This window comes from Malania oleifera, chromosome 7 (genome assembly GCF_029873635.1).
Source record: "Malania oleifera isolate guangnan ecotype guangnan chromosome 7, ASM2987363v1, whole genome shotgun sequence".
In the NCBI taxonomy this organism is placed as follows: Eukaryota; Viridiplantae; Streptophyta; class Magnoliopsida; order Santalales; family Ximeniaceae; genus Malania; species Malania oleifera.
In genome coordinates this window covers 98,512,801-98,656,979 of record NC_080423.1, presented here as the reverse complement: position 1 = coordinate 98,656,979, position 144,179 = coordinate 98,512,801, and the positions used below count along the sequence as shown (strand labels likewise).

Below are 144,179 nucleotides of genomic sequence, written 5' to 3'. Positions count from 1 at the left end.
CCCTGAACCTAATCAAACACATGCAAATGTTTAATCCACAAGATTGCCCTAGGATAGGGGTGATTATCCACCCATACAAGTAGCACCCCTCTACTCTGATATTTAAGCAACCCAAAGGCCACAGTTAAAGCATACTAAGGCACTCACCTTACTCAATAAGCCTTTAAGTGATAAATTGATCTCGTATCACACAGTTTATACAAAAGTTTATCGGCAAAAGCCCTAAGGATAGGAAAATCTACCCGCCCATACAAGTAACTTCCCTCTACCCTAGTACGTTATGCGGCTACTGCCACATCTGTAGCTACTAGTGCACTCGCCTTACTCAGCAAGCCCTCAGGCGAAAGGTACGCCTCGCCCAATCGTAACATGTTCTACGTACATACATATTTCTAATATCATAATACATCATTCTTTTTATCATTATTCAATCATACACATCTGCTCATATTCATGGCTTAACATTGCATTGCATTTCACTTTAAGTGACTCTTTCCCATTTTACATTGTTCACATTTCACATTTCATTTTCATTTCATTCATTTCCTTTTTCATTTCATACCCAGCATCTTTCAGCTGTTTTACCCAGCATCTTTCAGTTGTTTTATCCAGCATTTTTCAGCGTTTATACATTTACCCAACATCTTTCAGTTGTTTTACCCAACATATTTCAGCTGTCGTACATTTACCCAGCATCTTTTAACTGTTTTACCCAACATATTTCAGCTATTTACCCAGCATATTTCAGTTGTTTACATGGTTGCTTTAACACACACAAGTAGCACAGTTCATATCATATTTCATTCACAATGCATTACTTACTTAACCTGCATCTCTTACATTTAACATATATTTGTATAGAATCTCATGCCACACAGTTTAGTAATAAAATTCATATACATTGTCTGTAAAATAAGCCAACTAACATTTAACTTTTATATACTGAAAATACCTTTCATTCCTTACATAATTACGTTGAAAATATTTTTCCACTTTCATCAGTTCATTTTCGCATATAAATATCTAATAAATAGCCCTAAACTCAAAAAAATATAATTTAAATGGTTGGCATTTTAGACCCATACTGAGACATATACATGTAAATATAACACAATTCATTTTTCATTAAATTCATAAAAATTTTCATTTAATATATATTTTTTCCCTTACCTAATTTCTTAAACTACGCCAACAGGGATCTCGAAAAATACTTACGGCGCTCACCCGGGCCCTAATTTAAAAATCCTAATTTCATTAAATTAACTCTAAATAAAATATTATTTTAATATTTTCTAGGGCCATAAATTCTAAATAAATAAATATACCATTAAATTTAGCCAAATTACCAAAATTTTCAAATCTCACTCTCGCTTTGGAGTGGGTCCTATAAAACCCCAATTGGAAATTTACTCATGTCTAAATGACAACGATCACGACTAGGACCCCATGGTTGTGCTTGATCATCGATTCAACAGTAGATTTAACCAGAAATTGAGAAATTATGGAAAATATACATTTCCCTAGGAATGGTGCCTATGTCGCTCCCACAATAAATCCGCTCCAATAGAAATATCGGTGGCGGAGTTAGGAATCCAACGACACCTTTCGTTTTCCGATCGATCGAATATTTATCAAGAAATGAGGGAAGAGAGAGAGACGAAGACGGAGAGTGGACGAGTGAGACAGAGAAAGAAGGAGAAAGTTCAAAGAGAGGGAGAGACGCAGGTCACAGGCCTCTGCTTCCTTATCCTTTTCTTCTCTTTTTTTTTTTTTTTAACTTACTTAACTTAACTTTTATATATATATATATATATATATATATAGACACATTAAACTTATACTTTAACTTATATATATATATATATATATATATATTAAGCTTACATATATGTATATATCTTTATTCCATTTTTTTTTACTATTTATTTATTTATTTAATTAAATAACATTTAATTAATTCATTAATTAATTAATAATTACTTTTTTTCATACTATTTATTTTTATTTGTTTATTTAATACATTAATTTAATAGTGTGTAACTAATTAATTATTTTAATTCATTATTTTTTTAATAATTTTTTTTTAGGTTATTATATTCTTCCCTCCTTTAGAAAAATTCGTCCTCGAAATTTTTACTAATCTACCATCCATACCCAAATTAAATCATTATTATCTTAATCATAAACCTATACCTGCGCCCCTGACATTATCTGGCTCAGTTGGGATCAATGAGCACACTCATCCTAATCCAACTTTACCTAGAGGTACTTGCTGGTTTCCCCCGATACCATAATCTTTGAAATTAACTAACCAACCTCATACCACACATTTCCATATTTTCCAATTTAAATACCAAACACTTAACTAACCACAAATCATTTAAACCACAACACTTAAATTATTTTCCTTCAAAGATTTTCCTCTACAAATCAATAAACCTAACATTCGAGTTCAAATTCCAAGTTCTTATTTCTCTGCTCGGAAACATCACCATCGATGAATTTACCATGATTTTTTGAAGTTAGCTACTTCTTCAGAAAAACGTAGAAGACCATCAAGGGATTTCTGCCCCCAAGCTTACGAAACACGACTCAAAATTCCTATCGGTATCTTAATCTACCAATTCTTATCCTTATCGCAACTCAATCCTATACTCTGGTATAAATCATCCCTAACCTAATACTCTAACATTTTCATATCCAAGCGATGTGAATCTAATCACACTTCCGGTTGGACATTGCTCTGATACCATAATGTAACGCCCCGAACCCTTAATCCCGAATCCGGTGCGTTATACCTGATAAAATCCCTGATAATCCATAAACCAATATATACGCAGCGGAAAACATAAACATAATCTCCATATAACATAATACCAAAGTTTACTAATTTTAACTACCAACCATAATAAATTAATCATTCACCTGTATTCAAATATATACATGTCTCCAAAACATTATCCACAAATACTAGTATGTTTCACAACCATCCATATATTATAAAACTTAAAACATAAATCATAAAACATAAAATATACATATCATAATTAACATAAAAATATATCATTTTCTCTTTCTATTTACCAAAAATGCTATAAAATCTCGAGCTCTATAAGGTCGATCTCGAGGAAATCCTAAAAAAGATAATTTCATATTCAAGTGAGACACATCTCAGTGAGGTAAGAAACAATATATTAAAATAGTGTGTGGCCAACATGAGTTTATATATGACATATTATTTAACATTTGAAAATCGTTAACATAATTTCTGAAATCATTCACTGAACCTAATCAAACACATGCAAATGTTTAACCCACAAGATTACTTGAGAATAGGGGTGATTACCCGCCCATACAAGTAGCACTCCTCTGTTCTAATATTTAGGCAACCCAAAGGTTGCAACTAAAGCATATCAGGGCACTCACCTTACTCAGTAAGCCTTTAAGTGATAAATTGATCTCGTACTCACACAGTTCAAACAAAAGTTTATCGGCAAAAGCCCTAAGGATAGGGAAATCTACCAGCCTATACAAGTAGGTTCCCTCTACCCTAATATGTTATGCGGCTACTGCCACATCTGTAGCTACTAGTGCACTCGCCTTACTCAGCAAGCCCTCAGGCAAAAGGTACGCCTCGCCTAATCGTAACATGTTTTACGTACATACATACTTCTAATATCATAATACATTATTCTTTCTATCATTATTCAATCATACACATCTGTTCATATTCATAACTTAACATTTCATTGCATTTCACTTTAAGTGACTCTTTCCCATTTTACATTGTTTACATTTCACATTTCATTTCCATTTCATTCATTTCCTTTTTCATTTCATACCCAGCATCTTTCAGTTGTTTTACCCAGCATTTTGCAGCTTTTATACATTTACCCAGCATCTTTCAGTTGTTTTACCTAGCATATTTCAGTTGTCACACATTTACCCAACATCTTTCAGCTGTTTTACCCAACATATTTCAATTGTTTTACCCAGCATATTTTAGCTGTTTACCCAACATATTTCAGCTGTTTATATGGTTGCATTAACACATACAAGCAGCACAGTTCATATCATATTTCATTCACAATGCATTACTTACTTAACCTGCATCTCATACATTTAACATATATTTGCATAGAATCTCATGCCACATAGTTTAACAATAAAATTCATACATTGCTTGTAAAATAAGTCAACCAACATTTAACTTTTATATACTGAAAATACCTTTCATTCCTTACATAATTACCCTGAAAATATTTTTCCACTTTCATTAGTTCATTTTCATATATACATATCTAATAAACAGCCCTAAACTCGAAAAAATATAATTTAAATGGTTGGCATTTTATACTCATACTGAGACATATACACGTAAATATAACGCAATTCATTTTTCATTAAATTCATAAAAATTCTAATTTAATATATATTTTTCCCCTTACCTAGTTTCTTGAACTACGCCAATAGCGATCTTGAAAAATACCTGCGGCGCTCACCCGGACCCTGAATCAAAAATCCTAATTCCATTAAATTAATCCTAAATAAAATATTATTTTAATATTTTCTAGGGCCATAATTCTAAATAAACAAATATACCCTTAAATTTAACCAAATTACCAAATTTTCTAAATCTCACTCTCGCTTTGGAGTGAGGCTTAGAAAACTCCAATTGGAAATTTACTCATGTCAAAATGACGACGATCACGACTAGGACCCCATGGTTGTGTCTGATCGTCGATTCAACAGTAGATTTAACCATAAATTGAGAAATTAGGGAAAATATACCTTTCCCTAAGAATGGTGCCTATGTCGCTCCCACGATAAATTCGCTCTAGTAGAAATATCAGTGGCAGAGTTAGGAATCCAACGACACCTTCCGTTTCCCGATTGGTCAAATATTTGTCGAGAAATGAGGGGAGAGAGAGAGACGAAGACGGAGGGTGGACAAGTGAGACAGAGAAAGAAGGAGAAAGTTCAGAGAGAGGGAGAGACGCAGGTCGCAGGCTTCTGCTTCCTTATCCTTTTCTTCTTTTTTTTTTTTTTTAACTTACTTAACTTAACTTATATATATACATTAAACTTATACTTTAACTTATATATATATTAAGCTTACATATATGTATATATCTTTATTCCATTTTTTTTTACTATTTATTTATTTATTTATTTTATTTAATAACATTTAATTATTTATTTAATTAATTAATAATTACTTTTTTTTCATACTATTTATTTTTATTTTTTTATTTAATACATTAATTTAATAGTGTTTAACCAATTAATTAATTAATTATTTTTTTAAATAATTTTTTTTTGGGGTTATTACAACATGTCTATATTCACCTTTCGAAATTTCACATTTCATTTCTCACAATTTAGTATTCATATTGCAAAATTAACGGTACAATATTCACATTTCATATATTTGCATTTCCCATAATTATATTTCACATTTTCATATTACAGAATTAACATTACAATATTTTCATTTCACATTTCCCATAACCATATTTCACATATTCACATTTCTCATATTTATATTTCAATATCAGTATTGCAAAATTTTCCATTGCAATACTTACATTTCACATACTCACTTTTCTTATGACCATATTTCTCATATTCACATTTTCTCATTTTCATATTGCAAAATTAACATTGCAACATTATCATCATTTCAATGATATATTTTCTCAATTCATAATTCATTTCATCTCATACTATCATATACATATCTCATTTCACAATTACACAATATTTCTCAAAACAAATTTTCATATTTCACCTTTCCTCATTTTCTCAAAAAGTACATTCCCTGCATATTTCACTTTCATCATTTTCCCACAGTTCAATTCTCATATCATAGCACATTTTGATACCACATATTTCACAGGGTAGTTCATTTAACCCAGTTTAAACATTTCTCAATCTAATTCATATGCCACACAAATTTCATCTAATATTTATATCATAAATAAATTCTAGGTAAATATCATACACCATTTTCACATATTTCTCAACCCATAATTTCCATAAAAAGACTCCTATAATTTATTCATCTTGCTTGACTTACTGAGATGCTCACTAATACCCTAACTTTATCGCTCCTCGACGTTCCCAACTCAAAAGCCTAAAAATCACATTTTTTATCAAATCATTCAACTAATTTCCCAAAATATTCAATAAAACCCCAAAATAATTTTCATAAAACACTTCCTAGGTCCCAAATAATCCAAATAAATCATTAAACTCCAAATACTCAACTTACCCTGGTTTTGGGATGTTGTCCCAAAACTCCAAACTGAAATTTTGCTCCAGCAAAGTCGTAGAGAATTCTCCCACGAGCACTGTGGCGGTTCCTAATCGTCAAACCGGCCAAAAATGGGGCCAGAATCCTAGAGAGAAGGTAGAACTACCATTTGTCTAGAGAGAGAAAGAAAGAAAAATGTATTTTCTCTCGCAAAATCCCAATTTTTGGCTATTTATAAGCGACTGTCCACGAGGCCTCGTCGACGAGACACGTCACCTTGTCGACGAGCCCAAAAAGGGAGTTCGTCGATGAATTCATACCCTTCGTTGAAAAACTTCAGACCCTAAAATCACCCTCTCGGTATCTTTTTGTCGACGAGCCACTTGTCGTTGTCAACGAGTTTAAGAAGGCAGTTCGTCGACGAGCACAGGGCTCTCGTCGACGAAGCCCTGAAAATTTCCTTTTAGAATTACTTTCCTTCTTGTTTTCCTTTATCATTATACGTATTAAATTTTTTGAGTCTCTACAGAAAATCTTAACACCAGTAGCTAACGTGGTTTGACAACAAGCCTACGCCCATGCCTTAGCACCAAGCTAAAGATTTCACAATCCACTATCAATACTCCTTCATCAACATAGCAAACCTTATAACTCGGGAACAAATCCCTACACTCAGGAACAAATCCCTACCCGCTCACAAAGAGCCTTCGGTTCACAAAGAACCTTCACCAACAACAGTTCACAAAGAACCTTTACACCCAGAAGATGATTTACAAAGAGAATGATCCTTATTGAGCTGATATCAAATACAATTCAAATCTCACACTACTCTCTCAAAGAATGATTCAAACAAGATGAATGAGCAAGAGAGATTGAGCACTTGTGAATGAAAGACAAAGATGCAAAGTGCTAAACACTTAGGTTTTGGATAAAATGATAGTTTTCACCTATATGATCAATAATGCTCAAAACAAGCCTAATAGCGTGTATTTATAGCCAAAGAGCCAATATGAACGTTAACTAGATATTGGGAGTGAATCCCATGTGATTTGCTTGAGAACTATCAATTTTCTAGTCGTTAGCGTCATTCTGCCCATTAGACTCATTGACTAGTGCCCTACACTCGTCAACTAGTGTCCCTCACTTGCCGATGAGTGCCCTGAATTAGAAAAAGTCATCGACATAAAAGTTGTGGGATTTTTTCTTAGCTTTCCAGGGACACCAAGATTGTCCTTTTTGGACTTTTCTAGCAAAAGTTATGCCTCAAATACTGAAGGGTGTTTAGGACATTTGATAGGTGCATAAGGACAATGTTCCTTACCTTTTTCCTCGAAACTTTTTAGTTTAACTTTTAAAAATTCATGCTCTTTTTGAGAATTTTCACAAAGCTCCTCATTTTCCTTTTTAAGAAAATCATTTTCTTCTGTTATTGAGGATTCCCTTTGTTTTAACAAAGTAAGTTCTTTTTCAAAAATTTTGCTCTTCCTTTTAACTAAGACTAGTTCATCAAACAATTTAAGACAATTATTCACTACTTCATCATAAGTAGGAATATAATCATCATCATCATCCAAACTACTTTCCTATAGTTCATTGTCTATGAAGCAAGAGTGTGCTTCTCCTAATGTGTCTTGGTGAGTAGTACAAGATGAATGTAAGGTGAGGTCTATTTCTTTCTTAGGCTTTTCATGGGTGCTTTGAAGCAAATCCCATATTTCTTTTGCAGTTTCGCATCCGCTAACATGATTACATTCACTATCATTTAAAGAACAAAAAATATAGTGTTTTGTTTTAAAATTAAACTCTACTAACCTTTTTTCTCTTAGTGATAGCTGCTCTATTTCTTTTGGTTCCCCTTATTCATTTTTGAAGATATAGTCTCCCTTCAAAACAACCTGCCACATATTCTAATTGCATGCTTGAATGAATATGGCCATAAGATTTTTCCAATTCGGGCAGTTGGAGTCATTTAAAAATGGTGGCTGATATACAGATCGTCCCTGTGAAGAGGTGCTCACTGAATACTCCACTGATTTTTTATGCTTTGGATTTTACTCCAATAAATGCAAGCACTTAGTTCTGATACCACTTGTTAGACGTCCCACCCAGGAGTACATAGTCCAAGAGGGGGGTTAATGGACTCTTTTCGCGTATTTAAAATTTTCTCTACAAAATGAAACTCTTGACAAGATTCAAGCAATTAAATCACAATATACAAAATATAAATCATACACAAGACAAATAAAATTAAGAGTAGGGAGAGAAAAGCTTAATACCGATAGTTAACGTGATTCAGCACCAAGCCTACGTCCACGCCTTAGTACCAAGATAAGGATTCCACAATCCACTATCAATACTCTTTCACCAGTGGAGCAAGCCTTACAACTTGAGAACAAATCCCTAAACTCGAGAACAAATGCCTACTTGCTCACAAAGAGCCTTTGGCTCACAATGAACCATCACCAACAACGATTCACAAAGAACCTTTACATCAAGAAGATGATTTACAAAGAGAATGCTCCTTATTGAGCTAATATCAAATACAATTCAAACCTCACACTACTCTCTCAAGGAATGATTCAAACAAGATGAATGAGCATGAGAGATTGAGCACTTGTGAATTAAAGACAAAGATGCAAAGTGTTAAGTGCTTAGGTTTTGGATAAAATGATATTTTTCACCAATATGATCAACAATGCTCAAAACCATGTCTAAACAAGCATAATAGCTTGTATTTATAGCCAAAGAGCCAATATGAACGTTAACTAATTGTTGGGAGTGAATCCCATGTGATTTGCTTGAGAACTATCCGTTTTCTAGTCGTTAGCGTCATTCCGCCCGTTAAACTCGTCGACTAGTGTCCTACACTCATCCACTAGTGTCAACTAGTGACTCATCAACTAGTGTCCCTCATTCGTTGACGAGTACCCTAAATCAGAAAAAGTAATCAACATGAAAGTTGTGAAATTTTTTCTTAACTTTCCAGGGACATAAGATCGTCCTTTTTGGACTTTTCTAACAAAAGTTATGCCCCAAATACTGAAGGGTGTTCAGGACAATTGTTTTCGTGTTGTAAGGCTTCCTCGCCGGTGAAAGAGTTTGTTAGTGGATTGTGGAACCCTTGAGTTGGTCTCAAGGCATGGATATGGGTTTGGTGCCGAACCATGTTAAAATACTAGTGTTAAGTTTCTTTACTCTTTACTCTTCATTTCATATCTTGTGCATGATTTACACTTTATATATTGTGATAAAATTGCTTGCATCTTGCCAAGATTATTATTTTATAGAGAAAAGCGAAAATGCGCGAAAGAGTCCATTCACCCCCTACCCCTCTTAACTCTACACCCAAGCCAACAATGGAAAGATCAAATAGTGTATATGGTGAACACAACCTCTTCCCTAGGATGATCCATATCAACCACCAATGTTCAAAGGCACGAACTACCTCTCGTGGAAAAATCAAATGGCCGTCTTCATTCAAGCACAAGACTTGGATTTGTGGATCATCATCTCCAAAGGAGAATTTTCTTTCACAAAGAATAATGACAAGAGTGAGGATATTCCAAAGGCTTTAATGGAGCTTTCAAAAGCAAAAAGAGGTTAGTTGAACTAAATTTTAAAGCAAGACATTTCATTTTTTTGTGCTTTAAATGATGTTGAATACAATCGTGTTTGCAGATGTGAAACTGCCAAAGAAATGTGGGATATGCTTCAAAACACCTATGAAGAGCCTAAGAAAGAAAAATGCGTTACCTTAGATTCATTTAGTGCTACTCAATACACATTAGAAGAAGCACATTCTTGCTTCATAACCAATAAACAAGAAGAGGAAAGTTCCGATGATGATGATTATGCTCCTTCCTATGATGAAGTAGTAAATAATTCTCCTAAATTATTTGAAGAATTAGTTTTTGTAAAGAAGAAGAGCAAAAATTTTGAGAAAGAGCTTACTTTGTTTAAACATAGGAAATCCTCGTTGATAAAAGAAAATGATTCTTTTAAAAGAAAAAATGAGGAGGTTTTTATAAATACTCAAAAAGAGCATGAAACTTTTTAAAGTAAAAATAAAAAGTTTGGAAGATAAATTATCAATATACAAAGGAAAGGAACCTTGTCTTTGTTCCACCTTAATAGAGGAAAATACCTCCGTTAAAAGGGAAAATGAGAAGCTTATTGAAAATGCCCAAAATGACCATGAATCTTTTCAAGTAGAAGTAGGAAATTTGAAGAATCAAATTGAAAATATTTCAAAAGAAAATACTCTCTTGAAAAGAAAGGTGAAGATCATGGTAAAACCATTGGAGAAAAATTAAACTCAAATAAAGTTTTGGGAGTTAAAAGAAATAGAATTCCAAAAAAAATTTCAAATCACATGGTTATGCCTCATCAAGTAAAAATAGTGCAAATAAGTCAAAACCCTTTCATACAAACAAAATTTGTTTATATTATGAAAGAAAATGTCACATACGATATTTTTGCCCTTATAGAGGAGTTAGGGGTAAAAAAAGGAAGCTTGAATGGGTAGTGAAGAAAGACCCCTTGGCACCCAAGGAGGAATGGGTACTAAAAGGAAACATATGAATTCTTGAATATTGCTTCCTTAGAACGTAGGATTAGGAAATAGGATTTAGGTAGACTTAATTACACCTAAGTAAAAGTAAATAGGGAATATGATGTGCTCAAAATATAAAAATCCCAAATTTTACATTTTAAATTGTTTGATTACTTTGCTAGGAATTTTAGAGAATCAAGTCAATATTGATAAGTTCAAATGTTAAAACCAATATGATGTTTTAATTGTATATATCTTTTTGATTGGTTAATTTCTTTTTGAAGTATTGGTTATTGTTTATGGGATGAAAAAGCATGCACTCAAAGCTTGCTCCTTAGGAATAAATTTTTGAGTGGCAAATGGAAAAACCTTGCAATGAATTACTTAGGTACTATATAAAGGTTCAAAAGCATGCTGTGATAGGTAAGTCCGATCTTATGGAAAAGAGATATATTCCTTAGTCACATAATTTGATGATATATGTTTTAATTTGAATACATAGTAAGAATATATAAAGCATAGCACAACTTACCATACATGAAGTTGAGTTTTAGTGGAGATAATAATAACAACAAATGGTATTAAAAAATGAAGCATCTATTTGTAATATCATTGTGAGTATTTGTTTTTTTAGAAGAATATCTTCCTTTCAGTGACAAATTAGGAGAACACGTCTCCTATTAACCAAGAACATTGTTAAATAAAGCTTAGTATACCCCTAAATGCTCATTGCCAAATAGTAAGGACATACCTACCATGCTTAAATCACAAGCATAAATTCTTTATGGAAAATGTCCATATTTGAATTATCATTGAATGATTGATCCAAATGACAAGTGGTATCATTTTAATAAACTTCAAGATCATCATTCATAAGTAAGAAAGCCAATCTAGGCTTTTCAGATGTTATGGTTTAGTACCGAAAATAGGTATATGAATTTTACACATACTCACCTCACCAACTTGGAAACTAGTCTTAATAGGCTTTTAGAGCAATTTTAAGATAAATGAATAGTACCTCTCTTTTTTATGATGATCAAAAGGGGAGAAGTTTTGTGGTGTTATGTGGGGGAAAAATGCATGCAGTGTTATGAAAGTTTAGCTTGCTTGTTGTTTTATCCTACATGAATTTTCTATTTTATGTATTTCATGATAAAGCTCCAATGGATATGAAATATCAAGTTGACTGTTATTATGCCTTATATGCATATAGTAAGGGGGAGCAAAATTTATACCTTATTTAATAATATGCATAAATTAAGGGGGAGCTTGAAATTATACCCTATAAGAACACCAATGGTTTGCCATCATAAAAAAGGGGGAGATTGTTAGCCTTGGTGGCTACATGAGCTTAATTGTTATGTTTTGATGATAACAACCCATTAGTGGTTCTTGGTAAACTAACCTTTGCATATTAAGTTATAGTAAGTACAAACACAAATGCAAAGATTAAGTAAAATCTTAATAGGCTAGACATCATCAAAAGTGGGGAGATTATTAGCCTTGGAGGCTAAATAATCATGTTTAATGTGTTTTGATGATATTAACCTATTTGTTGTTCCAAGTGTATTCCATCTTTGCATATCATGTTTAGTTCAGGTACAAGTGACGAATACATGAAGGTACCGGATCAGAGCAAAGATCAGACTTATATGTTTGAGTAGGAAAGATCAAAGTGGACACTCGTTCGAAAGTACTCAAGCACATCCAATGAAGCTAGTATAGAATTATATGTAATGAAGAGTATTTGAGGTAGGAATTATTGTAACTCTTGCGGTTTTGTTTCACGCATGATTTCTGAGTAAGAGTTTAGCAAAATTGCATGTGCATGCTAGGACACAAGATTATATAGGATTTCACTAAGTCACAAACTCAATACTCATGGTTTTCAAAGATAAAACAAAGAGTTTGACAAAATATCCTATACTCAAATATGTTTTCAAATGGGACAAGTGTTAAGTGATATTTGTGTTATAATCTTTTATATACTTGGTCCAAAACAAGTTTTATGTCCTAAAGCCTCAATAAAATTAAGTACACATTCATAAGGATAAGTTTTAAATCATATTAGTGTTATAATCTTTTACAAACTTGGTCATGGTTGGGTTTAAAACCTCAGTTATGCATCTATCAAATTTCATAAACACCATTTGAGGCATAATTTTTTCTAGAAAAGTCTAAAAAGGACAATCTTGGTATATGGAAAGTTAAGAAAAAATTCCACAACTTTCTTATTGGTGACTTTTCCTGATTTAGGGTAGTCGTCGACGATTTGGGGTAATTTGTCAATGATTTCAGGAAAAATGTTAATAGTCAACGAATTGGGGCAATTAGTGGACGAATGGGGTCCAATAGTCGACTATTGGGATCAAATAGTCAACGATTAACATCGGGATTCAGTCCACAACGGCTATAAAAGGCTAGTTTTCAATTTAAACATATGATATATCACCCCCAACGGCCATAAAACAGCTAGTAGCCCATTTTGCCTATAAATACAAGTCCATAGACTTGTTTAGCAATGGTTTTGATGATCTTAGTGAAAAATATCTTTTGAATACCAACCCTAAACACTTTGCATATAGTTTATCATCTTAAGTGCTCATTTTCTCTCTTCCTCTCTGTTAACCATCCCAACCGGGAGTATGTAGTCTAGAGGGGGGGGGGTGAACATACTCTTTTCGTGGAATGCGTATTTTCTACGAAATAGAATGTTTGGCAAGATACAAGTAATTATATCACAATATATGAAGTATAAATCATGCACAAAACATAATTAAAAGAGTGAAGGGAGAGAAAGCTTAACACCGAAGAGATTTAACGTGGTTCGGCACCAAGCCTATGTCCACGCCTTAGCACTAAGCTTAGGATTCCACAATCCACTATGAGTACTCCTTCATCGGCGGAGCAAGCCTTACAACTCGGGTACCAAACCCTACACTCGAGAATAAATCCCTGTCGTGCTCACTAAGAGCCTTCAATTTGGTTCGCAATGAACCTTTACCAAACGGTTCACAAAGAACCTTACAAGCAACCTTACAAGAAGATGGAAATACAACATAATGCTCCTCAAATGAGCAAATATAAATTACAACCCAAACCTCACACTATTCTCTCAAGAATTTAATCAAACACAATAAATGATCAAGAGAGAATGAGCACATGTAATGAAGAACTAATATGCAATGTGTTAGGTTTTGCATAAAATGATGTTTTTCACTAAGAATGATCAAAGACCTTCAAAACCATGTTAATACAAGTCTAATAGCTTGTATTTATAGTCCAAGAGCCAAAGGAGTCGTTAACTAGATATTGGGGGGAAAAAGATATTTTATTTGGTAAACTAGCTATTTTCCATCCGTTGGAGCAGTTTTACCCGTTGGACTCATCGACTAGTCCTCTACATTCGTTGACTAGTGTCAACTAGTCACTCATCAACGAATCCCATGTTCTCGTTGATGAGTACCCTAAATTAGAAAAAATCATCAACATAAAAGTTGTGGTATTTTTTCTTAACTTTCTAGGGACAGCAAGATCGTCCTTTTTGGACTTTTCTAGCAAAAGTTATGCCCCAAATACCGAAAAGTATTCACGACTCAAGGCTGCACTATGTCAGTCGACAATTGCTCTATTTTTCCTTATCAAAAAGCCTTTTAATGACTTAAAACATTTATTGGACAAAATATAAGAAAGATATTAATTCTAATGAAGTTCAAAACTTATCCAAGTGAGCTTTTCCTCTAATATAAGATATCTTAATTTATGAAAACACAATTGAAAGATGATCATTTGATATCTTATATACTTAGAATGTCCTTTTACAAAAATATACTTAACTTTCTTAAAGCTTTAGGACATTAACCATGCTTTGAAAAAACCGGGACCAAGTATAAAAATGTTCTTAAAACTAGGATGTTAAAAACTTGTCCCTTTGAAAACATATTTTGAGTTTAGGATTGTTTTTGACAAACTCTTTGAATTTAACTTTGAAAACCATGAATGTGAGTTTGTGACTATTAGTGCAATCATATAAACTCAAGTGTCCTAATATGCATGCATTGGCTTAACTCTTGCTCATAAATTATGCAAAAACAAAACTCAAGAGTTACAACAAGTTCCTACCATACACAACCCTTATTACAAATAATTCAATGATAAAGCTTCCATCGGTCGTGCTTTGGTTCATTCGAGTACGTGTCCATTTGATCTTCCTATCCAAACGTCAACTCGGTCTGATCTTTGCCTTTGATCCAGTACTTTATATATGAGTAGCTATACTAAACATGATCTGCAAAGATAGGAAAACACTAGGAACATCATATAGGTTAATATCATCAAAACATATAAACCATGATTATGTAACCCCCAAGGCTAACAATCTCCCCCTTTTTGATGATGTCTAACCTATTACTATTTTACTTAATCTTTACATTCGTATTTATAATTACCATAACTAAATATGCAAAGATAAGCTAACCAAGAACCACTAATGGGTTGTTATCATCAAAACAAGACAACTAAGCTCTCGTAGCCTCTAAGCCTAACACTCTTTAATCTTGTTTAAATAATTACTTGAGATATTAGTGTGAGGTTTGTTTTGTATTTGATATCAGCTTATTTGAGGAGCATTGGTTTGTATCTCATCTTCTTATTGTGAAGGGATTAGTTCCTGTATTGAAGGTTCTTGGTGAACCATTGTTGAAGGTTCTTAGTGGACCGATTTGCAAGGCTTCTTGGAGAGCCTTGCGGCTCTTGGTGAGCGTTGAGGGATTTGTTTCCGTGTTGTCAGGTTTCTCCGCTAGTAAAGGAGTTTGTTAGTGGATTATGGAATCCTTGAGTTGGTCTCAACGCATGGACGTGGGCTTGGTGCTGAACCACATTAAAATACCGGTGTTAAGCTTCTCTACTCTTTACTCTTCATTTTATATCTTGTGCATGATTTACACTTCATATTTTGTGATATAATTGTTTGCATCTTGTCAAGATTATTATTTTGTGTAGAAAAGCGAAAATACGAGAAAAAGTCCATTCACCCCCCCCCCTCTTGACTCTACACCTGGGCCGACAAATAGTATAGTAAACAAAATTTTATTTGATGCAAAAGGGAATACTTAAGGTAATCAACCATAAAGTTTCTATTTTGAACTTTTTGTAATGTTTCCCTCTTACCTAGTGTGATACCCCATGGAAGACTTAAAAAGGATTGATGTTACTACCCATATCAACAAGGTGCACCTTTCTTTTCAGGAGCCTTCCCATAAGAATTCCATGGTTAAGCATACTTGGCTTGGAGTAATCTTGGGATGGGTGACCTTCTGGGAAGTTTTCTTAGGAAATATGTGAGTGAGGACAAAACATACTAAAAAGGGCACGTGTTGGTATGTGGGGCCAGTCATTAGTCCGATGAGGCCGCCCTTTTATTGTCTGGTCCGGTGGAGGAGGAGAGACGCAATGCTCCCTAGTTGACCTAGGTTGGGGCATTACACCTAGTATATATTCTCACCTTTTTACAAAAATATAAGGGTCTTAGAGAATCAATTTGGTTGTATACTTGGAAGATTGACTATTAAAGTTATTTATCTACTAAGAAGATCAATGGAAAAGTTTATAAAAAGAATAGGGACTTGCATATGATTTTTATTGACTTAAAGAAAACCTATGATAGGATACCTAAGGTAGTTTTTGAGTTGTTGTTCAATCCGAGAGGTATTCATAGTTTTTGATTTCATTGGGGTTAAAGTTGTGGGTATGATTTTATTTGAATTCAGTTGGGATTAGAATTTGGTTCTAGCTGGATTTGTTTTAAATGGTTTGGATGTGTGTAAACCAAGTTTCGACCATTTGTGGCAAGGGATTTTGTAGGTGTTTAGTTTCTCTTTTCCAGTTGGAATTTTTCAATTCTGATTGGTTCTCAGATTTCAATTTCGATCGGAGGCTATTAACCGACCGAAATTTCCCTGATTCTGGTTGGTGATTCTATTGCTTCCAAAATAGTTCGGAGATTTGGCACTAGTCAGATCTACAGTATGCTGTTCAATTTCAAATGCAGTGTCATTTTCTGTGACAATGTTTTGGAGTGTAATGGTGGTCTGTTTGGCAGTGTTTATTCGTGTCAACAATCCCTCCAACGAATTTGATTTTCAAATTTGAATTTCAAATTTTTCTTGAAGCTTCCCATGGTTGGATTTAAAGCATAAGTAATGGTGTGGGTCCCAGGTTACCCCACATCATCACATAGGCAAATTTTGTTTCTGTAGTTGTTGGAGTGTATGAGTCACAATATTTTCTAATTGAAGTTGTCAGCCATGAAGGGTCTTAAGAACTAGAATCAGATTGGGATTGTGCAGATGGGCACTTCCTTGAAGAGTAATTGCAGTTGCTGGGTTTGATGCAACCTTGATTAGGAGTAGTTGTTTTCTTATCTTGCTACTGTTTTGGAGTTTTCACTGGGTACACTCAGTTTTGATGATCACCCCCATGCGCATGGCACCGTGGAAAGAGCCAGGCATTCATAGGGTTCATTTCCTAGTTGATGCTCCTAGTTGTATCCTTTTCTAGGTGAAGAGTCCTAGGTAAAGTGTCTTAGGCTTCGAGTATGAGCTTCGGGGTTCGCTTCCTGGTTGATGCTCCTAGTTGTATCCTCTTAGTCTCTGGATGAAGGGTCCTGAGTGAAGTGTCCTAGGCTTCGAGTGTGAGCTTGGGGTTCGATTACTAGTTGATACTCCCAATTGTATCCTCTCAGTCTCTAGGTGAAGTTGTTGAAAATTAAACTTGACTCGTCGGCAGCTATTTCTATTGACATTGGAGATTAGCAAGCAACCTACTCCACCTACCAGCCCACCTCCGTTGAAGTTTAATTCCCACCATTGTTGATTATATTTTTGTATGATTTACTATAAATAGATGTGTGTGTGTGCAATGAAGGATGTGGTGTGTTGAGAGTGTAAAGCCATTGAGCGTGAGAGAGAGTTTTATTTTGAAGTTCTCTGTATCCATTTTTAGATTGAAATATATTGTTGTTTGGTATTGATTCTCACTGAATTTCAGTTACAACTAGTGACTGAGTGATCCTCTCCACCCATCAGTGGTATCAGAGCGTCCAGGTACGCCGACATTCACCAAACAGAGGCGAACAAAGGAGAAATTTAATTTTCTTCCCAGTTTTAAAGTTGCTTAAAATCCGAAATTGAGCCTACTATTGTGCAATTAGACTCGAGACGATTCCAATGGTGAAAACACATCTTAAACGGACACTAGGAGACTCTACACACGCTCACACGCACCTCCCACGAAGACAGCGCCCTTCCCACGTGCCGCACGTGCCGACGAAGACTCCGACCGACAGCGACACACGCCCGCATGCGTCTTCTTCGCCCAATTGGCGAGATTTGACCCGGACAGCAACCCGTATCCCGCAAACCGAATCCGTACCCGAGACTCGACCTACATCCAATCCGCGCTCCCAACAACCGACACGCGACATGCGCAGAGCATGCCAAGTGGTGTAACGGGAACATTAACGCCGTTAAACGGCCGTTAAGTTAAACTAGTTAGTTTAAAAATTCACCATAATTTCCTGTAGCCGGTTCAGTGATTTTTGGACCTGTTCTTTGCAACCCAAAATCGGTTCCTAAGGTTTCCCGACCTTCTGAACACATTGGTGGCATCAGATTTTCCAAAATCAACCCCCATCTCTCTGTTTTTATATATTAAATTTGATGGCTAACGGTACTACCCAATCGGTCATTCCAAAATTGACCGGGGAGAATTATGACAACTGGTCAATTCAAATGAGAACCCTTCTAGGTGCTCAGGATGTCATGGACATTGTTGAAGATGGGCACAGATAAATCACATCAAAAGAAGTCGAAGCAGCTATGTCGGATGCTCAAAGAACGACCTTGCGAGCCGATCAAAAGAAAGATTGCAAGGTGAAGTCCATAATATACCAAAGCCTTGATGAGGCCACGTTTGAAATCATCGCCTCTGCCAAGACATCCAAAAAATTTTGGGACTCTCTCCATCGAACACACAAAGGTGTAGATAAAGTGAAAAAGATTCATCTTCAGATATTGCGAGGTGAGTTCGAATCTCTAAAAATGAAGTCTACTGAATCTATTGCTGACTACTACACACGAGTAATGGTAGTATCAAATCAATTGAGAAGAAACGGAGAGACTCTCAATGACGAGAGAATTTGTGAGAAAATTTTACGATCTTTAGATTCAAAATATGATTATATAGCTATGATTCTAGAAAAAACAAAAGATTTGGAAACAATGTCCGTAGAAGAACTTGTGGGCTCACTCCAAGCCCATGAGCAGAAAGTCAACAGAAGAAGTGATGATAAAGCACTGGAGCAAGCTCTCCAAACGAAGTTGTCCCTCACTGCAGATAAATACAACAAAGGGGGGACGTCACAGCAAGGAAGAGGACGAGGCCGAGGATCTCGTGGAAGAAATTCTGGAAACTTTGACTCTAGAGGAGGTAGCAGAGGCGGAAGAGGTTCCATTAGAGGAGGAAGAAATCAACACAACTATGTCCCACGAGGCAGAGGACAAGGAAGAAGAGGAGGATACAATAACCGCTTGAATGTAGACAAAAGAAACATTCAATGCTACAACTGTCATAAGTACGGACACTATAGCAATGAATGTTGGGGGCGACAACAAGAAAAGGTTAGCGAGGAGGTTAACATTGCTGAAACTGAACATGCAAATGGAGAGTCGTTGATGCTGATGGCACACAATTCAACTCCCCATGACCAAAGTGTTTGGTACCTTGATTCTAGAGCCAGCAACCATATGCCTGGCAGAAAGAACTTATTCTTTGAACTTGATGAGAAAGTTCAGGGGGAGATCTCTTCTGGCGATAATTCTAAAATCCCAGTCCGAGGGAGAGGAGATGTTTTGATCAAATAGAAGTCTGGAGATCATGCTTATATCTCCAACGTCTACTATGTGCCAGCCATGAAGACTAATATACTTAGTCTCGGACAACTCATGGAGAGAGGCTATTGAATTAGCCTCAGTGATAAGCAGATGGTGATAATAGATGCTCGAGGAAAGCTTGTTACTTGAGTTCAAATGGCAAAGAATCGAATGTTTCCGCTCGCCATCCAACATGGTACGCCAAGGTGTTTGAGCGCTATCATTAGAGACAAAGACTGGCTATGGTATCTAAGGTATGGGCATCTAAATTTTGAAAGTTTAAAACAACTGGGAAGCAAGAAGATGGTAAAAGGCTTACCCAATATCCACCATCCAAATATGATATGTGAAAGCTGTATTCTGAGCAAGCAACACAAAAATAGCTTTGGAAAGCAAGTCGACTGGAGATCAACCATGCCACTCCAGCTAATACACACAGACGTGTGTGGTCCACTAAAACCATTTTCGAATAGATAGAATCGATACTTCCTAACCTTCATCGATGATTACAACAGGAAGACTTGGGTCTACTTCCTAAAAAGGAAGTCAGAGGTGTTTGACAAGTTCAAAGAGTTCAAAACTCTTGTGGAGAAACAGAGTGGCTACTGCATCAAGTCACTCTGGTTAGACCAAGGAGGAGAGTACAAAGACGAGGCTTTCCTGGAATTCCTTAGACAACAAGGGGTTCAAAAACAGTTCACACCATCATATACTCCCCAGTTGAATGATGTAGCTGAAAGGAAGAACCGCACAATCCTTAACATGGCTAGAAGCATGTTAAAGGATAAGAATGTGCCCAAGAGTTTTTAGGCAAAAGCAGTGTTATGTGCAGTCTATCTGCTAAATCGGTGTCCTATAAAGAGTCTTGATACAAAGACACCATATGAAACCTAGAGTACTCACAAGCCCAGTGTGAGTCATCTTAGGGTGTTTGGCTCCATAGCCTACGCCAAGATCCCAGAAGCAAGAAGGACAAAGTTGGATGATAAAGGAGAGAAGTGTATCCTTGTTGGATATGGTGATAGCACCATGGGTATCGACTCTACAATCCCATCAATAAGAAAGTCTTTCACAGTCAGGATGTCATTTTTGAAGAAAATGAATCCTAGAAATGGGACCAGGCTGAATGTTCCAAAGATGCGAAATTGACACTTGAAGGAGAAGAACCTACACAGACAAGAGAAGTGGCTATCGAGCCACAAGTTCCCGAGCTGCAGACACCTCCACATGGTTCACCACAGAGGAATGAAACTCCATCACTAATAGAGCATGAAATCTCAAACATGAGACCTAGAGGAGCCCAAAATTTGGCTGACCTGTATGAAACTACAGAACTAATAGACGAGTATGTTACTCTATATTGTCTATTGTTGACCAGCGACTCGGTTAGCTTTGAGGAAACTAACGAAGAAGACAAATGGAGAAAAGCGTTTGATGAGGAGATTCAATCCATCGAGAAGAACAAGACTTGGGAGTTGAAAAATCTTCCGAAGGGCTACAAAACCATTGGTGTGAAATGAGTCTACAAGACCAAGAAGAATGCTCAAGGTGAAGATCAGAGATACAAAGCAAGACTTGTCGCCAAAGGTTTCAAGCAAAAAGAAGGGATTGATTATGGAGAAATCTTTGCCCCGATTGTCAGACTTGAAACCATCAGATTACTAATTTTACTTTCAGCACAAAATGGACGGAAGATTTACTAGCTAGACGTAAAATCAGCATTTCTAAACAGTTTTCTAGAAGAAGAGATTTATATCAATCAACCACCTAGATATGTGAAGAAGGGTAAAGAAGATATAGTGTACAAGTTGAAAAAAGCACTCTATGGCTTGAAGCAGACACCTCGTGCGTGGAACATGAGGATTGATGACTACTTACAGAAGAATGGATTTGAGAAGTGTCCCTACGAGCATGCGCTATGCATAAAGATGGAGACAGATGGAAGCATGCTGATAGCCTACCTATATGTTGATGATTTGATCTTCACCGGCAACAATCTAGAGATGCTTTTCGCTTTCAAGAGGAGCATGGTCAAAGAATTCGAAATGATGGATATTGGCCAGATGGCTCACTTCCTTAGCATAGAAGTTGTGCAAAGCGAAAAGGGAATCTTCATATCCCAGAGCCACTATGCAAAAGAAGTACTGAAGAAGTTTGGGATGGAAAAATGCAACCCTATGACAACTACGGTTGAAACGGGATTGGAATTAAGAAAGAATGAGGAAGGAGATGTTGACCCCACATATTTCAAGAGTCTGGTTGGAAGCTTGAGGTATTTGACGTGCACCAGACTAGATATACTCTATGGAGTTGGACTTGTCAGCAGGTATATGGAGACTCCTGACCAGTCTCACCTAAATGCAGCAAAAAGGATACTCCGATTTGTCAAAGGTACCATCACCGATGGTATGTTCTATTCATCAAGAGGTGATTGCAAACTTATCGGCTATTCAGATAGCGATTGGGGAAGAGATCTTGATGAAAGAAAAAGCACGATGAGATTCACATTTTTCATGGGAGATACAGCGTTTACATGGTCTTCGAAGAAACAACCCATCGTAACGTTGTCATCATGTGAAGCTGATTATGTTGCTGCCAACTCAGCTGTTTGTCATGGTATATAGATTAGGAATGTATTGAAGTATCTGGGATTTCTTCAAGATAACCCCACAGAAGTCTACATCGACAACCGATCAACGATTGCACTTGTGAAAAATCCAGTTCACCATGAAAGAAGCAAACATATTGATACTCGGTATCATTTTATCAGGGAGCATGTCAAGAATAAAGAAGTGGAGTTGATATCTTGTAGAACGTATGATCAGATTGCTGACATTTTCACAAAGTCACTCCGGCATGATATTTTTGCAAGATTGAAGACAATGCTCGGAATGACAAAGTTAGGAGAGTCAAGTTTAAGGAGGGATGTTGAAAATTAAACTTGACTCGTCGGCAGCCGTTTCTATTGACATTGGAGATTGGCAGGCAACCTGCTCCACCTACCAGCCCACCTCCGTTGAAGTTTAATTCCCACCATTGTTGATTATATTTTTGTATGATTTACTATAAATAGATGTGTGTGTGTGCAATGAAGGATGTGGTGTGTTGAGAGTGTAAAGCCAATGAGCATGAGAGAGAGTTTTATTTTAAAGTTCTTTGTATCCATTTTGAGATTGAAATATATTGTTGTTTGGTATTGATTCTCACTGAGTTTCAGTTACAACTAGTGACTGAGCGATCCTCTCCACCCATCAGAAGTGTCCTAGGCTTCGAGTGTGAGCTTGGGGTTCATTTCCTTGTGGCTGGATTTTGCAATTTCAGTGTGTTTTGATAACAATTGCTGGGTTTGCTGCATCCATGATTGGGCATGGTTGTTTCTAGTTGATCTTGCTGCTATTTTAGAGTTGACTCTACATATGCCCAGTTTTATGTGTAACTTTTGTTACTTTTGTTGTTTCGAATTGGAGCTTAGGTCTCCTTTGTTTTTAATGTAGGTGGCCTTTTTGGCTAAGCTTTTGATTGTTTCATTTTTTAATTATATTGGGGGACTTGTTTCCCCCCCCCCCCCCTTTCCTGGGTATGCCCAGTGTAAACTGTACATATCCATTTGATCAGTACAATTTACCCTTTACTGACAAAAATAAGGGTAAGTTTTAGAAAAGGAGTGAGCTTATTGTAGGTATACTAATGTAAATTAGTATAAGTATATATATATATATATATATATATATATATATATATATATATATATATAAAAAATAGTATAATGGAAAACTTTATAAACTCTCCAACTGCAATCCTAGCGCTAGTCATTATACTATTATATATATAAGAGTACATCAAGGATCAGTTTTGAACCCTTATCTTTTCATTTTAGTGATTGATGAACTCATTAGGAGTATCTAAAATGATATCTTATGGTGTATATGATTATTTCTATTATTGATGAAAAAGAGTGCAGTAAGAGTTATAGAGTATGCTTTAAAGTCTAGAGGTTTTATGATAATAAGTGGAAATAAGATAAAATATACCAACGAAAGGAGAAATTAAAAGGATGTAGCACATAGAGTTAAAAGAGACTGTAAAATGGAGAGGAGGAGTGTTGGGCGCATAGTGTGATCGCAAAATACCTTTAAAATTAGATGAAAAAGTTATATAGGGTGATTATAAGACTAGTCATGCTATATGAATCAGAATGTCGGAAATATAAGAAACAACATATCCAAAAAGTAAAAGTGTTGAAATGCAAATGCTTAGATAGAGGAGTGGTATAACATTTTTGTCGAAAATGGGTGCCCAAATACCTTTTTAGATAATGTGCATTGTCAATGTCAAGTTCTGCTTAAGGTACTGACAAAAAGGGAATGATGGTCCCCAAATAAGAAACTAAGATGTTTTAATGAAAAAGGGTAAAATAGTTAAAAACGAGGTCGCCACTTAAAAAAAAAAAACAAGGAAGATAAAGAAAAACCCTGCAAAAGGTTTGTAAAAATAAAAAAAAAATGAGTTTGGGAGTACATTTGTGCAAAGGGAAGATATTAGCACCCCCTACGACACCCGTTTGTAGAATGGTTCCTACAATTACATAAGTGTTGCCTAAAAAAAAAGGGAGGGGGGGAGAAAAGACCCCCTTTTAGTCATTCAGTGATGAAATCATTGATCAAACACTCCAATACGGATTCATGAAGCCCAGAGTATTGCTCTAAAAGGAGTTTGCCTCACAACCCTAAGTTTTGGTGAAAATGAGATGATGATGATGGTGGTGATGACTAATAAATGCATAAAAACAGTTGGTTTTGAAAATGTCAGACTTATGCCGACTTGGAAAACCAAAGTTTTAAAAAAGGAAAACTAAGCTTGTATTACCGATAAATGAAAGAGTGAATGAAATAAGTGAGTTTTGAAAGTGTTAAAAATGTGGTGAGATGCATGATTTTTGAAAATCTAGGGTTTTATTATCAGTCTTATTTAAAATCAAGAAAAATGCTACAAAAACATATTTTTGGGGGTTTTCAACAATTTTCTATTTTTATGAATCTTCAATAAAGGTAGGATAAAATATGCAGTAATATACACATACTAAAACACAACACATACATACACTAATATTACTACATACACACGCATACCTGCACACATACACATTACTATATATATACCAACATGCCAAATATGCCGCAAGCACACACACTTACACACATACACACACACACACACTTACACACACAACTTAACACACATGCAACATACAAAGTACACACACATAAAAAGAGCAAACACGTATTCATACAAATCATGAAGGGTCTTAAGAGTTTTTTTGTAAATTTTCTTTCTTTTTTCTTTTTAATTTATTTTTATTTTTTTTGCATTTTTAAAGAAATTTTCTCAATTTTATTTCTTTTTGTGGTTTTTGTTTTTCCCTTTTTAAAGTTTTCACTTTTTTTTTCCTTCTAATTTCTCTTCTAATTCTTCTAATTTATGCTTTAAACCTTGAATTGATTTCAAACCCCAAACAAATTTTGACCCAAAAATGATTTTCCTTTGTTGATCAGTTTTCAACCCACAATCAATTTTCAATTGCAAACTAGATGTTAGATCCAAAATTATATTTTAATCTGATCCCCAATCTCATATCAATGCATATGTTGTGCTCCAAAGGATATTTTGAACCTACACTTTTCAACACAAATAATTTTCCAACCCAATCCAATTTCAAATGATTTAAATATGGACTAATTTTTAGCTTGGCTTGATTTTTAAGTCACTATAACATTTTCAGTATTAAACCCAAGTTGTATTCTCAAAATGTGATCACGAATGTGATCCAACTAAATTGATTTCATGGATTAATCTTATAAATCTAAACACCCAAGATTCAACCAAAATTCTTTTCACAGACCAACTCCAAATCTGCCCTTAATCAATTAATTAATTTTGCAACTGATTTTCTTAATATCGTACTCAAAATTTTAGTCTTACAAAGCATTTTCAAACACAGGAGAGTGCTTTAAGCTATATTGGAAACATTCAATCAAGAGTACAACAAGCTAAACATGATTGTAGAGGTCACACCTACCTTCTAGATGAGGGAACCCGGGCTATTACATTTTTTTTACTACTGTAACTAAATCTCTCTTCTGAAATTTAGCAACCTCCTTACTCGGCCTCTATTTGATCCCCCTTTAATCTTTAACTCCCTCTCTCACTCTTTGTTTCTACTTCCTTTTTCTTCTTGCTCCTTTCACCTCTTCTACTTCATTTTTTGTCTCTTAGCATCTCCTTACCTTTTCTTCTTTCTTCTTTTAGAAGCTTTTGCTTCTTGCTTCTTCTTTTCTTGGCAGAATTTTGCCTACTTCTTTCAATCTCTCTACCACACTCTTCTATCTCTCTTTCTCAGTATAAGAAATCAATTTTTCTTCCCTCCTCTTCTTTTTGTGAAGCTCCTATTTATAAGCCAAGGAGGAAGCAAGGAAGGGCCTTGATTGGCCCTCCATTTATTAAATGATTGATTGATTTTTAACTAATTGGGAGTAATTGCTTCTTCTTTTTTTTTTTTGACAATTGGGAGTGATTTATTCATTTATTTAATTCATTGCCAATTGGGAATGAAATGAGAGATCAAACTTAGGACAAGCCCTTAAATGGCACCATATTAAGCCAAAAGTAACTAATTAAAAAAAATAAAAAGGAACCTGAAGTTTTGTTGTATAAAGTTCTGGACAAAATGGGGTGTCTAAATGCATTGAAGCGGGTGATTAGTTGTAAATGTGATGGCGTAAAGAGATTGTTATGTTAGCCCCAATCAAACGTATTTGGATAATACTCTATTTTATAAAAGAAAACCTATAGAATAGGGATGATAGACAATGAATTATAGAATTATAGAAGATTGTAGAAAGGAGGGAGAAAAAAAGGTAAGTGAAAATAGTTAGATTACACAAAGGAAAAAGGAGATACAGAATAAGAAAATAGAGATACATGAAAGTAAGAGGGGAGAGAGAGAGAGAGAGAGAGAGAGAGAGAGAGAGAGAGAGAGAGAGAGAGAGAGAGAGAGAGAGAGAGAGAGAGATTGTGGCCTATTATTAAATAGTAGGCTAGTTTGAATAGTTGATTGAAGGTCCCTTTATAATAAAAATTACTCATATTTATATCCTTTTCATATTGAATCTACATCAATCCTACAATTATACATCATAAAATCAAGACAACCTAATTATAAATTCAAAAGATTAATCCTAACCATAAATTTGGAAAATGACCAAATTTGAATCCTCCTCTCTAGTCTTGCTTAGGTGGCCACTTATAGTTCCTTACGCTTCGTGATGACAGTTTATCCTTGCCTAGCTAGGGCGACTTCCAATTTTATTCCTCAAGCAATTGTTTTGGTCGAACTATTATCACCATATTCTAAGAGGATGCACAAAGACGCAGAAATAATGCCCTCACATGTGCCCATTTTGATGCATATAGTGTGTATAATAAACATCCATAACACTTATTATAATTATTATTATTATTATTATTATTATTATTATTATTATTATTATTATTATTATTACCATAAAACTTATTATTATTATTATTATTTCAACCTTTTACACATGAAGAATATATTACATTCATTGCCTTCATAGAGTAAATAATTTCTTGATCATTCAAATTATTTGTGACGATGCCCCCCCTAAACATATTGGACTCGAAGCACATTTTAACCGACCAAGAGTGAAGGATAATACTAGATTTTGGTCAAGCCAAAGGATGATTCTTGCCTAGTTTAATATTTCGCTGTTGAATGTGCCCTCATCAGTATCAAGTTTTTTTTTTTTTTTTTCAATTATCCAAGCTTTAGTATTAAAAGTTAAGCCTATGTCATTTGTTTGTTTAAGATCCTTATGATATTAAAGATAATATTCCGTCTCAAGATCATAAAAACTTCCCTCATTGGTAATTTTTGATTTCTCGAACAATAAGGAATTCTTGAATTCTTCATACTCAACCCTGTCAAAATCCTCCTCCTTAGTATAGTCAACCATTAGGAGTCCTTGTAAATTTTGTTAGTGTTGAGCTATCTTCTTCTTTGTAATCGAGCAACAAAGGATTTTAATGATCCTAATCAACGATGATGTTTGTACAAAGATTTCGCTATGCTCCTATTATTGAGTTTGGCCAAAATCATCATATGTCATGGTTCATCTATAACGACCCCAAATCATTTTGCTATATTTTTTTTCACATAATAATAATAATAATAGAACTTTGATACCATAAAACATAATCAATGTCAACCTGAACCCAAAGGGGTACCGGGGATCAACCTGTTTATACATACATGTCAACTATGCAGCGAAAACCATAATATACTTAACCTTTTATACACTACCTGAGTTTTTTCTAAAAATTGTCTTCAAATCATGCTTGTTTAGTGAAATCATAAAATATTCTGGCATACCATTATTTACAGTAAAATTTATACTAATGCTTCACACAAGTGAGTACTACTCTGTAATATATTATCTGGCCTAGGAAAACATATTTTGCTAACAAAATAATATTAAATATGTTTTCAAGGTTTCCTCAGTTCAACATCAGTATTCCCAAAAACTATACTAATTCATATATACCTTTCTGAATCAAATAATGTATATTCAATGATTAATTTACTGAAAATACCTGACTTAATCTATCCCCTTACCTATTTCCTGAGAAGCCTGCTAAAACCCTAAACCATGCTCGTGACGCTCAGAATTCCAAACCTTGAAATCGCATTATCCCCTGTTCAATCAACTCAACCCCAATATATTTATTATCTAACACATTTCCTGGGTCCTCATATCCCAAATAATTATTTAAGCCCTAAAATAACTTACTTACCCTGATTTTAGAGTGGTGCCCAAGGACCCTAAATCAACAATCCGCTCCAATCAACTTGCAGAAAATCACCCATAGATCATCGTGGTGATTTATAATCGTTGAAACAGTGTAAAATCGGGCCGAAAATGAAGAGAGAAGGAGGAGAGGCTGAAAGTTTGAGAGAGAGAGAGAGAGAGAGAGAGAGAGAGGAAATCTATTTTTCTTGCTGAAAATCTGATTTGAGCCTTTATATAGATAGTTGTCTACGTGTCCTCGTCCATGAGACACGTGTACTCGTCGATGAATCATAGAAGGGCGCTCGTCGACGATCCATAGAAGGCCGCTTATCAACGAAGATAATGGGTTCTTAGATGAACCCTTAATAGCTCAAAATTCTCCACTCTTGGTATCTTCTCGTCGATGAGACACATGTACTCATCGAAGAGACTAAGAAGGACTTTCGTTGATGAAGACAATGGGTTCGTCGACGAATCCCTGCTGATGCCCCTTTTTAAATTTCTTTTCCCCTTCTTTTTCTTTCTCTTTCCTTTCCTTTTTCCCTTTTCCTATATTATTTTCATTGTTATTATTTTTCTGGGTCTCTACATTATCTATGAGAAAACTGTGGGGCGATCGATGCTTGCTCCCTAGTGCCTACTTGGCAAAGAGCAAGTTGGCCAAACCTCCACGAATCACTAGAATCATGAGCGAAGGTTCAACCATGAGGGAAATATGGAGTGAATGACGTTTGCCTCCTAGTGCCTACTTGTTAAAAATCAAGTTGGCCAAACCTCCATAAATCACTATAATTATGAGTTATAATTCAACTATACTCATAAAAGGATTACGGAAGCTTTCATAGATGTTTCTGTTGTGAATCTTAAATCGCCAAACACATCTTTCACATATTCTCCACCCAAGATTTCATGTTGCTTTTTAAATCATATACGATTGCCTTCATCGTAGTTGCTACATCGTGAAAGGTATAAGAAACTACACTAATGTTTTCTTCAACAATTTGTTGCTTAATTGCTGCCAAATCATTACTAATGAGTCTAGTTGGCATAGACGACATAATACCTCTATTAATGTCAATAACCTTTAGCAACCGATAAGATAAAGTGTCTCGCTTGATGTGCTAAAAGGATGTTTGGTCAAAATTTGAACAAGCATCCTTGTAAGATAGTTTGGAGGTTGGTGATTGGTTGTAGATATGATGACATAAAGGGCTCGTTATAACAATCCTATTAACTTCCTACATAATTCCTCAAGTGTGATTGCCTTGGTTGGTTATTATCACCATAGAATTATGCTATGTGTCACCATATTTCAAGATGTATATAAAGATTGTATAGATAAATATTAAGAAATAAATTAAGAAATGAATATATTCGTAATAAATTAGGCATATTACTAGTAGAAGATGACAAGGGAGAGGTGGCTTAAATGATTTAGACACTTGAAATATAAGTCAAAAACACACAATTAAGGAGTGAACTAATTAATATTATTTGAAATAAAAAAAAAAAAATAATTTGGAATGAGATAATAATAAAAAATGATTTAATAGATTTTTAAGCTTTTTGAAAAAATACCTTGTTTGTGTGAATTCACGAGGCCAACTCGGTGGGGCTACTTGGGGGCCATTTGGTATCACTGTAAAAAATTAGAGAAACAAAAAACTAGAAAAAGAAAATCTAAAACCAAAAACAGAAACTAAAAATTAGAAACCAACAACTTGTTTGGTTAACATTTATAAAACTAATACAAATTAAAAAATTAATTAAAAATGCTAATTTTCAACTTTAAATAAAAAAATATTATAAAAATTGTTAAGCTGAAATGGAAATGGAGAAAATGGAAACGCCTTAAAGAGAGTTGCAGCTGCGTGCCAAATTCATTCCATCAAAAACACAATTATCACGTGCTAAAATAATCCATTAAATATCACGTGCTCATTATCCCATTAGAATGCAATAACTCATTCCCTTCTATATCTATCCTATGTATCTATAAATAAGAACTTTTGTGTTATATATGTGAAGTATACAAGTAAAGTGAGTGAGCGAGGAGTGAAAGAGTGCTAAAGGTGTGAGAGAGAGAGAGAGAGAGAGAGAGAGAGAAGTGTGAGAAGAGTTGAGTTAAGTGTGTGTCTCCTCCTCTTATTTTTCTCCCTGGTTAGAGTATATTCGGTATGCTCCGTGGACATAGGTCAGATTAGACCGAATCACATAAATCTGGTGTTCTTATTTTGTGTGCTTATTTTGATTGTGTGTGTAATTATTGTTCCTAGATCCATAACAAGTGGTATTAGAGTCGATGGTTTGTAACTTTGGGTGAGCGACATCGTAAAAGTTGAGACGTGAGGCTAATTCTCTTGACGTGCTAACAATTGGAGGACCAAGTGTGTGACTGAAGCCAATAAGGATCATCTAGGCCTAGGATGGATCTGAATAGGGTCAAGACGTGGGAGGTAGGATTGGTTCAAAGACATATGGAATGCAATCCGAGGCATGTAAGACGCTAGTGGTAAGGCCCACTTGAGCAAATGTTGGGGAATTTGGCAATTGGAACTCACAAGTGAGGGGGAGATTGTTGAGAATTCCACTTATGAATTTGTCCCACATTGAAAAAATTGAGTGGACAATGTTTGCTTATATACATGGTTTGGCCCAAGACCTAATGTGTTTAAACTTTTGGGTCAAGTTGATGCTCACTCATTTGTATTAAGCAAACCTATGGACTCCTCCGGTGCTAACAGGTGGTATCAGAGCCAGATCCGAGTAAAATTGTCAGATTGGAATAAAGTCGCTAGATCGGAGGTCCCAAGAGCTATATTGTGCTAATTACGTGTCTAAGGAAAATTTAATCTAGGAAAGTGAGACTTAAGCAGTTCATTATGACCCCCCCCCCCCACTTCCCTGGTAATTTACCTAGTGTAATTTAGCACAATCATCATTGGGCCCCACTGCCACATCATCAGTCAACCCACTCCAGCATGACATCATTGTGCCAAGTCAGCACCATTTCCACGTTAGCACCACGTCAACAACTAGTTAATGGCCACAGTAACGACATTAATTAACGTCGTCAGTAATGGCATCATAATATTCCATTAAGCGGGAGTATATTCCATTAAGTTTAATGAAAAGTTGATCGATTTTGACTAGAAAGTTTGACCAAATTTTCGGAGTCATTTCAGGTATGTTTTTCGAACAACTTGAACCATTTCTAAGGTTTTCGACCGTTCCAAATCCAACCATGCTGTCTGTTTGAGCTGATTCCATCTCTAGATTGAAGAATCAAAATGTAGAATGAAAAGAGCTCAAAGATTGAGATGTTTAACGACACCAACTTCGGTTTCTAGAAGATGTAGATTGAAGACTACTTGTTTGGTAAGGAGTTTCACTTACCATTGAAGGGAAAGCCTGATTCTATGGAGGAGGAAGAGTGGGAGTTGCTTGATCAAAAAGCTCTCAGAGCTATCAAGATGACGCTAGCAAAGTCTGTTGTCTTCAATATCAAGCATATGATAACCACTAAGTCTCTTATGGATGCGCTCTCCAACATGTATAAGCAGCCATCAGCAACCAATAAGGTACACTTAATGAAGAAGTTATTTACCATGAACATGTCCGTAGGTGAAAGTTTTAGTAGACATCTGAATAATTTAAACAAGCTGTCAGATCAACTCGCCTCAGTTGAAATCAAGTTTGACAGTGAGATTCGTGTCTTACTGATTCGTAGTCAGTTTCTTAAGAGTTGGAAAGTTGTTGTTACTGCGATCAGTAGTTTCGCAGGAAAATCAAAACTGAACTTTGATGAAATCGTCGATATGATTTTGACAGAAGAGATCAGGATGCAGTCAAATAGTGCTTCTACCTCAAGTTCATCCTTGAACGTGGAAAGTCGAGGGAGAGATTTTTGGAAAGGAAGCGGGCATGAACGATCAAACAATCACGAAAGACCAAGCGATCCAAATCTAGAAATCCCAAAGGTTCCTAGGGCACAAAGAACATTGAGTGCAGGAATTGTGAAAAGTTCAATCATTTCAAAAACCTGTGCAAAGGTCCAAGAAAGGAATATGAGGCAAAGATAGAAGAAAATGTTGCTTCAGAAGAAGGTGATATGTTGATATGCTCTTTGGAGAGCAAGAAGAAGTCTTGGGTCTTAGACTCTGGAGCCTCACTTCATGCCACTTGCAGTAAAGATTGCCTAGAGGAGTATATATTAGGTGACTTTAGTAAGGTATACCTTGGCAATGATTAACCTTGCAACATAACCGATAAGGGAATTGTGAAGATTAATATGAACGAGTCAGTATAGAAGCTGAAGGATGTCAGATATATTCCAGACCTGAGAAAGAACTTGATCTCAGTTGGTGAACTGGCAGATGAGGGATGCATCATAACATTCATTGGTGATGAATGAAAGATTTCAAAGGGTGCACTGTCGATTGCATGAGGTAAGAAAAGTGGAACACTTTATGTGACTTCTAATGCATGTATGTCTATTTCAGTTGCTACAGGAAATGTCGATAGCAACATTTGACATCAACGACTTGATCACATTGGTGAGAAGAGACTCAAGGTGATGCACTCAAAGGGAAAGTTGAGTAATTTACGGTCAGTAGAGATTGATATGTGCGGGGATTGTATACTTAGGAAACAGAAGAGGGTTAGTTTCCAGACATTCACCAGTACCCCAAAGAAGGAGATATTTGCACTAGTCCACTCAAATGTATGGGGACCGACGACCGTCTCATCCATAGATGGAAGGAATACTTCATGATGTTCATTGAAAATCATTCTCGAAAGGTATGAGTTTACTTTCTAAAATACAAATTTGATGTATTTGATGCTTTCAATATTTGGAAAGTAATGGTTGAAAATGAAACTGGTTTAAAAATCAAGAATCTAAGAACTGATAACGATGGTGAGTATGATGACACCGGGTTTAAGAAATTCTGCTATGGGCATGGTATAGGATGGAAATAACTATGCCAAGTATGCCTCAGCACAACGGCGTAGTCGAGCGGATGAACCAATCATTGACTGAAAGAACCAGAAGCATGCGTATGTAGTCAAACTTACCAAAGCAGTTTTGGGCAGAAGCAGTCAATACGACAGCATACTTGATTAACAAGAGTCCATTAGTACCATTGGACAACAATCTATCAGAAGAGGTATGGAGTAGAAAAGAGGTGAGACTTTCACATTTGAAAGTTTTTGGTTGTGTAACATATGTGCATGTTAATGATCATGTCAGAAACAAGCTTGATCCAAAGTCCCAAAAATGCACCTTTGTCAGTTACAGTGAAAATGAGTATGGGTATAGCATTAGGGATGATGAAAACAAGAAAGTGATCAGAAGCAGAGATGTGATCTTTAATGAAAAGGTAATGTACAAAGATAGACACACAACAGAACCAACAGAACCCATAGAACCAATTCAAAATGAAACAACCTATGTAGACTTGGATGATGTCCTAGAAGGTGTCAGGACACAACAGCAAAAAATCAAGAATCCTCAAGTAAAGGAGACACAACATCAAAATGTTGAGATTCCTTAGGCAGAGGAACCTGTGGAGCAGATTGTCGCACCACCGCCTCCTACTCCAGCTCCAGAGCTTAGGAGATTTTCTTGACAACATGTACCAAATAAGAGGTATATGAATTATTTACGTCTTACAGATGGAGGAGAACCCGAATGCTATGATGAAGTATGTCAGGCAGGAGATTCGAGCAAGTGGGAGCTTGCAATGAAGGATAAGATGAAGTCCCTTAACTCCAAAAAAATGTGGGAACTAGCTAAATTGCCTAAAGGTAAGAAGACTCTTCACAACAAGTGGGTGTATAGGACGGATTCAGGAGGTACAAAACCCGATTGGTAGTCAAAGGCTTCGAGCAAAAGGAAGGAATTAACTACATGGACATTTTTGCACTAGTTGTAAAGTTAACAACCATCATATCAGTCTTGAGCATTGTTGCCTCAGAGGGCCTACATCTTGAGCAATTGGATGTGAAGACAACATTTCTTCACGGTGATCTTGATGAAGAGATTTACATGCACCAACCAGAAGGATTCTCAGTAAAAGGTAAAAAGGATCTTGTGTGCTGATTGAGGAAGAACTTGTATGGTCTCAAACATGCTCCCAGACAATGGTACAGAAAATTTGACAGTTTTATGCGTGGAAAAGATTTTCAGAAGTGCAATGTTGATCACTGTTACTACTTCAAGATGTATCATTCTATCTATATCATACTATTACTGTATGTCGATGACATGTTAGTTGTAGGACCATATATTGGAGAGATCAAGAAATTGAAGTAGAAAATGTCAGAGGAGTTTGACATGAAAGACTTGGGTTCAGCCAAGCAGATACTTGGGATGTGGATCTCCAAAGATAAGCAACAAGGAACGCAGTCATCTCAGTCGAAGTATATTAGTCGTGTTTTACAGAGATTCAACATAAGTAGCACCAAGGTAGTAAATACGCCATTGGCCAGTCACTTCCGTCTCTCTAAGGATCAGGTTCCTCAGATGGATGAAAAGAATGACTTCATGGCTAAGGTACCTTACGCCTTAGCCATTGGAATTCTTATGTACGTTATGGTTGGTACCAGACCAGATATTAATCAAATAGTGGGAGCTGTTAGCAGGTTTATGTCAAATCCAGGGAAGAATCACTGGGAAGTAATGAAGTGGATTTTGAGATATTTACGTGGCGCTGTTGATAAGTGCCTATGTTTTGACAAAGGAGATTTGAAAATTTGAGGATATGTTGATTCCGATTTCGTAAGTGAAATTGATCATCGTAGAAGCACCATCGGATATGTGTTCACTATTGGCACAACAACTATTAGTTGGATGTCACAGATACAGAAGATTGTTATTCCATCCACTACAGAAGCTAAGTATGTAGCAGTGACAAAAGCCAGTAAATAGATTATTTGACTTCAAGGTTTGTTAACAGAGCTCGAAATAAAGTAGGAGAAAAATGTTTTACACTACAACAGTTAGAGTACGATACATCTGGCAAAGAACTCTGCATTTCATTACAAAACCAAACACATTAGATTACGTTATCATTTTTTCAGATCTCTATTAAAGGATGGAGTGTTGACACTGGAAAAAATCCAAGGTAGCAGGAATCCGACAGATATATTGGCAAAGGTGGTGACTATAGAGAAGCTGAAATTGTGCTCAATTTCAGTTTGTCTTCATGCTTGAAGACAGATTTGAACACATCATTTTTATATACTAGTTGAGATAGTATCTCCATCTCTAAGTGAGAGATTGTTAAGTTGAAATGGAAACAGAGAAAATATGGAAATAGAGAAAATGGAAACGCCTTAAAGAGGATGAACTGCAGTTGCATGCCAAATTCATTCCATCAAAAACACAATTATCACATGCTAAAATAATCCATTAAATACCACGTGCTCATTATCCCATAAGAATGCAATAACTCTTTTTCCTTCTATATCTATCATATGTATCTATAAATAAGAACATTTGTGTTGTATGAAATGTGCAAATGAAGTGAGTGAGCGAGGAGTGTGAGAGTGCTGAAGGAGAGAGAGAGAGAGAGAGAGAGAGAGAGAGAGAGAGAGAGAGAGAAGTGTGAGAAGAGTTGAGTTGAGTGTGTGTCTCTTCCTCTTATTTTTCTCCGAGGTTATAGTGTATTCGGCGTGCTTCGTGGACGTAGGTCAGATTAAATCGAATCACGTAAATCTGGTGTTCTTATTTTGCTTTTGTGTGTGTGATTATTATTCCTAGATCCCTAACAAAAATATGATTAAAATAATAAAATTACAAATAATACACATTAAAAATTACTTAATAAAAATAAAATTTATTATAATTATTTTACTTAATTTTTCTACTTTCAAATTTTAATTTATAATAAAAATTTTATTAGATACGACAATTGAAAATAGTAAAATTATTTTGTAATTAACTTTATTATTATTTTTAAAATTTATGTATATATATTTTTAATTATATTTCATATGATCACTTAGTTTTGATTTTTATTTCAAAGTGTATAAAATGAATAATTTAATCTAAAAAAGTTATATCTGGATATTAAAATTTTTAACAATAGATTGCCAAAATAACTGAAAATTATAAAATTTAATTTTTAATTATTTAAAAATAGTTAAAAATTGATGATAGAAAAAAAAATTGATAATATAAATAAATGTGCTTTTATAATCTATTTTTTTTTATTGTTAAGAAAAAGAAATAGAAGACAAAGATTTCAAACCGACCCAGGTTGATGTTGTTATTATATATTGGGCCGGGCCTTGACGCTCCTATCAAACCAAGCCCAGCCCGATTCCAATGGACTCCCTCTGCCACTCTCTCCGCCTCGTTGCCCAGCAGAACTGGATTCAAAATGATGAAGCCGGAAGCAGGAAGAAGCTGCCAGAAATGACGAAGAAGAAGTAGATGATTGTTGAGCTATCCCTCGCTTTCTTTCTCATGGCCGTCTGTTTCAGCGCGGCCATCTCCATCAGAGCCTCAAAAACTTTACCCGTTGCCTTCAATCTCGCATCTCTCACTCTAAAGGTACGCCTACGCCTTCTCTTTCGCTTCTCCTCCTCAACAAGTAATCAGTATCCATATAACAACATCAACCCAACATCCTCTGAAACCCGCTTTCACCACCTCATCTTCAAAGCCATAGACGATAAAAAAATTAATTGCCGGGTTGCCCATCAACTCCGGGCGGTACTTCTGGACCCGGACTTGTTCATTCGTCTCTTGAATTCGGTACGGGACACTCCACGAATCGCTTTTAGGTTCTTTCAGTGGGCGGAGAGACAGCCGGATTACAATCGGTCGGAGTACGTGTTCTGTGTGGTTTTGGAATTACTTGCCGAGAATAATTTAATGCAGTCGGCGTTGTCGGTGATGGAAAGAGTAGTTAGTGCGAATTTGCATGCAATTGTGGATGTTTTGGTTGATGGGTATCTGAATTCGAAGGTCTCGACTAAACTTCTTGATGTTTTATTATGGGTGTATACGAAAGGTTCCATGGTTGAACAATGTTTGTTGACTTTTGATAAGATGGTACGAAATGGGTTATTGCCTGATGTGAAAAATTGTAATAGAATCCTTAGGATACTTAGAGATAGAGACCTTGTCAGTAGAGCTAGAGAAGTTTACAGAAAAATGGATGAGTGTGGGATTGAGCCAACCATTGTTACCTATAATACTTTGTTAGATTCATTTTGTAAAGAAGGGGAAGTGCAGAGGGCATTAGACCTTCTACTGGAGATGCAAAGGAGAGGATATGCCCCCAACGATGTTACTTATAATGTGTTGGTTAATGGGTTGTCCAAGAAAGGAGAATTAGAGCAGGCCAAAGGACTAATTGGGGAAATGTTGAACTCGGGATTGAAGGTTTCAACATACACATATAATCCTTTGATTCGTGGATATTTTGAGAAGGGAATGGTTGAAGAGGCTTTAGGACTTGCAGAAGAAATGGTAAATAGAGGAGCTTATCCCACTGTGGCAACTTACAATACCTTTATGTATGGTTTTTGCATGTCAGGGAAAATGGATGATGCTAGACAACAGTTTTATGAGATGTTGAAGAAGAATTTAGCACCAAATATTTTTTCGTACAACATTCTAATCCATGGGTATTGTAGGTCGGGGAACTTAAGGGAGGCTTTCCAGTTGTTTGATGAGCTAAGTTGTCAGAATCTTGTTCCCACTGTTGTTACCTATAATACCCTCATTGATGGTATTTGTAGACTGGGGGACTTGGGTGATGCTAGGCTGCTCAAAGGTGAAATGATCAACCGAGGAATTCTCCCTGATGTTTTTACTTATACTATTCTAGTAAATGGGTCTTGCAAGATGGGAAACTTAACAATGGCTAAGGAATTCTTTGATGAAATGTTGCGTGAAGGGTTGGAGCCTGATCGCGTCGCTTACACAAGTAGAATAGTGGGTGAACTGAAGCTTGGTGACCCATCAATGGCATTTAGCCTTCAAGAAGAAATGTTAGCTATGGGTTTCCCACCTGATGTGATAACCTATAATGTTTTTGTAGATGGGCTTAGTAAATTGGGAAATTTGGGAGATGCGTGTGAGTTGTTACGGAAGATGGTTCATGATGGTCTCATTCCGGATCATGTAACATATACTAGCATCATTCATGCTCACTTGGAATGTGGGCATTTCAGGAAAGCTGTGGAGGTCTTCTACGAGATGACGAGTAAAGGCTTATCCCCTTCTGTAGTGACTTACACAGTATTGATTCATGCATATGCAAGTAAAGAGAGGCTAGCATCGGCATTTATCCATTTCTCAGAGATGCAGGAGAAGGGTGTGCTGCCAAATGTGATTACTTACAATGCTATGATAAATGGTCTTTGCAAAGTGAGGAAAATTGATCAGGCTTACAAATTTTTTGCTGAGATGGAAGATAAAGGAATAGTTCCTAATAAGTTCAGCTACACTATTTTAATCAATGCGAATTGCAACATGGGTAATTGGCATGAAGCTTTAAGGTTGTATAAACTAATGTTAGATAGAAATATTCAACCTGATTGTTGTACACACAGTGCGCTTTTGAAGCAACTAGGTAGGGACTACAAACTGCGTGCTGTCCAGTGCCTTGAGGATCTAATTTTGGGTAATAAAGAAACTGCCGGAGCAGAGACTTGATAAACCCTCTAATGATATTTTTATCTTCTAAAATTTGACGGGGGCATGCTTATTGTTAAAGAAACAATGTCATCCAACTTCAAAGTCACTCCAGTGGTCACTTATTCAAATTCTCGGATAAGTGAGCAAGTAAGTATATTTTCCTAGTGTTTTTTAACAGTTAATTTGCTCCAGAATTCATTATATGTTTTGTTGGCCTTGATATATTGCCTTATTGCCCACTGCAGGTGAATTTTCAGGCTGAGCTTCTAATTTGTGACTTTGATAGTTTGGAAGGTCAACAATCTGATATGGCAGCAGAGCCTTGGCACTGCATGATAAGTTTTTTACTGGTAAAGAAGTACATGGATTGGAGCAGTTATTTGTTGTTTTCGAAGCCACATTTTGCTGCAAGACAGGTAAATAAGGGAAATCTGTTACTCCTTCAAATATGCTTTTTGGGAAAAACTAATTTGCACATTCTTTCCCTTGTGAAATGTTCTAATATTCTTCAATTGATCCATGTTTTCTTTTAATTTAATCTCCATTGTTTATTCAGATTTAGGTTCTCTTTTTGCCATTAATCTCTATCTCATTGGATCACAATTATCCTGAACCCTACTCTATCGCCTTGTATGCAATCTCTCTCTCTTTAAATCTGCAATAACGGAGAGGGAAACTGTCCTTTAAATGATGGTATCAGTGACTTTGATGATTAACTATTGTGCAATGCCATTGTGGCAGCAATTTAAGGCTTCAAAGGCCTTTATGGCTCTTGCTCTCAAGCCAGAAAACAAGCTGTTCTTCTTGGCAAGCCACATCTGGTAGTGCTTCAGGATCTCTCGTGTCAAGTGTCTCCATTCTTGGAAGGTAAGGGTGCTGCAAATCAAATTAGTCCCTGTATGGTTGCTGAGAAGGTTTGGGAAAAGAATAGGAAGAGAAAATTGAAGTTCTTCTGAAACACAGTGAAATACTCATCTAGGTCATTGGATAACTGCAAGTTCTTCTTTCAGCTTATTTCTAGTGAACCCCCAAAATAGTGTGAAAATAGAAGTTTTTGACATATCTTAATTATTATCATCATTATTATTATTGAACCTAAAAATTTCTCTGAACTTAGTTGAATTCTATTGTTCTAGTTGCTGTGCTTCTTGTTCTTGTTATTGCTCTCACTGCTGCTGTTATTATTTTTTATTTGTTTTGTCTACTGGAACAATGGAAACTGTTGCTTGTATATGTTCTCAGTTGGTACTCTCAGCATCATTATTGTTAACTTCTTTTCCCATTGCCTCCTTGTAAGCTGCCACTTTCTGCCACATCAGCAGACCTGATACACCAGCACATTGATGTCATGGTATAAAAATCAGAGCTTGATAGCTGTTATATGTAATGGTATGGGACGAGAATGATGCTGTATGGACTGACATTAACGGGAGTATAGAAAATCACAACATAACAGACCGTAATGTTTGTTATAGTGCCCTTACGACTCTGCCCCCAGTTAGCAGAAAAGGGTTCTTTCACCCATTTTTATTTCATTTTTCCTGCTCTTTTCTTGTCTTCGAGGCTCTCAAATTGACTTCTAAGCTATCTGAGATGATATAGTGCATCAAATACTGAATTTAGAGCTTAAAATCAATTGGAAGAATTGGGGTCTTAGAACATGGCTTTTCCTTGCTTTTTTGATTTTATTTCTTCCTGATTTAGGTTAGCTCTTGTTAGATTGCCAGTTTACCTAAAAGCTTAAGCTATTATGTTTTGGACCAACAATGTATATCAAGCTTTAACAGATCTAATCATTTTAACCTAGATATGTTATCTCTAAAGATTCAAAAGCAGCAAGGGGGTTAGATTTTGAGATCAAAATATGCTACAAAATCCGAAAGTGAGGTAAGGAAAAGAAAAAAAAAAAAATTATTGAAGCTTGTATACATGGATCCACTAAAAAGTGTAGAATTTTTTTTTTCATACTAATTATACTTCTATTAAAAAAAAAAAATTAAGGGTTTATGACTTTATTTTGTGTGTTTAAGTTTATATGAGCTTGTATGACATGGATATTGTAATGTATTGTGTTTGAGTTGTTTTAAAATTTATTTTGTTATACTATTTTTTAGGGCAAAAGACATTCACCTCCCTTGAGGTTCGGAAAAAAGACAAGAACCTCACATGAGGTTTTGAAAATCCTAGAGACGTCCCTTGAGGTTTCAAAAATGCCACAAACCTTCCCTCAAAAGACTTGTCTTTTAGTAAAATACAAGGGGAGGTTTGTGTTTTTTTGGCAAACTTCAGGGGAATTTTTGAAACCTCAGGGAAGGTCTCTAGGATTTTTGAAAACTCAGGGGAGGTCCCTGTCTTTTTGCCAAACCTCAGGGGAGGCCAGTGTCTTTTGCTGTACTTTTTATATTCAATTTTCAATTTTTCCATTTTTAAATTAATTGAGTGTTTATTTTATAAAATATAAATGTTTCGTAGCTACAAATGTACAATTTAGAGTCAGACTCTAGAGTTTAGATTACAATAAATTTAGTTTTTTACATTTGATTCATAGTTATTCAGCATGTTCTCCTAAATTTAAATTTACATTGGAATTTTTTAAAACCATTTTAATTGTTTTTAATTGTGTTTCTGTTTTCTTTAATTAACTTATATGGAAAAGAAATTTTTAATTCATTTATAAACTTACTACTTTCTACTATTACTTTGTACAATTTGCTAAACCTACATGCCTACATGTTGCATGGATAATGTAAGTCATGAAACTTGAAAGCTATGATTTACGAAAGTTATTAAACTTTATTATATAATCATAATGAATTAAATTATTAATGTTCTATATTTTGTTTTTCATTCTCGTTTTCCCCCCCTTTTGTAGCTGCAAATTATACTAAGGCTTGAAGTTGAAGATGCCTTGTAGAAGAGGGGAGGGTCAAGGTCAAGAGAGTGTTGGTGCTGGGCTTGGGGATCCACCTAGTGCGGATATTGGTTGGCACTTCGCTGAAACTCATGAGGGAAATAGGCATTATGTGAAGTGCTAATTTTGTGGTAACCAAATAAAAGAGGGTATCGCAATTTTGAAGCAACACAGCCCATGAGCAAGGGGAAGTATCTAACTGTCCAGATGTTTCATCTAAAATTGGGAAAAGTAAGATGCAACATTTAAAAAATATGAGGGCAGGAAAGAGAGAGAATCAGAAGAAAAGGGGAGGAGTTGGAAGATAGATTGCATATGAAATCCAAAGAAGAAGAAGAGATGTTTATTGGATCAGGAGATGATGGAGATCGTGAGATTATGATTGCAAGAAGGGGGACTTGGGGAATTTAGGAAACAGAAAAAGAGCTAGAAGTGGCATAGTTATGATGAAAGAGGTGGTAATGGCAATGGCGTTGGGACTAAGAAGAAAGAGGTGCTAAGGGCCTAAGCAATAACTTGGATGCTATTTGTACGTTAGGGTAGTCCATGTTCAATGACTTTTTCATTTTATATTAATAATTAGTAGCTGATGTGTGAATGATTGGGACAATGCGGTTGAATGGTGGATATGTTATGGTAGTTGTAGTTGTGCACAAACTAGGGCATTGCTATTAAAGTATTAAGCTAAACAACTTCAGCTTCGAACTGCGAGCACAAATAGAGTACTTTTAGCCTTGTTCGCACAGGGACAAGGAACAGATTGAAGTATGCAAGATTGCAGAAGTTAGTTGAAGATGAGGCATGATGATGATCCATTAGCTCCATGGCAGGAAGAAGGGTGGCACCTTTGTTAGATGGATAAGATAAATTGGTTGGAGATTAATGATGATGATATTACTCTTCATGCTACTCAAACTCAACAACAACCTCATCCTTAAGCTACACAAATTGAAGAAAGTTTTAGTTCATCTGCAACTCACAGTGATGATGACAGTGGTGCTTTGACTTCTCCTAGTAGTAATGATGATAGTCCTGAAGTTGTGCTAGTGGTGGTTTCGGTGAGGGTGAGCAAGTTGAGTCAAGTCATGCTTTTGGAGGAGATTATGGATTAGTATCTCTATTGAGTGACTTTGATATTGGTGATTTGCCTTTGCCTCTAGGCTTTCCTCATTCTTCCTAATCTAGGCATGGCCGCAGGGTAATGGTGGGGCAAGTGGTAATGGTCAACAAAAAAGACTTGAACATGGAGCATGTAAGGACTCCCACAGCGTTAGGCAAAGTTTTGCAGATTTTGCATTTGGGTTTGTCTGGAGTTGGTGGAGGAATTGTCAGGTATTTCTTTTGAGGGGTTTGGAAGAAGGAAGGAGAGAGCTGCACTTTGGGATTGCAGCTTTGTGCGGATTATGGCTGGAGTGTAATGCATGGATTTTCTCAGGGAGAAAATTGAATTAGCAACTGGTTTAGGGGAAGGTTCATTGCCTGGCCTCTTTATGGTATGTTGGCTTGGGTTGCTTCAAGGGAGTCAGTTTTTCAGGGGTTTGGCAAGAATGGAGGAGTTTTTTGCTCTGATTTTTCAGTTTTTTGTTTTATTAGTTTACTTTTTCTGGATTATTCCAGAATTTTGAAGGGAGAAGTCTTTTCCTCCTTTGTGTAAATTCTTCTCTTATCTCTGAAATCCTCTTTTTTTTTTTTTTTCTGTTATAAAAAAGAAAAAGAAGAATCACATAAGCCATAGCCCATATTGGTCATATCAACATCCTCCACATCCATAATATTATACTTTACAAGCACCACCCCCACACTATTATCCACCCAATTATCGATGCTATTCTATTCCTATGCCAATTTATGCTTACCCTACTACCTTGCCTATTATCCACCACCACCAGCTACAATGCCATGGAGGATAAGCCAAGCCAATAATTAATTCTTCCCGGAGCTCAATTTCAGTATTCTTCCTCTTATTCTTTGCTGCCACCATAATATTGGGAGCAAGCTAAAGATGATCCTAATATGGGTTCCTTTTATTACATATTTGTAGGAGTTGGAGGTGGCCCTGGTAGTAGATTTCATATTCGAAGTGATGAGAGAAATGCAAGTTATGAGGATCCTCCTCCACACCATTTTGTACGGTGATGACTTGGGCGTTGGACTTGGGTACAGTGAAACATGCTTTATTTTTATATATTTTTTAAAATATATTTTTTTGTGATTGTACCACAATTTATCTGCTACTTGTGGTTTATGTTGACATGCTTGTGTATTTATGGGACTATTTATGAAATATGAAGCATGCTCCAAAATATGAAGTTATTAATTATGAACAAACTTGTTATGATGTTTATTTTTCATTATATTTATGATTGCTTGCCTTTATGATCAAATATATTTGTGAAAGCTAATCAATAGCTTTTATCACCAATAGCAACTTTAAAACTAAATCAACATTCAATGGTTGCAATATGTGTTGCATGTTTTGTTGATTAAATTTACTAAAATTCATTTAAAACATTAGTATTTAAGGTGTTGGAGTCAAAACTTGTGAATATGCATGTTCTCTACAAGTTTGATAATGCAAAAAAAAAATACAATTGCAATTACCGTCAACATTATGTAACAGTCGTGATGGCGATGACTGTTACACCAACACGGTTGTCATATGCTGGCCATTACTATTATTTTAAATTTGATCCAAACAAGAACAGCCGCTAAGCTTGCCTGACTTAGATCTAGATTCCAATTTCACTTCCATTCATCTTTCCACTTTCAGATTTTTTAAAAATAAATTCTGAAATTTGAAACCCTCAAACAACAATTGCGTCTTAAGTCCTGCTAGGTAGTGTTGGATAGATGAATATTCTTCCGCCATGCCGCATGATCTAGGGCAATGCCCTCCTCTTCTAATGTCACTAACACAAACGAGCTCATTCCTTATTAGTGCATTATTTGGTGTACGTTGCAAGTGTCCAAACCATCTTGACTGCCCTTTCCTTGTCTTCAAAGATACCATGCCTAACTTATGACAAATATGTTCATGCCTTAATTAATTTTTTTAGAGTTATACCACTCATCTAATTTAGCAATCTCATTTCAACAACTTCTATCAACATTCTAATCCATATAGCATAGTTGGTCTCAAGAGTATTCTATAATCACTCAACACACCCAAAAAGCACTTCTCTATATTATCCAACCTTCTTTAACTCTACAGGTATTACATCTTCATTTTTTCCTTCAGCTTGCATAATAGATTCAAAGTATCAAAATTTGGTGCTAATAATATCTTGACCATCAAATTTATTCTTTTCACCAATATTCCTCTTAAATGGCTAAAATTACATTTTGCCCATTCTATCTTAGTTCTATATATCTTAAAAACGTCTATATTCTGAAGCTGCTCTTTGAGTTCTAACTAATATTCTACTCCACCTCTAGTTTTGTCAATCAAGACCCTTGATATACACCTATTGGTGATTTGAAATTCTATAGACTCTCCACCTATCGTCCCAACACTTGTCATTGTTGAGTACTCCATCACACATATCCTTAATGACATCTATATAACTACTATGTAATCCCTTTTTCCTATAACTCACCATAGCACTTCTCTAGGTACCTTATGCTTTCTCTAGTTCAATAAAAGTGGTTTGCAAGTCCCTTTTTTTTTCCCTTTTTAATAGATATATAATTTCTATAGGTGATGGCCTATGACAAGGATATGCTCATCAGTCGAGATCTTCTAGAATATTCCCTTTACTAGAAATGTTGCTGATTGGGAACTACATGCTCTCTCTGGCTTTTACAGCCGTCTCTACAATTTCTGGTACCAAAACAATCCCCATGAACCAAAATGGGCTTTGGATAGAAATGGTGTCTTCAATGTCAGATCTTTCTAAAGCACTCTCCAATGGGAACAAATTGCACAACACCCTTGGATTCACTTCTGGAAGACAGCAGCTGCTACAGAGGTTGCCTTTGTTGCCTAGGGGGCAATACATGGAAGAAATTTTAACCTTGGACTACTTGTTGAAAAAAGGCTGACTGCTAGGTGTTTTCTTTGTATGGCTGACACAGAATCAATCAACCACATCCTTCTCCATTGCCCTTGGACTAAAAACCTGTAGAACATGACTCTGTCTTTGACTGAAATCACTGGGTTACTACTACCAATTCTATGGGTGGGGAGCTTTGGGCATGGAAAGGCATTAGAGCCACCAAGGCTTTGAATCTCATTCCTCTTCTCATCTTTTGGTGTGCTTGGAAAGAAAGGAAGAGGAGAGCCTTCAAAGATTTAATTACTCCACTGCAGATTTGCGAAGAGCAGGGGTTGTTGACGTTTCCAGTTGGCACATGCCCACTGTGGTTGATTTTTTGTACCCTGGGTTGGCATCCCCTTGATGCGCATTTAATAGTTCTTTTTTATTGATCTTAAAAAGAAAAAAAAAAGCCTAATCTAGCCAAACCACCAAAGCAAATGCACCCTTAATGTTTTTGGGTTTACTTAGATAACTATTGAGATTAGGCAATACAATAAGAGATAACTATATCCTCTTTCTAAAATCTCTCAACTCCTATTTCAAATTTTGAATCTAATGTCTTTAATGATTAATATATGTGGTGCTCCCCAGGCCCTTAGGAACAAACTGTCTTCTACTAAGTTTTAAAAAATAAGAATATAACCAAAATATCCTACACAAGACGTTTACAATATTCTTTTACCCGTTTCTGTTAATTAAATAATAAAATCCAAGCCCTTCACATGACCTCAAAACTATGTTTTTCTTATACTTCTCATTTTGGCAATCTTTTATACTTCTAAATTTTTTTCTTAAACACGCTAAAGTATTTTCTTTTTATTTCTATTAATTACAGACATTGAATCAACAATTTCACGGTTACAGAGCATTTCTGAGATATTGGGAAATAAATCCAAATAAGAATAAAAATAAGTTTTATAGATCTAACTAAGGTTATTTATTATATATAATCAAATTTGTATTTTAATAAACAAATGTAAGACTATAGTTTTTAATTTAAATATTTATGGTTTTTCCTAAAATAAATAAGTCATCAAGTTACAATAAAATGTGAGAAACATATAAAACATTGGAAGCTGTAAAATTTTTTTAGTAAATATATGTCCCCTCTCATTGTGTAGCCCAAGCCCAGGATGCCTCGTATAGACTAAATTGCTAAAAAGAAGCCTTCCGCCCCCTTTCACAAAAACCTTGTTCTGCCGCTGCAAGTGAAGCCATGCATGTGCTTGAAGACATTTAAAGTACTTAGAAAATTCCTATTGTTGCGTTTCTCATTCTCGAAATATCAATGTGTTTATCGATGTCAATTCTCAATTGTGTTTTGTTCTTTCTTTAGTCCTACCAAAGGAACATGATTTCTAGCATCAATCAAGTATAGACTTTTAAAGAGAATTAAGTTCATTGCTTGTTTTTTATCATTCAATACTTTTCAAGACTCGAGGTCAAATTTTTCCAAATGGAGGAGATCTTATGTAGTACAAGAAGTCGGACAATAGATAGACCCTTGTCAGAGGCTGATTGGAAAGAATTGGATTAAGGAATTACTGGGTCATTAGCCCAATGATTTTGACAGTAGTTAATTAGGATTATGTCTATGTGGGTGGTTGTTTTAAATTTATTTGTTCTAAGGTTTTTTATTTAATCACTGAGGATTTTCTTGTAATTTTATTTATTTTAGTGTTTTTAACATTTGTTAGTTGGCTGTTTTTCTGTAGGTGAGTTTGAGAATTTGAAATTTAGGAATTGATGTGTTTTCCCCCTTATATCTTTTTCTTCTGTTTCTCTTTCTTTGTGCCAATATATCTTCTTCTTCCCCCTTTTCGTTGTTTTTTTTCTCCCTTTTTAATGTGATGTTTAGCTCAATGAGCCTTCCATTTCAATTGGTGTTTTTTGATTTTTTTTTTTTTTGGAATGATGATGCAACAGAATGAGTTTGAGACCTTTAAGCGAAGAAGTGTGCTGAAACTGTGGAAAGACATTTATTAGTGTTGACTTCTATGATAGCATCTGAGGATGGATGGACCCTGCTTAGTGCTGGAAGAGGTAAGGCATAATTCATGTTGTCCCGCTTTATCAATTATCTTCCTTGGAAATGTGATTCTTTCATTGTCATTTTTATCACATGCATTATTACCAAAAAAAAATGTTTCATCTAGTGCAGAAGGGTCCCTTGCCATTGGGCGTCTGGGGAGTGCATCATGTATGCACTCTTTTTCTGTGATTTGAACTTTGACTTTTATGAGTTTAGACATAACACCCTTACTATTGAGTCGAGGCTCACCCTTAATGATGAAGAGTGATTGATATAAGGTATAAATTATAAATATATTTGTTTCCAAGAACTATTTCAAGTTTGCTAATATAACATAGGTAAGAAAGTGATTATTTGTTGTAAAGTTTACTAAATACCAAATAAATTGCAATTTCTACTTTTATAATGCTTTTGCTAGTTGATACTGAACTGGAAGGGCGACGAATTTTAACAGGATTCTAATTTGGTTTAATTTTTTTATATATATTTTTTATTTTATGAAATTGAGGTTAAATGCTATGAAATTTGCACTATAGTTACCAAAGTTTGAAAAATTTGTACATAATGGTCACATAGGTGATTACAAATTAGTATCAGTGACTTTTAAGATTGGTAAAAGGCAATAATGAAAAAGCCCCCTGATTCAGAGTTGTATTGACTGATATGGTCCATTATGGACCACTACAGACCGCTACAGACCGTTAAATGATGCTTATTAGACTGGTTATGAATGCATGCTTTTTATTCCCTTGTTTGGATTTTTTTTTTTTGCTTCTTTTCGTATATTAAAGTTTAGAAACTTACTTTTAAGTTGGTTTATTTGAGTTAGAAATTTCTTAAAATTTTCATTTTTAGGTTTTTTTACCTTAGTATTTAGTATGTATTTCTTCAATAACTAGAATTCAAAATTTCAAATAGACCTGGCTTTTTCTCTCACTAATTTAGCATATGTATTTACATATTATAAGTTCATTTTTCTTACAGCTAAGTTGGATACGAAACACATATTGCTATGCATTTATTTTCTTGTTTGAAATATGAGCATTCTATATATTTTTTGTTGCATTTACAGTTTCTTCTTTTAAATTTCATTTATAATCAATAAAGTAGTGAAAGTAGCAAATACATGCTTCTTCTCAGCATTCTTGCCAATAACAACTAAAGAAACCAAGATAACATGAAAATCACACTCAGCAAGACCTTCTAGGCCTTAGACATAATCTGGGATCTTTATGATTGGAAGATTTTACAATCATGTACTTTTAAAGTAAATTAGGGATTTGGTATTCTAGAGATTATTTCCTTATAGAATTTGGTACTATTTCCTAGAGGTTGTTTCTGCATTTAGTATTAGGAGAAAACTTGTATAAAGGCTTGATGTGTAACCATGAGAAGGCAGATCAAATATTGAGAATTAATCCTTTAATTGAGTCTTGCTTGATTTTCCCTTTCTCCTAATTTTTCCCATTTAGTTACCTACTATGTTCTTTTGGCTTTCTCTTGATTTTCTATTATTTTTTCAGATTCTCTATTGCTAATCAGTCATGCATCACATATGATACTAATAATTTATGTTATATTTAGGTTGATTAAAATTTACTAAAAATCATTTAAAGCACTAACATGTAGGATTATGGGATAAAAACATGCGAATATATGTGTTTTTGAGAAGTTTGCTGATGCAAAAAAAAGAATTCATGGATGTTGTGTCCATTTCCCATTACCATCATGCTGACCGCCACCTTTTTTCTTTTCTTTTTTCATTTCAAACGATGGTACTTATCAAAAAGGGTTCAATTAATTGTTTCTCAGACCCCAGATTAATTGTTGATGATAAATTTTGTTTTGGAGACTAACTGTGATTTGATTTATTATTTTTTAATAACAATTAATAGGAAATCTAACTCTTGTTTGGTTTTAAAACACCCTAAAATATTGATGAAAAGTGGAGTATTCCAAACTATTCCTATTAATTATTATTAAAAAATAATATATCAAATCACAGTTAGTACCCAAAACAAAATTTATCATCAACAATTAATCTGTGGTCTAAGAAACAATTAAATTGAATCCTTTTTGATAAGTTCCATTGTTCAAAAAAAAAAGGTGGCAGTTATTGCAGTGAAGAAAGGTGCCTATACCCTTTACCATATAGCCTCTTGATATTTTTATTGTGTTAGAAGTTTGTAATCAATTTTTTTTTTTTAGATGAAGATCGTAGTTTCTAAGCTTAGTTAACTAGTGAGCTTGATTTTTATTCTGGTTTGTATATTTTTTTCTTCATGACCATAATAAATAAGTGTAGTTGTATTTAAACCATTTAATTTTTTAAACTAAAAACTAAAAGTCTTATTTAGATGATTTCTTAATTAGTTTAAATGTTTTGGGAAAAAGCAAATTTATAATGCATTGTCATAGTTAAGTTTACAAACTTAAATATGAGTAGTTGAGGTTATCTGTAGGAATATATAACAATAGTGAGTTACATATATTTTAATTTCAAATTCTAGAACAATCAAATATGTGTTTTACCTAAATTTAGAAGAAAATGTTTAATTTGTTCACATGATTAAAAGATATTTTAAGTAAATTGATAATATCTTGTTCTAACTACACTTTTTTTGGTTTGATATTTAATTGTAATATAGTTTCTCAATGATAATTAAAATAAAGAATCCTAAGACTCCAATTAAACCGAACTCTTCTTTGTAGCCTCCTTTATCAAACTTGCAACGAAGTTATAGTACAATTTTGTTGAATGATGTGACTTAAATTTGCAATATGGTGAATCAAAGCAGTCAAAAATATGAATAACTGTTCTCAGTGTTATAATATTTACTTTGACATCTCCTTTATAGGTAAATGGCTTTGGAGGTACCCTCTGGAAACTGAATCCCTATGGCATAAGGTGATTAAGAGTAAGTGCGGGATCAAATGGAATTGGCAGGAGAATAGGGCAGTGGCATCATCTCTCACACAGTCACACGTGTACCTGGAAATTTGTCTCACAAGTAGCCAGTCAATTCTTTCCAGTTGGTTCAATGTTGGTAATGGCAAAAAAGTTTGTTTATAGGAAGATGTGTGGGCGGGAGAGACTTCATTGGAGCTGAAGGTTCCTCATTTTTTAAGCTTTCATCACTTCATAATGCTCCCATCATCTCCCTTATTTCTTCAGAGGAGGGCTCTTCTTCTTGGGATTTCCATTTCTTCAAGAATCTCAATGACAGAGGGTCAAGAAGCTCACTATCCTTATTTCCTGGTTGGACCAGCACATTCCCTCTTCTGGCGAGGATGAGAATGTGGGAGGGGGATTCTTCAGGTATCTTTACTTTCAAATCTTTCCTATATCTCACCTTCTTAAAACCCACATCCCCAATCTTTTTCTTTGGAACTGCTTGATTTGGAGGGCTAAGGTGGGGATGGTTCGGGCTTTTGTCTATACTGTGATTTTGGAAAGGATTAGCACACATGATGTGCTTCAGAGGAGGACACCATATAAGGCTCTTAGTCTTGACATGTGCTTCATGTGTTGTGAAAGCAACGATTCAAATGCCCATTTCTTATGCATTGCAAGGTGGCATTGCAGCTCTGGAATGGCCCTTTTTTCATTGGCAGGGGAAGAGTGGGTGGCTCCAGGGAAAGGGGAGAGACTTGCTTTTGGTTAATTTCAGGGGTTTTGAAAAGAACAGAAATGGCAGAGCTCTGTTGTGTGTAACTGTTTTTGCTATCCTTTGGACCTTGTTGATAGAGAGGAGCTCTAGTATTTTTAAAGGTTAATCAATTTGCTCATGGCTTTTGTAGGATAGAGCAATTTTCCTAGCCTCCTTGCGGGTGCACTCTTTGGGATATTTTGGGGGCTTATCACTGTGCAACCTCATTAGAGATTGGGAGGCAGTGCTTTTGTAATTTTATTTTGTTTTTTTATTTAATATTGTTTTTTGTTTTCCTGTTCTTTTATTTCCTTACTATATTATAGTTTTCTTGTGCTATCATAGTTTGTTGGGGAGGACTCCTTGTCCTCTAAATCATGTACTCTGATTCTCAGGTTTAATAATATTGTCTTCTTCTATTAACTATCTGCACCATGACTAATGTACGCAAGACTCATCAGTAGATTCAGTAGTTTTGAAACATAATTCATGCATATTTCTGACAATTATTTAAATAGATAAAATCTTATATCATGACGACTACTTTTTGTTTGTTTAATGGTCAATTAGTGGGTCACTTTTGGTTTCAGACAAATTTGAACTTCGTTACTTAAGGAGTGTTTCTAGGTTTTTAATGTTTTATTCTTGATATTTATGTTTCATAAATTAGGTTTGTTATTCATCTAAATGAGAAGTTGTATTTCTTATTATGTTGGTTAATTGGTTTCATGTGTTATCTGTAATTTTTACTGAATTCTTGATACTTTATATAGGCTACATAATTGAGGGTACAAAGTGTGAGATGAATATTTTTTTCCAGGATATTATAGTGATAATAGACAATAGTAGCTTCAAGTGGATATGAATATCTGGTCCTGTGAGCAAAGGTTTTATAATAGTAGGTATATAATGTTAAGGTGTTTTCTTGATGTTTCTGAATATCATAATGACTGGACTAAATTACAACTAAAATTTTTGTTTTTAAACAATAATTTTTTCCTAAAAGTTAGCTCTCAGGTATAAAAAAAAAAATTAATTTTAAATAGCAAGACAAATCCATTAATAAAAAATAATAATTTCAAGGAAAGGAGGATAAGACATCCTCCATTAAAGGAAAGATATCAAAAAAGATTTATGTTTCTATGTGATGGGACATCTTTTTGTTAGGAAAAAAATAACAATGCAAACCATGTGAAACTTGCTACCAGACAAGTACAGATCTTGCAGCCAGACCAGAACAAGCTAGATTGAGCTTTATAGAATGAAATTGCAACCTGGCAAATCAATTACCTTTCATGGTCTGGTTTTACCCGAGAAGAAATTGAAATTAACAGTGATGGCATTGATATATGCATGTATCTTTCAAGTCTTTTCTTTTCTTTTTCCTAAAAACAAAAGATAATATTGAATAATTATAGAGATGAGATGACAGATAAGAACCAATAATAATGAAAATAGCTTCTGAAAAAGCATTTTTGATATCATTTAGGTAATTGAAAAAGAATGCAATTAAACAGCAATTACATTGTATGCTAGATACTAAATACCATGGAAATGGTTGCAGAGCGACATCATGTGATTACTTTAACTCCTTGAAACTAAATACCAATTACCAGCTTTCTCTTCTTCTTCTCTTATTGATATCTAACTGCTAAGTGGTTGATGTATGCATTGGCAATCTAAAAATCTAGGTCAGAAAGATATCACGCCCTATGGATTGCATATTTTCCTGTCAAGGTAGATATTTTACTTCTTTATTAATCAAAATTTACAGAGTCACCACATATTTTGCCAGTTCCCATTTATTTACATTTATTCAAGAGCCTAAGCTTGTGGTGAGGTAGCTTTGGAAATGAGGCCTTTTTTAGAAGTTGAAGGCTGGTTTTAAAATCTGTTAATCTACCCTTATTATTACTTCTATTTTCTTTTTTCTGGTTTTTGGAAAAAGGGGGGGGGGGGGGTGTGGAATTCAAGTAAACTTTCTACTTATTATTAAACTTGCAATCAAGTTAGTTGATTCTAAATGATGATTTCATGTCTATTTGTAGATTTTATGGATTTATGTCTCTAAAACCTTGGAAAAGATCTTCTTCCTTGAATGTTTAGAGGGCCCTCTCGTGTTGTTTGATTAATGGGCCAAATTTTAGCCATGGTAGGCTACAATTTTGATATGTTGTTTAATGGAAAACCAAGCTACTACCCTTCTATAGGCAAAGGATTTGGCAATGTGCATCATGTTCTTTAAATCCTATTTGTTCTAGATGTGGAGTATTTTGATCATGTTTGAATCCCTATAATTGTTTCTTTTGTTTGCCCTTTTAGTTAGGAATAGACAATATGTTTCGTTTGTTTGTATGTTTTTAATAGTTTGTATGATAGATTAGATACAAAAGAAGGGGAAAGAGATATATTTAAACTTGCTAAAGCTAGAGAAAGGAAGAGTAAGGACTAAAAAGTGTAAAATGTATAAAAAGTGAGGATGATATTGTCTTGGTTAAGGATGAAGACATAAAAGAAAGATGTTGAAGTTACTTTGTTAAGTTCTTTAATGAAAACCAAATAGAAAGCTTAAACTTAGAATTGAAAAATGAGAAAAAGACTAAAAATATGAGATTTATTCGCAAAATTTGAATTAACGAAGTTAAGTTTGCACTAAAAAAGATGAAAAATGGAAAAGCTGTAGGACCGAATAACATCCGAATTTTAAGTTTGGAAATGTTTGGGTGATAACGGAATTATATGGTTAACTAATTTATTTAACACAATTATAAAAACTAAGAAAATACTAGATGAATGGAGGAAAAACACTTTAATATCTATATAAAAAAATAAAGGATATATTCAAATTTGTAATAACTGTCAGATTTGCTTGATGACCCTCAATCGAGTGGCCCTTTTCTTATATAGAAGTCATTTTCCCCAAGTACGGTATATCCCTTAATTACTATATCTCCTAATTACGATGAAATTGTGGGAAATGGTAGTTGAAAAAAGATTAAGGCTAGAAACGAAGATCTCAAAAAATCAATTTAGTTTTATTCTTGGGAGATCTACCACAAAAGCTATATATCTTTTAAGAAGATTAATGGAAACGTTTAGGGAAAAGAAGAGGGACTTGCATATGGTATTTATTGACTTAGAGAAAGCATATGATAGGGTCCCTAAGGAAGTTCTATGGTGGCTTTTAGAAAAAAATGGTGTATGTAGTAGGTATACTGATGTCATTAAGGATATGTACGATGGAGTAATGACTAGTGTAAGGACTATAGATGGAGAAACTAAAGAATTTTCAATCACCATAGGTGTACATCAAGGATCTATTTTGAGCCGCTATCTTTTTGCTTTAGTGATGGATTAACTGACTGAGACCATTCAAAATAAGGTTCCATGGTGTATGTTGTTTGCAAATGTTATTATATTGATTGATGAAACTAGGGGCGGAGTAGAGGATGAGTTAGAATTATGGAGAGAAGCTTTGGATTTTAGAGACTTTAGGATAAATAGAAATAAGACAAAATATATGAAATGCAATTTTAGTAATGGTAGGAGGAATATTGGAGACAAAGTTAACCTTAATGATAAAGAAATAAATAGCATTTATAGATTTCGATACCTTGGATCTATTATGCAAGTTAAAGGAGAAATTGAAGATGATGTAATGCATAGAGTTAAAACAGGTTGGGTAAAATGGAGAAAGTGTTTCAAGTGTGCTTTGTGATCGTAAAATACCCTTAAAATTAAAAGGAAAGTTTTATAGGACAACTATAAGATCAGCTATGCTATATGGATTAGAATGTTGGGCAACGAAGAAACAGAATATCCAAAAAGTAAAAGTTATTGAGATGAGAATGCTTAGATGGATGAGTGGTATAGCACTAAAAGATAAATTAAGGAAACATATTCGCGGTAAGTTAGGTATAACTCCCATAGAAGATAAGATAAGGTAGGGACGACTCAGATGGTTTTGACACTTGCAACGTAGGCCACATAGTGTGCCAGTGAGGAAGACTGAGTTAATTACTGTTGAGGGCAGTAGAAGGGGTAGGGGTAGACCTAAAATAACTTGGAATGAGATAGTGAGTAAGGATTTAGTAGTCCTGAATTTGTCAAAAGAAATAGTCCATGATTGCATAAATTGGCAGAAAAGGATTCATATAGCTTATCCCACCTAGTGGGACTTGAGGCTTGGTTTTGTCTGTTGCTGTAGTTAGTATGTTCTTTAATTATCTAAATAACATTGGAACTGTGAGAGAATTGCTGCAGGATGTGATTGATGAAGACTTATGTGAATTGTAATTTAACACCACTTATGTATTTATAGAATTTGTAGAAAGTAACCTCCTGCAGCAGGATCTTGAGGTTATCACTGCACCATCCAGATGTGAACATTGGATTGTAGGAGCTCAAAAACACCCCTATTATTACTCTGTTACAAAATTTTGAATAACTATTTTTGAGTTAAACAAAACATAATTTGGTATTTACAAATATACACTTGCAAATCCAAAAAATTAGCAATAGTAAGGTAAAGATTACTGAACTGAGGTTCAAACCCAACCCTCTCTACCAAAATCACTTCACATAATTTAGGAATGCCCTTGGTGTTCTGCACTGATTAATTATGAAGGGTTTAATAGTGCCACTTCTTTGAATGCTTGTGCACTACTAGAATGAAGCATTGATTACCTATTTGTCAACACATTTCTCTACTTTTGTGTGCTTTTAGCTGGTCCTAGTCTTGGAAATGGCAAATCTGGTAGGATGTTATGAACTACATACTGCCTCTTAGTATATTCTGTTGTGAACAAAAGGAACAACCCTCATCTTCTCAAACACCGTCACAGATTCTATTGGTAAGATAGTTCTCAAGCCTTCTGTAGTTCTACTGTCAATGTGGTAGTCACATTTGTCATGGTGGCCCCCATCTGAAACATTAGTGATTGATATGGAGAGACTCCTACATGTAAGAGATGCTCTCTCCCATTATTTGTTGAGCTCCATTCAGAAGTAATGTGTATTTATAGAGTTAAATATAGCATTGCAATTTTTGCTAGTCGAAAGGTAGGTCTTCTATTTTTATGAAGAAATAGATAATTGTTGATTACCAACGATGGAGTTAAGATCATTGAAGTTCGCAGTTTCTAATTTCCCCTTTCTATTCCTTTACTACACAAAATCCAATTGATGGGAGCAAAAGCTATTGTTGAACGCTGAACAAACACATCACTGGTTTTGGAAGATTTAGCAACTGTGGCACGAAGGCAACTCTGCCGCTCCAATGAAGGGAGCTGGATGTGTAGCATGTCCTCATATCAAAGTTTTGTGTTTTAAGGCTCTGTGTAACGGTCCTGGGCCTAACTCTAGTGAGGTTTTGTCCACTTTGGCCCATTGGCCTCACATGTTTGTCCTATAAAAGATGTCATACATAGTTGGAGTCCAAATCATCCTTATAAGTTCAAGATCTCCCTAGTACACATCCAATGTGGGACCATGACAGACTCTCATTTTCTATCTTTGACGCCCTCGTCAGAGTGACTTACACCTCCTTGTAGGATCCACCCACATGATTGTACCCTCAGGCTAGCTATGATACCAAATGTAATGATCTTGGGCCCAACTCTGGTGAGGTATTGTCTGCTTTGGCCCATTGGCCTCACGGGTTTGTCCTATAAAAGGCGCCTCACATAGTTGGAGTCCAAACCATCCTTATAAGTCCAAGATCTCCCTAGTACACATCCGATGTGGGATCATGACACTCTACTTAATTCTAGCAAACATGTCTTTTTGAACTGCATTTTGCTGAGATTATTGAAAAGAGTAATGATATTTTTTCTCCCGCTTATTTTAAGATTGGTTTTACTTGAAAATTCCTAGTTACCTCACAACTGTGTTGCGTTTTCCTGGAACTTCTGAAGCTCGATCATTCTCTTTGAAGCAGGGATTTTTTTTGAAAATTTTCACGAATTGAGGAAGTTGAACCATTTTTATTCAATATTTGGCAATTTGGTCTACTCCAATTTGTTGTCTTGGGTGATGAATTGTGTCTTCTTGAGTTCTTTTGTAGCAGGAACGACAATTGGACTGAAAATTGGCCTCACATGTGGCCATTTGCCATCCTCTCTTGAAGAAGCTTCAAGGAGTGTGAGCTATCTGATTACGTTTGATACACTTGAATTGAGCTTATAGTTCTGCATAAGTTGATTTAAAAGTATATGCTTTTGTATTTGGATTTTTACTAGTTAATAATTGTAAAAAGTTCAATTTGTTGCCAAAATTTCATTAACGATGCTATATAAATTTCAAGATCTAATACAAATTTTTTGCATTCTTTGAAAGTTGTTATATAGTTTATGATTTTTATTTATAACTCATTTATGAAACAATATCCTGTGCATAGCATGGGATTTGTTAGTTTGTGGTCTTATACATGTGTGTGTGTGGAGAGAGAGAGAGAGAGGAGGGATTTTTGGTGGGGTGTCAAGGAAAATGGTATTATGAAGGCTCATTTTACCAACTTACTGTGCTTCTCCTCGCATTTAGGAGGCCTGTATTCTAGAGATATTTGAATCTTTAATAAAGCCATTCTCAATAAAATTTGGAGAATCCTGAATTATCCAAATTCTTTATGGGCAAGCACTTGCAAGGGATGGTAAAGTGCCCACTTATGCTTCATAGGGATGGAAAATATTTTCGAAGTAATTTCATTTATGATGAGATATTGTGTTTTATCTGTGGGGAATGGGAATTTCGCACCTTGGGAATAACCTCGGTACATATTTTTAACCCCATTCCCAATCCTGCTGTACCTATCTGTTGGTTAAAGAATTTTGGGATCAGAACTGCCATTCATGGGATAAGGAGAAACTTTCCCAGTTTTTCCCCAAAAATGTTTTGGAGTATATTATTAAAATCCCTATCCATATTCTTGGTAGAGTGGAAAAATGGGTTTAGAATATATTATTAAAATCCCTATCCATATTTTTGGTAGAGCAGAAAAATGGGTTTGGACCCTATCAAAAAATGGCTTCTTCTCCCTTAAGTCAGTTTATCATTTGCTTCTTTGGGAAGAACATGCTGATTCTTGGCACGTTAGTAATGATCACATGAATCTAGCAAAGAGGAAACGGCTTAATTATATCTGGAAAATTAGATACAGATGAGGCCTAGCTCTTTCATTGGAAACTAGTTGAGGATATTCTGCCTACAAGGGCTAACTTGAAAAACTTCATGAAGTCCAACAAAATGCATATATTACTTGTCCCATTTGTGTGGATCATTAGGAGGATATGGCTCATTTATGTTTTACTTGTCCAAAAGGGCAGCATATTTGGTTTCCTTCTCCAATTCAATTTAACTCACAGGAATGGTTGACTGGTGGGATTTTCTTGTATATTGATTCATGTAATTGGTATTTCTCTGAAAAATCATCTCAAGACTTTACTACTCAAGCTGCATTCTATACTCAGCATCAATACATCCCAGGATACATCATGACAGGGGCTTTTGCTCCTACTTAGAATCATTGCAATATTTGGCTGGTCCATTTGGAAATCAAGGAATGATGTAATTTTTAACAAGAAGTGGAGCATTATTAAAGTCATGCATAATGCCCTTTCTCTGTCCATGCAGGAAAGTACTCTGCTGCTGTAGTCCGGTAGCTTTCCCTCTGTTGGGCAGGCTTCAGAGCAGGATCATTCTCATTTGCTACCCTACTATTTCCAATCTATTTTCTTATATGATGCTGTCTGGACGATTGGTTCCCTTCTTGTTCTACTGCGACTGGGACCATTCTTATAGAAGAAATGATGAGAGTGCCTTTTTTTTTAATGGTTGGGGAGCAAACTTCATGCATCATCAGCATTTCAGACTCAGGCATGGGATCAGGAGAGCCCTTACATGCAAGCCAAAGAAAGGAGTGGCTCATTTGGCTCACAGAATAGCTATTCCTTAAAATAAGGTGGAATGGTTAGTTATTCCTTTTATGTTCCTTATTATTTCATAAGAAAAAAATAAACATTCTCATGATGAAATTTAGAAATAAATCATTCTTTGTCTATTCTTTATTATGGATTGATAAAATGTTTCATATTTTTTATTGTTTTATGGTATCAATATAATTTTTTATATTTTAAGTTTCTTACTCTTAACTAATATGTTTTTAGAAACACACATTCTGCAAACCAAATATAGGATTAATACAGTTCTCATTCTCTCTTCTGCAAAAGAGGTGATAGGACACTAAAAAAACGTAATGGACGGCTGCCATCTTATTGGAAGACATAATCAAAATGAAGAAAGAATTTTTCCACTTGTGTTGTGTCTTTGGTTGGTAGAAATTGTAATGGGCTTGCTTATTGTGCTGCTAAAACAGCTACTGCAGCTCCCAATAGTTTCATTCGATCTCCTCCTCTCCTAGCCAACCTTCACAGCTTCATATTGACCTTTGGGCTGAACTAATGGATATGTTTTGGTTTTTGTTTGAATGAAGTTATCATTTCTCAACAAAAAAGAAAAGAAAAAAGACATCCTTTCCCTTGTATGGAAACTCTATTCCTCTTTTCCACCTGTAGTTACCTGTAGACTCCCTTGCAAGGTGAGTGTCACATCCTTAAGGACCAAATGCACAAAATGCATAAACAAATGCCTTTGATGTAAAACCGAAAAATTCTTAAGAAATCACAAAAGCAACGATGTAACTTTTATATGTGCATGCTCTATCTCATTCTTACATTGCTTTGTTATCATTTTACGCACTCATTCACATATATTAGCATAATTTTTAAAAAAGGGAAAGATGGAACAAAAGTAAATCAACTGTTAATGTTGTTAACGGTATTAAATTGCAAATACATTTCTCACATTCTCTTGATATTATCGTGTTTTGATGATTTATAGCATTTTTTATTATCTTCTTGCTAAACTTTTCATTCACATGGTTAATATGCTTTATGGACTATTCTATTCTTGATTTTCTTCTTATTATTTGAGTTTATCTTATGTTTGATTCAAAGAGTAACTATTTCTTAAAAAGGATGGAATACAATAAGAATGTATTGAAATTGTATGGGATGCTATAATTTAGAAAGAAGTCATCCTATAAAAGTTTATTTTATTCCATCAAGCATGGAATAGGAGGATAAAAATCATTCGCATGGTAAATTTTGAGAACAGTTATTTTTTATCTATTTTTTGTCATGATTTATATAAATTTTTGCTTTGTTATTTGTTTTATAGACTTAATTTTTCACAACTAATCTATTCTTTAAAAATGACATTCTGCGAACTAAATATAGTTTAGTTTATTATTTTATATTATAGAGAAGTTCATTATTGTCATGATCAATCGATGTCTTACTTGGGCAACCAAAGCTAGCTTACTAAGGTGATGAAATTCTTCATTAATTGCACGAAGATTCAAAGGTTATTACTTCATTCTTCTTTATCTTTCTCAATAGTTTCCCTATGAAAATGTAACTGTCATGCCCCGAACCCGAAAATGGGACCCAGGGGTGAATTGGTAACCTAACTTGTCCCTATATCATACAAATAACAACGATACAGCATAATGAATGAGGGTCCAACTCCATGGGGTTACCAGACACCCTATACGCATCAATTCACAAATCATATACAAAGTGAAAAAGGTCATTCTATACATGAACTGTACCATACTAGAGTCTATACAAGAGAAAACAGAGTCCAGGCTCCATACATATAAAATCGTACATCTGGGTGCCAAAATACCCCAAAACGATAACCCGCGAAACAAAATCCCGAGCACTTACCTATGAAAATGTAACTTTCACGCCCCGAATCCGGAAATGGGAACCAGGGGTGAATTGGTAACTTAACTTGTCCCTATATCATACAAATAACAATGATACAACATAATGAATGAAGATCCGATCCCGTGGGGTTACCAGGCACCCTATACGCATCCATTTACAAATCATATACACAACGAAAAAGGTCATTCTATACATGAACTGTACCATACCAGAGTCTATACAAGAGAAAACGAAGTCCAAGCTCCATACATACAAAATCGTACATCTAGGTGCCAACATACCCCAAAACGGCAACCTGCAAAACAAAAGTCCTAGCACTTACCTAAGTGCTACTCGTAGTACACCGGCCACTACGCTCCTAACTCTAAGACGCTAGTTCCGATTACTCGAAGGACCTGTAAAAATGTACGTACAGTAGGGGTGAGACACATCTCAATAAGGAAGAGTACATATTATATCAGTGTGTGGCATTTGAGTGTTATCATGATGTAACATACACGCAGTTAAATGCAGTTCCAGTACTCGCAATACAACAATGCACACACACACACACACACACGATCAGTAATCCCGATGTTGTCACACCCATCGGCCCGTAGCCAACCCACGTAACATGACGCCACCGGCACATGGCTAGTCCCCGACTTCCATGGCATTGTACTAGCGCTAAACTGGTGGATTCACACCTTTCGGCCTGATTTGGCAGAATAGGCTCACGCCATCAGATATAGAGTCAGATACTCTGCTAATCTATGGTCAGCGATTTCATATGCCCTTGGATATAGAGCTGGACACTCAATATCTGGAACAAATTCGGAACCACGCTCCTACTAGCATTTCAAGCAATCACACACACATGCATGCCCATATAACCAAACAAATCACACCCATTTGGTAATCTAAAATCATGGTTTTCCAAACCCATACAATTTAAAACAAGTCAAGACATGACCATTCCTATAACACAGTATAAATCAACATATACGTTCGATTTCCAACAAAACCTGGGATACAGTCCGTCGCCCCCTTTTTTCCAAAACTGTAATCATGAAAAACTCATAGTTTTTTCTCTTAAATCCCCCCAAATGAGTAACCAAAACACATACAGGACCGTGAACCACAGTTCTACCGAGTCCGATTTCAAAAATAACCGATATAAACACAATTCCCCTTACCTTTCCCCCAATAGACCAATCCTGAACTCTACGGCTCCTAAACAGCTAACCGAGTTTTCAAAATCTACAAAACACAGTACAAAATATGCTCACAACTCCATCATCTACCAAACTACTAGATTAGAAAAGAAAACTGAGCCTTACCTCGATTTTAAGCCGAAACCCAAAAATCTCCAAAACGGGATTTTGATCTGTAGGTTTTGTAAAGAATCCTTCCCTGATCCTCATAGTAACATCAGATTATCGAATCAGACAACGAACGACGAAGAAATCTAGAGAGAGAGAGTGCCCTTTGAGTTCTAGAAAGAGAGGGAGAGAAAATATTTAGATTTCTTAGCTTGGAAGCAAAAGAATGGATATTTATAGCCCTTTGACTTGGGCGTCCTCGTCGATGAATGGCATCCTCATCGACGAGGCCATACAGTCAGCTCGTCGACGAGACGGTGACCTCGTTGACGAGCTTGAGATCCCCGGTTTCTCGAAATCTCTTAACTTCTCCTCGTTGACGAGCATAACAAAGCCTTCGTCGACGAAGCCTGCTCAAATTTCAAATTTTACCCTTCTTTTATTAAATTAAACCCACCTATCACGGTTCGGATTCTTACGACCTCCCCTCCTTATAAAAATTTCGTCCTCGAAATTTGCAATCTCTCATTCACGAACTCATACATATAATTAAACACTCACACAGACTCAACTCTAGAGAAACACTGGCGACTACTACAACGTAGTCCCAACATAACACATACATATATACCCTCATTTATGGCGGAGGAATACCGTGGTTACAACATAAACTGTCTTAGGAGTTCACAATTTACACACTCTCGACAACTAATCACCTATCCCAACCTAAAGTAGGATGATGTACAAGTACTCAAAACAACTGTGGATACTTCTAGCGTATTTTTGTTTCTAGTTCCCAAGAAGTTTCCTCAATCTCGTGCTTTCGCCACAATACCTTCACTAACGGTATATCTTTGGTACGAAACTTCTAAATTTCACGGTCCAGAACCTGAACAGGTATCTCCTCATACACTAAAGTATCCTCAATTTCCAACTCATCATAACCGATAACATTTGATGAATCCAGCACGTATCTCCTCAATATGGACACGTGAAACACACCATGGACCCTCAAGAGTGCTGGAGGTAGTGCAATCGTGTAGGCTACCGGACCCACTCGTTCAAGAACCTCGAATGGTCCGATATACCTTGGGATCAGTTTGCCCTTCCTCCTAAACCTCATCACCCCTTTCATCGGAGCGATACGCAGAAATACCTTACCCCCCACCTCAAACTCTAACTCACAGCAACGAACATTTGTGTAACTCTTCTGCCGACTCTGAGTTGATTTAATCATCTCTTAAATCAAACCTACCTTCTCATATGCTTGCTGCACAAGTTCAGGTCCTAACATCTGACGTTCACCAATCTCATTCCAATACAAAAGAGATCGACACTTCCGACCATACAAAGCCTCGAACGGTGTCATCCCGATACTAACCTGGAAGTTATTGTTATAGGCAAACTCTACTAGTGGCATAAACTGTACCAGCTACCACCAAAGTCTAACACGCAAGCCCGTAACATATCCTCCAAGGTTTGTATCGTCCTCTCCGATTGTCCATCAGTCTGGGGGTGGAACGATGTACTGAAAGTAAGCTTCGTCCCTAACGCTTCCTACAAGCTCTTCCAGAATCGAGAAATAAATCTTGGATCTCGATCTGAAACAATGGACATTGGTACTACGTGCATTCTCACTATCTCCTGCACATATAGGTCCGCTAGCATACTCAAATGGTAGTTAACCTTCATTGGTACAAAGTGAGTAGATTTCGTCAACATGTCCACAATTACCCAAATAGCATTATGCCCGTGAAGCGCTGGCGGCAATCCAGTAACAAAGTCCATGAAAATATGTTCCCATTTCCACACCAGAATAGGCAAAGGCTGCAACGGCCCTGTCGGCCTCTGATGTTCAGCTTTCACCTGTTGACACGTCAGACATTGTTCCACGAACTGAGCAATATGCCTCTTCATACCAGACCACCAGAAGGTTTCACGCAAGTGACGATACATCTTCGTACTACCAGGATGTACCATATATAATGAATGATGCGCTTCTTCCAGAATTGTCCTTCTGATCTCATCATTGTTTAGAACACATAGTCTGGTTCTAAACCTCAATACACCTCCTTTAGAGATGTTAAAATCCGCAGCCAAACCCTGCTGCACTTTCTCCACAATCTTAGCTAACTCTACATCACTAGCATGCGCGACTTTAATACGCTCAAATAAGGTAGGCTGGATCACCAAGCTAGCAATGAAAGCCTGATGATCACCAGACATCAACTCAACGCCAAGGCTTTCGAGATCCCGTCATATATGATGCTGAACTACAACTACAGATACTGCTGCATGCTTTGACTTCTGACTCAAAGCATTTGCTATCACATTAGCCTTTCTCGGGTGATAACTGATCGTGCAATCGTAGTCTTTGATCAACTTTAGCCACCACCTCTGCCTCATATTCAGCTCCTTCTACGTGAAAAAGTACCTAAGACTTTTGTGGTCAGTGAAAATCTCACACTAAACACCGTACAGGTATTGTCGCCAGATCTTTAGGGCATAAACAACAACAGCTAACTCTAGGTCATGCGTAAGGTAATTCTTCTCATACTCCTTAAGTTGCTGAGAAGCATATGCTACTACCTTATCCTGCTGTATAAGCACACATCCCAAACCTTTCAGAAACGCGTCGCTATAAATCACAAACCCACCATCCCTCGAAGGAATGGTCAAAATTAGAGCAGTAACCAGCCGGTACTTCAACTCCTGAAAACACTACTTGCACTCACTAGTCCAGTGAAATTTCACCCCATTCCTAGTCAATCGTGTCAGAGGTCCAGACAATCTAGAGAAACCCTCTACGAACCAACGATAGTAACCCGCCAGTCCTAGAAAATTTCAAACCTCCTGCACACTCTTCGGTCTTACTCAGTCGACCACCGCTTCAATCTTACTAGGATCAACTGAGATGCCGCCCTTAGATACCACATGGCCTAAGAACGCAACCTGATTTAACCAGAACTCACATTTCTTCAGCTTGACATACAACTTCCTTTCTCGCAGAATCTATAGCACTAACCTCAAATGGTCCTTATGCTCTTCTGAACTCCTCGAGTATACCAGAATGTCATCAATGAACACCACCACAAACCGATCCAGGTACTCATGGAAAACCATGTTCATCAGATCCGTGAACACCGCTGGAGCATTCGTCAACCCAAAAGGCATGATCAAAAACTCGTAGTGACCATATCTGGTTTGGAAAGCAGTCTTCGCTTTCCTCAGATCTGACCCTCACTTGATGATATCCCGACTGCAAGTCGATCTTCAAAAAGACCCGCGTCTCCTGCAACTGGTCAAAGAGATAATCAATATGAGGCAAAGGATAATGATTCTTCATAGTCATCTTATTTATCTCATGGTAATTAATGCACATCCGCATTGATCCGTCTTTCTTCTTCACAAACAGTACTGGAGCTCCCCAGGGCGAAACACTAGGTCGAATGAATCCCCTGTCCAGTAATTCTTGCAACTGCTCCTTCAATTCCTAAAGTTCTGCTGGAGCCATTCAGTACGGAGCCTTAGAGATCGGTGCCTTGTCAGGCAGCAACTCTATTGCAAACTCCACCTCACGATCCGAAGGTAAACCGGGTAAATCATCTGGAAATACATTCGGGAACTTGCTGATTACCCGAATATCTTTGAGTCTCAACTCATCCTGTGGCGGTTCCTTTACACAAGTTAGGTACCCTTGACATTCGTTCGAGAGTAGCCTCCTCGCCTGCAATGCTGATAGAATCTATGGCGTCGAATGCACACACAATCCCACAAATTCATACTCCTGCTCCCCAAGAGGTCTGAACATTACTACCTTCCTATGACAGTTGATCACAATATAACTGGAGAATAACCAATCCATCCCTAGAATGACATCGAACCCCGACATTTCGTATACCATGGCATTCACCGGTAGCAACTTTCCTTGAATTATCACTAGGCAGTTTGCTAACATCTTACTACAGAATGATATACTCTCAGATGGTGTAGCAACAGACAATACCTCATTCATGACTTGGGTCTCAACCCTACACAGTTTAACAAAACTCATAGATACAAAAGAATGGGTCGCATTCGAATCAAATAAAACAGAAGCTTTATTTGAAAGTAATAATAAGGTACCTGTCACTACGTTCCCTGCATGTTCAGCATCCGCTGGAGTAAGAGAGTATACTCTTGCTAGAACTGTATTCGTCCGAACGGTTCCCCGAGATATCTGATTACTCCCCTAGTTCACACTAGATGCAGGCATATCTCTCTTTGGTGCACGATAGTCGCGAGCCATGTGGCCTTATCGACCACAGTTGTAGCAGTTACCCCCAAATGACCGGCACTCGCCCTCATGCCATCTGAGGCACTTGGTACAACGATCCTGCGTCTGACTCGCTTGAGTAACGTGAATGCCCAGGACCGCCAGACCAGGTCCCAGCTCTGAGGCCCTATCGGGGAGGATATTAGGCGCCTCGTGGAGGACAACAGAAGAATGTGGCCCCGACGAGGGTTTATGCGTTGACATCGGGTGATGCTGAGGCTGTCGCGGATGTGGTGACAGGTATTTTTACTGTTTTATCACATTTCGTTATTGTTTTATTTGATTCAAGTGTTACTCATTCATTTGTCTCTGCATCCTATGTTAAATAATCTGGAAGTGAGACCCAATTATTAGATATGGAATTATTAGTAGCTACACCGCCAGGGTCAGTGATACGGCGTCAGAGAGTGCTCAGTGGTTATCCTATAGAAATTAAAGGAAAAGTGCTACCAGCAGACCTGATTTTGTTTGAGATGTGTGGGTTTGATGTAATACTGGGTATAGATTGGTTGGCGATTAATCACGCCAGTATTGATTGTCATAAAAAAGTAGTTTTCATACTCCCCCGATGAGAAAAAATTTAGGTTTACTGGTTCACGTGTACATGCGCCGTTGCAGTTGGTATCCGCTGTGCAGGCAACCAGATTGCTCTTGGATGGAGGTCAAGGGTTTGTAGTTTTTGTAAAAGAAGTGACAGAAAATAAATTGAAATTTGGCAGTACACTAGTTGTGTGGGATTTTCTTGATGCATTTCCAGAGGAGCTACCAGAGTTGCCTCCCGAACGCGAGGTGAATTTTTTTATAGATTTGCCTCCAGGGGCAGCGTCGATCTCTAAGGTTCCTTATCGTATGACTCCAGCTGAATTAGGAGAATTGAAGAATTAGTTGCAAAACTTGTTGAATAGGGGATTTATACGACCTAGTGGCGATGTATCGCCATGGGGAGCTCCAGTATTGTTTGTAAAGAAGAAAGACGGGTCTCTGAGGATGTGTATTGATTACAGAGAAATCAACAAGGCTACTATTAAGAATAAATATCCTCTACCTCGTATATACGATTGGTTTGATCAGTTTCAGGGTATACGGGTGTATTCCGAGATCGACCTTAGATCAGGGTATCATCAAGTGAGAGTAAAAGCAAAGGATGTCGCGAAGACAACTTTCAGATCAAGTACGAGTACTATGAATTTCTCGTTATGCCTTTTGGTCTGACGAATGCCCCAGCTGTGTTCATGAATTTGATGATTATAATTTTTCACCAGTATTTAGATCAGTTTGTGGTGATTTTTATTGATGATATACTGGTATACTCAAGGAGTTTTGAGGATCATGAGGTGCAGTTGAGGTAGGTACTGCAGACTCTCAGAGAGGAAAAACTTTATGCCAAGTTTAGTAAGTGTGAGTTATGGCTTGAGCAAGTTGCGTTTTTAGGTTATGTGATCTCAGGGGTGGATCCTAGTAAGGTTGACGCGGTGATGAATTGGGCCAAACTGAAGAATGTGCAAGAAGTCAAAAGTTTCTTGGGACTGACAGGTTATTACCGTCGATTTGTGAAGGGATTTTCGGCTTTGTTAGGACTTCTCACGCGGTTGACCAGGAAAAATGCCATATTTGTGTGGGATGAAAAATGCAAGTAGAGTTTTCAGGAATTAAAGCAACGACTCGTCATTGCACAAGTTCTGAGGATTCCATCAGGAGGTGATGAGTATGTGATTTATAATGATACGTTTTGAAAGGACTTGGTTGTGTATTAATGCAGCATGGTAGGGTGGTAGCATATGCGTCCAGGAAGTTGATAGAGTATGAAAAGAATTACCCTACTCACGATCTGAAATTGGCTGCGGTGGTATACACGCTAAAGATCTAGAGATATTACTTATATGGTGAGAGGTGTGAAATATTTTCTGACCATAAGAGCCTAAAGTACTTCTTTACATAGAAAGAATTGAATATGTGCTAGAGGAGATTGTTAGAACTCATCAAGGATTACGACTGTACCATCAGTTACCATTCAGGTAAAGCAAATGTGGTGGTTGATGCTTTGAGTCGTAAATCAGAAGATACAACACAGCTAGCAGCATAGTTCAGCACCCAATTCAGATTGACTTGGAAAGACTCAGCGTGAAGCTAGTGGAAGATGATCCTCAGATGCTTATTGTTAGTCTGGTTGTACATCCTACATTATATGAAAGGATTAGAGTTGTTCAGGGGGATGATCCAGAATTAGCAGGAGTAATAGCCAGAATATAGGATGGACAGGGAGAGGAATTCAGTATTTCTGACGATGGGGCTTTGAGATTTTGCACAAGATTGTGTGTGCCTGTGGATGACAGCATTAGGAGAACGATTTTAGAAGAGGCGCATAGATCTCTATACACTCTTCATCTTGGCAGTACGAAAATGTATAGGGACCTGCGGGAGTATATATAGTGGAGTGGCATGAAGAGGAAAATAACAGAATTTGTACAACAGTGCTTGACATGCTAGCGGGTTAAGGCTGAGCACCAGAGGTCGGCTGATCAGTTGCAGCCACTTTTCATTCCTGAGTGGAAATGGGACCACGTATCCATGGATTTTGTTACTGGGTTACTGCCGACATCGCATGTCAGAATGTCATCTGGGTAATTGTTGATAGGCTGACAAAGACAGCTCATTTTTTGCCCATTAAGGTTAGCTACCCTATAAACAAGTTAGCAGAAATTTATATACAAGAGATTGTTCGATCCCATGGAATGCCGATATCAATAGTTTCGGACCGTGACCCACGTTTTACATCGCGGTTCTGGTGGAGTTTGCAGGAGGCATTGGGGACTTAGTTAGCATTCAACACCACTTTCCATTCTCAGACAGACGGCTAGACAAAGAGAACGATTCAGGTACTTAAGAATATGTTGCGAGCGTGTGTATTAGATTTTTAGGGTAGTTGGACTCAATATTTTCCATTGGTGGAATTTGCCTGCAACAACAGCTATCAAGCTAGCATAGACATGACTCCTTACGAAACACTTTATGGTAGGAAGTGTCGTTCCTCTTTATACTAGAATGACCTGGGTGAGAGGCGAGTTTTGGGGCTAGAGATAGTCCAGCAGGCGTATGATAAAGTTCGACTCATTCGAGATAGAATCAGTGCAACACAGAGTCGAGAGAAAAGCTACGTAGATACTCACCACCGAGAACTGAAATTTGAAGTGGGTGATCATGTATTTCTAAAAATAGTACCGCTGAAGGGAATCATGAGGTTTGGGAAGAAGGGTAAGTTGAGTTCTAAGTTAATTGACCCATTTGAGATACTTGAGAAGATTGGATCAGTCGCCTATCGGCTGGTTTTACCGCCATCTCTATTCAAGATTCACGACGTGTTTCATGTTTTTATATTAAGGAAATACGTTACAGATCCTTCCCATATCATCCGTTATGTATAATTGGAATTCAGTGGTGATCTAGCATATGAGGAAGCTACAGTATAGATCTTAGATAGAAAAGAACAGGAATTGTGCAATAAGAAGATACCGTTAGTAAAAGTCTTGTGGATGAATCATGTGGTAGAAGAAGTCTCGTAGGAGCTTGAAGATGAGATTAGACGGAAATATCCCCACCTATTTAGCGTGTTATAGCAGTGATGTGTAAATTAAAGTAGTGGTAATTTTGTTTTATTTAATACAATGTAATTGTAATGTAGAGTATAGGATAGGTAGTATTTTGGTTTTGGGAGAATTTTCTTTTATATTTGTAATCTCCCAGAACTACTCATGTAACCACGATATTCTTCTGCCATAGGTGAGGGTAGATAATAAACTAAGTAGACCATTTTGCTTTTAAACGATGATGAGTTATATGAATAGTAAATTTCAAGGACGAAATTTCATAAGGAGGGGAGAATGTAATGACCCAAATAATAAAGGTATTTAAATAATAAAGAGGGAGGGAAATGGAAACAGTAATAAAAGGAGGCAGTCGGCATTCGTCGACGACATTGCACTTTGAGATGCAATGACCCAAGAGAATTTATCAAGTCCTCGTCGATGAACATAGGGGATTCGTCAACGAGGGTACAAGAGGGTCTCATCGACGAAGACAAGTTTCGTCAGCGAGAAGACACCGAGAGAGGATTTTTGGAAGTCTAAAATTCGTCGACGAGGGTGCAGGTTCGTCAACGAACTTTCTACAGGACTCGTCGATGAGGTGACGTGTCTCGTCTACGAATCCGGCTTTATAAATAGATAAAACTCAGATTTTTTACGCAAAAAATTCACAGAAACTCTCTCTCCTCTCTCTACGGTCTCTCCCTCCTCTCTCTTCGATTTCAGCCCCGTCAGCTGCCAGATCGACGATCTGAGGCTACCACGACGCTCCTGGGAAAGTTCTCTCCAAGTCTGCCGAAGCGGATCGTCGGTGGGACGGAGTTGGATTTCATCCCAAATTCAAGGTAAGGTCTTTTAAGCAATATTTGGCTTACCAGCAGTTGTAGGAAACATAGTAGACGTAGAAATAATGATATTTTGTTCTAAGATATATGGTTTTCAGGGTGTTTAGTGGAGAACCCTGCGGGTTTAAGACTTGTCACAGTCAGAGATTTTAGCAGGAGTCAGGTAAGGGAAATATGCTATGCTAGGCGATTCTAGTATGTTTTAGTATAAATTATACGTTTTTATCAGATTATTATTCACATCAGAAATTTAGACAATTTATCAATTATGTATAATATGCTTTAAATTATTGTGTGGCTTGAGAATATAGATATAGTATAGAGACATGCTTTACAGTATTTTTTCGAGTTATGTTTTACAGAATATACAGACAGTGAATATATTTTACATCAATTATAGAATACCATGATTCTATAGTTTACGGTACCATGACATACAGATTTACAGTTAATTTCAAAAACACAATTGATATAGATACAAGTTACTACAGTGTCATGGTTAATACAGTTATTACATAATCATGGTAAAACAGATAGTTGTATATAGAGATGTATTATATAGTATCAGACCCTGATGGACCATTACAGATACAGTTTACAGAGTACGGTACCGTTGCTATATACAGAATATAGTGCAACCACCTATTTAGATAATACGTGGTAAGTAGGTCGATTGTGTCTACGTGTGAACAGGCCCCCCATCAGATATGGGTTGATGAGGGCTGATCAAACTAACGGAGTATAGTGGTTTATCCTAGTCAGCCAGTCAGGATAGATCCTGCCTACGGCGCACAACGCTGTCATGAGAGGTTAAATCATGACATACAGTTATCCATAGGGAATTTTTTCAGTTATTATTATGTATATACAGATTTACAAAGACAGAGTATATACTTATATACATTAGAAGTATTTTGAGTAGAAACCTAAAATACAGATATGTTAAGCAACATGGAAAAGGTGGTGGTTTATATTACTTGTATTTTATTAACAAATTCAGTTATACATGATTATATAGAAACAAATTTTCATAGTATTGTAACTCATTTGCCACACACTAACAATAACATATTTCGTCTTACTGAGTGTCGTCTCATCCCATTAAATTAATATTTTTCAGGTGATCCAGCCAGGTGAGCAGATCAGGCTCGCAGGTAGAGGGGCTTCAGTACCGCCTTATCAGTAGAGTGAGTATTTTTTGGAGTATGTCTGTATAGCCTTAGACCAGTTGAGGGTATCTTGGGAAACAGTCATATATGTATAGTTTGGGAACACTGTAGCTCTTTGGTATTGTACATACTTATATATGGTGGTGGTTATGTGATTTTAGCTTCTTGCTGCGTAGGTGGATGGTTAGTTTTATATATAAAAATATCAGAACAATGGAATTTCACAATAATTATTATTATAGAGAAAAAAAAAAAACCCAGTTAATTTAGCAGGTCGTTACATGTTGTGTGTTGTGGATAGTGCACGCCCACAGTATGTATCAACTCATCCTTTGTGGTGAAAATAATATCCTTACAAAATTCAAAAACACCATCTCATCGAGTGCACTTAAAAGAACTCTTAAATTGGGTTGTGATATCACCAACTTCGATGTCGATCATATACGCTAATGATTTCACATCACATACTCATTTCTCCCTTAATTGTGTTCTTAGGAGGCATGACAACTTCTTTACGCTCAACTGCATAATTGTTCAGTCCACCCACCTCATTTACCTCCTCTTCTGTTTCTTTAAAATCCCCCCACAAATCAGCTTCTTCCTCTAATTTAGGATCACCTTCAATGTCAGGTCAATTGGCACCATCATGTACGCCCCCTCTTATTCATTACAATTGATGGAACCGTTTGAAAGTTTGGTATGACCATAGCTGCACTTGAACTTTGACCACATCTAGACTCAATTGATGTTCATGGTTTGTCTTGAAAATTGTGGCCAACATTATACCAATTTTGTCTCATCGAGTGTAAATTCCATTGAAAAAATTTGGCTAAAACCACATACTGGGCACATCATTCAAATAAAGAACTATCGTCACTTGTGAAAGTCGATCGCACAACCTATCCATTTCAACAATATCAAAATCGTTATATGATTGATACTCAAAAAATGTCTCTTTTTATACAGTTGAGTCTCCTTCCATATTCTTACTTTGAGTGATACATTTTACGAAAAATTCCATTATATATACATTAGAACAAGACCTTACTAGTCTATTACAATTAGAACATTTGAATCATCTTTTATCGGCACATCGACATACACTAGACTTCCACCACTCCCTCGTTGCGAATATCTCAAAATCAATTCTAATTTGTAATCATTCTGATCGATGCATAATCTTTCATATATTTTCCCTTTTAGACTTTCTAACTTCATGCTTCTTCTAAATTGAATTGTCTTGGTTGGCCCAAAACTGTACTCAATACCAGTCAATCCATGTATAATTTTTCTATTAATGTATAATAAAGTCGTAATATTGTTAGCAGGCAAATTTGATGTTATTCTAAAATCTCAATATCAAATCTCCGTTAGTTTTCAATTCTACGTAGTAAATTCTTCTATTTGAAATCCTTATTTATTGATTACTGTACTAATGATAAATATATTCCTACTACAATTTTCCAAATTTTAATGAGCTATAACTTTTTAACCATAATACTCACTAATAATTTTTTTTTTTTCAAAAAATAACCTAACCAACAAAAATAATACTTGATGTCACTAAAACTTTATTATACTCACTAATAATTAATTTGAAATGATCTATTTAATATATGCAGTGTTCTAAATGACCATTAATGATTATTACCTATATTTTTATGTAAACAAACTTAACCTTAAAATAATGAGACTAAATTAAATTCTTATTTCTTGAAATCTTCTGATACTTAATGTAACCAAACATAAATATTTTTCACTAATACAATTTTCAAATTATAAACATTAATTAACTATTGCAAAAACTAAATTATAATCAGTAATTACTAAGTGGAAACACTAGCTTTATGTTCAATTTATCTAAATCATCTAATACTGAATCTAACCAAACATAAAAATTGTTCACTAATACTATTCTCAAATTATAAACATTAAATGACTATTGTTAAAACTAAATTATAATCAATAATTACTAAATTACGAAGTAACTATTTAATGAACTACTAATAATATTAAGAGTAAAAGACACTCAATTCCCCTGAAATTTGACAAAAAGACAAAAACCTCCTACAAGGTTTCAAAAATATCAGAGACCTTTCTTGAGATTTGTTAAAAAATGACACAAATCTTTCATGAAATTTCAAAAATGTCACGTACCTTCCTTGAGGTTTATCAAAAAGACATAGACATCCCTTAAAAAAACTTGTCTTTTTACCAAAATATAAGGGAAAACTTGAGTCTTTTTGATAAATCTCAGAAGATGTCCCGAGATTTTAAAAACCTCAAGGTAGGTTCTTGAATTTTTTGAGACCTGAGGTGAGGTTGTTGTCTTTTTGTCAAATCCCAGAGGAGGTTAATGTATTTTACTCCTAATATTAACTATATTTAACATAGAATAAAATCATAAGTTGGTCCCTATATTATTAACCAAAATCTATTTTAGTTCCTATACTTTTAATTAGTACAATTAAGGACTCGTACTTCTGATTTCCTATAGTCAGTTTTGTCATCCTAAATCTAAAAAATCAGTAAACCTAAATAAAATTACTTTCATATATAAAATGTTGAATTGATATTACCTGTTATGTCACTATTATTCGGAATGAGCCTAGCACTAGTAAAAAAAATCTCAAGAATTTTTAATTGTGGTATATAAAGTATTATGACTTCAAATGTATAATTAATATAAAATAATTTTAAAATAACATATATATTTTTTGTAACTAAGAATATATGTACCCCAAATTAATCGACTAATCTCCAAAGATGGAAGGATTTTCCATTAATTTCAACTCTTCAATTCATAACCATTAAATTAATTTAGGCGATAACTTTAATTGATCAAAATTAAAAATACAAATCCTTAATTATATAAATTAAAAGTTTAGGAACTAAAATATATTTTAGTTAAAAGTACAAGGACTAACTTATTATTTCACTCTTTTACATAACTAAAATCAACAATTTTAATTGTGCAAATTGAAAATAAATTAAGATATTAAAAAAATTTAACTCAACTAATGTAAATATTTTTTCTCATAAAATAAAAATATAAATGAATACTTAAATATTTTTTCAATTTGACAAAATAAAAAATTGTTTATCATGTAACAACTAATTTTTCAACTAAATATATAAACTAAATAACTAATTTCAAATCAAATTATTTGTTATTCCAAATTTTAACAAATGTTAAGTTTCGTTCAAAACAAATACCTTAATAAAAAAATTTCAACAAATATTAACTTCTATTCGAAACAAGTACGTCAATTAAATTTTTTCAACAAACATTAACTTTTGTTTACTTCAAATCAACTTTTTTTCTAACAAAATTTGAACAAAAAATTATTTTCAAGTTATTTAAAACTATTATTTTCACAATGATATATTATCAAAGTTGAAACAAATAATTTCATGTGCAATCAAATAATACAAACAACACTTATTTCACATACATAAATCACAATAATACCTCTATAACAGCATAATGATAAATATTATGATTAAATCACAGTAATAACAAAAAAACTCTTATTTCATATACATAAACCCTAATTTCAAAAAATACATTAATACAAATATACCCTAATCATAAAATACCTTAATAACAATGAAACATATGCAATAAATCAAAATTCAAATTCCAAAAGCTTACTTCTAGTATAACAATTGACACAAAATCATAGATAATTTTAACTTCAAATTAAGAGAGTAAAGGATTTTTTTGAGTGTCTGATTTGAAGATGAAGGAGACTTATACTAATGATGCTTCATCTTTTTAGTGAAAATTTTTACTAATAGTGCTCAGTGACCATTGGAGGAGAGACATTGGAGGAAAAAGTGAGGAGGCAGGAGGAGGGAGGGCAGAAGGAGTAGGGAGAAGGAAGGAAGGCTCGTGCAGAGAAGGAAGAAAGAAGGGAGTAGGAGAGTGGGGGAAGAAGAAGAAATCAACTTCTATAAGTCGGTTTTTGTACATAGAACAGAAACATATGGAAAGTCGATTTCCCCTACCATCGTTGCGATGCAACACTAATTCTGTTGATGCGATTAGGATGGGCGATCAATGACCATTCCAATACTTTGAACAATAATTGACTTATGGTAAGTTGGTTGGGTTCAATTTCACAATTATTCTACCATTATTTGTACGCTTGTGTTTATTGCATTTAAATTTTAATATTTTTTTAAAAGAAAATAAACTCGAGCAGTATTGTATTGATTTGATTAGCTTGGTGGTGTCGCATAAAAGAATTCACATCTTCCCTTGCCATTTGGTGTAATTGCTACAGCGTGTTTGTGTGTGTATGTATAATAAGAGATTTATTTTTGCAATGACTTTTTTATTCCTTGTGAATTTCAATAATTAAAAATACAATGACTTGTTTAACTATAAAAAAAGAATTTCACTTATTATTTTCAAAGGTAAATTTAACATAAATTTCAAAGAATAAAGACATTCACCTCTCTTGAAATTTTGATAAAAAGACAAAAATTTCTCATGAGATTTAAAAAATATCATAGACTTCCCTTAAGATTTTATAAATGCCATAAACTTCCGGTAAGATTTGCCGAAATGATATAAACCTCATTTAATTTTTTTTTTTTTTGGTGTAAAATACATGGGGACGTTTTGTGTCATTTTGGTAAATCTCAGGGGTTGTCTTTTATCCTATTTTTTTTGCCTTTATATGTAAATTTTAAAAATTAGAAACAACATGCTATTTTATAATTATAGAAAAATAAAAAATAAAAAATAAAATTATTTTGCACACAGACCATCTCCTCTTCCCTCCGTCTTTCTCCACTTTCCCCATCTTCACAAAACATAAAACCTATAATAATAGTCTTAAACCCTTGGCTTGCTCCTAAACCCTACTGTCTACCTCTCCGTCTGCATTCTTTTCGTTCTGTGCATAATACTTGCAACCATAGATAGAGAAAATTAGAGGAAATCTTTGAAGTGCTGATGGCGTCGGTAGCCTTGAAGACGAACTATCGGTGCGCGCCGTTGCTGCAACAGTTCTACACCGGGGGGGCCTTCACCGTTGCCTCCGACGGCTCTTTCCTCGCCTGCGCCTGCTATGATTCCATCAAAATCGTCGACGTTTCGAATGCTTCTGTGAAGTCCACGATTGAGGGCGACTCGGAGGCCGTTACGGCCCTTGCTCTCAGCCCCGACGACAAGCTGCTCTTCTCGGCGAGTCACAGCCGACAGATTAGGGTGTGGGATCTCTCCTCTCTCAAGTGCCTCCGTTCTTGGAAGGTAAGGGACGCCTAAAATAAAATTAGTCGCTGTTTGGTTCCTGAGAACATCCGGGCAGAGAACAGAAAATAGACAAAACTGAAGTTACTATATTTTATGCAGGAATGAAATACTCATGTAGGTTACTGAAGAATATAATTTGCAGCTCCTCTCAGTTCATTACTAGTGAATCTCTAGTAATGGGAGATATACTTCTTCAGTACTGCTACCTACTATTACTGAATCAAAGCAACTCCTACAGCTCTTAGTTGAACACTGTTGTTTTAGTTGCTATGCGTCTTATTCTTGGTATTATTATTGCTTCTGTTTCTACTGCTTCTGCTTTCATTTTTCTTTTGGTTGTGCACCAAAACAATGGAAAATGTAACTGAAGCATGTGTTTTTTCCCATTTCTCTGGGCAACAAGGGGTATGGATGTTGTTTTTTTTATTATTTGTAATTATTTATTTAAAAGTAAATTTATGCAAAGCAAATGTTTTATTAATACACAATTGTCTGCCAGCATGACCATCATTTGTATGTATTGTTATTCACATTGTCATTCAAAACATTCTTCGCTTCTTTTTTGGGTCCCTTGGGGGGGGGAGGGTGTTAGGCATTCTGATTATGTGAAGTTTATGAGTGATAAATGTCTTTCAACTCTTGGTTAGGGGCATGATGGTCCTGTCATGGGCATGGCTTGTGATGCATCGGGCGGGTTACTTGCAACAGCAGGAGCTGATAGGAAAGTCCTTGTTTGGGATGTGGATGGTGGATTCTGCACCCATTACTTCAAAGGTCACAAAGGGGTCGTGGCTAGTATCATTTTCCATTCTGACCCCAATCGTTTGATCGTAAGTTTCTTTTAAATTGAAGCACTTCTATAGACTCATGTAGCTATGCTTTATTTGAGCTGCATAAAGAGTCATTTTGGGTCTCAATAATAGTTCAAATTTTTCTGAATTGTTTATTTGTTACTTTACGATGTCCCTAGTCATATGCATTATTTGCGGGCCATAAATGATTTACTCAGCTTACCATTTCAGTTTATCTTTATAGCTTTTTTCTGGAAGTGATGATGCAACCATACGTGTTTGGGATCTCCAAACAAAGAAGTGTGTTGCTACACTCGAGAGGCATTTCTCAGCAGTGACTTCTATGGCAGTATCTGAAGATGGACGGACCTTGATTAGTGCTGGAAGAGATAAGGCAAAGTTCCTTTTTGCCTCTGCTATTAATTGTCTTCCTAAGAGATGAAATTCTTTCATTATATTTATTACTTGCATTATAAATGATACATATATCATATTGGAATCTGAAATCTTGCCTGTGGTTCCTGTCTGAAATATGCAATTCATAGAGTTATAATTTGGGTCAAGTCTAACACATGCCATTAGTGATGATATTCAGCTCAGTCCGTTGCTAGCTTTTTTATGTTGTTGCCAGTCATATACACTATTTAATCCAGTTGAAGTGGGACTTGGGAACCTCCACTATGCCAAATGATTTATTTTGTGGAGAGTTCTAATTTTGAGATTTCAATCTCTAGTTCATTGGCTCAGTGAATTCAATCACTCATGAAGCAAGGAGCAAACCTTGAATTGAAGTTTTGATTTCAATGCTGAAATTTGATGCTTTTTTTCACTCCTTTGCACCCTGGAAGCAGTGGGGTAGGGGTGGATGTTAGCCTGGGGCATTTTTCATATTTTGCATTTTGAATTGAAGAATTTGAAAGTCTGCACTGCAAAGTGGAATCTTTCCAGGCTCTGTGTGCATAGATGGTTTGCTTCGTTGGAGGCTAGTTTGCAAGTCCTAAATCCCAACGTGAGAAGTGAAATTATTCTTTGTGGCAATTTGAGGCACATAATTTTTTTTTGGTTTTCAATTGGTCAATGATGAAATTAATTTTCAATATTTAAATTTGTATTTCACCTTTTCACATTGTGACCTGTTAACCAGAAATTCACAAAATTTTCCTTCTGTAGGCACTGGATATGAGTGCCTCACCTCTCTGCTTTACAAACCATTTTAATAATTTACTGATTTTTGGCATCCACCAGAGCTGTTTCCATGGCATAGAGCGTTGACTATTCAATCCCATATATGTGCGATATTCATTGTAGGGACTTCAGGACAGTCATATCAGTCATATCACTGGAACTTTCTTTTTGGGTTATGTTGTTCTCAGTCATTATATGTTATATATATATTTTAACTTTATCAAAGTAGGTTTGAAATTATTAGTCTTGTTGACATGTGCTTGTATTCATCAAATTATGCATTTAATGATCTCAGATCGTTAATTTGTGGGATCTTCATGACTATGCCTGCAAGATGACTGTGCCGACATATGAGGTGCTTGAAGCTGTTTGTGTTGTTCGATCTGGGACTTCTCTTGCATCCTGTCTTGGGTCATGTAAATCTCAGAGTGGCAAGAAAAGAATCGGGTCACCCCCAATTTCTTTTGTTACAGTTGGTGAACGTGGAATTGTACGGATATGGAATTCTGAAGGGTAAAAGACAAGTTTTGCCAAATTCTCTGGAATATTTCTTTGTTAAATGATTCATTGATTTATTTGATATCCATTTTCTTAGGTCCTTGTTTATATTTTCCTAGAATTAATATGCATTTAGTTTCTCTACTTTCATAATTATTTTGATTCCTCAACAGTGCAGTTTGTCTGTTTGAGCAGCAGTGCTCTGATGTTACTGTCAACTCTCAGAAAGACGACTCAAAAAGGGGTTTCACGGCTGCTGTTTTGCTGCCTTTGGATCAAGGGTTGCTCTGTGCCACTGCTGATCAGCATTTTCTTTTCTATTCACCAGCTATTTACTCTGAAGAGAAATTAAAGCTAAACTTAAGCAAAAGGTTTATTGGGTATAATGAACAAATTGTGGATATGAAGTTTCTTGGTGATGGTGAAGAATTCCTTGCAGTTGCGACAAATCATGAACAGGTAAATTTCTGTAGATTGATCCACCTTAAAAGCTTTGTCTGGGCGGATCATGAGTTGTGGATTTGGTCTTAAGTGGTGGTGCATGTCAATTGATTTATTTATGCATATGACCAAATGAACTGGATTATCAACTGATTTTATGGTCTTAGTTCTGATTATATTTTTTTCTTATGCGTGCTGTAGAATCTTCTTTTCTCCCTCAAACAAGATTACCCAAAATCCTTTGATTATGTTGGACTTAAGCAGTAGCAGTATCCGAAAGCATGTATATTGTTGACTGTATTCTCATCTCTAGTCTTGTGCTATGTTTCCTGTCATGGTGCTGGAGACTTCAATTATGAGGCTCTAAGTGTAATCACATTATGGATTTCCTTTTCCTGCTCAACAGTAATATGCTTATTCTGCTATTTTTTTACACTTTTTGTTGTTAATTTGTCTAAAATGGAATATATATATATATATATATTTCCAATTGTTCATATCCTGTTCATCAATAACCTGTTGACGTGTCACCACTTGAAACAATTTATTATGTTTAAACACTTGTGTTGCAACTTTCAGGTGGGAGATGCATTTTTAAGTTAAATGTAAATGATATTGTTTTTGATATATGCCTGTAGCATCGTGGATAAATTCATAAGCAACATTTATGAGCGTCATTTATTCTGAAAGATAATGATCAGCAGGTTTTTACAATTGCTTGGGTGCAATCATACCAACACTAATGCACTGGATCCCATTAGAACTCCGCAGTTAAGCATGCTTGGGCGAGAGTAGTACTAGGATGGGTGACCTCCTGGGAAGTCCTCGTGTTGCACCCCTCTCTTTTAAAAAATAATTAAAAAAAGGTTTTTACAATTGCTTTGCATAATTGCATCATTGCTGATGTTGTGAACTAGTATTCGAAGAAGAAAAAAAAACAGATTACCACTTTATTCTATTAATTTCGAAGTGGTGTTAGTAGAAAAAAGTGATCATGGAGAAATATTTTTTCCATTGAAAATATGTGATTATGATCCAACTCAATGAATATGGTCGTCAGAGGTAGCTTGCATGAGCAATTTTACGTGGCTTTGTTTTGTTATGTATGCACATGCCTTACTTTTGAGCCTGATATGTGTGAAGGAGCATGCATCAGGTCCTTTTGGGGACACATGAACTTATTGAGTAGGGTACTTTCATGTTGGAGACCACACATTCAAACTTCTGGGGTAGGTTCCAAAATGGACTTTGCATCAATTATGGAAAAAATGGCCAGGGAGGAGCAATGTCTGTGTATATATGTCGAACATGGGAACACTAAGATACATGTCAAGTGTGCCTTAAGCTGGCTGACAATAATTTTTTTTAATTGACAAGTGGATTTACCTGTTGGGTGTGGAGAGAGAGAGAGAGAGAGAGAGAGAGACTTGCCTTCAGGGTCAAGTTACTACTGGTTCTGGTCCTTTTCTTAATGTTCTTGTTCTGCTTATTTTTGGCAGAAAAATAAACCACAGATTTTGCCATGTGCCATAGTAGCATTTTTGTGTTGTGGTGTACCCATGTTGTGTCTGTATCTGTGCTACATAGGATTTAACTTTGAAATTTTTTGTCTGTGTATATATGTCGAACATGGGAACACTAATATACATGTCAAGTGTGCCTTAAGCGGGCCGACAATAATTTTTGTTAATTGACAAGTGGATTTACCCGTTGTGCGTGTAGAGAGAGAGAGAGAGAGAGAGAGAGAGAGTTGCCTTCAGGGTCAAATTACTACTGGTTCTGGTCCTTAATGTTCTTTTTCCGCTTATTTTTGGGGGAAAAATTAACTACAGATTTAGCCATGTGCCACACTAGCATTTATTATGTTGTGGTGTACCAATGTTGTATTTGTATCTGTGCTACATAGGATTTAATTTTGAAGTTTTGGTGCCGAATTAGTATTTATTAATGGGAACATGTGCAGGTACAAGTGTATGACCTTGCATCAATGTCATGTTCCTATGTATTGGCAGGTCATACTGACATTGTTCTATGCCTTGACACTTGTGTATCAAGTTCTGGAAGAAAGCTTATTGTCACGGGAAGCAAAGACAACAGTGTAAGGTTTTCTTTTGTCACTTTGTTATTGTCAAGATGCGCCTCTTTAATTATTGCTAAAATATTTTGGTTGAATGCGATTTCAAAAGCTAGCATGGTTTACTTCTGGCACGGCACTACCCTTAGAAGAGCTTGACTACAGTCTCTGAGGTTCTGTTAGTTGTGGAAAACATTCTTTTTTTGTTTTCTGTTTTCATCTCCATTTGCAATTATTCCATGAAAATAATTAGGAAATTCCAGAAACGCATTCATTTGTTGAAATTGAAAATTTTTTCTCCAAACAAGTAACACAAAGGTATAGTAGTGGTTTTTGTCTGGTGACAATGGGTAATGTTGATGGCAGCAGCTGGGCTAGGGGCAGGTGGTGAGTGGTGGAGATGGGCTGCAGCAGCAGTTGGATAAGGCAGTGGCTGGTTGTTCTGTGATGGTGAGGTGATGATGGGATGCAGTGTGGTGTGTTGACAATGGCGGGTGGCTGTTGCTGGTGATGGCTATGGGGTGTCGGTGGGTGGCAGTTGTAGGTGTCAATGTGTAGCTGCTGGTGCTGGCAACAAATTGTGTAACTGTGGTCTTGGAGTAGAGATGGTGGTGCCACGGGCTAAAAAAAGAGGGTGAAATAAACTTGAAAAATTTGGAAAGTGTGGAGTCATGTTCCAAGTATAAGTTTGAAAACAAGGAAACTTGTATTCTATTTTTCCATTTTGGAAAATGTAACATTTGAACACAATACTCCATTTTGCATTTATAATAGAAGAAAATTTCCTTTAATTTTTTTGCAAAAATAGAATTTTTTTTTTCATTACTTAAAATCCTAGGCTTTCATTTCTTGATTATAGAAATACATCTAATATGATTTTCTAATGCAAACTACTGTTCTTTTTCTGTCTTTCTCTCTCACACACACACAGAGTCACACATTGGTTTATGCTGAAATTAATTTTGAATTTTCATTTATTTGTTATTTTTGGTATAGGTGAGGTTGTGGGATATGGAAAACAGGTCTTGTATAGGAGTTGGGGTTTTCACCCAAAAAGTTGGAGTTGGTGTGGGTGGCGAAGATGATCAACGTGGTGTTGGAGCTGTTGCTTTTTCCAAGAAACAGCGGAACTTCTTTGTAAGTGGTAGTAGGTGAGAGCTTTACCCAGGCAGTACACTTAAGCTGTGTGGCATTGCAATTTAAGTGCTTGCTTGCCTTAGTTTTTATGTGGAACCTTTGATTGAATGAATAAACAGTGCATGACAACTTCAAGATTAAGAATTATTTTTTCAAGGGCCTTTTAAATGGCTGGCTTGTCAGGATGTTCACACACTGGTATAAGATATGTAGGGCAGGAAGCCAGGAAATAGATGGATTGGTTTTGACCTTCTTTGGAGCTGATTCTGAAGAACGTGTTAGGGTGCGTTTGTTTTGCAGCTAAAGGATTTAAGGCTTGGCTAAACATGGGACACGATAACTATCATTGCTAATCTTGTCCCTCATGGATGGTAGGCAAAATAAAGGACATATGCAATTGCCAATCCTGTTCAATTCTATTCAGTCCACTCCAGTCCTGCAAAAACCCATCCTGCAAAACAAACATACCCTTAAGGGACCCATTAGATTTGAGTTAAATTAAATGCATAATCTTTTTTTCTCAATTCTTATCCTAAGTTATTTTAAACTTAACTAATTTTTTATTTTATGCTTGACTAATTTTTTATTTTATGCTTAGGGATCTTATGCTTAAGGTGTGGAGTTTGGATGGTCTCTCTGATGGTGTGGAACAGCCTACTAATCTGAAAACGAAAGCAGTTGTGTCAGCCCATGATAAGGATATAAATTCTTTGGCTGTTGCTCCAAATGACAGTTTTGTCTGTAGTGGTTCACGGGTTAGTAAATTAGAAGGCCTTGCTTCTTTACATCTAATATCTATATGTTTGAGATGAGAAATGATGCTTTCTATGAATGAGAAAAATCAAAATACAGTACATGGTTACCTTTAATCTCAAATTTCTATACTTGAGATTTTTCTGATTTTTTTCTATCATTTTGATTAGGATCGCACAGCTCGTGTTTGGAGGCTTCCGGATCTGGTATCTGTAGTTGTACTCAGAGGGCACAAAAGGCAAATTTGGTCTGTAGAGTTCTCACCAGTTGATCAATGTGTTATAACAGCATCTGGTGATCAAACAATAAAAATATGGGCTATATCTGATGGTTCCTGCTTAAAAACATTTGAAGGGCATACATCCAGTGTATTAAGAGCATCATTCCTTTCTCGTGGGACCCAGTTTGCTTCTTGTGGTAATGAGGAGCACTATCACCTGATATGTATATAATTCGATGAAATATTTATAAGGAAGCAAAGTTTCCTTTTTCAGGTGCTGATGGCTTGGTCAAGCTGTGGACGGTCAAAGATAATGAATGTGTTGCTACTTATGATCAACATGAAGACAAGGTGCTGAAAGAAATTCTAATTTTTTTTTGGGTTAAATTTAGCTTTTGAAGAATTGTCTTTCTACTTTTCTTTTTGTACATGTAAATAACATAGCTGTTTTTGATATCATACAAAGAACCACTTGTCCAAAAAAAAAAAAAAAATCATACATAGAATTATCCTTGTTTTTGAAAAATGGACTGCATTCATGTGATCAGATCCAGCGTCATTTTATCTGATGGTATGTTTTAGAAAACAGAGTGCAGTTTTATTTTATTTGATATTGATTGATTTCAGGGGAAATGCTGTTTATGTGTAAATTTTTGGGCTATTGGAGGGGCATAGGTAGCATCCAGTCTTGGTCAAGGCCACTGAAAGATTAAGATGATTTTCTATTGTTGTTGGTTTGCTGAAATATGGTGCCAGCTGATTAGGAGTTCCCATCTGTGGGTCCTTTGATCTTGTGAAGCAGATGCTATTTCTTGTAATGTACTGTTGGATAACGTTAGATTACCACTTCACTTAGAAGCTTAAACTGTGAGATTGTGGGCCAACAATGTAAATCAAGCCTTAACCTCCCCTGCATTTGCTGCTTGGTTGCACTTGGAGAGAGAAACAAAACAATGAACAACATCCATTTCTGGGAGCAAGATAATTTTAATCAAAGTTTCCAATAAATGCTAACAATGAGACTAGAACCCAAGATCTCCTGGCAACTGTGGCTCCAATACCATGTTAGATGTCCATTTTGCTTCAGTTGTTAGGTTGTAGGCCAACAATGCATATCACACCTTAAGAGATACTTCAGACAATTTTGCTTTTGTTGCTTGCTGTGCTAAACTTACGCTTTTCATTTTAGATGACCTGTTGTAGATTTTCCTGTTTTCTGTTTGGTGAGAGGGCTGTGTTTAAAACCTTGATGTGGCCTATCCATTAGAGAAGGCATTGATATGATGTAGATATGCATGTGGCATGTTATTGAAGTTGACCCTTTTTGTCATGGTAAAAGAAAATCTAAAAAGAAAGAAAGAAGATTTCATGAGGTGCGATTGTGTGCTCCTGTCAAATTTCAATGGCGTTGATCAACAATGTCAAAGGAGTGAGAATGCTAAAATTCTGACAGTTGCTTGGAAACAATAGGGACTCTTATTGTTCCTTTGCTAAGTTGTTGGGTGCAGTAAAAAGCATGCCATATGCACTAAAAATCATGCAATGTGCACTGAAAATCGGATAGCATTGCAAATACAGTTACAAACAAACCATATTGCTCATGAGTGGCATGGGAGCTTGGCTTAGTAAGAGCTTGTTTAGGCTTGTTTGTTATGTAAGCTGGCGATTCCCTTGAGGCTTTTTTTAAGAATGAGTGGCTTGGTTACAGGCTTGGTTGGGATTGTTCAATAGGGCTTGGAGTAGGCGAGGGCTTGTTTAATAGGGTCAAATTAAGTTTGAATTGTAATGCGCTTATTTAGCCTATAAGTTGAGGCCATTGAGGTGTTGGCTTGTTTAGCCCAAGCTCCATAACTTAAATTCAGTCATAAGGCTGGCTTTGAGGGAGGGTGCAAATAAACCACAAGGCACTATTAGTAAGAGCTCCTTTTCACTTTTTGCCTAACAAAACCCTACGAGCCTCTCGCCTTTCATAGTGAGTGGTCCCATAAGAACCAAGCTGCTTGCCAGCAGCTCGGTAGCTTTGCCATGTAAATGAACAAGCTTGAGCAAGTATATTGAAGCTCGGTTTGAACTCAGCTTGAGCTCAAATTAAAATTTAGTAAACAAGCTTGAGCATGGTAAAGCTTTGCTGCCCGGGCTCATTTGCAGCCTTTAATTTGCAAGCAAGTTAGAGATTGATGGAATAGTTTCTAGGGATGGAGGGCCACGCTAGCTTTGTTGTGGCAAAAAAATGAAAATGCTTAATCAGGGTATTGAGATGTGGAACAAGGACGCTCTTGGAAAAGTTATTGTGAAAAATAAACTTTTTTTAAGGGAGAGTAATGAAGCCATATGTTTGTAGAGGATAATGAAAAGAGAATGAACATGTGAAAGGAACCTTCCAAGATGATTGGGCTGAAAAGAAATCTCTTGGAGTCTAAAGTCTTGAAAAGAGAGATTGAAAACCAAAGCTTCTTTATAAAGTGGCAAGTGCTCACAAGACATCTAACTTTATTGATAAAGGGGAATTTGATGGCTAAGTGTCTAAAAATCAAAGAGATATTAGAAGAGTGGGATGGCAGGCATTAATTTGGAAGACAAGGTTTTAGAGGTTTTGAAGGCTTAGTAGGGTGTGTTTCCTTAGATTGGCTACTTTCCTATGTTGGCCTCTCCTTGGTGGTAATTCTAATTCTGTAGCTTTTTGGGACGTGGTGACGGAGAGGGTCATTTGGAGGTTGGAGAGTAAGAGGGCGTACTTATCTAATGGGGGTTGTATAACATGCATTATTGCCTCTCTCTTTAACTTCCAAATTATTTCTTATCTCTATCTTGAGGGTTTACGAGTGTTGCTAGGATTCTTAAGAGGTCGATGACATGATGGGCGACTTTCTTTGGTCAGGTTGGGGGGGGGGGGGGAGAATAAGAGATATCACCTTGTTAGCTGGGGGAGGTAGTTAGAAAACCTACATCCAAAGGGGGATTGGGTCTTCGTAATGTGGTTTCTGAGAAACATCTATTTGATTGCTAAATGGCTATGGAGGATCTCCTTAGAGGTTAACTCACTATGGCACAAGTTGATAAAAAGTGTGGGCTTCATTGGAATGGGTGAGATACTAGGGGAAGTGGCATTGTTTCTCATGCTAGCCCTTAGAAGTTTGTTTCCCAACTTTCTCGTCTTTTGTTTCATCTCATTTGTTTCATACTGCGTAATGGCAACAGGGTTTGGGTTTGGGAGGCTGCTTGGATGGGACCTCATTTTTTAAAAAGCTTTCTTCTCTTCATGATGAACATATCATTCCTTTGTTTTTTTTTGGGGAGAGTTCTTCTTTGTTTTTCCACTTTTTTAGGAATCTCAATGACGGGAGGCCAATGAGCTCACCAACCTTGCTTATTGCCTTGGATCACTTTGTTCTGTTCCTAAGGTTAAGAGGGCTTGGGAGGCCAATTCCTTAAGTCACTTTTCTTCCAAATCGAAATCCTTCACCTCTTAAAAACTCCACCAAATTTTTTTCCTTTGGAGCCAAATCATTGGAAGGCAAAGGTTCCTGTTAAGATTCAGGTTTTCATCTAGACTATGAGTCTGTGACTTCAATAGGATTAATGCACATATGTTACAGATCAGTGGATTTTATTAATCTTTCAGTCTGGATATATGCTTCATGTGCCGCACGTCTAAAGAAGCAATTGGGCAGACAGCAAACTATCTTTGAATGCTCGTTTCTCTTGCTTGGATGAAGCTTGGGAGGTGCCTAGGATTTTGTAGATTTCTTGCCAGTTTTCCTTTTTTTTTTTTTTTGAAAAGCAGGAATGGAAGAGTTCTTGGGGGCTGCTCAGTTTTTGAACCCCTATCGATCATTTGTTCCAAGAGGAATATAAGAACTTTCAAGGATTGTTCAACCTCTACTAGCTTGATGGGATATAGTGGTGTTTTTGGCATCATCGTGGGCCCTTTTTTTTTAGGTGTTTGTTCTTTTTTTTTTAATTGGGCGCTGTCTCTAGCCGGCCTTCAAAGAGATTGAGAGCAGCTTTAACAGAGTCTGATTGTGTTTTTTTGCATATTTTATGCTGCTTTTTGGAGGCCATCCCGTCCTCACTTTGTATCTCATTCTGATTTTATTAATATATTCTCTTATACAAATATGTGTATGTGTCTATATGCATGTATGTATGTGTATTGATATTATTAAGAATGCAGCATGTAACTTCTGTAGGGCCGTACCTTTTCAAATGTGGGAAGCCTTCTTTAACAGGCCTTGAATTGCATATGATTAGTGAAGATCTAGATAACTTTCTATGCATGTATTTTACTGAAGACGAAGTCTTTAAAGCTCTTAAGGAGGGTCATGGAGACAAGGCACTGGGTTTAGGGGGTTTATGATGGATTTTTAGCAAGATAATTTGGGATTGATTAAAATGAGGTGATGGCGTTCTTGAGGAGCTACACAATTTGGTGGAATTTTGCGGATTTCGTTGCTTGGATTCTCAAGAAAAAATGTGGTGGTAAAAATTGAAGATAACTGCCTATAAGTTTAGTGTTGAGGCTCAAAAAGGTGGTAGGCATGGTGGTAGGACCCTTGCAAAATGCCTTTATTGAGGGGAGAAATTCTTGATGCATGCTTTTTGGGCAAGGGGAAGGGGTGAAGGAGGTGTAATTTGTAAGCTTGACGTGGAGAAGGCCTACAATTGTGGAAACTGAGATCTTACACCTTTCATGTTGGGAAAATTGAATTCCAAAGAAATGGATTTCTCAGATAAAAAAATGCATATCCACCCCAGGCTTGTCAATTTTGATTAATGGTGAGAAATCTATCTGGGTTCCCATGGTTGAGAAATTTGAGAAGAAGCTAGTGGCTTAGAAGAGCAAATTTTTGTCAAGGTGGAAAGGCTAATTCTTATTAATAGCGTCTTATTCTACCTTCCGGTACTTTATATCTCTTCCCATTTCTTTCTACATAGTTTGGTGACTGTAAGGTATTTGAAGAAGATTTTTTCGGTATATTGTGGGTGAGAGCCTCAAACATCATTTGTCGAATTTGGATATTGTTAAACAACCCATTCCTCAAGAAGGTGCAGTTTAGAGATCTTGTTACTTTCAGTAAGGCCTTTTTTGGAAATGGAATTGAAGTTTCAGAGGAAAAGTTGCATGTAATTGGGGGGAAATGAATAGGCCACTGGGGAGAATAGAAAACTGTATGCAATTGGGGCTTGGAATTGGATAAGACGGAGATGGGTAGAGTTGTCCCTTCAAACAGATTATTGTGGGCAATCGGGAAAAGTTTAACTTCTAGAAAGATAGGTGTTGTTGGAATCACATTAGCTCTTCTCGGATGTGTTCTTTGTGGCTTTGGATTTAGAAGCTTTATTATCATATTTTTATTTACCACAGATGGCGGAACTTTTGGAATATCAAGTTTGGAAGAGATGAACTCTTCTCAGCTTTTCTCCTATAACTGTATTATTATGATGGTCGACAATGAAGGGAGGGATAGTGTTAAATCCTATTATTAGAAGATTTCAGGGCAGAGGGAGGCGAGACAGTTGCTTATTAGAGAAATGTCAGCTAAGGCAAAGTGGCGTTCCTAGCTTGTGGTGTAACCTGAGGAAGGGTTTTAACTTCTGAAATTGGAATTTTGTGAACAGATGCTATGTTTGCGAAGAGGAGTTGGAAGATGTTAAGCAATTATTTTTTCAGCGCCGATGGAGGTTGCTGTGGGATTTGGCTTTGGGCATTTTTTATTTTTATTTTTTTGGGTGGGGAGCGGGGAGGGGGGGATTTTAGAAATGGTTTTCAGCTGAGTCAATAAATCAGGAACTTTTGGCCTGGTCAGTTCTTAAAACCAGCGAGAGAGGGGAAAAAACCTATCAATCTGATTCCTCTCTAAATTTTTTATTTTGTTCAAGGAAATGAATAGTAGATTTTTCGAGGATATAAATTTCAATTTATAGGAACTTCACTGATGGTTTGATGAATTAGTTATCCCATTGGTACAGGGATAACAGAAATGAGTTGGTTAAGACTTTATGGATTTTGTGTACAGGTTGGCAACCACTTGGTGCCCTTGTGAACTGAATGCTTGTTTACTTAAAAAAATAATAATTCACGTAAAGCAGTTCAGATTAGGGAGTTTCTCTGAAATTTTAATAGATTTTCCTTTATGTTTCTTTTAGAGGATAGCAAGGGTTGCAGGGCGTCTTATCCTCTTTTTTTTTTTTTTTTTTTTAAATTGGCATTGCTGCATCTCTTATAAAAACAATGGAGATGGGTGGCGACATCTTGAATCCTAATTTTCGCGGGCAACTGCACACCCTGCGACCCAAAGAGCTCTTCTAGCTTATTTGAGATAAGCTCTTTCAAAGAGTTGAACGCAAAATCTGACAACTTATCTCCCATGTTTTCGGGTGTTAGAGAGCGAACACGTCGTCCAGCGCGAAACGCTAGGTATACTGCTAAACTTACAGACAATCCCATGGAAAGAATATATTCACTAATTTCAAAGTCGTTGATCATTCGTTTGTTTTTATTTTCAAGGGGGAATACTGCTTTAATAGCCGCCTATCCCATTAGAAGACAGGGTTGCTCTGCTTCGTAGACAAGGCTCGTTCTGTACTTGACTTACGAGCTTTTTTGCCTATCTCTTTATTTTCCTTATTTTGAAAGCAGAGAAGAAAAAAATACTGGAACTGACTCATCACTTTGCCATGTTGTGTGTCTCTCCATTTTATAAAGGTAATTTGGAAGGGGATGATGATGCTGTTTTTATGTAGATGCTCAATATTGTTGTATTTTGATGAATCAATCCAGTTGTACTAAGTACTAACTGTAATGAGTAAAATGTGCGTCCTGGGGCCATCAGTTTCAACCTTTGAAAAGGATGATGATAGTGAAAAAAGAAGATGAATAAAGAATTTTTGGGATGGTACCTAGTTGGGTGATGATCATTGGCGGGTTGATAACTACAATATCTTTTCTGAGGTCATTCCTTTTACCTAGGTTTCCTTGCACTCTGTCATGCCATTCTTTTATCAAATCTGCATACACATGCTTGCCTGCATGCCAGCATATTTATTATTCATTATTAAACTGATTACTCCTTCAAGTTCACCTTCGAGCACCACTCCCTTGGTTTACCTGCCCACAGTTCACTAGTTGTTTACTGGTTAAGCTAATTTTAGTTTTTAAACATTTGTATATTTTAATTTCCACTGCTAATAAAATCAATGAGATGTTTATTAAGTCTGTACAAGTTCATGCTTAAATTTTTTAATTTTGATGCTGTAAACTCCTGTATTCTATTGTAGTGTTCATTTCTTACAAGAACTTTTTGAAGTGCATATCTATACTCATATAAACATAAGACTTGGATGTTTTGCTATCTGCTTCTAAGTTGATCTTTCATTTAGTGGACATGGTAGCCTCTTTTCCCCTTTGTTTTTTCTTTTGGAATTTGTCCAGTTTTTGCTTTTTCTCTGAATCTGTCGCGGCCTTGTTTTACTCAATTAATTTTATCTTGCAGGTATGGGCCTTGGCTGTTGGGAAGGAAACAGAAATGCTTGCAACTGGTGGCAATGATGGTGTCATCAATCTGTGGAATGACTCTACTGTTTCTGATAAAGAGGAAGCTTTTCGTAAAGAAGTGAGTCATATAAGCTGCTTTTGTTAGTGCTTTGTTGTTTATTTGATGCAAGCATATAATGCTATTTGTTTGAGTGATTTATTGTTTATTTGGTGTAAACATGTAATGTTTTATGATAGTGTATTTTGGATGCAACATTTGTTTTTTTAAAAAATTTGTTTGACAATCCTAAATTTCATCCTCTTAAATTTATTTTTATTTTTCATTTTAACTATGTTCCATTGTCTTAGTCAAGCTGCATGTAATTGCATGTGAATATTATTATTGTTGTTGTTTTGACAGCAAAAGAAGAGATTTCATAAATAAATTAAGAATATACAAAAATTAGAATATGACATCTCCATATAGAAAATCTGGCACAAATCAGAAAGAAAAATAAAAAAAATAAAAAAATGCCCAAGGAAAAAGGGTAACCAACAAAAACCACTGCACAAATAATCTAGTCAACAGATACTGCCAATATCGTAGAATATTCAGGAATATTATAATGCGAGGCGGGTTGAGTTCAAGTACAGTACAAGCCTGTGCGGGTACACAAAAAATTTTCACAAAAATTTGATGCAAAATTTGATATTGTTAAGATGATATTTCAATCCTTTTATCTGGAATTTAGAATTCTTGCAGGACAATATCAAGTTATTAGCTCCTCGTATTGGCATTTCTTTGGATGGTTGTGCTAAAATCTTGAAGAGATGTTTTTGTTCCCTTTTTCTTTTGATTCATTTGATTAAATTATTAAGAAAATGATAATTTCCAAGCTTTTAGTTTGAATTGGTGGTTTTGGATTGTTGAATTTGTAGTACTGAAATTTTTGAGAAACATTTTGTGTTTTGCTCAAGGTCAAGGTCATTGGATAAAATTTCCATGATAGAAAATGGGTCCTCTTAGTGTAAGAATTTCTAGTTTTGGGAAAAAGCATCTCTCTGCGTAAGATTCAAATTTATTTAATCATGAGATATCAAGTAATAACAATAATAATTATAATAGAATCATTGTTGCTCATAATAATTTTTTCGATAAAATAGCTTTTAATCTAATTATTGCATGCAAAATTATAAAATAATTGTTGTTTAATTTATTTAATCGTGCAGGATTGTTGCACAAATAATAATGCTAAGATGGATGAGTGGTTAGCTAGTTGTAGCATTTGTGGAAGATATGGGACACTTGCAACTTAGATAAAATAAATGGCCTGGTGAGGAGGGGAGATGTAGTTGCTTGTTGTGGTGGTAGTAATGGAAAAAGGTGGGTGGCATAGACACTAGAATAGATTGGCCCCCCAGTAAGGATTTGACACTTCAATTTTTGCAGATATCGCCTATATCATTCAAAATGTTAGAAGAGAGTTCATATAGTTAGACTCCACCTAGTGTGACTTGGGCTTGGTGGTGGGTTTTATTCTTCCTTGGATGAAGTAGAAATTATCTTCATAAAATTTCCTTAACAATCAGTAGAATTTTGTTGTAAAAAATGCCCCTCAAACAATGCACAACAGAATATGTATATTGTGTAAAGGATCAAACAAAAACCAAACGCAACAATAGAAATGTTGATTATCCATAATTACTCCACAACCACAGCAAATAAGCAAAGTATTAATAAGAGCAATGATACTAGGAATTACATGGTTCGGCAAAGCCTACATCCATGGGAGCAATCAGCAAAAATTTCACTATGAAGATCACAAAATACACAATACAATGATTTTCAATAATCTTCTCTCCTTCTCCCGTTCTCTCTCTCCACAATATGCCCAGAATGACATATTTAACAACCCCACAGAGGTTTTCCTCCAAATACCCAACCGTCCTAACGTTTACATTCAAAATTTGAAATCATCCTCGCAGCCCTGAGTCCATTCGTCAACGAATAGGGTCCATTTGTTAGCGATTAGTGTCCATTCGTCGACGAATCAAGCATATTCGTCGACGACTTCTGAATGTCTAAATTTCATTTGGTCTCGGTATCTCCATTTGTTGACAAATGAGGCCCATTCGTTGACGAATGTTTGTTGCACAGCACCAATGACTTCACACATATGTTTTTCTTCCTTTGTTTATGAACTCCACCAAGCATAAGAGCCACAAAAACACAACAATCTCCACCTTGGCGATTATACGCCTCTTAGGAGAACCTGAAAAACATATCTCATTTCTCCACCTTAACCTTTGAATGTTTGGTTGGGACCGTCTCCTTTCTAGCACTTGGAGACAAACACTAAGTCCAAGCAACGCCACTTGAACTTGCTAATGGCAGCTTCGGCTTCTACCATCAACCCTGATACGGTTGTATATGCAACACCTGAAGACTTCACCTTAGGCTTCTAATAAGATCATCCCACAACAGTAAGCACAAAAGCTGCTGCAAGCCTTATATCACCAAAGCCCCCTGCATAGTCTTCAACAAAATTTACAACTGACGGTCCACTCTGTTGTGTGCCAAAACACTCCATTGCACAATCATGGGGAACTTTTGACATATCCTGGACATCATAACCCGTTTTTGGGTACCAAATGATAGACTTTCCATATTAATTCTCCACAGAACCCCCTTGAGATAGCAAACAAAGTCTCCCTGCAGTTCTATCCATAAAGCCACCCTGAGATAACTCCGATCTCTCTGAAGCACTGTTCTCAAAACCACCCTGAGATAACACTAATCTCCATGTAGTTTTGTATATGCGAATCAACAAACCAAGACCCATTTTGGTCGTACCCAACACATTCATGTCAAAAACTTTCAATAGTGTTCCCAACTAATTAGCTTCAGTTAAAACCTTTCCAGCCAAAAACATGTCATTCACACACAACAGATACATCACTTTACTGCATCTTATCACTTTCTTCCACACTGGAAGTTTCACCAACTCACACACCTGGTACATATGCAATACATCCATTTTCTCTACCATAACACTTATCCTTCTATTTTTACCTTTGTCATGCATTGCAACTTGAAAAATAGTAGAAACCTTGTTGCTAGTAGTAATGAATACATGAAACACCAGAATGCCAAATTTATACTTGAGTGGTGGTCTGATAGTGTACATGGGCCCACCGCAATTCTACTGGTCTCTCAAGCTGAAACTCCATGTAATATGATCAATGCCATCTTTGCCCTAAGTTTGTAGCTCCACGTGCATCACACGCCCATTCATACTGTGATACTGTTGATCCGAGATAGAACTCCCTGTATTTCTTCCCTGAGTCCCTAACTCTACCTAATTAACATGATTGTTGCTACTGTAATTTTCTGACATTTGTTTCTCTTTCTTTACCTGGGTACGTTGTTCCATGGCTTCATCAACAAAAGTCATGTCATCGATCATCCCTTTGTTTGCTAAAAGATCACCCAGCTTGTACCCACCTTTCTTATACACCAGAAAAGTGTACTGTCTGAACATAACACCAAACCTAGATCATCCATCACTAGAATAGTTCACCAGTGGACATCCACTCACAACCAAGTAGTCTACCACAAAACTTGTCCACAATTCACTTGCAACTTTCTCATCTAGCGATACCTTTGGCGATTGGTCACATAAGAAATGCGCTATACTCACTGACTTCACCAAGAAATACCCTGCAAGCGCTGCATATGATCTGCCATACTCACAACACTCCTTGAACAAAACCAGCATACTCAGCCCCAATGTGTGACTTGAGAATCTCTCTCCCGGTCTGGTTCTCCATCTCAGTCACTGCATAAAGTACACCAAGACACTTTGTAATATACCCACTATACATATGTCTATCCCCTGATGCTATCATCATCAGTTCCCAAATATTTGAATACATGTAGTCACCCATATGCTTTAACCGCATATGCCACAAGATATCTGACTTAGATGCAACAGTTGCAGATCCACCTACAACCTTAACATCCTGCAGTGCATAGATATTTCTCGCTACTTTTTCTCCTTTCATCACTATCGAGTCGCCTTCACACACTTTCATTTCTCCACTTTCAAACTTGTAACAATATCCACTACAACTTAAAGTATCAAATGAAATAACATTCTTCCTTAGACTCGGTTCATACTTTACATCACATTTGGTTCTTACAACACCATCATACATTCTAATTTTGACATTTCCAATAACAAATATTTTGCATGAAATATCATTTTCCATCAAAATACAACCAACATAAACTGACCTGTAGATGTCAAATCATTTTCCAGGATAAAAGCATCCGATATCTAAGATCTAAGAATCATCTGTGAGGCACTCCAAACCCGATGAAACACATAGCATATCCTCCATCACTACATTCAGAATCTTCCTCCACTACACTTGCAGATTTTGACGAATTCGTAGACATATATTGGCATTCCAGTTTTCGTCAAACTAATGTCGGAGAATCCTCATCCATGACATGATACATCGCATCATTAGCCAAACAAAGTCGAAAGGTTGATACTTCCATTGCTCCCAATTCATTCCAAGTCGCTGCATCCATACTATCCGGTTAAATTCTGTATAAAACTTTCATCATACCTTGTTACCCCAAGAGATCCTTCATCCTTCTCTACACAGACCGAAATTTCCAGTTTCATCAAATTTGACAACATCAAATTTCGCAAAAGAAGATGCGGAGGCCATTACAACTTCCCTCTGATACCAATTGTTGTAAAAAATGCCTCTCAAACAATGCACAACGGAATATGTATATTGTGTAAAGGATCAAACAAAAACCAAATACAACAATATAAATGGTGATTATCCATAATTACTCCACAACCACAGCAAATAAACAAAGTAATAATAAGAGCAATGACACCAGGAATTATGTGGTTCGGCAAAGCCTACATCCACGGGAGCAATTGGCAAAGATTTCACTATGAAGATCACAAAATACACAATACAATGATCTTCTCTCCTTCCCCTCCCCCTCTCTCTCTCTCTCTCTCTCTCTCCATAATATGTCCAAAATGACATATTTAACAATCCCACGGAGGTTTCCGCCCAAAACCCAACCGTCCTAATGTTTACATTCAAAATTTGAAATCATCCTCGCAGCCTCAAGTCCATTCGTCGACAAATTGGGTCCATTCATTGACGATTAGTGTTCATTCGTCGATGAACTAGGCATATTCGTCGACGACTTCTGAATGTCTAAATCTCATCTGCTCTCGGTATCTCCATTCGTCGACGAATGTCTGCTGCATAGCACCAATGACTTCACACATATGTTTTTCTTCCTTTGTTTATGAACTCCACCAAGTATAAGAGCCACAAAAACACAACAAATTTTATTTTTACCCTTTCTTTTCATATATTTCTTATCTTTTACTTTTTGCCCCTTCAGTGCTTGGGAGGACTTGTTGTCCTGGCTGCTCTTGCATTGGTTCCTTTATCCTTTGATAGGTTTTTCCTTTCTGTATTAAAAAAATAAAAAAAAAAAATTTGCAAGTTTTTCTCCTTCGATTTTATGTAAGTGAGGTTAGAAATGGATAAAAGCTTAAATGTGAGGTCAAATAATCTCTAGTCCTTAAATGTTTTGCCGTATGCCTTATTCCTCAACTAATTGTAGTCAAATCTTTCCTTAAATGTTATGCCTTAGTCCTTATCCCTTGGCTAATTGCAGTCCTTAAATCTTACTTCTTACTCCTTAGCCATTTACTATTCTTGCTGTGGACTAGAATTTTAGAATGTTTGTACTGAATGAATTTATGTATTGCAATGTTAACCTTCTGCTTATATTTGTTAAGTTTATGTGTAGGAGCAACTGTGACTACCAAGTACCTAGTCACCTAGGATATTTTGTAAGGTTGGGAAGTGGGAAAGCCTCTCTGAATTTTTTGTGCATGTCAATGTTCTGTGCAAGCATGAAGCACCTGAAGTACATTTTCCAATGAATTGCATGAAATATTTTTGCATTGAACATAATGCTTGAAAGTGCATCACTAAGTGTAAAATTCCCAACTTTAGACAAATTGGTATCCTTTGTGCAGCTGATATATTTGTATATTAATTTTACTTTTTCCTGCATTTGTGTGCTTGGTTTTAGGGCCATCCACTGACTTGTATCTGTTGTTTTTACTCCATACAAAAGTTGAACAATTCTAATTATGAAAGAAAGCTGGTATCTAAAGAAATTACTTAATAAAACTGCTGTGTTGTTGATGCAGGAGGAAGGGGTTCTGAGAGGTCAAGACCTTGAAAATGCCATCTTAGATGCCGACTACACTGAAGCAATTCAAATTGCTATTGAACTTCGCAGGCCTCATAAACTTTTTGAACTATTTGCTGAACTTTGCAGGTTAGGAAATCATCTCTTTTTCGTGCATATACTGTTGCAAATGTGTTTTGAGTAAAATTATTTTCAGGAAGAGAAAGGCTGAAGATCAGATAGAAAAAACACTTCATGCTCTTGGCAAGGAAGAATTTCATCTACTGCTTGAGTATGTTCGAGAATGGAACACTAAGCCAAAACTCTGTCACATTGCTCAATTTGTGCTTTTCCGGGTTTTCAACATTCTTCCCCCAACAGAGATTATTGAGGTTGTTTTCTTTTGAGTATTCTGGTTCAGAGTTCTTTATTATTAAATTTACAGGCATTTCTAATGGATTGATATGACGCTTTTCCCAAATTCCACTGGGATCAGGATAACAACCAACAATAGCAGCAATCACTGAAATACTGTTCCCTCCCATCGAACTTAGGTTATATCATGGTTGGTTACTTGAATGAACCATGAAGTTAGTTCACAAACATCCAGTTAGAGAATGTGTTATTGCAGCAGAAAATGAATCGCCGCCATTGGTGAAGAACCGCCTGCATACATACTTATAATGCGGAGTTGGTGATTTAACCACCTGCTCACAATTGCTGTCTTCAATGTTAGTGAGTAAGACAATCCTCTAAATCAATTGGAATATATGACAGCACCATCAAATTTGGACACCCACTATTTTCCTCTTAAGGGCCATTGTGTTGTGGGTCCCTTCCTCCTTTTCTTTAGGTGATCATGATGCTATGTGAAGTGCTTGAGTTATAATCTCAACTGCATTTGAGATTGTTCCAGTTTGTTTTCAAAATGTTACGTAGACATCTTCTGTTCACATTTTATTGGGGTTGTAGCTCCTGAATTTTAGCATGAACCATATGTTGTTTTGAAGGGTTTTGCTTTAATCATAGGCTGTGTGTGTAGCGCCAAGGTATCTGGTCAACATATTAATTGCATATCTCCTCAACAGGGTTAAAAATAAGTTGTAAAAAGGTCTATACTTCTAATATGATAAAAATTGTGAGATAAATGTCCAGGAAATTCCTAGATGTTCATTTTCAGCTTGTGAATGAGTTTTTTCGTGCATTGGGTTGGCATCCCTTTCGCACCTACTTATATTTGCTTTACTGATGCAAAATTGTAACATAAATACATATAAAAAGGGGATTCTCCCACTTTGATGTCCTGTTTTCATTTCCTAATACCTCTTTATATATTTATTGAATAATAAAGCTAATATTATAAAAATGTATTACATGTGAAGGATTTAATAGCTCTTAAGATAGTTGAGGAAAATGCCCTCAATTGTGTGAATTGACAGAAACTGATTCATACCCACCAATGGGACTTAAGTATCTAAGGATTGTATTTGAGGATTTAATACAATTAATGTCTTGTGAATGTGATTATGATCTTGTTGTATGATGATGTTTTAGATCAGAGGCATTGGAGAACTCCTTGAAGGTCTTATCCCATACTCCCAGAGACATTTCAACAGGATCGACAGGCTCATAAGAAGCACACTTTTGTTGGACTACACTCTTACAGAAATGTCTGTTATTGAATCGGAAACTGATGCAAAGGGTCTGAACAGCCAGCCTGAGTTGCACTCTGATATTGAGGATGCAGATGAGGGACCATTAGCAGAAAATGCAACTGATGCAGTGCAGAAGCTGAAAGACAAGCATGAGTTGCACTCTGATCTTGAGGATGCTGTTGAGGGGCCATTAACAGAAAATGCAGCCAATGCAGTGCAGAAGCAGGCTTCTGAAGAGCAGAATGAGAAGTCTTCTACTAAGAAAAGGAAGTCGCGAAAATCCAGAGAAGGTGTGCGCAAGAAAGTTAAAGGGACGGCTCACGGGAATGCCTCAGCTATTTCATTAGAGGCATAAGACGCAAGATTTGTAGTTTTATGTTTCAGAGTGTACAATTTTGCCTACATACTCATGTTCCCTCTTTTATACAAGTAATATTAGATTATTTCTTGTTTATTTATACATTTAATTACAAGATGATTGATTTTGCACATAATCAATTTAGTGTTCAGGTGGTGTATTTTAACGATGACTTGTATTGAAAAGTGATTATGATGATCTGTTTGTTGTCAAATTATTAAAATGATTATTAGTGACTAAATGCCATTTTGATTGTATTATTTCTAATGTGAATTAGTTATTTGTTAGTTTGATATTTTAACAATGTCACCAGTGAAAAGGTAAATCACAGGGCAGTCGTTAAAGTCTCACTTGATTGTGTTGTTAACTCATTTTAAATTTTAATGATATGAACATTGAAGCTCTGCTTTCAATATTTGTGGCATACATCTCCGAGCTCATTATTTGGTGTGTTGGGACAAGCTTGGGTTTGTCTAATGTTTGTGCAAGGCACTGGTTATTTCAGTGAAAAAATCAATTGGCTATTGATTCGGGAAAAGATTAATACTTTGCTTTCTTATGATGCCTTGGCTTTCCATGTTTAAAGGGAGTTAGCTTTTTGGAAATCGAGGAATTCTTTGCATATTTATTTATCTTTTTAGTTCCTTTTTATTTTATTTTTTTCAGAATTTTGTTGGGAGATGTTTATTCTTTACTTTGTAAATTCTTCTCTTATTTAATGAAATCTCTTTTTTTGCTATAAAAAAAAAAAATCTGTTCAAGAGTTCAGAGGGTGGTGTGTGTGTGTTTTTTTTTGGTTTTTTAAATCAAGTGTTTGATAATGGTGTAATTTTTGAGATATATAAAAAAAAAAAAAAAAAAAAAAAAAACAACTCCTGCCAATAGCTCTAAACTTTTTTTTTTAGTTCATGAACACTTGCTCATGAGATGAAGAACTTTCATGCTTCCATTTTTTGGTAGTGTGAAATTATAAAATAAAAAGTATAAAAAAAATAAAAATAAAAAATTAAACTTGTCAATACAAGAAGTGAACTAATGCTACGTGAAGAAGTATTTTGCTTAATCCAATTAACTCAAGTAGGTCGCATATTAATAGTCTTTATGCAAGTTATGTCGATACAAATATTTGAAATGTTTGATATTTGCAATAAAGGTCATTAAAGATGTACATATGACCTATATGTATTCACACATCGAAGAGTTCTCTAAGAACCTAACTCAAAAAAATCAAAACACAAAAACAAAAACATGTCGCACTCTTAGATTCCAAATTAAATTGAGACCATAAATTACGACCATATGAAATTTCTTCTACCTCCACCAGTATATTTGTAATTATCCCAACTGAACAAAAAACCCAACTATCCAATTCCCAAAGTGGTCCATAATAAGATCACAAATTCTCCGTCCTAAATTGTCTCAAGAGCTACTGTCAACATTCATTATCATCCAACCATCATTAGGAGGATTCTGCTTAATTGATCTGAACTGTTTATATGAAGACAAATTTATATGACAAAAAATCAAAAGTCATATTATAGTCTTTCATCAATCTTCTTATCTGCAACAATTGAGAAACCATATGTTCCTTCTACGAGTCTTCGATCTTTCCTTAATCATTTTCATGCCTTGCTATGGGCACATGCCTTTCCATCATTCTTGATAAAATGGACTAGAGGACTACCTCTTCAACCCCTCTTCTTTATTGTCCTCCTCATGTTTGTGTTTGCTATCGAAATGCTTCATTAATGTTTAAAAGCTAACATGAACAATAGTCTCCCCCAATCCCATGCTAAAATCATTCTACAAATTAAGCCCATAATTAAAAATGCACTGTTTGTGTGTGTGTGTATACATTCCCATTTTTCTTATATAAGCTTCCTCCCCATGGATGTAACTTAGTCCTTTGGGAGAAAGATCGGTCTACAAAATTTTCCAATGAAGCCTGAAATTGAACACTGCATCAGGATTGAAGTAGGGTGTAGGGATGTCCAAATTCACTCCTACCATCATGTTCACAAACCACTTCTTTGAATTTTAGGAAATTATGATTTGGTGTTTGAGAGAGGTTGGAAATTTAATTTGTATGAACTAGAATATTAATAGAATATTTTATTAAATTTGGTTTATATCCACACAAGTCTAAATTCAAAACTCAAAATTCATATTTTCAAAAGCAACATGAGCGATATTTTTGATACACTAAGTCTATGTTTGAAGCTCAAAAAATATTAGTGAAAGGAAAGTAAAATATTAAAGAATTCGCATTTTTATGTTTGATTATTAAGGAAAGTGAGAAAGAAAATAATGAATAGACAAAATTATAAATAAAATTTTGATTTCACACACAATTAATGTTTAGTTTTTCTTAAATTTTAGTCATATTAAAATAAAATTTTATTTTGGATATAATTTGATAGAAAAGAAAAATATAAGGGAAAATGAGTTTGTTCATTATTTTCCTTTTCTTAAGCAAAATCCTTGATCCAAACGGATTCTTAAAAAATATTAACATGCTACAAATAATATGTGCACCGAGAATCGGGTATGATTTAGTTAAACTATTCACTTAAACCATTAACCAAACTAAATTTTTGACCCACCAAAAGTATGAATTGAAATTGAACCAGTTTAAATGGTTAATTGAACTCTTGTTCATGAACTTTTTAAATCCAATGGTTAACCTAGTAATTACACATTCCATGCCAAAATGATATTAAAATTTATATTTACAATTTAAAATATGAAAAATTAATATTGTTTTATTGATGTACATACTCCCACATAATATATCTTTAAATAAATAATATATATTTTAAATACATAATTTATAATTATATTATAATTTCAATACATTAATATATTAGCTTGATTAACCAGGATTATTGAATACACTGAACAAAAACTAAATTGGTAACTAAATTAAATTAAAAATACAAATCAAAACTATATATTATTTTTTTTTAGTTTGGTCTTGATATTGCTATTTGGTTCAATTTTTTGAATTTCTTTTTGCCCACCCTTGTCTATACCATAGAATTGGGTCATATAGAAAAACCACATAGCCCTTTTCTTTATAATGCCTCCTTTTATGATATAGAAAACTTTAGTATACATCTTCTTTCATTGTAAATGTCATCATAACTAAACTTAGTAAATTAACAAATAAAAAATTTGTAGTTGTTATTCTCTTGAGCATTACGACTTTCCATTTGAAATAATATTTTAATATTTAAATGAAAAAGTATAGAGATTTCGATGGATTAGTTGAGTGTCTAAAGGACTTCGAATACCATCATTTCAAAAGAAAAAAAAATAATTATATATAATAATGGAGAAGCAAAAAAATAAAGTCATGCCATGATGAACATATCTAAAATACATTAAAAAATAATAATAAAAGGAGCGAAAAGATATTCAACAAATATTAGGAAGGTGTTTGATCTAAAATATATGAGTTGAAGGGGTTGTTTGGTTACCATCGTCAAAAATTGCGAAAACAAAAAAAATAGAAACAAAAATAAAAAATAAGAATTAAAAACTAAAAATCGAAACCAATAATCTATTTAGTTAATAATTGTAAAATAAAAATAAATTGAAACTTGATTAAACAAAGCTCATTTGTCGATAAAAAAACATGATTAAAATTTAAAAAAATTACAACAAAAATATAAATAAATTAAATATTATAAAAATAAAAATTATTATAATTATTTTACTTAATTATTAAATTTCAAAATTAAGAACAATCTAATCTTATGTCAAAAAACAGTAAAAATATTTTGTAAGTGATTCTTATTATTTTTTTAAGATTTAAAAATTTATGAAAATTTTAATTTTAATAATATTTTAAATTCCTATGATCATTTTATTTTAATTTGAATTAAAAATTTATATAAATTGAAAATGATTCGATTTTTTTTAAAGAAAGTGTTTGATAATATTATATGAACATTTATATTATTTAATTTTAAATGTGTTTTTTGATGATGGTGGTAGGCTGGTAGCAGCCAAACCCAAAAGACACAAAGCCAGAATAGAGCTGTGTAGGAGTGGAGAGAGTGGGGTTTTGGTCTCTCCATTTGCTGGGTTCGTCTCCAACAACAGACCACCATGAGGAACCTCCTGCTGAAGCGGTTCGCTGATGCCTCCTTCGCTCTATCTTCCAGATCCTCCACTTCCCCCATTCCTGCACTCGCTTCCTCTCTACCCTTCTCCCTCTCTTCACGACGCGTCAGTCTCTCTCTCTCTCTCTCTCTCTCTCTCTCTCTCTCTCTCTCTCTCTCAAAAATAACTTTCAAATGGCTGATCGAGAGATACATTAAATTATTGAGATTTTGGTTTCATTTCTAACCGCTGTTGCTGTTTGGTTTCACATACTGCCTGTTTAATTTTAGATAAAAGCTAACGATCTGAGTAATTTGTGATTCTGGGGTTGGTTCCGATTACTTTTTAAAATTTTGTAAATTGAGCTCACTGTGTTTTGAAGTCGTTAATGGGAATGGTACGCAGACGTTGTTGACGTGAATGTACCAACTTTAGATAAAAAATCCCGTAACATAAATTTTGGTTAAAGTTGATTGTTCTGTCTTGTAGGGTTTATAATTACGGTGTGGGAGAGGAGGTTGGGTGAAGTGGGTTTGTTGGGTAAATGGGTTCGGGGATTTGGAGGTGTTGCTTTCGCATTTGACTAGGTGATTTGTTGGGTGTAATGCGTGTGCATGTCTATTCTGATGAGTTCGTTTGAAAAGGTTTTGGAGGTTTTAGAGGCTCGAGAGTTTCATGAAATGTATTGTTGAATGAGAGATTTTGGACTTAATCTTTGTTCTGAACATTGTATTATGAAGGCATGGTTTCTGGATACTTTCTGCCTCTAGTCAAAGAATATATTGGAATGCAAACTAGACCCAGTGGTTGGGCAAGAAAATGAGTGTGGGACCCCTACTTTGGAAAAAAAATGTTGTGGATTGAATTTTTAGTTGATTTCTAGATTTCCTCGTCTATGAGAAGCTTGAATCCTTAGGAAGGTGAGGATGCTATAGTTTTGCAGAAGGAAAGAAAGGCTGCTTTATTTTTCATTTTGAGTTTCTAATGTATGGGACGAATTCATAATTTTCTTATTCTTCAATGGAGTTTGTCTTTCTTCTTTGATGGCAGCACCACAGCGGACAAGTGAAGACTTGATTTATTGATTCACATAGTAGGTCACTTGGTTAAAATTCAGTGCTTCCTAAGTCCTAATAGTTATTGATTAATTTAATTGTGGAAGGAAACAATCTTCTTTTTTTTTTCTTATATTTTAGGTTTTCTTCATTTGAGCCATTGAGTTTTGTTAGATTACCACTTTACCTAAAAGATTAAGCTGTTAGATTGTGGGCTAACAATGTATATCAAGCTTTAATTGTCTTGATTTATCAATTCCTCTAGTTTTCTTCCCCACCCACTTAGTTTCTTGAAGGCATATTATATTAATTTTTCTTTTAATCAGTGTTCACAATTTTCATGTTTTTACTCGTAAGTTTCCTTATATTATGAGTTGCTATTCTAATCCTAGTCTTCTGAACTAATTTCTTTATTTGCCCACATCTAGAATGATGTGGGAACTCTCACATATTTGACACTGTACCCAAGTGTTGACACGGTGCATCGCTTTGGGGCAATGACCTAGCTCACTCTCACCCACTTTTCGCTACATTTGGGTGGTATAGGTGCAACTCATGGCTCGTAGGGGACGCTCCAACAAATATTCAGTAGGAGTTCATATCATAATGATCTGACAAATTTTACTTTGAATGTCACCTACCTAATGCAACCCTCCTTCTTTACCCAGGCTTGGGACTGACTGTGTGTGAAAAAATTAGGATATGAAGTGCATCACAGACGGAGTTAGGCTAAGTGATAATCTAACATGGTATTAAAGTTAGTCAGAAGGAGGTCCTAGGTTCTAATTTTGTTGCCAATTTTTCCTGTGTGGTGGTTTAAAATTATCTATGCTCCTAATTGGAGTTATTTATTGGAGTTATTCATCAGGATAAACAAACAATGAATAACTCCAATTGGGGGCATAGATAATTTTTAACCACCACACAAGAAATGCCGGCAACAAGATTAGAATCTAGGATCTCCTGCTGACTAGCTCTAATATCATGTCAGATTATCACTTCGCCTAACTCTGCCTGCAATGTAATCTTTTCACACACAACCGATTTCAAGCTTGGGTAGAGGAGGAGGGTTGCGTTAGGTAGCTGACAACCAACCTAAAATTTTTTAGATCACTATGATGAATCCTTACCGAATATTCTTTGGGGTGTCCCCTACGAGTGACGCACTGCACTTATACCACCTGAGTGTAGCGAAAAGTGGGCAAGGGTGGGTTAGGTCGTAGCCCTGAAGCCACACACTGTGTCGGCGCCTGGGTACACTGTCAAATATGTGAGAGTTCTCGCATCATTCTGGACGTGGGTTGGTAAAGAAGTTAGATCAGGAAATTAGGATTAAATTAGCAACTTGGAATATAGGGACACTTACAGGTAAAAGCATGGAAATTGTGGACACTATGATTAGAAGAAAAATTAATACAATTTGCCTTCAAGAAATTAAGTGAGTAGGGGAGAAAGTTAGAGAAATTGATAAATTAGAATTTGGTACACTAGAAAAGAAAAATATAAGAATGCGATAGGAATTATTGAAGGCAAAAACTTTAAAGATAGCGTTGTTGATGTAAATAGAGTAGGGGATAGAATTATAAACATCAAGATGGTCTTAGGTCAAGAGATAATAAATATCATTAGTGTTTATGCTCTTCAAGTAGGCTTAGCAGAAAATCTTAAGAGACAATTTTGGGAAGATATGGATAATATTATACAAGGCATATCAGGGATTGAGAAAATATTCATAAGAGCAGATATGAAAGGACACATTGGAAGGGATAATAAAGCTTATGAAAGGATACTTGGAGGATATGGATATGGAGACAAAAATGAGTCTGGGGAAATGACATTAGACTTCACTATGTCATATGTTTTTATTACAGTGAATAAGAAAAGAGAAGAACACTTGATAACCTTTAAAAGTGGACAAAATAAAAGTCAAAATAGATTTTTTCTTAACTAGAAGGGTAGATCGTTTATCATGTAAGAATTATGAAGTTATCCTAGGTGAAAGCTTGACCACACAAAATAGAATTTTAGTGTTAGATGTATGTATTAAAAAATGGAAAAGGAAGGTTAAAATAAACCAATGTAAGAGAACTAGGTGGTGAAACCTAAAAGGAGAAAATATAAAATTTTTAAAGATAAAATGATCAAAGATGGTGATTGAACTATAGAGGATGGTATAGATATAAATACTCTTTGGAGTAGGATAGTTAGCTCTATTAAAAAGATAGCAAAAGAGATTTTAGGTGAATCAAGAGGAAGATTCTCAAATAGCAATGAAAGTTGGTGGGGTGGTGGGATCAAGATATCCAAAAAGTTGTAAATACAAAAATAATTTGGTATAAAGCATGGCAAAAATGTTGAAACATGGATAACTTTGAAAAATATAAAGAGGCGAGAAAAAAAAGATGCATAAAAAGCCGTTAGTGAAGCTAAGCATAGATCATTTAATAATTTGTATGATAGATTAGCTACAAAAGGCGGTGAAATAGGTATATTTAAACTTCTAGAGCTAGAGAAAGAAAGATTAAGGACTTAGGTAATGTAAAATGTATAAAAATTGAGAATGATATTGTATAATTTGTATACTGCATTTCCAAAAAAATTACAAACAGCTGCTAAATTCAGTAAAAAATGTTATATATTAATTATAAACTTGCATTAAACTACATAATTAATTACATATTGTATAATATTAACTTAGTGGCTTAATGCAAGTAAATATTATAAGAAGAAGCAGCAGGCAGCAGCAGCAGCAGAAGAAGAAGAAGGGTCGAAGACGAAGGGCTCCTTCTAGGTTTTGTGCTGGTTTAAAGGGTTGAAGATGAGTTGAAGGCTTGAAGATGCAGGGCTAGGGCTGGTCTGAGTCGAAGTCTGGATTGCTGCAAGAGGGCTAGGGCTGGTTCTAGCTACGTTTTATTTCTTAACAGGCTAAAAAATTTCAAGGCGTGGCTCATTGTGCTTGGAGCATCAATGCGCCTACCTGTACCTCAATGCGCCTACCTGCGCCTCTTGAAGGTTGCCTCGTCTCAAAAGGAATGAGGCGCGAGGTGTAGTGGGGCTAGGGGCATGCTTTTGACTACAATGAGTTGAATAAAGATTAAGGTTAGAAACGTGGGTCTCAGAAAATCAATTTGGTTATATGCCTGGGAGATCTACTACGGAAGCTATATATATTTTAAGATCAATGAAAAAGTTTAGGGAAAAGAAGGACTTGCATATGGTATTTATTGACTTAGAGAAAGCATATGATAGGATACCTAGGGAAGTACTATGGTGAGTTTTAGAAAATAAAGGTGCATGTTGTAGGTATATTGATGTCATTAAAGATATGTACGATGAAGTAATGTCTAGTGTAAGGACTATAGGTGGAGAGACTCGATAATTTCCAATCACAATAGGTGTACACCAAGGATCTGCTTTTTGCTTTATTGATGGATCAACTAACAAGGAGTATCCAAAATGAGGTTTCATGGTGTATGTTGTTTGGAGATGATATTATATTCATTTATAAAACTAGGGGTGAAGTAGAGGCTAAGTTAGAATTACAGAGAGAAAATTTAGAATCTAGAGGCTTTAGGATAAGTAGAAATCAGACATAATATATGAAATGTAATTTCAGTAATAGTAGGAGGAATATTGGAGACAAAGTTAAACTTGATGATGAAGAAATAAATAGATTTCGATACCTTGGATCTATTATGCAAGCCGAAGGAGAAATTGAAGAGGATGTAATGCATAGAGTTAAAGCAGGCTCGGTAAAATGGAGAAATGCTCCAAGTGTGCTTTGTGATTGTAGAATACCCTTTTAGTTAAAAGGGAAGTTTTATAGAACGGTTATAAGACCAGCTATGCTATATGAATTAGAATGTTGGGCGACTAAGAAACAACATATCCAAAAAGTAAAAGTTGCCGATATGAGAATACTTAGATGGATGAGTGGTATAACATTGAAGGATAAATTAAGAAATGAACATATTCGTGGTAAGTTAGGTGTAGCTCTTGTAGAAGATAAGGGAGGGACGACTCAGATGGTTTAGGCACTTGCAACATTGGCCATATAGTGTGCTAGTGAGGAAAAATGAGTTAGTTACTGTGAGTGGCAGTAGAAGGGGTAGTGGTAGACCTAAAATAACTTGGAATGAGATAGTGAGTAAATATTTAATAGTCTTGAATTTGTTGAAAGAATTTGTCTATGATTGCATAAATTGGCGGAAAAAGGATTCATGTAGCCGACCCCACCTAGTGGGGCTTAAGGCTTGGTTTTTGTTGTTGGTGTTGTTGTATTATCACTTCGCCTAAATGTATATTAAGTTGTTAGGTTGTGGGCCAACGATGTATATCAAGCTTTAACACTCCCCTATGTGTGCAACATGGTCACGTGAAGAAATAAACAAACAATGAATAATGCCCATATATTGGGTAGATGACAATTTTCGAACAAACTTATATTAAATGTAGGCATCAAGACTAGAACCCAAGACCATCTTGCAGCCATGGATCTGGTACCATATTAAATGTGGGCACCAAGACTAGAACCCGAGACCACCTTGCAGCCATGCCTCTGGTACCATGTTAGATTACCACTTGGTAATCTAATAGGTCCTTTCGCCATTCTTATATTCAAACTCGCAAGCTTTAGATGAAACTGTGGAGAATCAAATTTGCATGGACAAATTTTTTTACTTGTAAGAAAGTGCAATGTTGGGATTTTGGCCATTTTGGATCTCTTACAGAACATCAAGAATTTTTTATTAATGATCCTAATATTATTTCTTGTAAAAAAGATTTCTTAATGTGATTGACCTTGTTTCCTTTTCTTAGTTGCATAATTCTTATTGTTGTCACAAATAGATGGAGTATTAGACATCAATCTAGTTCTTGCTAATGTCATATTTCAATTTAATGTTGTATTGCATGCATGGTTTTAAATCGCGGTAGCGGGTAGCGTAACATAACGGTAAGAGGTGTAAAGGGAAGCGGGAGTAGCGGATGTTACATAACGAGAAGTGGGTGTAACGACCGTGAATTTTTTTGAAACACGCACAACCTTGTGCATATTAGCGTACTTGCATGTTTTAAGCTTTTAGCCATTCTTAGAAAGAGTTTGTGTATTTCGGATCTTTTAGTTTAAGTAACTAAGTTATTTGGTAAGGAGTAAGGGCAACAAGTTTACATTTGTTTTAAACCACCATTGATAGAAAATTACGTGTGTGTGTATTTATACTTCTCATTGTTCTTATTTGTGATAAATTCTTATGTGTGCTAAATTAATTACGAAAACAAAATACATTATACACTCCATTAATCTATTAGACATATAAGTCATATGAATAATATAAATATAAAATAGCTAGAAAATAAAGAAGGTTGAAGTTGAAAGATTTAGAACATAAATATCACATTACTAATATTATCAAAAAAAAAAAAAATTTTTTCCTAACAAGTTAGTCTTTTGAAATTGTTAATTAATGCATCTATTGTGAGTATTTACAAAAATAGTAAATTTTGTATCATTGTCATCCTCATTATAATCTTTCTCCCTCTTGCCACTTGGTATATTGAGAATGACATATGAAAGAGAGAGAAAAAGTGAGAAGAAAAAGTAAAAAATAAAATTTTTTTTTTTGGTGTAACGGTCCTATAGCGGTTACGTAACGGCTGTAACGGCCTTTACGTAACGGTCGCGGTCTATAATGGCCACTACGACCGTGATTTTTCTTCCCACTGATTTTGCGTTGTGTAACGGTATCGGTAACCCAAAAAACCATTACGTAACGGTCGCGGCCTTTATTTAAAACCATGATTGCATGTGTTTGATTGATGGGCATTATGTGTTGTTATTATCCATAAAAAACTAATTATTTTGGAATAAGTACATATGACCTAACTTTTTGTGTGTTTTGAAACTCTACAGAATGCAGTTTCAGCCCCAATGGTCGAGGAGGAAGCTGAAACAGTTTTGTTCCCCAGGTGACCCTTCATTTGGTTATGTTCAAAAATTTTAATGGGGATTTTATTGCAAAGCTATCATGTGAATTTTGTATTAGTTTTTCCTCCGTTAAATTTTGCTCTCTTATATTTAGGAGCACTAATTATATTTAAGCAAGTTGTGTTTGTGTGCATGTGCATGCTTATGTGTTCTAGAAATGCGATGTACTCTGTACATGATTGTCATCTAGGATTAGTTTGGGACTATAGTTTTATGTTTTGTTGCAAAGGGTACATGCATCAGGTGTGAGCATGTGTTAAGATGTAGGATCTGTCCATTCCCTGACTATCAAGATGTAATATTGGTGAACTGTTCAATTCTCCTCCTTGAACTCACGTAATATTGGTTTGTCCATGTAATATTGGTTTGGCCTGAGTGGCCCCTTGAGCCTGCAAGGGGGAAGTAAAACAAAAACAGCAACTAGTCATGATTCCGACTATGACGATGAAGCCTTATGTCCCACTGGGTGGGCTTATGTTACTTTTAGCAATTCAGTATGATGTAGGGTGATATATCCCGAAAAGTTGAAGTGCTCTCAAACCCTTTCTCACTATCTCAGTCTCAGTTATCCTAGGTTTACCCCCGCCAACTCCTGCTAACAATAACCAAGTCGCCCCTCATGGAGCAATATTTGGTCGATGTTTCAAGTAGTCCTACCATCTTAGCCATCCTTCTCTTTTATTATCTTCAAGAGTTGCTACGGCTAACCTCAGATCCTTTGTTTATCTTTTAGCTATACAATGAATGGTGGCTTGCAAAATTAACATGAAAGTTTCCCGACTTTCTAATTTACTATATCTCAGACTTCCAAGGTACTTGAGTAGTCCCTTGTTTAGAAGCATTGGTCAGACATTTGGTGTATGAATTTATTTTAGTTCCCTCGTTCTTCCATTTCCATGTTTGAAGTTACTTGCATATTATAAGAGTAGCTCAACAACATATGGCTTATTTTTCTTGTCTGTTACTCATTTCTTTCTCTTTGTAGGGAGGGTCCTGGAGTTTCCTATGGTCTCAATTGGGCTTTGGCTGGAAAAGGTGTAATTGTCAAAGATAAAGCTTTTCGAAACTTGAAATCCTCTGAACTACAGCAGAAAGGTGCAACCATTGCAGGTGATAACTTCAATATGTCAACATGTTTATTTAGACAATTATCAGTTTTTTCTTTCTTTGCTTGCCCCTTTTTAAATAATAGTTTAAATAAATTTTGGATTTTTGTAGACGCTTTATCAGGACTATCGGTTCATGTTAGAGGAAATGTACCTGGAGGTGCAGCAGAAATCTCCAAGGCCCAATATAGTAAACTTTTGAAACAGGCATACTTTAACCTTTTTCTTTGGGATATTTGCCTGTTTTGTTTTCTTTGTTTTCTCCCTCCGAATTGTGCAGATATATTGTAGGTGTAGCAGTTTTGTGCTTATATATATATGCATGTGCACACACACTAATACTGAATAATTTCATTTATTCTGTAATAATGTGAAGAATAATTTTATCCATTTGTTGGTGCATGGCGTATTTAGTTATAAACTCCATGGATAGCTTTCCAACTGGAAGTAGCTTCAGCAGTCAATATTTTAATATGAACTCTGACATAATTACGAAAATATTTCTTGTTTATTGGTTTGTCTCTACTTTAATGTAAGTTAATTATTATATTATATTTTAATGATTATTACACTTCCTATATTAGTTTTGTAAATTTGAAAAAAGTTAATAGTGCTCAGAGACAGTTTATTATGTTTCTGTATATGTATCTGTGAGAGTGGCGGGCAAGGAGTGTAGGGCAGTTTAGATGTCCGTGTATATTGAAGACCCAGGCTTACTTGTAGGGGGTTTACAGTTCAATGTGATTTTCAAGAAAAAAATATCCATGTGTCTCTCTTCTCTCTCTGGAGACTTGATCTCTAAGCAGTTTATCCATAAAGAATATGAACATGTCCTGAATATGTTTATGATGTTAATTGATCCTTTTTATGACCTGATTCCAAAACTCCCCTGAGTTTTAGTAGCTTTCTTTTCCTAGAGAATGCTTAATTTAGCAGTTATTTGAAATAAAATTCAAAAATTAATCCTATGCAACTTTCTCATTTCTTTCTTTGGTCTTACTCCTCTCCAAAACAGTGGCTTTACCTGTTTACCGCAACGAAAGATTCTACAATTTTACTTCTAGGGTTCATGTTAGGTAAAGGAAATATGGACATTATGTGACGCTTTTGTCTTCATAATTTAGGTTGATACTATTCTTTTCGTGCTCTTATACCACTTAGTCAAGAAAAAAAATGGGAAAGGGTGGGCTAAATCTTTGACCAAAGCAACGTGCTGTGTCGGCGCCCAGCTACGGTGTCAGATGTGCGAAGGTTCTGGGTATCATTTTGAACATTAGCAGTTAAAGAAGTTAGTTTGGGAGACTAGGGTTGGATATCAACATGGAAAATGGGGACACTTATGGGTCAAAGCATGGAGATAGTTAACATAGTGAATAGGAGAAAAATTAACATATTTTGCCTTCAAGAAACCGAGTGGGTAGGGGATCAAGCTAGATAAAGTGAAAAATCAGCATTTAAACTTTGGTACATTGGAAAAGAAAAATGTAAAAGTAGGGTAGGAGTCATTGTAGATAAAAACCTGAAAGATGGCGTTAAAGATGGTAAAAGAGTAAGGGATAGAATCATAAAAATCAAGATGATCTTAGGTCGAAAGATAATAAATGTTATGAGTGCTTGTGCTCCTAAAATAGGCTTAGCAGAAAAACTTAGAAGACAATTTTGGAAAGATATGGATGGTATTATAAAAGGGACATCAAAGACTGAGAAAAATATTCATAGGAGCTGATTTGAATGGGCACATTGGAAAGGAAAATAAAGGTAATGAGAGGGTACATGGTGGACATGGATATGGAGATAAAAATGAGTTTGTTGATATGATCTTAGACTTGTTAAGTCATATGACCTTATTATAATGAATACATGCTTTAAGAAGAGAGTAGAACACTTGACAACTTCCGAGAGTGGACAGAACAAAAGTCAAATAGATATTTTTCTCCTAAACTATGAGGGGTAGATCATTTTTCATGCAAGGATTGGTGAAAATTGAACTACACAACATAGAGTTCTAGTGTTAGATACATGTACTAAAAAATGGAAGAGAATGGGTAGCATAAATCAATGCAAGAGAACTAGGTGGTGGATATTAAAGGGAGAAAAATAATAAAATTTAAAGATAAAATGGTCAAAGAGGGTAGTTGGATGATGGGGATAGTGTAGATGGAGGCCCTCTTTGGAGTAGGGTAGCTAACTCTATTAAAAAGATAACAAAAGAGATCTTAGGTGAATCTAGAGGAAGATTCTTGGCTTGTAAAGATGGTGGTGGTGGAAGCAAAAAGTCGAAAAATCTGTGAAGACAAAAAAAAAAAAATCATAAAACATGGAAAAAGTGTAAATACATGGAAAACTTTGAAAAGTATAAAGATGCAAGAAAAGATGCAAAAAAAAGTCGTTGAAGCTAAACATAGAGCATATAATAGTTTATATGCTAGAAGAGATATAGAAGAAGGAGAAAGAGACTTGCTAGAGCTAGAGAAAGAAAGAGTGTAGGATTTAGGTAATGTAAAATGTATAAAAAATGTGGATGATATATCTTGGTTAAAGAATAATACATAAAAGAAAGATAGCAAAGTTGCTTTAATAAGCTAGTTAATGAAAACCAAGCAAAATACTTAAAATTGAAAAATGAGGAAAGAGTTTAAAATTTGAGATTTATTTGCAAAATTGGAGTTAATGAAGTTAATCTTGCATTAAAAAAGATGAAAAATGGAAAAGGTGTAGGACCAGATGACATCTCAATTGAAGTTTGGAAATGCCTAGGTGATAAAAAAATTATTTTATTAACATCTAACACAATTATAAAAACTAAGAAAATGCTAGAAGAATGGAGGAAAAGCACTTTTATACCTATAAAAATAAAGGTGATATTCAAAATTGTAATAATTATTGTGTAATTATGTTTATTAATCATACATTGAAGCTATAGGAAAGGGTAATTGAACAAAAACTAGGGTTAGAAATGAGGGTTTTTAGAAAATCAGTTTTGTTTTATGCCTGGAGATTGACTACAGAAGCTATATATTTCATTTAAGAACAGTGGACAAGTTTAGGGAAAAGAAGAGGGGCTTGAATATGGTTTTTATTGACTTAAGCCTCTATGACCGGAGTATCTGGGAAAGTTCTATGTTGTATTTTAGGGGAAAAAAGGGGAATTTAGTTTGCGGGTTGATGTCATTGAGGATATGTACGATAGAGTAACGACTAGCATTAGGACTACTTGTGGAGAGTTTAAGGAATTTTTAATCAAGGTATTTGAATCCCTATATTTTTGCACTAGTGATGGATGAACTTACTAGGAGTATCCAAAAATGGGGTTCCAAAGTATATGTTGTTTGCAAATGATATTGTCTTAATTGATAAAACTAGGGCGGAGTAGAATCTAAGTTGGAATTATGGAGAAAAGCTTTAGAAACTAGAGGTTTTAGGTTAAAGAGAAATAAGATAGAAGATATGAAATGTAGTAATGGTAGGTGGAATACAAAAGAAAAAGTTAAACTTGATGGTCGAGAAATTAGTAGCACTCCTAGTACTAGACTTCGATACCTTGGATTTATTATGCAAGCTGAAGGAGATATTGAAGAAGATGTTATGCTTAAAGTTAAATTAGGATAGTTAAAATGGAAAAGTGCTTTAACATGTTGTGTAATCATTGAATACCTTTAAAATTAAAAGAAAATTTTATTGAGACAACTATATGGTATGCTATCTAGATCAGAATGTTGAGCAACCAAGAAATAATATATCTAAAAAGCAAAAGTTGCCAAAATGAGAATGATAAGGTGGATAAATGGTATTATTGTATAACGTTCAAAGATAAATTAAAGAATGAATATATTTGTAGTAAGCTAGATAAGATAAGGGAGGGTTGGCTTAGATGGTTTGAGCGTGTGAATGTAGGCTAAATAGTGCACCGCTGTCAGACCCTTGAGTAGCTTGACATTGTCGAGGCACACGGCGTGGGCAAACCATGTGCCAAGGCAATAGCTTGAGATGGTCTGTCATGGGTTGTCTTGATAATCGTTGGTTGGTGAAACTATGTTGTTGTAGGGGGAGCACATAGTAGCGAAGTTGCCTACTTGACTTGGTTAGGAATGGACATGGTTGGAGTCATGGTCCTTGACAAGATTGCTTACGATGGTTGGTTTCAGTTAAAAGGGTCAGATGGTTAACTTGGTTACATCAAGTGCCTCAGTGACATTTGCTGTAGTTGGGATGTGGACAAGTCATGGTTAAGGGGAATGATGCTAGACACAAGTGTTGACTCATAGGGTGTATAATGTCAATGCCAATTGCTCTCAATGTTGACATGTTGATCAGAATTAGGCAGTTACTTGGCAGTTTATCCTTGCATGGCTGGCAGACAGGCATGGTTAGTGGGTAAATTTGTGGGTGGACGTCTAGGCATGTTTTTAGCCATTTACTTTTAAGCATGACTTGTTTTAGCTTTGTTGGCAATTGTTGGTTACGTCCAGCACAGCCTAGGTAGTTGGGGTTGTCAACTGCAGACCCTAGGTAGTTGGGGGTGTGAATTGTGTATAAATTTAACTTGTGGGTTGCAGGGGGGCATGGGGATGGACGAGTTGTGTGTTTCCTGCACATGTTAGAGTGTATTTCCTTGTCTTTGAATAAAAGAAAAGTTGGGAGTTGTTGCTCTTGTAATGCTTGTTGCCTTGTGAATGTTTATTTGAATTGCTATACACTTGCAGGATTTAACCAATAGTTATGTGTCTGACGTTGGCTTAACCAAGTGTGTCACTTGGTGCCACGTAGTGACAAATTTGTGTGCTGTGAGCTTAGACCCAGTGACAACCGCTGAGGAGTGAGCTAGTTACTGGTAGTGGCAGTAGAATGAGTAGGGGTAGACTTAAAGTAACTTCGAATGAGATAGCGAGAAAGGATTTAAGAGCCCTCATATTGTTGGAGAAGATTGCCTACAATCGTGTAAATTGGTAGAAATGGATTCATGTAGCTGACCCCACCTAGTGGGACTTAAGGCTTGGCTTTTTGTTGTTGTACTGTTCCCTTTGTGGATAGTATTTTGATGTGTGCATGTGTGTGTTTAACACGCTACTGCTTTCACTCACAGTACTAATGATTTTTATGATATATTCATATAGATATTATTTTCATTCTATTTTTTAAAATTGATATAGAGGCATGAATGTACTTCCATCTTACTTACGTTGAACTTACTGTGTTTTGCACATATTATGATGCTTATGGCGTTTTATGTTTAATGCATGCATGATTTGTGCCTTTGTCCAACCGCATTTTTTCAGGTCACAAGTCACATATCAACTGTCTCAAATATTTTTGTCCATGATGGGGCTATTGGTTCATTCCCAAAATGTGATGCGAAAGTTCGTGTGATAAGTGATTGTCCCTCTGCTGTATTATCATTATCAAATTTTCTCTGGAGAACTCCAACTCGTGCAGTATCCCATGATTCTTGTCCTCTAACTGTTTATGTTGCTGCATCTATAAGGTATTGTGGAATCTTATGGTGTCATTTCTTTAGTTTTTAAAGCACTAATTGTTAAAATTTTAAAATATGTTTAATTTGTGCTCGGCCAGTACTTTTTTTGCACCCAGTCTATGTGCTAGCCTGCTAGGAGCCTAGGATTAAGCTATTTGTCACCTAGGATTTTTTGCGTGTGCCTCTTTGTGCATGTGAAGGTTCTCCATTTTAGTTTGTAAATTTGGTCTGCACAAATTTAAGTAACATATTGTTTATTCATTTATTTTATGAAAATAAATTTACCATAGAGGGAAATAAAAGCTGCAAAGGTGAGATAACAAGAAAAGTATTAAGGATTTTAAAAAAAATTGAAGATTATTTAACCTTGTTTTGTTTGCATACAAATTTTGGGATGAATTAATAAATTGAGGCTGGATTGAGCAAGTTGGTTAACAGTTAAGCTTGATCTTGTGTGAGTGATGCTTGTTTAGTATGCATTAAAAAGTTTCTTTAACTTAGGAATATTGAAATCTAGTGACTTGTTCTGTACACCAGTTTGGCTTCTGCAAGAGGGAAAGGGTAACCTTTAGCCCTTTGCAAGTTGTGTGAGGAAATTCATTATGATGCAACGTGAGCTTTTAGTTTGTCTAAAGACACATCACATTTGGAATTTTTAACAGTTTGGGCAATTTTGCAATTTTATTAGTGCCTGGTTTGTGTCCATGCAGTTGCCTGTTTCTCGTTGTGTTGCCTAAATTCAAAAAGCTTGGAGGAAATACGTTTGGTTTGGTTTTCAATGTCCGAAGAAAAATGCATTGCTGCAACATGCAATAGGGGTGTAATGGTTTTTTTTTTTTGGTTCAGTTTTATCCAAAACTGATAACCAAACTGAACACTTTGTATTTCAAAATCACAAACCAAGAGTGGACTGAAAACCCAATTCAACAGAAAGCAAACCGTTGGTTTTATCCTCTGGTTCGGTTTTCTATTGGGTTTAAGAATTTTTTCCTAGCACATCAATAACAAAATTTTTACAGCAGAATGTGACGTAGGACAGTAAAAGAAAGATAAAGAAAGAGAATTAAGGGAGAAAAATAGAAAGAGAAAGAGAGAGAGAGAAGGGAGAAGAAAGAGAAACAGCAGGGGAGAGCAGAAGTTAGAGGCAGAACAGAAATCGGAGACAGAACAGAGAGAGAAGCTGTCTAATACAATAGAGAGGCGGTTCTGGAAATCTGAATTCAAAATATGATAACTGTCTAATACGATACATGGATGGAGTACTTATACACCAACTTTACCACTATAACGGAAACTCCAAAATACTTAAAATGCACCAAACAACCCAAAATTAACTAAAGTTCTAAAATAACCAGAAATTTTGCAGGCTAAAATAAAACCCTAGCTAATTTTTAATGCCATAGTTACAATATAAACAGCTAAAGTTCTCCATTGGTGGTTCTCCATCAAATACCAAATTGATGTAGGATAGTAAAAGAAACAGAAAGAGAATTAAGGTAAAGAAATAGAAAGAGGCAGAATAGAAATTAGAGACAACAGAAATCAGAGATAGAACAGAGAGAAACAGAACTAGGAGAAGGGAAGAAAGAGATGGAAGAAAAAGAAAAGAGGAAGTAGAAGAAGAAGAAGAAGAAGAAGAAGAGAAGATGGGCGAAGCTGCACAATAGAGAGGGAAACCAGCTGGAAATCTGAATTCAAAGATATAACCGTCTAATACAATACATAACAGAATACCTATACACCAACGTTACAATTACAACTCAAACGAACAATTACAAAATAACCCCAAAATACTTAAAATAAAAAAAATACCGCCAAATTAACTGAACTTATAAAACAAAAAAAAAAAAAAAAAAACCCTAATTTCTAATGCTATAGCTGCATTTAAGCATCTTAAGTTCTCCATTTGTGGTTCTCTATCAGAATGTCATTGAGTATTAATGGACTAAAGAGTAAATTGGAAATGGGCATACTATGAAAGCCCATAAACCAGCAGAAGGGACTGTTCTGGTGCCCAAAGTGCAATTTGATAATGAATTGAGTGATGCATGACTTTATAGAAGAAGGCTTCCACTTTCGTGTTGTTTCTAGATGTGGGGCAAGAAGCAGCACCCTGCAGCAAAGTAGCTGCAGCAGCAACAAAGCAACATGCCAATAGCATGCACATGCAGCATGGAGGAGGATTCCTTGTCCAACTTTGACAGGAACTAGGTGAGGGAGCCTTTCGTCTTGTATAAAAGCCCCATCTCTTCTCTTAATTTGTTTATTTTTAGGCAAGCTGTTCTATGTGTTTGAATGAAATAAAATTGTTAAATTACAGATTGAAAAAAATTAGCAAAAAAGGAATAGTAGTGGTTTATGAGTATTAAAATATTTAACTATAAAAATATAAACTAATATTATAATTTATTTTTGGTCTGGTTTTCTTGTAAAACTGAAACCAAAACCGAAAACCAATTTTTTTATAAAATAAAAAAAGCTTAAACCTAAAATTGCAGAAACAAAATATAAAAAGGTTTAGTTTTGGTCCACTTGGTTTTTTGGTAATTTTTGTACGCTCCTAAGTGCCAAAATTTTGATACCACAAAATGTGATTTTTGTCAGTTTTTGCTACGTGTCACCACTTGTCCAACGTCCCCCCTTGCATTTTTCTTTTTTCCTTCTCACAATATCATCTGAAACCATTACAGACCATGATCTCATATCTATTGGCCGTAACCTATTATTCTAGTAAAGACTTGATCTCTCTAATTTTTTTTTTTAAATTATTCGGTATAATGTAGTAAATTCTAGGGCTGTATATTGTGCTTATTAGGAAAAAGGTATCCCAGTGGTATTTATGTTACCTAATTTTATATGCTCAATTCCCAAGCATATTATGTCTATAAATATGTGATTGTCAATGTTTTCAAGGAGAGTTGAACATTGAACTGGATTTAAGTTGTTAGGGTTTATCCCTTTGTGAGGACTTAGGTGGTATCAGAGTCTATTACTGCATTGCACCACCATTCATCACTCCACCATCTTCCCCATCAATTTTAACCGCTGTAGTGCCACCACGACCACCACAAGCCATTTCCTCATGTCACTGTAGCCATCATCTCACCATATGACTTCATCATCAACCATCCCCTTTGTCTACACAATCAGCTGAGTAAGTATGAATTTTCAATCGTTGGACAGCCTTGCAGTTCTTTTCTTCAACCGTCATCTTCTAGCCCTGTCCCCCCCTTACTCATCATTGGAGAAGAAAGCCGACGCAGGTCTTCTAACAGAAATCTTCAATCTTCTTTGGAGATCACCACACCAAGCAGCCTTGACAATTCTCATCTTTGACTGGTGTCACCATGATATTATGAGTGTGGAACATCATTTCTTTGGTTTGAAGGAGGCTTGGAGCCTTCATGGGAGACAAACACAACAGAGGGTCTCTGCCTTTTATCTAACCCTTGTCATAAATTTCTGAACCAGTGGTGCAGCAAGAATGACAGAACTGGACTTTTTTGAACTAATCTGACAACCAAAACCCTACTGGTCTGAACTGATCCGACAGAACTGAAAACCATGGCGACGAAGGAGGAGTGGGGATATTGTATCTGTTTCCTTGAAAAGCAGTCAAATCAGGCTATGCAACATACAGCTAGGAGGTTGCAGCCCCGCGCAGGGATATTGGAGACATCAGCCGTAAACTGATAATGGTAATAGCCTGTTTAGATACAATGATAGAAGAGGAAGGAATTGAGAATACAAATGGTACCTTAGGTTCTACCATAGTCGCTACCCAGCAAAATCTAGAGCTCTGTTCCGTTAATTTCCAGTATGCCTTGGGAACCATCCATTGTTGAGTTCGCTTACAGCAGTTATGGGAATTAGAGTGGGGGCAGGTACAATTCCATGACTAAATCTTCAAGGGCACATCAACTTGCGAGAACACCTTGAAAACCTCATGAAGCAGTCTACCATAAGAGCAAAGTCTTGGCAGTTACAATGCTTAGCAATCAATAGAATATGGCTAAAACTCTCAATGAGGCGGACTGAAAAGAGTTAACTTTTGGAGAAGACGAGGCCTGTGGAGATGTTGAGTGTGCTAGAGTCAAAACCGGAGTTGTGATCACTTGTTGAAATAGGATATGAGAGCATAAGGGACACAAAAATTGACATCTCAGCCCAAAGAAATCACGAAGGAATTTGAGGAGGTAGAACTAGCAAAAGATTAGGCATGGTGGGTAAATTTGTTGAGTTCAAGGATAAAGATGTGATGAGATTGCGCATTTTTTTTTTTCATATTTATTTTTAAAGCCTGCAGATTATATTGGTCAACTACAGTTGCATTTGGTTCATCTGTTCTTCTCCCCCTTCAAAATTTTGAATTCAAGGTCAAATTTTTACCAACCAGGGGGAAGTGATCCAATGTGAATGACCTGTCATGCGAATTCACCACGCTGGGAATTTTAATGCTTTTTTAGCAATCCTGTAATTTTATTATTTTCTTAAAAATTTCCTATTCTCGCAGCATTTTATACTAGTAGTTTATTAGGTAATAATCAAGTAGAATATAAGGTTTATATATTAGGAAAGAGGTGTGCTAGTAGTATTTATGTTTCCTAATTTTATTTTCTTGATTAGCAAGCATATTAGGCCTACAAATGTGATTGTAAGAGTTCCTTTTTTTTTTTTTTTTGGAATGTTGAATATTGAATTGAATTTGAGTTACAGTTTATCCCATTATGTGGGAGTACTTAGGTCCTGCATTGCTGTTGTAATTCTGGAGGACAAGGATGTCATGATGAGCAACTTGATGGGGTCATGTTAAGGATCAGTTAAAAAAGGTAGCATGTTCAGTGGGTGTCCTGAAGGCCAACTCAGATGAAATTATATTTAGATTTAAAACAGTTTCTTGTGTTATTGTATTGCATAAATGCGTGGTTTGGCAGAGGATTCGTGCTGTGGACTACCTGTCAGCAATTTATTTGTGAGGAAACTTACTAACAGCTACTTTACATGGAGCCTGTGGGCTGGGGTGTACATAAATTACCGAAAAACTGAAAACTGGACCGAAATCAAAAGCGGTTCGGTTTTTTTGGTTCACGTTTTCGGTTTCAAAACATAACCAAACTGAAAAAACCAAAAAACCGATTTAAATAAAAAATAAATATATAAATTAATATAATTACTTTATATATATATATATATATATATATATATATATATCATATATTCGGCTGGGGAGTGGGGGAGGTAGGGGTGTACAAAATTTTAAAATGATTATTTTTAATATTGTATATATGTGTCCGATTAAATATATTATTTCAAATATATTATTTCTTTAATTATATAATTGAAACCATTTAATACTTTATTTAATTAATTAATTTTTTTAACTAATTAAATCTGGCTTGTTGACCTTGCTCAAGGATAAGGAAGGAGTGGGAAAGGGATTTATACAAAATGCATGACTCAAAATTCTCATTTTGGCGATGTGGGACAAGTGTAGTGGAGTGGAAGTTGGGTTGGGGACTTGGCCTGTGGGAACCTTTGTCCCACATTGGTTTGAGGAAGAATAGAAGCTCCCTCCCTTCCCATATAAAAGCCCATCTCGCCTTCCTATCATTGCATTGAGTAAGGCCCTTAATTCTAGTTGTGTGGGTGGGCTACCCTTGGGCCTTGTCTACATTCAAAAGGACTTGATTTAGGTTTGAGCTTTTTGGGCTTGCAAATCTTTTTTATTTTTTTATAAATATAAATTTTATATTAAAAACCAAGTGAAACTGAACCACTCCGTAAAAATTTGGTTTACGGTTACACTAAACCGCTGGTGTACGGTTCAGTTTAGTTTTAGATTTTGAAGACCGATTTTTTCTCTTTGGTCAGTTTAGTTTTAGATTTTGAAGACCGATTTTTTCTCTTTGGTTATTGGTTTTAGTCAAAACCGAACTGATAAGAACTGAGTACACCCCTGCTGTGGGGATATCAATTCATCTACAGCCACCACCACCTCCATTTCTGGGTTGACTGCATAAATCCTTTTCTGCCATTTCACATGATTTAGGACAATATCATACAGTCCTAATAGATTGCTAACTTTGTCGTTCTTGGATAGGCTGTTTGCACAATGTTTGGGACTCATGATAATATAATTTGTCCAATATGATATTCTAGATTGGTCTATTTTTGCCTCAGCTTTGGTCATTGGTGGTGGGAAGGGAAGCTTGACCTTGTTGATCCTATGTACAAATCTATGCTGTACTGCTGTATGAACATTTACGTGATTGAGTTATTCTATTTGCTACTTCTGATTATGCAGTCCAAATGCTGGGGATGTCATTGGTCTTAAAGTTCAAGGGAATAATGGATTTATTGCTGTGGATATTGAGCGCTCATCACTCATTTTATGTGGTAAAGCTTTCTGTGATACAAATGGAACAAAAGAAGCACTAGCTGCCTTGTCTGAACCTATTATTTCTGCACGGGGAGGGATTCCTTTATCTGCAAGGTAAGAACCTCCATGCTCTTTGAGCACTAAAATTATTGAAATAAAAAGTTTGTGTTTTACACGATGGAGTTGTGAATTTCAGGCTTCTCGTCTCTGGTGATTCTGTGATTCTTTTATTTGCACCGGAAGATATAATTCAGAGCTGTTCAGATTCATTGGTATCTGCAGATGCAGGAGTGGTTCTTACTCCACAAGGTGTCGCCCCATTTTTTCACACGGGGGATTCCACATCTCCAAATTTATTCAAGTTACCAGCTGCTGTTATTCTCGCAACTTCTGATAGGTAATTGACACGATAATTGCTAGAGATTCTTTTGATAATGAATTGCTTAGAAATATGGTTAGCCATTTTGGCTTTGCTGGCCAATGTTTTCCTTGTACCATGGACTTCTGTTGCTGTTTTTATTCAGTTTCTTAGTTTCTGACTTTTGGAAGAACAATATTGATGTTTGAAGCCATGATCATGTAAACATTGTTCTGAATTGGCAGTCCACTTAGTAACAGCTGCTGTCTGGGTCCAATTCAACCATTATCTGTGGAGCTGATGAAATTGCAACCTATTGAACTAGATATATTGCTGATTTATCAATAAGTTTATATATATATATATATATATATATATATATATAGACATGCATGTATATGCATGAATATATCTGTGGTGTTTGGGCTTGGTGTCATCCAATTAAGTCACACCAATATTGACCAGTAAATATTCAATTGCAGACCAACTTTGATGCATTCAAACAATGTTAGCCATTTGATACTTGATATTTTGAGTGCCCAATTGAATATTGGCCCTAATCAAAGGCTCTAAAACTTTTTCCTGTTGGAAGCGGTGTATAACTTGGTCTGCCAGCGGATGTACCATTGTTTTTTGGTGATCCATGCTTCATGAGTATGGAAAGCAAATGCTTTGGGATGAAATTGCCTTGTTTTTTTCTTGCTTGGGTTACTCATTTTTCCCATCTATTTTTCACCTTCTTCCTTTTTTATTATTTTCCTTTCGTATTATTTTGGATCATTGTTTTCATGTACAGCATGAAATGCTGCAATTTTTCCCCCTCGCCTACAAGTAATTATCCAATGTAATCATTGTTTCTTCTGTATTGAAGCAGTTCAGGAGTTGTCCCTTCTGCTTCAAAGCTGTCTGCTGGCCAAGCAGCTTATCACTTTTTGGCTGGCTATCAGGATGGGAAGTTTGTTCCTGCATACAGTAAGGGTTCTTCCATCGACTCATTGGAGCTTGCAAAAGCTCTTCTATCCAAGGTAATGCAAAAGCCTACTGTAGAGCCTGCATTTTTATACTTGAAGATAAGGGACTCATTGCTTCTTTCACTTTTTGATGCATTCTATTGACCTATTCGTTGTTGTTGTTGTCGCAGTTGAAAGACAACCAAATCTCATCTTTCCTAGTTAATGTCAATGAAGCAGAAAAACGTGTGACTGGTGAGGAACTAAACAAATGGGAAAACCTGAAACATGAAAGATTGTTGTTCATATGATAGGGCTTGTCCTAATCAAATGCACGATTCCTCTGAAAAGGAAATAAAATCTTTGAAATGGTTAAAATTATGCACTTACTGCTCTTTTGATCCTTGCATATCACATTATCTATAGACCCCATTTATAGTCTGCTTTGATCTGTACCCATCTCTTGTTGGTATAATATGAGCAGATGATTTTTCTTAGAGAGGAAATGAAGTTTTGTTGGATGCAACATTTTCTGCATGCTTCTTCCGTTGAAAGATAGGAAGAAGACCAAGTTGCTCCTGACTTCAGTTTGTAGCTCACAGTGAGGACATTTATATGATGAGAAAAATTGGGTTGGGCCTCAAATATGTGTGACTAAGTGATTACTGTGACTTGCGTCCTGTTGAGATTCAACCCCTCCCCAATAGACCCTGCACAAGGGCAAGGGCTCCTCAAGAAAAAGGAAAAGATTGCAGTTACCTTTTTGGAGCTATGACATCAGCAAGATTGCTATTTCTTTTGAGAATTGTTCCCTTTTACCCATATCTATTTACATTGCTTTTTGAGATCCTTTTCCATGGACCTAATCTTTGTGCATTTGTTCAGTGATATTTTGTTGCTTCTTTTCTTTTCTTTTTTCAGGCAATGATTTTGTTAAATTGGTGCAATCAACTCTATCCCAAAACCTTTCCCCATTCAAACCTAAAGGTAGCTTCATAATTTTTTTACCTGCACCAATCTTTTCAGTATCGCTTATGGACATTACGATGTCTTTGCAGGCGGAGATCTCCAAGGAAAGATCAAGAGCTTTTTATTTGGCAAGTTTCAAGAATTACCCGAGGAACTATCATTTTGAGATCTCTTTTGTTATTGCAACTCTTTTTTACGTTTCCATGGTAACAATGTTCTTACTGATTTTTATTTTTGGGTTTTCCCCCCCTCCCCAAATGCATCTCAATATTTGTAAAATTTTTGCTTCCTAATGGTATGTCTGGAGGGTGTACTATAAAAGGTAATAAAATATACTGTTGCTCTTTACTTATTTAATTCTCTCTCTCTCTTCGTTTTTTTTTTTTTCTCTTATCTACAATTTTTCATTGAAGATTTAAGTTTTGCTTTCAGACGGTGAATATAAACAAGATTAATCAGAACCCAGTACCTTGTGAAGGTTGGGTCATTCTGCATTATTTCGTGTTGAACACAAGCAAATCTAGGTTCGGTGATGCCTTGATTGAACCTTCTTTTCCAATCACAACTGAACACAGTTTGGGAATTTAGAATGTGTGGATTTGAATAATATATTTTAAGAAATGATTATCTATCTGTACAAATTAAATCTAGGATTTAAAACTCACTCTCAAGTACTAATTAATTGATGTAATTATTATCACCTTGTTTTTTAAAAAATTACTAGTTCATTGGTCATTCAATATTATGTTATACTCTTCAAATTGTGTATATGATTGTTGTTGTATGTCAGGGGAGATAACTTTAAAGGTTTTTTTTTTTTAAAAAGTTGATGGTGTTTGAAACCTTTAGGAAGCTTGATTAATTCATCGAATAATCAATTCGGTTTTTTTTTTTTTTATACTTGTTCACTAAAATATTAAGGCATAATTTTAAATAAGAAGACAGAATCCTCAGCATTCAACTCCTGGCTATTAAGTAAGGAGAATTAAAATTTACCCATTAAGTTAAAAGATAATTTATGACACCAACTCGTGAACTAAGCTTAAATAGCAGAGAGCTTGAATCATTTTAAATAGCGAAATACTGATTTAAATTTAAAAATCTCTCTCTCTCTCTCTCTCTCTCTCTCATCTCGGGTCTACAGTGAAAGCAAGTTGGGTAGTGGATTTCAGACTTTCAGTGCGGCACTGTTACTCCCACTGCATTGCTACCGCCTGGTTTGGTATCCACGTTGCCTGTCCCATCCTTTCAACTTTGGTACACAACGTCCCATCCAAGGCTGGCTACCCCACAGCTTGCAGTCGTATTTGTCCAATTGTCCTGCCTTATTTTCTGGGCATCCATACAGAAAATGCTAAGGTAGCTAGCTCAATGTGGCGGTACAGCCTGCCTGCCAACTGCCTAGGTCCCCACACGCCCCACCTTGTTTGTTTCTAGTCGCCTCATTCCCTGTTTTTTTTTTTTTTTTTTTTTTAAATTACCCAGGTATCCACGTGTCTGTTTTACGGTCTACGTGACTAATCCTGCGTCCCTTGAAATTGACCCCACAATTCTAAAGAGAGGGTAAATTCAGGAGTTCAGGGACAGAAATGAATCCAAGAGAATTTAAACACCTGACCTCATGAGAGGCACTCCTGCAGCCCATAGTAGTACCTGAATCACACCCTAGGGGTAAGCTTGTGGCCTCATTCCTTGTGGCTAAGCTTTATGGCTTGACCCTTAAATGTTGCTTCAATCTAGTTGGATATATAATTGGATGATATGATTAAGTTTTGAAGGAAGTCTTCATCGAACTTTGCATTCATTAAATCATACATGCTATTAAGAAAAGTTTTTTTTTTTTTCTTAAATAAAAAACCAGAAGGAAAGATAGTGACAGCTGCTTCATAAGTCACAAATTTACATTGTGTGATACAGACGAAAAAACGAGTTATTTTTTTTCCCTGTTTGTGCGAAAGAGTGAGAAATAGAAGAAAGTGACATGAATAATTCATTTCTTTCTTTTCAATATTAATCTTTGTAAAGATGGGAGCAGAATAGATGGAAGAGAATATACCCGACAAAAAGGAAGAGTAAAATCATACTTTCCAAGATGGTATGATTTTAAGTTTTGAAGGAAGTCTTTATTGAGCTCAACATCATTGAATTATACATGCTACTAAGAAAAAAAAATTCCTAAAGAAAAAAATAAAGCTAGAAACGACAAATCACTCATCACAAATTTACATTACGTTTGATTTAGAGAAAAAAATAATTGATTTTTCTTTTCTTTCTCTTTTTTTGGGGAAAAAAGTGAGTGACAAAAGAACGTGACAGAAATAACTCTTTTTCTTTTTTTTTTTTCAAAATTAATCTTTTTAAAAATGGGATTAAAATATATAGAAGAGATATATATTGACAAAATGGAAGTGACATTGCGCTTTCCAATTTTCTTTCTCTTTTCCTTTCTTGTAAATATTTTTTGTTAGTGTATTTTAATATTATTATTTTATTTATTGTCTTGGAAAAGAGCATGTATCTTGTTATTGCGAAAAAACGATGGTGCAATGTAGTTATGATAAATAATACAGATATGGAAACAACAATAAAACAACACAAGGATTTAACATGGTTCGATAGAATGCCTACGTCCATGGGAGCAAGCGGCGGCTAAAATGCACTATCATCAAAATACAGGGTTACATCATTGTAACGTCCCTCAATTTCTTAACATAAAATATCACATAATAAATAAAATGGTCAACCCGAACCCATGGGTAACGAGGACACCTGTCAAACACAGCGAAAAACCTAACAGCAGTAAACATAAAATCTCAAACATCCAAACATAAAACATAATACCAGAGCATTCTATACATCCTCACATACATCCAAATATCTCGAGGGTCAAACACAAAATAACTCTGACCATTTTACAAAATCTTACCCTTCTAACAGGGTAATCTCACTAGCTCAACGACGGCCCTGACCCCCCAGTCTCTTAGGAGCTCCTGAAAAATTAATTAAGTTAGGGGGTGAGACACTTCTCAGTAAGGGAAAATAAACTAAATACAGCTGTGTGGTAACATGAATATTTAATGCATTTGTACGTATACAGTACATTTCATAATTCTATAAACATAATCATATCGTACTGGGTAAACATATATTTTCATATTTGTTAATAAATCATATCATACATAAAATCATCTGTTATAACTGTAGTACTGAAAATAAACCCAGGATGATTAGCTAGCTGGTGTCATGTATTACCCCCCATGACGGGTTGTGCAGCCCGAAGGCGGGACCCGACAATGGTTGGTCGACCACTGCCGAATCAAATATGTCTATAAGTACGATGAGCCCGTCACACCTTGGTCCGAACCGCCAGGTGGACGTCCACACTCTACTGAAAGCCACATCGACTATCCATCTCCCATCCCCTCGTAGGACGGTAGCACTAATAAGGCCTCGTGCCAAAATTAACCCATAGCTACGGTACCGAGCTCCTGGTCTGAACTAAACTAACATCCTGGTTATGAAAACATATAATACATGATCATACATAACATTATTACGGCTTCGTGCCGAAAACATAGATACGGCCTCGCGCCGAAATCATACATATGGCCTCGCGCCAAAATCATAGTAAATATGGCCTCGCGCCAATAATATAAATACGGTCTCGTGCCGATAGCATAAATTCGACCTCGTGCCAATAACATAAATACATGGTCTCGCGCCAATAACATAAATACGGCCTCGTGCCAATAACATAAATATATGGCCTCGCGCCAAAAACATAAATACGGCCTCGTGCCGATAACATAAATATATAGCCTCGCGCCAAAATTGTTTCAGGTATATATATACTGAAAATACATCATTTATCACATAATCGTCAAAACCATCACAACATAACTCATATTTTCATAATACCTGAAATCATGCTTTGTTCGTAAAATCTTTCACATCATAATACATTTCACATAAAATAATATTCATACCACACATATGCTGTTAAAAGTCATACTTCGTATTCTAAAATCGTGAATTTCTTTCATCTCATACATACATATACATTTTAATCATCATAGCAGTATTTTCCCAATCGTACATTTCATTCGTAATACACAATATAACATATGCTTTTCTGAAAATAAATTTACTCATAATCAATAATAATTTGTATGAAAAATTACTACTTTAGTTTATTCCCTTACCTGCCTACTGAGAAATTCCTTAGGACCCAAAATTTCACGCCCTTGGCGCCCGAAATTTAATTCCTACAATTTACATTTTTTCCTAGATTAATTAATCTATTTCTTCAAAATAATACTCATCTAGCCTTCCTTAGGCTTCATATACCTCAAATTAATATTTAAACTATTATTTAACATCCCCACTTAATTTTCCAAGTTTTGCTTGCGGGTCCCAAAATTACACTCGCGGCGCTCACCCGAGGCCTAAATTCCAGAAATCCTACTTCAGTCCCAAGTGCTTAATATTTTAGCATTTCTAAATTAATGCTAATTAATTAAAAATAAGCCCCTTAATAATCACCGCACCCCAAATTTGGGATTTTGGCACGATACCCCCACTAGAATTCCGTCCCACTAGACTTGTAGAGAATCATCCCTAGATTCTCGTGGTGGTGTCCGTTCGTCAATTGGGCTTATATTTTGTAAGAAATTAAAGAAAAATGGAAAAATGGCTTACCCCAGGAAGTACGCTTACGCCGCTCCTACCACCGATCTGCTCCGGTAGAAATGACGGCAGCGGCGAATGGAGTCCAGTGGTATCTTCGGATTTTCGATCGGGCAAAAATTCATCACGAAATCGAGGAGAGAGGGAGAGAGAACGTGAGGAGAGAGAGAGAGAGAGTTCAGAGAGTTACAGAGAAAGAAAAGAAAAGAAGAAGAAGAAGAAGAAGATAATCTGGGGGGGGGGCCTTTCAATTTAAAACATCCTTCCTGAAGGATTCAGATCCTTCAGGAAGGTATATAATAATAATAATAATAATAATAATAATAATAAATATATTTAATTAATATTAATAATAATAATATATTTTATTTAAAAAAATAAAAATTAATTTTAATTAATTTTTTTTCTTTTTCTTTTTCTTTTAAATTCGATTAATTAATTAATTTTTTTTCTTTTTTTCTTTTTTTTAAATTCGTTTAATTAATTAATAATTATTATTATTTTTAATTATTTATTTTTATTTTTATTTTTATTTTTTTTTTTGAAATCAATCCACTAATATTTTATATCTCTTTTTGGGGTTTTTACATTCTCCCCACCTTATTAAAATTTCGTCCTCGAAATTTGCCATTCCCCTATTTCCCTTTCTTAGCGAAAACACTTCTTATTTTTATTGATTACCCTCACTTACGGCGGAGGAATACCGTGGTTACAACGAGGGCTCTGGGAGATTACAACTAGTCAAAATTCTCCCAAAACCATTCACGTTTCAAAACTAAAAACTTTATCTATCTTATGTTACACTATACAAATAAAAACTACAACAATATTCCATTCACTTGACTGGCTCAACTCTAACTCCACTGAATAAGTGCGGATATCTCTGGCACATATGATCCTCTAGTTCCCAAGAAGCCTCCTCAATGACATGGTTGCGCCACAGAACTTTTACCAGGAATCTTCTTCATTCGTAGCTCCTGTTCCTTCCAGTCAAGAATCTGCACTGGCACTTCCTCATAAGCTAACGTATAGCCCAACTCCAGTGCTTCATATCTAATCACATGGGAGGGGTCTGGGACGTATTTTCTCAGCATAGAAACGTGGAATACGTCATGGATCCTAGATAGGACCGGTGGTAATGCCAAACGATAGGCAACTGGACCCACTCTCTCAAGAATCTCGAATGGTCTAATATACCTAGGGCTCAGCTTACCCTTCCTCCCGAACCTCATAACACCCTTCAGCGGTGCCACCTTCAGGAACACGTGATCTCCTGTGTCAAACTCCAATTCTCGCCGACGAGTATCAGCATAACTCTTCTGCCGGCTCTGCGCTGTCCTGATCCTGTCTCTGATGAGTCTGACTTTATCCTGAGTCTGCTGTATCAGCTCTGGCCCTAATATCTGTCTCTCTCCAACCTCATCCCAGTACAACGGGGATCGGCACCTCCTGCCATACAGTGCCTTATACGGTGCCATCCCAATGCTGGCCTAGTAGCTGTTGTTATACGCAAACTCAACCAGTGACAAATACTGCATCCAACGACCTCCAAAATCCAGTACACATGCTCGCAGCATATCCTCCAAAATCTGTATCGTCCTCTCTATCTGTCCATCTGTCTGAGGATGAAAAGCTGTGCTGAACGACAACCGAGAACCCATGGCCCCTTGCAGACTCTTCCAAAAACGAGATGTAAATCGTGGGTCTCTATCTGAAACTATGGACACTGGGACGCCGTGGAGTCTAACTATCTCGTGGATGTATAACCCAGCCAATCTGTCCATGGAGTAGCTAACTCTGATCGGCAAAAAGTGGGCAGTCTTCGTCAATCGATCCACCACTACCCAAATAGCATCCTGTCCATGCAATGCTAGCGGTAATCCTGAGACGAAATCCATCGCTATATGCTCCCACTTCCTCTTAGGAATGTGGAGTGGCTGCAACCATCCCGCCGGTCTCTGATGCTCAGCCTTCACTTGCTGGCACGTCAAACACTGACCCACAAACTGAGCTATCTCCCTCTTCATGTTGCTCTACCAGAAGGACCCTCGGAGATCCCTGTACATTTTAGTGCTACCCGGATGTACAGTATATAGGGATCGATGTGCTTCCTCCAGTATGACTTTCTTGATCTCAAGATCGGCAGGAACACATAACCTGGTATGGAACCTCAAGGCTCCATCATCTGAAATGTTGAACTCTGGTTCCTGACCATCCTGTACCTTTCCCATAAGCTCTACTAGTTCTGCATCATTCCTTTGAGTTGCTTTAATCCTCTCCTATAGAGTCGGCTACAAAACCAAGTCAGCAATGAACGCCTGGTGATCGCCCTCTACCAGCTCCACACCGAGCCTCTCCAGATCCATCTGAATCGGATGCTGAATCTCCACTGTAGATACAGATGATTCCACTGATTTCCGACTCAAAGCATCAGCAACCACATTAGCCTTTCCCGGGTGGTAGCTAATAGTGCAGTCGTAATCCTTTATTAACTCCAACCATCTCCTCTGCCTCATATTCAATTCCTTCTGCGTGAAGAATACTTTAAACTCTTATGGTCAGTAAATATCTCACACCTACCCCCATATAAATAGTGCCTCCAAATCTTCAGCGCATAAACAACTGCCGCCAACTCCAGATCGTGGGTAGGGTAATTCTTCTCATATTCTTTCAACTGTCGTGAGGCATAGGCTATCACTCTCCCCCGCAGCATCAACACGCATCCGAGCCCTTTATGGGATGCATCACTGTAAATTAAGAACCCCTCTTCTCCTGAAGGAATCGTCAACACAGGCACAGTGATGAGTCGCTGCTTCAACTCCTGGAAGCTCTGTTCACATTCATCAGACCACTCAAACTTCACTCCTTTCCTGGTCAATCTGGTCAACGGGCCTCGAGAAAAGCCCTCAACAAACCTGCGGTGGTACCCAGCCAATCCCAGGAAACTCCTGATCTCATGCACGTTCTTTGGTTGTACCCAATCAACTACCGCCTCAATTTTACTCGGATCAACAGAAATACCACCCTTGGATATAACGTGTCCAAGGAAGGTAACCTGTTCCAGCCAAAACTCACACTTCTTGAGCTTCGCATATAGCTTCTTCTCTCGCAATACCTGCAACACTATACTTAGATGCTCCTCATGCTCCTCTGGACTCTTCGAATACACTAGTATATCATCAATAAATACTACCACAAACCGATCCAAGTACTGGTGAAAAACCCTGTTCATAAGATCCATAAAAATCGTAGGAGCATTCGTCAACCCAAATGGCATAACTAGAAATTCATAGTGACCATACCGTGTTCTAAATGCCGTCTTCAGAACATCTTCCGCCCTGACTTTCACTTGATGGTACCCGGAGCGTAAATCTATCTTCAAAAAGATCTGTGTCCCTTGTAACTGGTCAAACAAATCATCAATACGCGGGAGCGGGTATTTATTCTTGATAGTTACTTTATTGATTTCTCGATAGTCGATGCATAATCTCATCGAGCCATCCTTCTTCCTCACAAACAAAACTGGTGCTCCCCAAGGTGACACACTGGACCAAATGAACCCCTTATCTAACAGCTCCTGCAACTGTTCTTTCAATTCTTTCAGCTCTACTAGTGCCATTCTATACGGCGCCTTCGAAATCGGTGCTGTCCCCGAAACCATATCAATAATGAACTCTACCTCACGATCAGGAGGTAGTCCTGGCAAATCCTCTGGAAGTACATCAGGAAAATCTCTCACGACTGGGATATCCTCCACCCTCAGTTCCTCTTCTGATACAGCCTTCATATAGGCTAAATATCCCTGACAACCTTCTGATAGCAATTTACACACCTGAATAGCAGATAATAACGGAGGTGGGGTGCGCACACGTGATCCCACAAATCTGTACTCCTGTCCCTCTGGAGGTCTAAACACTACCACTCTCTGATGGCAATCAATGCTAGCATAGTGGGCAGCTAGCCAATCCATGCCCAAGATTACCTCAAACCCATGCATGTCTAAAACCACCAGATTAGCTAACAAAGACCTCCCCTGAATATCCACTGGACAGTCCCTGAGTATACCCCTACGGTCCCAGTTGGTGTAGCAACAGACAAACTAATTTCTAACTGCTGAGGCTCAAACCCACACAATTTAACATAATCCCAGGCGATAAATGAATGCGTCGCCCCAGAATCAAACAAAATAGTAGCTTTAAATGACAGTATTGAAACAGTACCTGTCACCACATCTCCTGCCACCTCAGCATCGCCCGGTGTCAAAGCAAAAACTCTGGCTAGGGTCGTATTCCTCTGCTGGCCTCCTCGTGGTGCCTGGTAACCTCCTCGTGTAGGTCTAGGAACAGTACCAATCTGTGTCGGACACTCCCTCATCATATGTCTTGGCTCCCCGCACTTGTAGCGGACACCTCGCCCAGCACGACACTCTCCCAGGTGTCTCTTCCCGCAAGATGGGCATGCGGGAGATGGCTGTGCACCCTGGAAACCGCGATTCCCGGTCTTCTGTCTCCGATCCCTATAATAGCCACCTCTCTTCCACGCGGCACAGTTGGCTCCTTGCTGAAAATCAGAAGGTATGGATCTCTTCTTTTGCCTCTGCTCCTCAGCCTCCAATCACTCACCAATCTCTGCTATAGTGGCTCGGTCAACCAACTCGGTGAAGTCCTGCAACTTCAATATCGATACCTACTTGTAAATTTCTCTCCTCAAGCCTCTTTCAAACTGTCGTACCTTCTTCGTCTCATCTGGAATAATGTATGGGGCGAAGCGAGATAGCTTGATGAACCTCGCCGCGTACTACTGTACTGACAGCTGTCCCTGCTTCAGATTCAGGAACTCCGTAATCTTAACCTCCCTGGAAGAGGCTGAAAAATACCTGTCGAAGAATATCTCTCTAAATCGCTCCCAAGTCATCTCTACAGGTATAGTCCTCTGCTGCTCTAACAATCTCACTGCTGACCACCATCTCTCGGCCTCTCCAGTCAGTCTGTAGGTGGCAAACAGCACATTCTGCTCCTCTGAACACTGCAGTGCTGTAAATATTTTCTCCATCTCCTACACCCAATTCTCAGCGACTGCAGGATCCGTTCCTCTTGAGAAAGCTGGAGGATTCATCTTTATGAACTTCTCGATCGTACAACCGTGGCCTATAGACGGACCACCCTGTTCTCTCGAACTCCTGGTAATTTCTGCCATAACCTGCTGTGCAACACTGCGTAAGACTGCATCTGAATCACTACCTGCAGCGCCTGAGGGTCCAGCACCCTCACTCCCACTGGCGTGGGCACTATTGCCACCAAGGTCCATCCTGAAAGAAGAAATAACTTAACTCAAAACCTCATTCTCTATACATATCACTCAACTCATATGGTATTTTTTTTTTTTTTTCTAATTAACTCGTCACTCTTGATCTTAATTCAAGGTTCAATCCTGAAATCTAGATACCCAACCCGACGATAGTTTACAATGAATTTCCTGAAATCGTCACCCCAGGAAAATCATACAAACCACCATGGAAGTCCTGCATCTAGACTACAAAACCAAACCTCAAGTTCTCTTATCCTATACTCTGGTATTATTACTGCTGCACTCCAGAGTCTACAGAACCTAGTATCCTAGGCTCTGATACGAAATGTAACGTCCCTCAATTTCTTAACATAAAATATCACATAATAAATAAAATGGTCAACCCGAACCCGTGGGTAACGGGGACACCTGTCAAACACAGCGGAAAACCTAGCAGCAGTAAACATAAAATCTCAAACATCCAATCATAAAACATAATACCAGAGCATTCTATGCATCTTCACATACATCCAAATATCTCGAGGGTCAAACATGAAATAACTTTGACCCTTTTACAAAATCTTACCCTTCTCACAGGGTAATCTCACTAGCTCAACGGCGGCCCTGACCCGCCAATCTCTCAGGAGCTCCTGAAAAATTAATTAAGTTTGGGGGTGAGACACTTCTCAGTAAGGGAAAATAAACTAAATACAGCTGTGTGGCAACATGAATATTTAATGCATTTGTACGTATACAGTACATTTCATAATTCTATAAACATAATCATATCGTACTGGGTAAACATATATTTTCATATCTGTTAATAAATCATCTGTTATAACTGTAGTACTGAAAACAAACCCAAGATGACTAGCTAGCTAGTGTCATGTATTACCCCCCATGACGGGTTATGCAGCCCGAAGGCGGGACCCGACAATGGCTGGCCGACCACTGCCGAATCAAATATGTCTGTAAGTACGATGAGCCCACCACACCCTGGTCCGTACTGCCAAGTGGATGTCCACACTCTACTGAAAGCCACATCAACTATCCATCTCCCATCCCCTCGTGGGACGGTAGCACTAATAAGGCCTCGTGCCAAAATTAACCCATAGCTACGGTACCGAGCTCCTGATCTGAACTAAACTAACATCCTAGTTATGAAAATATATAATACATGATCATACATAACATCATTACGGCCTCGTGCCGAAAACATAGATACGGTCTCGCGCCGAAATCATACATATGGCCATGCGCCAATAATATAAATACGGCCTCGTGCCGATAGCATAAATTCGGCCTCGTGCCGATAACATAAATACATGGTCTCGCGCCAATAACATAAATACGGCCTCATGCCGATAACATAAATATATGGTCTCGCGCCAAAAACATAAATACGGCCTCGTGCCGATAACATAAATATATAGCCTCGCGCCAAAATTGTTTCAGGTATATATATACTGAAAATACATCATTTATCACATAATCGTCAAAACCATCACAACATAACTCATATTTTCATAATACCTGAAATCATGCTTTGATCGTAAAATCTTTCACATCATAATACATTTCACATAAAATAATATTCATGCCACACATATGCTGTTAAAAGTCATATTTCGTATTCTAAAATCGTGAATTTCTTTCATCTCATACATACATATACATTTTAATCATCATAGCAGTATTTTCCCAATCGTACATTTCATTCGTAATACACAATATAACATATGCTTTTCTGAAAATAAATTTACTCATAATCAATAATAATTTGTATGAAAAATTACTGCTTTAGTTTATTCCCTTACCTGCTTACTGAGAAATTCCTTATGACCCAAAATTTCACGCCCTTGGCGCCCGAAATTTAATTCCTACAATTTACATTTTTTCCTAGATTAATTAATCTATTTCTTCAAAATAATACTCATCTAGCCTTCCTTAGGCTTCATATACCTCAAATTAACATTTAAACTATTATTTAACATCCCCACTTAATTTTCCAAGTTTTGCTTGCGGGTCCCAAAATTACACTCGCGGCGCTCACCCGGGGCCTAAATTCTAGAAATCCTACTTCAGTCCCAAGTGCTTAATATTTTAGCATTTCTAAATTAATGCTAATTAATTAAAAATAAGCCCCTTAATAATCGTCGCACCCCAAATTTGAGATTTTGGCCCGATACCCCCACGAGAATTCCATCCCACTAGACTTGTAGAGAATCATCCCTAGATTCTCGTGGTGGTGTCCGTTCGTCAATTGGGCTTATATTTTGCAAGAAATTAAAGAAAAATGGAAAAATGGCTTACCCCGAGGAATACTCTTACGCCGCTCCTACCACTGATCCGCTCTGGTAGAAATGACGGCAGCGGCGAATGGAGTCCAGTGGTATCTTCGGATTTTCAATCGGGCGAAAATCCGTCATGAAATCGAGGAGAGAGGGAGAGAGAACGTGAGGAGAGAGAGAGAGAGAGAGTTCAGAGAGTTATAGAGAAAGAAAAGAAAAGAAAAGAAAAGAAGAAGAAGAAGATAATCTGGGGGGGGGGCCTTTCAATTTAAAACATCCTTCCTGAAGGATTCAGATCCTTCAGGAAGGTATATAATAATAATAATAATAATAATAATAATAATAAATATATTTAATTAATATTAATAATAATAATATATTTTATTAAAAAAAAATAAAAATTAATTTTAATTAATTTTTTTTCTTTTTCTTTTTCTTTTAAATTCGATTAATTAATTAATTATTTTTTTTCTTTTTTTCTTTTTTTTTAAATTCGTTTAATTAATTAATTAATTAATAATTATTATTATTTTTAATTATTTATTTTTATTTTTATTTTTATTTTTTTTTGAAATCAATCCACTAATATTTTATATCTCTTTTTGGGGTTTTTACAATCATTGTATTTATACTAACCATAAACGTACAGAGATATTAAAGAATTCCTTAAATACCCTTGTATCAATTTGCGAAGGATTTGACCCTGCATCCCCAACCTTTTGATCATCCCAGTTCAAATTTTAAAAACAAAATCAAACAAAACTGTTGACAATTTCCTTTACTGGATAAAACCGTCGAAGTCTTTATGTCAAACCATCGATGGTTTTCTTCTAAATGGCTTTTTGCTGAAACCGTTGATGTAACCGTCGACATACTTATGCAAACCGTCAACAATTTTTTTTCAGACCAACTTCCTTGTGTTCTTAAGTCTGTTTTCTCTATACATGTGTTCCACTCAATATAAGCTACAAACTACAACAATGTCCACCTTGGAAAATACTCACCCCTTAGGAGAAAACGAAAACATAATTCGGAGCTCCACATGGGACAATAGGTTGGGACGCCTCCTATCTAGCATCTAGAAACATTAATCAAGTCCAAGCAGTGCTTGAACTTGTCTGTGGTAACAGAATTTGTCAACATGTCTGTTGCATCCTCAGACGTGTAAACTTTCTCAAGCAATAGTTCACCAGAAGAAACTAATTCTTTGATCTTGTGAAATTTCACATCTATGTGCTTGGTCCTCGCATAATACACCTAGTTCTTCACCAAATAAATGGCACCCTGACTATCACAATGCAACTGAACTCCACCTAACTGAATACCTAACTCATTGACCAATCCTGTAAATCACAAAGCTTCCTTGGTAGCCTTAGCCATTGCCATATACTCTAACTTAGTAGTAGATAGTGCAACTAGAGACTAAACCATGGACTTCCAACAAATAGGCCCCCCCACAATAGTGAATACATAGCTTGTGGTAGACCTCCTGTCATCTAAGTTCCTCACATAGTCTGCATTCACATATCCCACAACTTAAAGACCGCCCTGTTGTTTGCCAAACATGATGTCATAATCTATAGTACCCCTTAAGTATTTGAAAATCCACTTGACTACATCCTAATATTGTCATCCCGAATTTGATAGAAACTTGCTCACCACACTGACAACTTGTGCCAGATCCGATTTTGTACAAAGCATAATATACATCAAGCACCCCACTGCACTAGCATATGGAACCTTTGACATGTATTGAACTTCATCATCTGTTTTTGGACACTGGGCAGTAGACAATCTAAAATGATTCGCTAAATATGTACTTACTGGTTTTGCATTATCCATGTTGAACCTCTCCAAAACCCTCTCAACATAGCTACGCTGAGATAACCGCAATCTCTTGGAAGCTCTATCCTTGCGAATCTCTATCTCAAGAATATTCTTGGCCACACCCAAATCCTTTATGTCAAATTATTTGCTCAACGTGATTTTCAAGTTGTTGACCTCAGTCATACTTTTCCCAGCAATCAACATGTCATCCACATAAAGCAAGAGAAAAATAAATGAACCATCATCAAGAATCTTCACATAAATACAACAATCATACTCACATCTCCTATAGCCAATCTGGACCATGTAGGAGTCAAATCACTTGTACCACTACCTCAGAGACTACTTCAGCCCGTAAAGTGATTTTCTTAATTTACAGACCAAGTGTTCCTGTCTAGGCTGACTTAACCCTTTTGGTTATACCATGTAAATCAACTCCTCTAAATCATTATGGAGAAACACTATCTTTACATCCATCTACTCCAAATGCATATTAAAATGTGCTACCAGTCCCAACACTGCTCTGATGGAAGTGTGTTTGACAACAGGGGAAAAGATCTCATCATAATTAACCCCTTTCCTCTGTAAGTAGTCCTTTGCTACTAAATGAGCCTTGAATTTTTCCTTTTTTTTTTTTTTTTTTGGCTGATATTGATTCTTTCTTCTTATACACCCATTTGCATACTATCGCTCTCTTCCCATCTGGAAGTTCCACCAACTCCCATGTCTGGTTCTTATGCAAAGACTCCATCTCCTCCACCATATCACCCATCCATCTACTTTTCTTTTGGTTGTGCATCGTCTTTTGAAAAGTAGTAGGATCCTTGCTACTAGTAATGAGTGCATAAGAAACCAAATCATTAAAACCATACTTGGGGGTGGCCTGATAATGAGTATGGGCTTGTCTATAACTATACTATGATGTTGCTAATCTTATGAGCTAGGACTCCTTGCATTTTGAATATTGTCACCTCTACCGTGAGTCTTTAACTCCATTTGCACCACATGCTCATTGCTGCTACAATTTTCTGGCACCCATTTCTCTTTTTCTTGAGTACACAACAACATGACTTTCTCATCAAAAATCACATCTTAACTGATCACCACTTGGTTTGCCTTCGAATCCCAGAGCATGAAACCTTTCACCCTTTTCTGATATCCCAGACAGATATGTTGTATAGACTTTGCATTGAGCTTCAATCTCTCCTCACTAAAAACATGTACATAGGCTATGTAACGACCCCGACCCACCACGTGGGCCCGAAGTGCTACTTTAGTGACGTCAATGTACTTGACACTTTATTCATCAAATATAAAATACACATATGCAACGAAAATAAAATATAAAATCCTCAAATTACATTACCAGAATTCTAACTATCTTTATACACAAATATATTCATTTTCACATAATTACATCCCATAAAACTAAACAAAAATAAACTCTCCATCTACACATCACCTACATAGTTTTATACCTCTAGCCCGACTCATCTTGTAACGACCTCAAAATTCATACCATTTTTTTTTATTTTTAAAATATATATATCTAGATCCATACTTAAGCAGCGGAAACTCATATCATGCAACCATTTACATATTTACTATGCAATACCAGAATTCTGTATTTACAGACCATAGTCACACAAAAATACCCCTCCAGCATCATCTACTCAAAAATACTCAGCTCTGACAAAAACTCACCCTATAACCAGGGTGATCAAACTACTTTCTATCCGCGAGCCTAATCTGCTCGCCTAACTGACTCACCTGAAAAATAGTAAAGTAATGGGGTGAGTCAACGCTCAGTAAGTGAAAATATGCTATTACTAGTGTGTGGCAACTAAGTTAAAGATACTTTTAAAATAGTAACTGAACTGTAATGCATTGAATCATCTGTATAGCATATCTTTCTTTCACAATTTAAAATATATTATATCGTTTGTTTTTCTACTTTTCATACTGATAATATCATACTATATTCATCATATACTGTAAAATTGTATACATATACATAACTGTGCTTTATCCCTGGGACTCTATACGTAATGATTTGACCCCTCATGACAGGGTTGTGCAGCCCGTAGGCTGGACTTAACCTGGTCGACCCTCTAGATAAGTCAATATACTCTACACTACCTCAGTCCAGCCAAACTACATACACTCCTAAGCTCGGTTCTGGCTGCTACCTCGTCAAACCAGCCCCCTCCACTCAGTGAACTAGGGAGATGTATACTCTCCGAGCACGGTCGACGGTACCCACATACTATCTGAGATATGTGGTTGCACTCTATCTGTATCTAGCAACGGTACCGTACTCTATAAACTGTATCTATCTGTAATTTTTTCACAGGGATCTAATACTATATACATATATACTCTTTTACTATTTTCATCATGTTTTCCAAAACTACCATAACGTTATCTTTATGTATTGTAAATACTGTAATCTCTGTATACTGTATCTGTAGCATCTTGATGCTATCTCTGTATCTCTACCTATATACTATGTATGTTATGGTAACAGGAAACATGACATGCTATAACTTGGCATATACTGTTTTGTATAAAACTGTGATATAATACTGATATGAATAAAACTGTATACATGCATATGCATATATATACGTCTGTTTCATGAACTACTCATATAAAAACTGTATATGCATGTAAATTTCTCTGTATATTTAGTATAGTATGATACATTATA

The 144,179-nt window shown here is 36.1% G+C and overlaps 3 protein-coding genes and 1 non-coding gene across 10 annotated transcripts; all 4 read left to right on the top strand.

The window, feature by feature from the left end:
• Positions 1 to 36,995: 36,995 nt before the first annotated feature.
• On the top strand, positions 36,996 to 73,046 carry LOC131159303 (pentatricopeptide repeat-containing protein At1g22960, mitochondrial). 6 transcript variants are annotated; one of them, XM_058114075.1, is made up of 8 exons: positions 36,996 to 39,409; positions 39,508 to 39,678; positions 40,004 to 40,129; positions 44,215 to 44,330; positions 48,137 to 48,253; positions 51,101 to 51,561; positions 59,522 to 59,857; positions 72,843 to 73,046. In XM_058114075.1, the coding sequence occupies exon 1, from the start codon at positions 37,046 to 37,048 to the stop codon at positions 39,278 to 39,280; it is 2,235 nt and encodes a 744-aa protein (XP_057970058.1). In that variant the 5' UTR covers positions 36,996 to 37,045; the 3' UTR covers positions 39,281 to 39,409; positions 39,508 to 39,678; positions 40,004 to 40,129; positions 44,215 to 44,330; positions 48,137 to 48,253; positions 51,101 to 51,561; positions 59,522 to 59,857; positions 72,843 to 73,046. The 6 variants fall into 6 exon arrangements, with proteins under 6 accessions (XP_057970058.1, XP_057970055.1, XP_057970054.1 ...); XM_058114072.1 differs by lacking the exon at positions 40,004 to 40,129 and having other exon boundaries at positions 59,522 to 59,849; XM_058114071.1 differs by lacking the exon at positions 40,004 to 40,129.
• Positions 73,047 to 77,679: 4,633 nt separating this feature from the next.
• Positions 77,680 to 101,256, top strand: LOC131159302 (protein TORMOZ EMBRYO DEFECTIVE). The gene is made up of 14 exons (XM_058114070.1): positions 77,680 to 78,154; positions 78,805 to 78,987; positions 79,193 to 79,342; positions 80,429 to 80,646; positions 80,805 to 81,090; positions 83,036 to 83,170; positions 84,143 to 84,297; positions 84,882 to 85,038; positions 85,207 to 85,453; positions 85,531 to 85,607; positions 92,750 to 92,869; positions 99,003 to 99,133; positions 99,201 to 99,375; positions 100,538 to 101,256. The coding sequence occupies exons 1-14, from the start codon at positions 77,858 to 77,860 to the stop codon at positions 100,991 to 100,993; spliced, it is 2,787 nt and encodes a 928-aa protein (XP_057970053.1). The 5' UTR covers positions 77,680 to 77,857; the 3' UTR covers positions 100,994 to 101,256.
• LOC131161022 (5S ribosomal RNA) lies at positions 81,793 to 81,911 on the top strand. The gene has a single exon (XR_009138186.1). It is a non-coding gene; the product is annotated as a 5S ribosomal RNA (ribosomal RNA).
• Positions 101,257 to 104,976: 3,720 nt separating the features above from the next.
• On the top strand, positions 104,977 to 127,736 carry LOC131159301 (uncharacterized). 2 transcript variants are annotated; one of them, XM_058114069.1, is made up of 11 exons: positions 104,977 to 105,229; positions 112,070 to 112,125; positions 113,130 to 113,254; positions 113,363 to 113,457; positions 118,527 to 118,732; positions 125,028 to 125,216; positions 125,299 to 125,499; positions 126,335 to 126,485; positions 126,602 to 126,665; positions 127,332 to 127,397; positions 127,469 to 127,736. In XM_058114069.1, the coding sequence occupies exons 1-11, from the start codon at positions 105,110 to 105,112 to the stop codon at positions 127,543 to 127,545; spliced, it is 1,350 nt and encodes a 449-aa protein (XP_057970052.1). In that variant the 5' UTR covers positions 104,977 to 105,109; the 3' UTR covers positions 127,546 to 127,736. The 2 variants fall into 2 exon arrangements, with proteins under 2 accessions (XP_057970052.1, XP_057970051.1); XM_058114068.1 differs by having other exon boundaries at positions 104,987 to 105,229; positions 127,332 to 127,736.
• Positions 127,737 to 144,179: the final 16,443 nt, after the last annotated feature.

Bases quoted from the DNA above. Each gene is read 5' to 3' on its own strand.
- LOC131159303 (XM_058114077.1), top strand. From the start codon at position 37,046: ATGATTGTTGAGCTATCCCTCGCTTTCTTTCTCATGGCCGTCTGTTTC.
- LOC131159302 (XM_058114070.1), top strand. From the start codon at position 77,858: ATGGCGTCGGTAGCCTTGAAGACGAACTATCGGTGCGCGCCGTTGCTG. The intron at 85,454-85,530 runs GTAATGAGGAGC...TTCCTTTTTCAG, and splicing joins GACCCAGTTTGCTTCTTGTG to GTGCTGATGGCTTGGTCAAG. The intron at 85,608-92,749 runs GTGCTGAAAGAA...TTTATCTTGCAG, and splicing joins ATGATCAACATGAAGACAAG to GTATGGGCCTTGGCTGTTGG.
- LOC131159301 (XM_058114068.1), top strand. From the start codon at position 105,110: ATGAGGAACCTCCTGCTGAAGCGGTTCGCTGATGCCTCCTTCGCTCTA. The intron at 105,230-112,069 runs GTCAGTCTCTCT...GAAACTCTACAG, and splicing joins TCTCCCTCTCTTCACGACGC to AATGCAGTTTCAGCCCCAAT. The intron at 118,733-125,027 runs GTATTGTGGAAT...CTGATTATGCAG, and splicing joins TATGTTGCTGCATCTATAAG to TCCAAATGCTGGGGATGTCA.